Below are 143,437 nucleotides of genomic sequence, written 5' to 3'. Positions count from 1 at the left end.
AATGTTAGAGCAGGAAAGGACAGGAAGCGCTTGCCTCTGGTGCTGCCGTTGGAGAGAAAATAGAGGAGGAATAATTCTTCATGTTCTGCTGCTGAAGGAACAATAAAGTATTCTTATCCACAATGATGTATTCTCAAAAATTTCAAAACTCATATTAAACCCCCATTTCTTCTGGTGGCCAAAGTTATATCATGCTCCCAGGACCAGAAAAATGCACCAATGCACCTGTTTTAAGCATGAAAGTAGGAAGTGAGAGAAACTTTTTTTGCACATGTTCTATGCGAATAAACTTTCATTGCCCCGAATGGGCAGCTTTAAAGCTACAACGGTGATACTGAAATGTTTCTTTGTAATGCTATAGGTGGAACTACAGAAGAGCAAGCAAGAACAGAGCATAACTGGAAACTTTAGATGAGTTTCCTACATAACTCAGCATGTATGTATACTCATGCGGCACGTTTGGGGAAGGGGGGGTGTAATGAATGGTGAATGAGGAAGCGCAATAAATCTACTAAAAGTGAAAGTGATAAAATGATGGTTACATATTATTTTTCTATTAATTTATCTTTCCAGTGAACCACATTTGTTTGCTAATGGAGAGAACCACCTAAAAGGAAGTTTTTAAAGATGATTTTTTTTTTTTTGGCCTTTGCTTTATTGATAGACAGCTGAAGAGTGACAGAAAACGTGGGAAGAGAGATGAGGGAATGACATGCAGGAAAGGGCCACACAGGTCGGCCTTCATATATGGGGCGGCCGCTCGACTGACTGAGATAAACGCCGCCCCAACCTAAAAGGAAGTTAGCTGAGCAGTCATTAAGAGCAGGAACAATAGGCGGAAGCAGTAAGTTTTGCATGTTGAGAGATTAACTCTGACCATGGAAGGATCAGGCTAACAACACTTGATGGCTGAAGTGTTTTACTCTGAAATCCATCCATCTTGGAAGGGAATTAATGCCCGATGCTCTTTAATATAAAAAAGTATCTTTTGTTCATATTCAGTTAGTTTCAATTTCATGCCTGTGCTTGTTTATCGGATTAGGAATTGCACTTTTCAAATGGATTTTGGAACAAAACCCTTCATGAAAACAAAGTCTGCATGAAAGGGTAATTAGGTTTGAGCCCATGTTAAATTAAATACTTATGTCTGCAGCTGATATTTATCTTGAATATGGATTAGACCATTATTTTCTTAATTAACTGATAAGTCATTTTAGTCTTTAAGAAGTCGAAAATAACAAGCAATACCCCTAAATATATAATTTTTTCTGACTAACAGTCAAAAAACCTTTCAAAGAAATCCACTTTAAGAAGAGCGCATGATACTGGATCACATTCAAAACTCGTCGTCCCCATTGGTCACTTTGGCATAAAATTTGAAAATAAAGTCCAGGATGGCCTTTAAAGTGTGTGTTAAATTGTGGCCTTATCTCTATCAACCCAATACTTTACAAACTGTCTGTGTTTGATTACAGAACATGCTATTCTGTTTCTGACATTCAGCATGTGAAGGGATATGACAATACGGGCTGTGTGTGCAAATGTGCGTGTAAGTTTCAACCCATGTATCGTATCATACCATCTGATACTCTTTTGTTGTCGTTTTTAAAAACCCATTAAGAGGACGGTTCTTGATTTCAAATATCCCCCTTGAAAATCCTCGACCCTTCAGGCAAAATTAGTTCATGTCTTGCTGTGTTTGTTGCAGACAGTGCAATCTCACATTTGTTTCAAGTCCTTAAATAAGGACACTTTGATTGGGCCAAACTTATGATCGTCTGGTTGGAATTTGGTCTCTGCTGCACCCAGGGTGCTTTGTTTTGATATTCCCCCTGAGTGCTTGTTAGGTGAGGTCAACAGACTGGTTGGAGACTGTGGGTGGTGCTGAATAAGCCAAGAGATGCTTTGTAGTTCAGATGAGACAGTACCAAAGTCTCTCCTATGTGGAAAGATGTTTGTGAGTTTTCTTTGTGCTGAAAGAGAAGAAAGGGGGATTTAGTCGAGGCAGCTCACGTCTCATAAAGCATCATCACCCTCGCACACACAAACACACTCTGAGAACAGCTTTACTGCCTTGGGTTCTTATAAAGCAGAAGTCTTTGAACACCCATTTGTCATTCCACCTATGAAACCATTTCGCTGACATGGCAACACTTTTAAAGCCCCAAACCACCAAGTGTGTCTTTAAGTGTGCCTTCTATGTGTGTGTAAACACTTGCTTGCACGTACCTGCACATGTGGTGTTTACACACTTTTAGTCGCTAAATAGTGAACGCCAATCATGTCTACTGCCTGTTGTGTAACAAAGATGTGTGATTGCACGTGTTATGTATTCGGTACTGTAGATTTTGCCAAGGTGCCAGAGCCACCACACCCTGAGCTTCACAAAGGCTTTTCAGAAACCTATGGGTAACCTCACGGATACAACACCCATGTTTAATAACATCTATGGTAACTCCACACAAATGTAAAGCAACATGTTACCACTGTGAACTGTGCAAATGTCACAGCAAAGCCGCAAATGAATATAGTATACTTTACAATTCTTATCTGCTCATATGACGTCAAATAGGGCAACAAACTAGCTGGTGTACTAATTTTATTTATTTTTAGTGTGTGTAGCAGGTTGAGCCAACTTTGTTCATGTCTAGACTATAGATTACAGCACAGAAATAGAGACACAGGGCTCCACCCATCATTCTTCCACCCATCACAACACAGTGTCAAAGTGTTGCCGTGTGAGCTCATTTGACTTACATATTTAATATCCCCCTCTCATCATGGTAATTTACAGTAAACGAGGTCCTCGTTTGACACTGACAGCTCAAAACATACTCTCACATACAGAGGAGGTGCAGGAAATGGGTAGGAGATGCACATGAGATGCTAATTATTGTTTTTTTTTTTTTTAAGTTTTCGCCCCTCGTTAAAGGATCCACCCAATCCTACTGTTGCCATGACAGCAGACAGGCAGGTTCAACAGGTCAGCAGCACAATCGCACACATGGACGGCCAGACTGATGAAATTAGGAGCAGTTAACTGGGAGACTCCTCCTCCTGGCACATACATATCTCTCTCCCTCTCTTTCTGTGTGTGTGTGTGTGTGTGTGTGTGTGTGTGTGTGTGCATGGATGTTTACTACTCTGATCAGCCTCCGTGTCTCCAAACCAAATGTTTGGGCTGCATTCATCAACCAGTGGTCTGGGCTTTCCTAAGCTCTCCAGGGGTGCATGTGCAGTCCCAAAACTTTTTTTTTTTAATTCCCACAGATGCAGAAAGGCAGGGAGGGGAGTTTCAGTTTTCTAGGAGTGTAGTGATGTGAAATGTACAAGACCACACCGATACGATAAACAGTGTTGTGGGGGAGAGGAGTTATCGCAAAGCTTTTTGCCTCCTCTGATATCAGAATCAAATAAAAGCAGCAGTTGTATAAACACAGGAAGGCCTTACGCGGGCCTGAATCAAAACATACAAAAAGGAGTTCTGAAAATGTCCTCTGCCCTAGATTCAATACATTCCAGAAATGAACATGCCCAGTTTTGCTTAGCTGGCTTATCGCCTTAGTGACGTGTGAATTTACATTCCCTGCTGATGTAAGCAAATAACCTTAAAGGACAAAGAAGTCAAATCTAATCGTTTATGTATGTTTAAAGGAAGCTATTGGAATTGAATGACATGCTCTTTGTTTTGTTATTCTTCCTCTACTGTGAAAAAGGAACCTGGCTCTTGAAACAGCATTCAAAGCAGTAATTTTTATACTGTCAACATCTCCATAATTTAGAAAAGCACAAAACTTGTTTCACATCCGTTGTATTCTCCTACTGTCACATTACCCCTTCACGCTACTTGCATTTCAGGTCAGTTTTGAAAGATTTCTCTCTGTGCTTGGCCTATCATATGTTCACATCAATTTTGCATAACTGTTTATCAGGGTTGTGGAGACAGCCCCAGCTATCACAGGGCAACAGGCGTGGGGGAAACACCCAGGATAAGTCGCTTTGTTTAAATATTGTGTGTCTCTACAGAACATGTTACAGAAAAGCACAAAAATCAATCAGTTATATCATGGAAAAATAAGCAGTGAGTGAAGCAATGTTTTTTTTCAGTTTTCCATGCATTCCTATTTTGAATTTGATGACAGCAACATGTTTAAAAAAAGAAACTACTCTGTTGCATCACCTCTTCTTTCTTTCTGTCTGGGAACTCAAGACACCAATCGCTGTAATCTTGAAAGTGGAATGTTGTCTCATTCTTGCTTGATTTCAGATTTTAGCTGTTCAGCTGTTCAGGGTCTCCTTTGTCATATTTTACATTTTATCGTTTGCCAAACATGTTCAGTAGGTGACAAGTCAGGGATACAGGCATGCCAGTTTAGCTGTCAGGCTGTGATATTACTATGGAGCCATGCTGTTTTATTATCGGTGCAGAAGTCAAACCACAGAACATCTTTCCACTTTGCCTCAGGTCATCTTCTTCTTCTACTTCTTGCCCACAGAAGGCGACCGCGTTGCTGAATCTGGTTCATATATGGTTTCCTCTTTGCATGGTAGATGTCATTTGTGGATTTACCAACCAACTGTGTTCACAGACACAGGTTTTGGACTTCTTTGGGAATGGTTCCTCAGCCCATGCAGTGATGTAGTCAGAGTACTGGAGTAATGGAGTGGAGTAGAAGTACAAGTGCTATATCAAAAAACTGACTTGAGTAGAAGTTGAAGTGTTTTTTAAACACCATACTTAAGTGAAAGTACTAAAGTATTCAAAATGTTTTGTACTTAAGTACTGCAAGTAAAAGTATGTAAAAAAAAAAAAAAGTACAAGTACTGTTGTTTATATTATTTCAAATATTTATTAAGGCACAACTTCTAATGTTACATTGTTACAATGTTCATGGTAGAGTGCTATGATTTCCCATGGTCTGTGAATGCGTCTGAATGAATACAAGAGTGAGGGGGCGGGGGAGCAGGTGTATGATGTACAGCGCGCGAGTGAGGTTGATGTGTGAGACCGGGACTGTTATGTTGTTTTTGGTTTGTTCAATATCGCCTCGTCATTCATCACGTGTCCGGCTGGACGCTGCAATAGTAACGAGTAACGATTCAGCATTCATGAAAAATGTATCGGAGTAAAAGTATTAAATTCATCAAAAATATGTAGTGCAGTAAAAGTGGAAGTTGGGGAAAAAAACAATACTCCAAAAAAGTACAGATACTGCATTTTAGTACTTAAGTACAGTACTTAAGTGGTTCCACTTTGTTACTATACATCTCTGGATGTAGTGGACATTGTTAGATCATGGCCATCCAATATTGATTTAAATGTGGGCTTTCCATGTTTTGCACATCATTACATTTTGTTTCAATTTACACAGCGTGACAACTTTTTGGAAATGCTATTGTAAATGAACAACTCTTTGGAGGCCCCTGTTTGGCCCTGACAGTTATGTTCGCCATCAGGATGCTCTCAGTGTAGGAGTAGAAATTCCTCAGTATTCGAGTGGATACCTGGAGCGTCTGCAGTGAAAGAGGCTCTTCATCTTTCTCACCACAGAGTCAGTAAGCAGCATCCAGGTCAGGCCCTCTTTGAAGATGTCCACCCTTAAAAAGCATGTTTTCCAAAATGACTTCCCACTTCTGGTCACCTTTGTTTCTTTTCTAACATGCCAGAAATGTGTGAATTTTAAATCTGAAAACACAGTATATGCCCTCCAGGTGTTTAAAAAAGTTCTGACCTAAATCTTTGGGTCACAGTGGTTAAAATATCGTAGCTTTGCACACTGACACTCCGACCCCATGCACCATATGTGAATTTTTCGAGGGAACAGAAAGAAGTTGTAAAGTTCTAAAGAAAAGAAAACCCCTTTTGCTTCCCTCTGCCACGGTTTCTTTCAATTTCTCTTTTAGGAGTTCTTTATTCACCCCTTGTTTCCAGCTCTTTGTCTTTAACAGTGTAGTGTATGAGAGATGGAGAAGAGTGGAGTGAAGGAGGGAGCAAATGTGAGGGGGAATTGAAGATGACAGGTAATAGTGGGGGACTGAAAGAGTTGCAGGGAGGATGTGGCAATGGAAGATGAGGGGGCGCAATGCTCGGGCAATACATCAAAGAACACCTGTTTACAGCTCATCTGCTCTTTTCATTTCACTTCTTCCTCTTTTCTCCCCTCTGCTCCCATCACCTCTTCTCTCTTATCCTCTCCTTTCTTCTCTCCCATGCATGAGTTGTGTTCATATCAACTGAGGTATTATGTACGCTTCATATATATTTGTGAGAAGATGGACTAGTTACACAACATAACACATCCCTATCTGTAGATTGCTGGATATATCTGCCAGAACTGCAGTACTAGAAGCTCGTTCAGTGGCGACACAGGCAGCGTGGGATAGATTTCCTTAAGTTGCTTACATTTTCTTTTCTTTTATTGGAAAAAACAAAATTTGGAATAAAATTGGCCATGATGAATGAATGAATCGTGGCCTGTGGTTGATTGATAATGTGATATTTGTTTTAGTGATTTCAGCCTTCATATCAAGGGATGCAACCTATGCAATCTAAGGAAAGATCCCTGTTGCACTATTATAATGCATTATTATTATTTATTTCACAACACAATTACTTATTATATACTTCTATATATTATCACATGAGCATTTTTGTGAATTTGTTTACAGATGCAATGCAAAACTACTTTTTCCGCTTTGTTACCCTTGCATTGCATTGAACAACTTCTGGTCTAAAGTCACTGCTACTTGATTGTACGTGACAGAAACACACGGTGTGGCTTTGTGGTTCAGGTGCAGAAATTTTAATATTTTTGCAGCTGCACTTACTTGAGTTTCAAAAGTCTTGTACCTGTAATCCATTGTTGTCTATCAAAATTTGGATGCAAATCTGAATTCAAGTTTAAAAGTAAAGCTTGATGAAAAATTCACACCAAAACAGGTTTTTTACTCACAACAGATACATTTTGAATTTGTTTCATAGCAGCCATTTAGGCCTTATAAACAGGAGCCAAAGTGTGACTGGTGGTGCAGACCAGCATACAGACAGATGATCATTTTGTTTCAGATCCAAAGTTTGGTCTTGACTTGGACCTTGACTTTGGACTTATCTGAGTTTTGATGTCAGACTTAGATGAGGGTGCAGATCGATGTGAATACGCCCCGGTTAAGATCTTGATGTATTTGTGTTAAGCTGTTAACATGAACCTTTCTGAGCCTATAGTTTAGTCTCTTAGCATTCTGTAAATGGAGCACATGAATGTAAACTTTCTCATCCTCACAGAAGACTCTCACTCTCCCTTCTCGCTTCTCATCTCTGCCCTGACATCCCCTCTCTTCGTCTCCCACTCATGCCTCATCAAATCCTCTCCTTTCTCCACTGGACCACATCACTCCATAACACCACCTCTCATCCTCTTCCTCTTTGTCCTCCCCCATCTTTAGCAGGACCTCACTCCTTCCCTGCCCTGCTACACACTCCTCCTTTTCTCTCCGCTTCTCGTTTCATATCATGTACTCAAGGGCTGCTGTGCTGAACAAGCTACTTCAGATTCATGCGATGCATTGCTGGGAGGTCTACTGGCAGAGTTGGTTCTTTTTTCCCCCTTACCTCAGTGTTTTGTTTTTCGTTTCCCCCTGCACATTGTATGCTTAATGTGTTTGGATGTCCAACATTTGTTGAAGATGGATTAGAGTGCAATAATAAATCTTGCTGTGTAAGCATTGAGTGTCCCCATTCCTTTATGTACTCCCTGTGTCTGGGGTGAAAAGGAAATCCCATTCAAAAGCCAAGACTCACTCACATTCAGATGTTTAAGATGTTTTGAGTCCACTTTTATCCTCTATTTAAGTTCTTTTTTCTTTTTGTAAGAAAATGTAGGTGAAAAGAACCAGGCAGATGTGCACAAACAGGACCAGATTATCTCTAACTGATCTGTGTCCTCCCTTAATGAGGAGTATGTTTTATTTTCATTGGCATTTTTCTCATTTGTCTCCATCATATCCACATTTAGTTATTGATGAAAAGCTAAATGGCAATATGAACAGTCATGCAATGACGATGCAGTTCAGTCCTTTCCCCACTCGTTCTTCTGTCCTGTATCTTCCTTAATGAAAAGCTACAGCATGGAAATTAAATCAAATCATTTAATCAACATGATCATCAGCATAAGTTATGTTCAGCTCACTGGACAGTGCCAGGACATAGCAATGTCACAAACAGGCTAATAATTATCAGTGTGGTCAGTTATGGTAGCAACAAATATTATATAAATAAATATATTGTTTCAACTTTCACTGAAAACACCTATCTGTGTTGGGGATGAGAGTGAAGCGAAGGGAAGTTGTGGGCTATAAAAGCAAAACAACAAGATGAAAGACCCTACAAAGTAACAGTAAAACTGTTTTTGTTTTTAAGCATCAGAATTTTACTCCAGCTCAGACTCATGTCAATTCATCATTCATAATCAAATCAAACCAACTCCATTATCTATTTACAAAGAAAGAAGAGCCTAGATCACCAAGGTCCTTCGCTTCTAAAAATAAATTAAAATCTTCACAGTCGCATATTTTTTCATGCCTCCTCAGCTACTGTTTGCAATTAGAGAAAGAAACAACAGTGAAGTGGAGAGTGGTGGATCCATACACTTTTCCTCCTGTTATTTAGACTATTGTTCTAACCAAAGCCAAAGAGTACTTATTTATTTATTTTGTTTTTTGAACTACCTCAGGGACATTACTTTTAAGTTAATTGTGATCCGCCCACAGAGGTACAGATGGGATTAAAGAGATTATTCCAAAAAGGAAATTGTTTTCTGATGGTATTAGTCTGACTCATGTTTCTCAATTTCCTCCTTCTACTCTTTCTAGGATGAAAATGCGGCGGCACAGGGTGTTCTTGCTGTGCACGGTGGGTCTGTGTGTCATCTCCTTCCTCCACTACTACAAGGCCCTTCACTACGTCTCCCTGCTGCGTGAGCTCTCCGCCCCGTACCCCAACATCAAATCCTTCATCATGGTCACAGGCTTCTTCTGGAGGGAAAAGGGTGTGTCTGCCACCCCTCTCAGCCCCGCATCCCCAGAAGAGGCTCCTCCACTACCTGTCCTCCGTCAGTCAGACAGCAAAGCTAGAATCGTGGCAGATGCTGCGGGAGGGGGAGGAGGAAGGGCAGGAGGAGGGATGGATTTGGGGATTGGGGGGGTCATGGTCGGAGGCGCTGGAATCATTGGCAACGCAGGGCTGCAGATCAGGTTGAGGGAGGAGCCGGCACCCCCTCACCCTTGGGAGAAACCAGAAGAGAACCAGCGGGGAGACACACCGAACGAGGTGAGTTTAGTAAACCTTTGTCACCTAAACCTTGTTTGTTCCACCTGACCCTCCCTTAGTGTTGATTTTTTTCCAAAAACAAGCAATTTTACACAGACTGCATGTTGGGAGTTGTCTTTTTCTTTTTTTTTTTGGCTCATTGCATATAGAGTGGAAAATATCATACACACCTTTACAACTTGCTATTTTAATACATTTCAGATGATAAACTCAAGACTGACAAAATATCACCATCATTGCATCAAATGATACAGTGTCAATATCACCTTGAATGTTTACATTTCACAAAGTACATATTGACCACAGGACTGTTTTTGTTATATTGGAGAAGCAGAGCAATCATGTTAAGCCAGCACATTCTGCATAAGCAATTTCACTGTGCATAAGTTTTGTTAAATTAATATCCACATACAGAAAGTCACTGTTGTCCTTTGTGATCAGGTTACACTTGCTTTCTGTTAATCATCTGCCACCCGCAGGAAGAAAATTATAAATCAGAAATATGTGTATCACAAATATTTCAGAATGAGCTTTGTGATGTCATTGTGTTTGTTTGGGAAAAAAAACAGAAACATATAGTTTTATAAGTATGTATTTTAGAATGACGAGAGAAAAAATATAAACAAGAAGTACAGAAGTGTACTGTACACAGAAGTCCTCTTCTTTAACCTTGTCCTGTTACCATCCTATTTTATGACTGTGTTTTTGTGGGACTTATCACGCGTTATTTAGTGACGCAATGTCTCCAATCGACACGAAAACGAGAAGCAGCTGCCTTCATAAAGAAGTTGTATAATAAGTTATCATAGTTCTGCTGTGACTGCAGCACCTGACACGTATTTCTATTTTAACTGCAGATCCGTCATTTCATTTACTCAGATTTTATTTTGTTTGACTACCTAGTAACCTGTTTACACAATGAGACAAGTAATATAATCACATCAGTTTTAATGATACAGTATAAATATCAATCTTACTAACAAATCAAACAAACTTTGGCTTTGACTAAATTATTTACAGGAGTTACAATTTAGGGTTGAGTAGAAGTAGGGTTATAAGTAAAAGTATGCATTTTTTTCCTGAATATATAGTTTTGATGTGATCTTTAACTTAAACACACTTAATGATTTGTGCATGCATGTCACATTGTACACGTTAAACATGTTTCAAACAGGCTGCCTCAGAGTTTAGTGGGATGTTAGGAACGGGATATCGGTGGTACTTAGTATCACTCCTGACAAATCATGAACTCGTTCAGTCATCAGAACTGGCAAATTTAGTATAAACAAGACAAAATCAATGAACAAACAAAGCTCTGCCTCCATTACAAAGTGGATTTAAATACCCTTTAACTATAAATTAAGGTGTAGTTAGGTTTCAAAATTTGTGCAGTTCATAGCCTTAATTGTTAAGCTGTTCCACGGTGTACAATTCAGGCAATCAATTGCAATGAATGTAAATGTTGCAGGCATTTATTTTAAATGGAAGTCTTAATAAATTACTTATAATAAATTAACTTAAATGAATAAACGCCTTAATACATTTCTTCTTTGTCTTTCTTTCCAGGACAAAGCTGAAGACCTCTTAATGCTGCGGAACCCCAGCCGCCCAGCACAACCTGCCAGGTCTGACCTTCCAGAGGTCCCATTGGTGGGAAAAGAGCACTGGGTGGTGTCACACAAGGATAAATTGGATGACTCCTTTGAAGTTATGGGAGACCTCCACACCCGCACTCACCAGCTTCAAGATGACAAAACCTCCTATTTTGTCCGAACCAAAGCTGGAGCCCTTTGCTTCAGGCAGGGGACAGAGGTGGCTACCCCAAAGGAGTACTCTGGGAAAGCAGGGGGGTCTGTAGCCAATGGAGTTGTCGAAGGTGCTCGACCTGGGGTTGCTGGGCTACGAAAACCTCTAGAGGTCCAGCAGCAATCCTCCATAGCTCCAAAAGCCAAGGCCAGGGCCAGGGGCAATGGGAAGCGTCTGGTCAAGTGTGTGTGTCGGCCAGGGTGGCACGGACCTTACTGTGGGGTTCCCACAATGGTGTACCACTCCAATCTGCCCACCAAGGAGCGGCTGACGCCTAGAGACACCCCACGGAGGGTCATCAATGCCATCAACATTAACCACGAGTTTGACCTGCTGCATGTGCGCTTTCGTGAGCTTGCCCAAGCTGTTGATCTGTTCCTCGTTTGTGAATCCAACTTTACTGCCTATGGAGAGAAACGGCCTCTGACGTAAGATACCATTTTTGGATTGGTGTATGTGTGTGTATAAGGGGTGTAGGGGGGTTATACAAGTCATGCCCTTAAGTTCAAGGTGTATTTAAGCAAGATATGTAATCCTCAACTGAGTTGCTGGGTGACAGTATAGCATTGAAAAATGGCAAGCATGCTCAACAGACTTTAAGATGGATTAAAGAGGTCAAAAAAGAGACTTGCAGTGCAGTACAGTCATGAAACTTGAATGGAAAAACCATGGCTATGCTGTCAGGTTTTAGTTTAGTTAAAGGGGTTTATTACGTTTTTTTGCCAAATTGTGACACTGCCGGTGCACTGAGCTTTTCTGTTTACAGCTTGCAGCAATCTTTGTTTACAGCCAACCTTCATGCTTCTTTAGTATCAGTATGCTGAATAAAAATTACAGTGAAGTTCCTTTGGCAACAACATGAAATGCCTCAGGAGCAATTTTACAGCAGATTATGACGAGAGCGACATGATTGACTCTGCGTGCAGCCTTGGAGGGAGAGATTGGTGTGTTCAATCATAGGATGTGACACTGCATGAAAGCGGCTACATTCAGAGAACAATCTCTTTTGCTATGCATTTCAACAGGTTAATTGAGTTGTTCCTCCAGTCAATTTGGTGTATGGACAGTGGGTTTTCTTACTGAAAGGCATCATCTGTCAAACAAGGACCCTTGTTGCCTGCTGTTCTTTATCTGTGCTGCAATATTTTAATTAGTCATAGTTTCCACAAATATGGGTTTGCATCATCTACATGTTTGTGCAAGTAACTCATGATGTTCCAGGATATAAGGATATGCAAAGCAAAACAAAACCATCAGGAAACATGGGTGTGTTGTGTGGAAACACAAAATATTGCTTCCTAGCGCCACCAGTGGTCAAAATCTCCACAGGGCAGCTTTTAAACACAGACTGATTTAAAAATTCTGCACTGCATTACCAAGGGATCTAACAAAACATGTCTTAACATACACTGTCATGAATTTGACTCATGAAATAATTCAACTCCACAACTACTAACACGATTATGCTAAACAAAAATATAAACACAACACTTTATGCTTCCATTTTTCACGAAATTGAACTTCCTCTATATATACAAAAGGTTTATTCTTTAAAAGTTCATGAAAATCTGTGTTAGTGAACACTTCTCTTTTGCCAAAATAATCCATCCACCTGACAAGTGTAGCACATCAAAATGCTGATTTAACAGACACAGGTGTGCCTTGGACTGCAGATACTGCACATTTTATTGTGGCGAGTCTAAGGCACACCTGTATCATAGTCGTGCAGTTTAATTAGCGTCTTGATGTGTCACATTGGTGGTTGGATTATGTTGGCAAAGCGTTCACTAACATGGATTTGGAGATATAACCCTTTTTAGTGTGGGTAGAAGAAGTCTTAGACCTTTTCCATTTCTGAAAAATGGGAGGAAAAACAAAAATGTTATATATACCAGATGGAATGAATGATAACCAATGGCTACCTGGAATGGTGGGTAAAATACATTTGGAAATCTAAACCCAACAACATTGTAAAATGTGACATGCTGCTGTATAATAACACATTTGTATTTATATCTTTGGATATAAGAAGGCACTAAATGGCATTTGTGTAATTCCCCCAGTTTCTTGCGGCTTCTCCTCAATGGGACGTACGACTACATACGTCACAAGATCCTGTACGTGTTTCTCGACCACTTCCCAGAGGGTGGTCGGCAGGACGGCTGGATCGCCGATGACTACTTGCGTACCTTCCTCACACACAACGGCATGTCCAGGGTGGTGGGTGCAAGATCGGATGATGTCTTCGTCATCAATGATGCAGATGAAATCCCAGCACATGAGGGGCTTGTTTTCCTCAAGCTGTTTGATGGCTGGACGGAGCCTTTCGCCATCCACATGCGCAAGGTAGAAGCAGGTGTCAGCTTGTGTGTGTGTGTGTGTAGTTGGTCACATGTGTGTCATGCAGTCTATACAGCTTTATTCCCCCTGTTTTATTTTAAAGAACAAATGCAACAAATTAACCATATTTTATTCTTCCTGCTTTATAATGTTGGTTTCTCTTCTCTCCCCTCATCCAGTCACTGTATGGATTTTTCTGGAAGCAGTTTGGCTCTCTAGAGGTGGTGTCAGGCTGCACGGTGGGGATGCTCCGCGATGTCTACGATGGTGACGGTATCAAGCTCCGCCGTCGCGAATACTACACCATGCCAGGTTTCCGTAAGTATGAGAATGACACAGGCCACATCCTGGTGCAGTGGTCAGTGGGCAGCCCCTTCCACTTCGCCGGGTGGCACTGCTCCTGGTGTTTCACTCCCGAGGGGATCTACTTCAAGCTGGTTTCAGCGCAGAATGGAGACTTCCCACGGTGGGGCGACTATGAGGACAAGCGTGATCTCAACTACATCCGTGATCTGATCAGGACCGGGGGCTGGTTCGATGGCTCCGTGCAGGAATATCCACCTGCGGACCCTAAAGAGCACATGTACGCCCCCAAGTACATGCTGGAGCACTCTGACAGGTACCACTACCTCCTGGAGAACCCTTACATCAAAGTGCCCAGACACAGTGAGGGCTAGCGGTTCAGCTAAGAAGAAGTGAAATGACTAGTACGGCCTGAGTTAGGCCTCAGCACTGAGTTTTGAGGTGCGGAACGGTACTGATGAACTACATCTCTTATAGGAGCGATACTACATGTATCTCCACCAGGCAGCACTGATGTTGCAGGGATTTAAAATCTCTTGAAAATAATTATTTCGGGGTCAAAAAAGGGAACACTGAAATACATCCATCATGGATTTCCGGAGAGATCATTGAGAGGATACAACCACTGGATAAACAAAATCATAGATTTCCTCATTCCTCCCTTTTTGAGGGAGGAGCCAAGCTTTCTCTCTTTTTGTCACACCGACCCCGTCCTCCTTTTCTTCATCCGAGCCAATATGCCTGCTGAGGGCAAGGGGCCGTTTTCGAAGTGAAGAAGGGATATTTCGCAGCGAAACCTGTGGAGACAAACTTGGAAGTGAAGAATCGTCTTTTGTTTCTGTCTGTGTTTACTAAAGTTTACGGACTGATGTTCTTGATTCACTCTCCAACTTCAGATGTCTTCCTGTCATATTTGGTGACCTCTTTCCAGAAACAGACAGTTCAAGATGTTACGTTATTCTTGGGTCTCAGTAGAAAATGATTCAATCCTATTTAAACCCCGCTGGAGTACCCACTGCCAAATGAAAAGGAATGACTTGATGGAGATGTTTCAGCTCACATATTCACACTCATCCACATGCACCTTAGTCCTGTATGTGTGTTTGTAAAAAAAAAAAAAAAGTGTGCGTGCATGGTCTGTCCTTGTATCATATTATATAGAAAGTGAGAAAGAATCATCTGGGGCGGGGTTTGGGGGGAGGCCAGGAAACAAAGACAGCAAGATGGGAGACAGAATTAGTAGCAAACATGCAAGACAGAAGGGAGGAAAGAACCAGGAATAATGAGGGAGGAAGAGAACAGTGATGAAAAGAAAAGAAAAGGAGGCTCTTCCGACGTTTCTTTTTCCCACAGCGTTTTCTGGTGCATGAGTGTCGCAGGGATGAGTGTGCAGAATATGCGTTCGTGTCCCTCGGTGCTCGCAGACAGCAATGAATAAATCATGCTCTGTCGATGCCATCCGAGACGGATGAAACTCGCTGTTATTGTTTGTCCGATGAGAACAATCGAGACCACCCTTCAGTTTTGTCTCTCTGTCTATCCAGCAGCTGAGATGACTTTGTTTCCTTGGAAACTAAAGTATGTGGAAAAAAAAAAAAAGGAGCTGGGATGGGTGTTGTTAAGATGAGTGGGTGGGTTCACATCAGGCTAGAAGCTGCAATGATCAGACGAGGTCAACGCTGACTGTAGCTCCCCTTGGTTAAATATTCCTCTTTCTCCAAAGCTGTCAATCACCGCTCTCTAAAAAAATGACTCTTCCATGCTTTTTTTCTGCCTCCTTATTTCTCTTTTAATGCTGCTAAGTTTTTTTTTTTTTTCCTTTGGTGTTGGTTTCCCCTTAATCCTCATTAAAAAGGCACATTTTTTTCTTTCTTAAATTCAATTATATCCTCATCTTCTCTACATGTTTCCCTCTCTGGCAAAAATGTTGGATATTCTCCAGCTTTTCTTTCTCTTTTAACCTACACCCACCCACCCAATCACACATACTGGGCCTCACACTCTGCTATGGGTGTGTATCTATTTCCTCTTAATCCTCACAAGAATGCCCTGTTTCAATAATAGAGGTGTATTTATCTTCTCCCTGGCTCATTTCTCTGCCCCTGTCTCTACAGGACAGGACAAGGGAGGGCAGCCGTTACCATGGCGATGCCTTCCCTGTGCCTACAGATCACTATCATCTGAACATTTAGGCATGAGCGCTCATGCCTCTTGCTTTGTTCCTGCCATAGACGGCTTGTCGATGTGGCTACACGCCTAAATCCCCACCCCACATTGTTTGGCAAAAAGTTGACGGTGTTGTGGGCAATTTGGCGAGCGTGTTTTTCTCTGTGGGTGTGTGTGTGTAATTTGGGCTGAGGTCAGCGGTGGTGGTGGTGGTGGTGGGGAGGGGGTGCTGGGTTACGTTCTTGGGAAGTGTGAGAGAATCGTAGCAGAAAAATTAACAATGCGAGGGAGCAGTTAAGTAAAGAAGGACACTAAACATGCAAGCAGTTTCAATCAAAAACAGTAGCTCATTGATTTTTCTCTTAATTGTAGATTGCCTGTATCCAACATCTGCTTCTTGAACGCCTGTCTGAATACTGTTTACCTCAGCTTCGGGCTAGATACTGTTTCAATTTCAGCTTTCTCAAGAAGAATAAAACAAGTTTTGGGGAGTAAACGTCTTAGGAAAAAGGATAGCACTGAGAATATTTTAAAACCTGAAGCCAAAAAAAATGATGTTGTAGTGATTCTGGCACAGAATCACTTGAGTGCTCTTCTCTTCCACCTGTTTCACTTTGGTTAAAGTGTCCTTGAGTAAGACTTTCAACTACAACCTCCTCACTTATCATTTAGTCCATGTGCACAACATTGTTTGGCAAAACTCTCAAAAGTACGATGAAAGTCTTAGGTTAAGAATGAGATTTTGTGAGAATAGTGAGCATATTTGTCTATTAGTCCATCACTACGCTGGCTCTTCATGCTATAAGCTCACAGTGGGAAACGCAGATTAGCCAACAGGCTGTTGACAGTTGTGTCGGGTCTGTGCTGCTGTCTCGATGGCAGAGCGGTGTGCAGCGGCAGCTGTTAGGGGTTCGGTGTTGATTTTGAGTGCCAAACTCGCATCTAACTCCAGAGGGGCTGCAGAGAAACAAGCTTTAAATAGGACTTGACATTAGACCACAGTGGAGACGACAACAATTCTGGATGTGACGCTTTTTGTTCCTAAATTAGATGTTCTGCCATTTGAAAAGATAATGATTGATGGAACAAAAAGAAATAAATATTAAAGGGAAGTACATAACGTGAGTCCTTTAACAGAATTAATCTGTTTTTGGTTTTTTGGGGGGGTCTACTAGTAAAAATAGGATTGGTCACTGTTTTCTGGTTTCAGCAGTTAACATGAAAACGACCAACATATCTAGTTGATGGTATAAAAACAAACAAAACTTGCCTCTTTCTCTCTGACTTCAAGGCCCTTAAACCACAACCATGTGCAGACTCACTCTGTCTGTCTGCTAAAAAGAAATGAGTTCATCCTCTCATTTACACGCGTCATACAAACGTCATCTCATGTGACCACAAGGGGGTCTGTTCAGTCCCATCCAGGATTGGGGTGTGTGTCTAAGCTCTGCCAAGAGGCATTTAACCAGAGTTAACTCCCAACTCTCAAACCCTTAAGCAATCAGACAGCACATCTGGTGAACAGTGTGTGTGTGTGTGTGTGTGTTGCTGCATATCTGCATGTATGCTTTGCAGTTTTTAAAACAGTTGCGTGTGCGCAACAGCATGACTCATGCCAGATAAGGGTGTCTGGCCTGTTGAAAGCCAGGCCAGGGTTACTTCACTCCGCTTGTTGCCTCAGTATCGCCATGGCAATGATACTCTCGATGAATTCCTGAGATCCCTAACAGCCTGAGGTCATCAACCAAGATAGCACACCAATAGAATAAGAAGTGAGAGAGAGCAGAGGGGGTTGATCGAAGAAATCGCAAAACTGCGTTCCACTTGATTCCACTTGCAAAAAATGAAATAAATAAATGCAAAACCTCGCACTGGTGAGTCGCTTTCAGTAAATGTCACAGAACTGCGGAGCTAAGAATAGTGATACACACATGCGGTGTGCACCATTAACCAGCGCACGGCTCACTCGCTTTTTCTTTTTTCAGTTTATTATTGTTTTTCATTGATTTGACTGACTCATCAGCAACTTGCAAGAGCAAAAGAACACAGAAAAAGACATTTTTTCAATTATGTCAGGAATAAAACATGAATGGTTGGTATATATTTGGAGTAAATAGACAAAAAAAAAGCTTTTGTTTCAAACAAAGCCAAGGCTTGATGAATGGAGACTTGAATCCAAAAAGAGACATATCGGAAATAATCTTTCCACCACTGCTCCCAGTGACAGTATTATTGAATGAAGTGCAGTTATGACACACACAGAGAAGGGAGGTAATAAGCTTGACTGAACGGCTTTGATTTTTCACTTTGATGAGGGAAAAGTCATCGCTGCTATGAAATTAAACCTGTACGAAATGAAGGGAGCAGCTCATCATCCCTGAAAAAGGAAATCTATAAACCAGTGACAGTTCAAGTGAAAATGACGTTGTGATGTTGAACAACTGAAGTGGGATGCACCACCTCACTGGGCTCATAATGGATTTATAGTGTTTTAATCCAAAAAGGAGGGACTGTCTTGCTCAAGGACACTTTTTCAGATTGCGGCCAATTGTTCAAACCATTATGTGACTGGACAGTCTGACAAATTGTAGCACTATCCTGATCATTTTTCTCATGCTGTATCATAAAATCAATAAGCAATAACATAGGAAATAGGTGCACAGCATACCTTAGGATGCATATTTACAGAATTTTCAACATTTTCAAAAGGGTGTCAAACATTTTAGTTTGGATTTTAATTTGCTCTGATCTGAAGTTTTCCGCCAACAAATTATCTGCAATAAACACACTTCAGGGGATTAAAACGATGGGAATAAATAATGTGTAAAATGCAAAACTGTAAACGAGATGGAGCAATTCCCCTGCAGACATGTTTGGAGTCGTGTTGCTAGGAAACAGCAAAGTGCCGTTTTTATTTGCTTTCTTTGTGACTGATACTATATAACAACAGAAACCAAACCTGGACCCATTTAAAAGGTTAATGTTTAATTCACCTAAGTCGTCTAAACTGATAATAAAAGTTCGGACAGAAAGCCTTTTACTTATTGGATCTCTGTGCAGGTTGCCTAGTACTGTGTACTTCAGTATTTCAAGCACTCAGTATGTAGGGAACTGCTGCATATCAGCCAATCAGGGAAATTTCTCTGACTTTTTTTTTTTTTTTTAGCATATTTCATTGCTTAAATTGTTCACACCAGAGGTATATACCTTCAGACTTAAAAGGGCATTCTAGTATTGCACTTCCAGGAAGTTTAAGGACTTGCAAGAAGTGTTGGGGGTAACACGCTACAATGAAACACGTTAGACTTGCAATTCAAGTAATACATTTTTTCATTTTGTTTTCAAGCCAGCAATGCATTTCCTTGTTATTGTTCTTACTGCAAAAAACAAAACACAATCCAACGTATTTGCGTAGTTTCTATATCCTATATCCTGGTTGGTAACTTCCTTCTGTGGCAGCTAGCCAGTCTTTCAGTTGTGTCAAGTTCAACTAGAGAAGATAAACTTTGTTTTGTAGAAATACTGCAGAAGCCCCTTTTTTTTTATTATTATTATTATTATTTTCTGTCAGATCATTAGCTAAAATAATACAGTGGTGCCACCTGTTGGGTCATCTACCTTAAATAATTGCAAAATAATTACATGTTGTATGAACTTGTTAGGGTAGTCTCAGTACCCTCCTTATATATGTTCAAAGACAGACATACATTGGGCTGCATGTCAGTATAACCAACATGCTCATTTTATGCACATTTTATGTTATTTTTTGATAGCAGTAATCTTGTGGTATAATGAGTTACTTGTTAAAAGTTACCCAGCACTGCTCACAACACTCAAATCTGAGAAACCTCCTCCAGAACCACAGAAAACATACGATTTTCACAGGCTGCATAGGACTAACAACAACTAGTAAACTGATGTGTACGTGAAAACTCGTGCATTGCACTTTAATTATATCCCACGACAAGACAACTTTTAAATATGCAGGATATTGTCACATAAATGAAAAACATCGGTCTAAAATGAGCACTATCAGCCTTCAGAAGTCCAGCCCTCTTTTCAGCACACACAGTAACCATCAACACATGTTTTGTAGCATTCTGCACGTGTCTGTATCCTGTACAGATGTGTGTATCCTGTACAGATGTGTGTATCCTGTACAGATGTGTGTCTCCAGGGCTCCGTTGCCCCACCATCACCACAATCACGCCCCCATCTGTTGTTGTGCTTGTGGAGCGGCTGGCTGCCTGTCTATAGGGCTTACATGCCTTCACGGCTCTGGCCCCTCTTCAGCCCCGTGGCTTCCACTGATTGATCTTTTCCAAGAAACATTAGCGGCAGGCAGGCCGGAAATCAAGAAGGAGGGTGTGGGGGTGCAGAGAAAAGAGGGTCATTTTACTGGAGTCCCTTTTGGACTTTGTTGTTGAGATCATTTCTTTCCTTTTCTTTCTTTCTTTGGCTCCTACATAGATCTGGAAAGTGTGGAAACCTTGAGGAAAAAGTGCCAAGACAAGTGTATTGTCTCGGTATACAAAACACAGCCTTAGTTTTGACTAATCAACTCATATATTTTGATGTTTATACATTTGAGGAAAGTTTCAAATCAAATTAAGTTCTTGAAAATTAGATTTTGAAACTGTAACCATGCATGCCACAGCAACAGAAAGCTGCTGCTATTGTCATCTTGGCTGTAAACATGCTATTATTCTCTTTGTGTAAGCAACGGAAAGCATTCACATTCCACAAGCAGAGCGATCACATTAACTCCGACAGCTGCAACAACGTGTCACCACTGATTGGAAAGTACTTGCTGTGACTAACCACAAGCTTTGCCTAAAACAAGTGCAAGTCTGACTTTTTTGTGCTTAGTTGGACTTGAAGACTGGATTTGTTAGTATTAGACTAAAACCTACGAATGGTATTAAAGGGGTTGGATCATCCAAATTTCAAAACAGTTTCCTCTGGTGCTACAGTATCCAGGTTTGGTTTTAGTTGCCAAAATGTCCATCTTTTGAAATTTCTGCCACCACCCAAGGTCAGTGATATTTCATCTACGGTGCTTACAGCATCTAGTTTTCCTTGGAACTACTTTCTACCAAAGAAATACTGTACTGGTGTTCCATACCTGGCCAAATCAAACTAAAACTATTTGCATGGCTAGATACCAGCAAAGGTAATTGAGCACATTTGAGTGAACTAAACCTTTACAGCATTAATGTTAAGAAAAGGATTAGTTAGGAAAAACAGGAATCATCTTAAAGTTGAAATATTCCACAGAGAACTAAAACCTTTCTTTTGTTTATGGGTCTTTTTAATGAGCAAATCAATTGGACACGGTCTACTTCTGTACAATAAAGTCTCGCAGGAAAGGTTGCATGGAAAATAATTTGACCTATCACACATTGAAATGAACTCCAGTTCAGCATCATCGAATTAAGCAGCAGTTTAGAGGCAGTGTTGAATATGAAATAGTGGAAAGATTTGTAATGATGACTGGGAAACTCCTCTGTAAACATGTCACGTTTTGTCAGATGAATGTGTCTGGTATTTATAACAGTGAAATAGTCGAGGTGTGTTTGTGAGTCAGGACACATAACACATCTGAATGTGCTCCAGGACAGATTGTTGGCTTCGGGGGTGGGTGCAGGACGAGACTGGTCTAGGAGTCCATATGTTGTGACACAGCAGATCAAAAAGATGAAAGTCAGTGTGGCTCTGCAGAGACAGATGGACACGGTGACACATGCGTGCACAAAAAGTCGTGCATGCAGGCAGCCTGGCGACCTGGCTGCAGATCAAATACCATTGGAAACTGGAGAAAAGGGATGATTGTCGATGTGTGTGTGTGAGAGAGACAACGTTATATGGACAAAAGTATGGGGACAAGACTGTGCACATGATTGTGTGTAGTTTGGGTGTGGGTTTGTTTTTCATTGGTTAGGGTTAGGCCTGTGGGTTCAAACTGTGGAATATATTAAAGCCCAAGCTTCCAATCTTAATTATTTCACTTTAACATCAAATGTTTGTGACTAAATAAGAAACAATCAAAGTTTAAAAAAAAACATTTTTGGGTACTACTGATTGAGAATTAAAGGGAATAGTTAAAATGTTCAGTAACGCTCCAGGAAGATTCTAGTAGAGGACAGCGCACGCATGAATTTGCCCTTTTTCTTTACACAGAGTCTAACTTTGGTGACCTTTGACTGCCGAAAGTCACAGCCTCAACCATTATCAGAGATAGAGTGTGTGCATTCACCTTCATGGTCACTCCTCTACATTTGTGTTTGTGTGCCTATCGCCAAAATCTGCCTTATCAGGACTGTGTGACTCGTCGACTGTCATTAGATTCCCAGTCAGTGGTTGTTAAATCCGGATTGGTGCAGTGAAGTAGGTGACATCACCTTTTTCCAAATGAGTCCCGTCAATTGAGTCAACAGAAGAAGAGAATTAACCAAAACTCCACAGTGCGTTCATGTAGGATGCCATCTCTCATAGCAAGAAGCTGATTGAGAACATGTGTTTTCAAAGCCTTTAATGCGGCTGTATATATTTTAGACTGCTTCTAACTTTGTGGTAACAGTTTGGGGAAGGCCCTTTCCTGTTTCAGCAATGACATAACAATGCCCCCACAGCCAACGCAAGGGCAATAAAGAAATGTTTTTTTTTTAGTTTGTGTGGAACAACTTGACAGGCATGCACAGAGCCTTGACCTCAACCCCACCCAACACCTTTGGGATGAATTAATTAATGCTCTTGGGAGAATGGGAGAAATTTTCTGCAGCCCAGCTCCAAAATCTTGTGGAAACCCTCCTTCAGAAGCCTGGAGCAGCAAATTGATGCCCATGGTTTTGGAATGAGATGAAGTGTAATTTTTATGTCCACATACTCTTGTTCATATACTGTGTGTTTGTTCATTTTTGTGTGTGTGTGTGGGGGGGGATCTACTTTGTAATTTGAGCCTACCTGCAATGCTCAGAAACTTGCAGCCCCTTAGTGGCCCAACCTGACTTGAGACAGAGGCAGAGAAAGAAAGGGTGCCAGGGACAGAAAAAAACTGAAGGGCAGATTGAGGGAAAGGAAGAGCGAGCCTCCAGAGGGGTTTGAATTCCCCGCAATCAGAAGCAGAGTCAGAGATGGAAAGAAGGATTGACTGATTCTTACAATCACAGACTTTCCACATTTAGTCTCTACCTTTTTTTTTTCTCTTTGGTTTTGTTTTGCACTTACGCTTTTGTGTGAAGTCAATCGATGTGTCTTTCCTTTTGTTCTAAAAGGTTTAATATTGCTTTTGGTGGAAATCTGAGAAACAGAAAGGGAGGGGTAATGATGATTTTTTTTTTTTTTTTTGGGGGGGGGGGGGTCCCCGCTGTTTTCTATTTAAGTGGTTTTTGTACTTTTTTTGTAACTTCATCCACTTGGCAGCTTGATATTTAATGTCTTTTTAAGGTGGTGTGTGAGTGAACATGTGTGTGTATGGTGTGTGTGTGTGTGTGTGTGTGTGTAAGTCTACTGCTAAAATAGACTTCTACTCAACCTCACAGGTCTTTTACCTCCTTTGATGCTGTAAAGGGGATTTCATACTGTGGTGGCCATCTTGTTTTCTCTCTGTTTTGTTGTTTTGATGACAATATTTTTTTCCTTGTGACCTTAATAGCATCACATCACTTGATTTATGATTGACTTATGAGTTGCTGTTTTGTTTGCATATTGTTTTTGCTTGTTTTCCCTTTGAGGGTTTCATTGAGGAAATCATTTTCCAACCTTCTTACGATAGCACTGCATGTGCATATAACACACATACACATACACATCTGATATACTCACACAGTACAGCCTCTGTTTTTAGTGTGGCGTGATTGTGGCTGTCCTCCACTGGTCAAACAGTCAGATTACTGTAGCCACTCTGTCTGTGCCCTCGCTGTTATGTGATCACTCTGAAGGCTCACCATTGTGTGACCAAAAAACATTTTTGTCGTCGCTCAGCCACTCAGAACCAGTTTGGGCCAGAGCCCCGACCTGAGAGTAACCCAGCATACAGGGAAAAAAATCCTGCCAATTCGCCCTCATCTTTTGTTTAATGTTCTTTGTCTGTCTGACAGCAAAGTGGTGCTGGTTTGATGTTTTTTTGTGTGTTTTGCTTCCCCTTTTATCACTGATATTCTGTTTCCCCCCCCCTCCAAATAGACAAAGATGTCGAAAAAAAGAGAAAAAAGAAAGAGATGATTATCACTTTTTGGAAAAAAAAAGCTTTTTATTTGAGTTGCATGCTGAAATGCAGATAGTACATCTGCCAGTAAAACTATGAATTGCACCTTATTGGAGGGATGTGGTTTTGTTTTGTTTTTTATAAATATTTTATATATATACATGGGGGATTTAACTGTTTGTTTGTTTTATTTTGATAAAAGGTATAACTGTTAGTTAGTCAGGCAATGTAATGTATCTTAAACAGGGTTATGATTTTGCTTATTAATGTCAGGTTTCATTGTTTGTTTTTTTTTATTTAGTCACTGGTGTTTGTTGTGATACAGCTTCATTAAGCAGCATCAGAAAATGAGCGAGAGACTGGAGAACATGCAAAAGCCCAACAGATTGGAGAATGTAGAGCGGATTGTAGCACTGATTTTAAACTAATCTTTTTGACTCTTTACTCTTTGCATAAAACTCAAAGGATCAGTGTGTAAGATTAATGGCATCAATGACCTTATTCACCTTATCTTCTCCTTCCTGGCACGAAGGTGACGGTGGCAAAACACATGAAAAATGCAAAAGACCCTATCTAGAGCCAGTGTTTACTTTGTCTGTCTTTGTCCTTTTGGAAACATGGTGATGCCACATGGTGGACTCCGTGGAAGAGGACTCATCTTGTCTATAGATATAAAAGGCTCATTCTAGGTAACAAAAACATAACGGTTCTTATTTTCAGGTGGTTTTAAACTAATGTAAACATAGATGTATGTTGTTTTACATTATATTCCATTTCTGCCATACTCTGTAAATTAAGCCCTCTAAATTTTACACACTGATTCTGACCTTTGAGGTTCAAATTAGATCATAAATGACATTTATCTAAAAGTGAAGTACCTGCTATCTAAAACTGGTTTTAAACCTAGACATTTGATGGAAACAAAATATAAAATATGTTTCTCTACAGACTTGGAACAAACACCTGATTCTCTTGCCGGTCCAGACTGTAATTAAGTCAATTTTGACTGTCTGGCTAATTGCTGCTGCTTAGTAAGCCTTGTCCACAGATACACACATGCACTCACACACACATGTACGCACTGACCACTAGGAGGCTTCCTGCATGTCCTCTCACATATCACACGAACACTTCCCCCGCCTTCCGTCCATCTTGTCCTTGACAAAGGACAAATGACTAACTGACAAATGACACCATGTTGCGAAGACACATGCATTTTTCACACAAAGAAACACACACACACACACACACATCAACACTACTGTCTTGGCCAAGGCTGGCCCGAGGCTCTTAGTGGCCGTAAATAAGATTGAATTTGTGGCCTTTAAAAAACTCCTAGTACATTTAACAAATTGCACACACTACTGCTAATAACTGAGTGAACACATGCACGCACACACAGTGGTGATGGACAAATCAGATGGACAGAGACACACGTGTGGTGTGAAAGCATGTGAAAAGGGTTAATTGCGTGAGTCTCATGGTCATTCCGTGAGAAAACCCCTGAACGAGTCAGTCATATAAACACCATACAAAGTGAGGAGCGAGCAACATAAGTCCAATTTAAGTGGACCCAGCAGCCAGCCCTAGCCTTGCAGATGACTGGCACTGGGCATGGTGCTGCCACCCGGTCTAATGTCCTTGGGGGAAAGTGTTGTCTGCAGCCAATTAACCAACAGGGCCAGTTGCCAGGCCCATATCCATCTAATCCTCTCCACCAGCCCCTCCATGTTGCCAGATTTGGCCCTCCACTCTTCACACAGCCTTTGTTGTGTTTAAAAAAAAAAAAAGGTTTTACCATGTGAGAGGGATAATGAAAGTAGGTTAGATGATGGGTGTGTTTTTATTGGATCAAATTCTGGTGAAAGTGAGAGGGCTGAAGCACTCAGTCTGTGCTTTGTTAGTTGACCTAAATGAGATTAGAAACATTAGTAGGAAAGTAGTCATGCCTAAAATTCTGATCCAGCTATGTCCTCCACCTTAAACATACAAAAACACCCCTACCTGAGTAGCTTACAGAAACGTTCGAGTGTAGCCTGTAAAAACACAAACCAGTCGCTCCTTTTCGAGCATTTGAAACATGTTTGTAAAAGCTGTCAGGAGAGGACAAAGCAAGAAAATCATTTATTTTCTATTTTATTTTTGACAGTGGCTACATCTGAGCGTACCCTTTTACATATTGTGACATTGTACAATAACACAACCTGATTTCCCTGCCTCCCTCTGTTCCCATGCACTGATAATGACTGTATATGGTTGCATAGTTTTATTTTTTATATCATTATTGGGGCTTCAATTTGTGTTTTTCTGGGGTCATTTATTATTTTGTGCTGTTTTTTTTTTGTTTTTTTATGGTTTGATGGATAAGAGTGTGAGTGTGCGTGAGAAAGTGTATGTTTGCATGGGGGAGTGTGTGTACTGTGGTTTACTGTATGTGTGTGTGTGAGAGAGAGAGAAAAAAGACATGAAAAGAGGATTGGGTTTGGTGTTTAGTGGCTCGGTGTTCAGCTCCATATGCACATCAGCCCCTTTGCCTGTGTTCATGATTGTGCCAGTGTGTTCAGGTGTTCCCTTGCCTCTACATCCGTTCATCCAAATAAAAGTGAGAGAGAACGGTCGACGAAGAGATGATGCAGGAAGAGGAGACAGAAGGCCTTTTCCCTCAAGGGGGGGAAAAAAAACACAAATGAGAAAAGATACTTTTGAAAAAAGGATATTTTTCTCCTCTGCGGGGTCACAAAGAAGAGTGTAAATTTCTAAGTTAATTGAAAATGATGAATAAAAAAAAATCCATTTGTTCTCTATATGAATGGCTGTATGTTAACCATGAACATAAAGTAATGAGTTCTATGACAAAGACATATAATAAATTAATTTTAAAATTTTAAAAGTGCTGTCTGTTTGTTTTGTTTTTTTTGACTTGGTGGCATCTGTTGAGGTGTCGGTGCTGAAGTGTGTGCAGATGTTCTGCAGCGTTACTGGATTGCAGTAATTTGCATCATCTATCCCTCATCTCACTAGAGGGCAGCACTGCAGCACACATCGTTACAGTTCATTAGGCTGCATCACTGTACACACTCCATATTGTTTTGTATTATTATTTAAGTTTAAGACTTGTAATATCCACATAAAGTATTGTCTTACACTAAATGTTGCACTTACAACATATCACAAATCTAAATTCTAAATTCAAAACTGACAGTTATGCTTTGACTACAGGACATGCTGATTTAAGTTTTACTCAACATTCAATATTGAGCATATGTTGTTACTAACTAAAGGACCCCTAGGTTTGTTTCATATTCATATTTTGGGAAATGCACTTCCAGTATTTTGCTTTGTTATTGAGAGTTACATGCAAAGATCTATACCAATGTCATAGCAGTGGATTAATTATGAAGCTCAAAAGCAGGGAATGTGTAAACAGCTGTCATTAAGGCTACGTGAGTGACGTGCTGCACTGGTCTCCAGGAAGTCACTGCATAAATAAATGCTTTGCATCATTTCCGATCAGAACTGGAACATTTTTGTTTTGGTTTGCACAATAACAACAGAGATACGTGTTTGTTTTTGGCAATCAATTTTCTCATATGAAAAAAGAATAAAAAGCATAACCTTCAAAATGTCAAAGTATTCCTTAGAGTAATAAATATTCCCTTGCAACTATGTAGTAAATCAACATGCACGCAAATGTGCATGTGTGGAGTAGGGCAGTTACCCACCTTGCCTGGTTGGCACAAGCTTGCTTGGAATAATTGAACCAAGATGACTGTAAAAGTGTAATGTCCTCCACAGACACATCTGTACCAAGATTATGACTACAACCATATCAAATTACTAACCTACACTAAAATCAGAAAACTGTTTGAGAAGATATGACAAATGACCAAAATACAGATAAATGTAAAAATAATATTAATAATAATAGTAATAATAATAATAATACACACAAACACGCACATAATTCAACTATAGTAGTCCATCTTTCCATATTTTGGAAAAAGGAAAGAGCATAATTTGAGGACATAACACCACAATGACACATTTAGCAGTAAGGCAGGAGCAAATTTCCAAACATCCAGTTAATGTCCAGTTTAAATGCCAGATCAGCCACAGTGGACCAGGGTGTAACAGCTCCCAGCCCAGTCACACAGACAGAAGGAATGCACTGCAGCTCTTTTTCTGTGTGTGAAGCGGAGACAATGAGGCACGAACAAAACATCTTTAAAACAACACTCCCACGTCGAGTAAATGCAACCTAATGCATGCACTAACATAAAATATACATAGAGATGCAGGTAGGCAGTGAGATGCATGCATGTACACACTGACTGAAACAGATGTGAATATTAGTGTTGCAGTGCAGTGCTCATTAAAAACCATAACAGGTTCCATTAAATGGATAAACTCATTCAACTGTGCCCCATGGTGATGTTAATATTTCTTCTCAGCAGGTTGTCATAAAAATTATTGTGGATATTCATGACACCCAGAGGTTAGTAATTCTGGTTACCCTGTATGAGGTTTAAGATTTCCCCTGACACCATGCCAAAAACTAAAGAAACACCAAATTCCATAAATGCTGCTGTGGATATTCTTGTTTCCCAGAGGGTGAATCTTAAGCACTACCTCAACCTTCCCTCTAGTGCCCCCGTCAGGCTAATTTTGAGACTTGTGAATGAGAAATATTCTTTACATTTACAGTCATTAAAGCTCTTTTAAGGATGAAGCCTGTTGATGTTAGACTTACAGCCTTTTAGACTTTTTTCAAACCACGATGTGCCCTCAAGGAAGTATATAGACAAGCTTACACAAGCAAACAAAATGATTGAAATAAAGTAAGCAGACAGTGACACCTGTTGTCTTGCATTTGAAATCAAACACCGGATAAATACAATACAATACAATGAACTTTTTTTGTACCACCCTTAAGCCGAAATGTTAAATTCGCACAATAGATAATAAATACGGGGTCATTAGCATGTTCAAGTCCTTAATAGGATGACCCCAGGACCTGAGCTGAATCTACACTTTGTGCCCTGAACCACCCGCCCACACATGCACATTCCCCCCAACCCATTATGTTCAGAGAAACCAACCAGTATTTCTAAGCTACATTTCTAAGCTACCACCAAGGTTCGTTGTATGACAGTGAGTTCGGGATAACTTGTGTGAACCCAAATTAGTTTAAGGACATGTATGCGCCATGTAAACATCAACTGTCATAGTACATAGTATAGTATGTACATATTTAAGTATTTCTGATTCTGATTTGTTATAGTAAAGTATATTACTATTTGATAGTATTGGGTCCTTAAGTTGTATAAAAGAGCAAAGGCCACCTTAGGTACCCTAAATATTCAGTTTAATCATGTTTTTGTGGGGCATATTTACCCTAAATATTCAGTTTAATCATGTTTTTGTGGGGCATATTTGAAAAAAAAAAATTAATTAATTAATTAAATTACCACAAAATAATTGGCACACTTTTTCCAGTTGTGAGAAAGCTTTATGTGTCCCTTTTTCCAGCCAGTTTCACAACTATAGCCTGATTGAAGAGGTCTTCAAATTACAAAACGTCTTGTATTTAACATGTTGATTTATAATTGGACAAAGTTCAATAAAGTCACTAAAGATGAATGGAATATTGAGCTTGAAGGGAATGGAAGTCAGCTACTGCTCCTGAAAATGAAACATTTTTTTTTCGTACAGAAACCGAAACTGCATGTTTTCTTTTAGCTTCTCTGTTTAATACATCTTCTTTACACCCTGAATATAAAGCAATTGAAATGATTCAGACTGCACTACTAAATCGATATCAGATTTATGCTTTTAACCACCCGTTCTACAAGTTCTCTAGCTGTCTTACATGTTTCCTAATAGATCCCTGTTTGTAAAGGTGTCATGAGGTGTACTGTTTAAATCATCTGCATTGCTTTTTTATAAATCTCCATCAAACACACTGCTGACATTGTCATTAGTCCAAAGCAATAATCCACCATGCAGTATCAAGCGTTCCTTTCAGGAAATTACTCATCCTGACAACAAGTTCCTTTGCAAGTAACAGCACAGAGCAATGGCGGTTCACTTTTAAGCTTGGTCTTTGAGTCATGGTTTACACTAGGACAGGAGTGACTGTGCCAAGGCACATTTTAGCACGTGTTCTGTAAAAATGTAAATATCTATTGATGCACATTTGCACAGATTACGAAAAAAACAAAACAATGGACACCATATGTTTACCTAATAAACACCCTTATAAACCTTGCATCACTTGTGTTCTCTTTTGTCTTTATATTTCACCAGTTTGAATGCCACATCAGTTTCCAGTCAGCAGCAATCAATTAACTTAATCTCATCACCTTCTAACATACTCTTTATAGTTTTCCTAATTGCTGGTGCCATCACAGCAGCTAATGACCATTATATTAGAAAGCTTTGTTCCTAAATTACAGTAACCAAGTGATGTATGGGAAACAGAGATAGAAATTAAATGGACTGTGGTTCAAAATCCAGTTACTAAAGAGGAAATGGCTCCAAAGTGGCAAAAACAAAACAGAACAGAAACAGGATTTTCCCTGCAGCAAAGATGACGAGCTGTCTGGTAGATCAGAGAAGTGCAGCTCGTAACATGATTGTTACTTTGTAAATCTGCAACACCAACGACATAATCACAGAAATGAGTTGTCTTTAAGGCAAGAAAACAATTAACAATAAAAAGTGTCAAACTTTTACTTGAGTTATTTATATGTTTTAAAGTAGATAGATTTTAAACTCCTTCGGGATTCCAGCTTCATGGAAATTATCAACAGTAGTTGAAATGTCACCAAGCTGCTTGATGAAACATTTTCATACTAATTAGTCTAAACTGAATGGGACACCCAAAGGCACAGCTGTTGAGTGATGAATGCATTTTACAGGTAACAAAAAAAATACATGCAGCATGAATATGAAAAGCGAGACATTATACTCTTTGCAAAGGATAGATTGACTTGTTGACTGCCAACTGTGTTAATATGATGCAAAGATGAGTTACAGTTGGATACATCATTTTGTTGTCATATAAGGCTTTCAGTTTTTATTACTTGGTAACACAGGACAGTGATTGCTTTATGCAATTTGAATATATGTCATTACGTCACAGTACTTACCACTGTACTTAGACATTATGGGTCAGACTGTTTGCTGTCTTAGCAAACAGTCTCCGTGTGTTCTGTGGATAGACCAGACTGGGATGTGTTGGTTGACACAGAAAGCTGAGGGGGGGAAAAAAAAGCTTCCATCAAAAGTGGAAGAATATAAACAATGTACAATATAAAGTTGTCTTAAAGTTGGTCTGTTTGTGAAGTTTACACCGCCTGGTTTAAATTGATGTTTTTAGGACTTTTTAGCTTTATTACTCAGTTTCATAGAAAAGCAATAAAATGTAATGAGTTACATTACTTTGATGAAGTAATTGGGGAAGAAATTTAGTCACGATATGCATTTTCATCTGTAACCACATTTCAAAAGTAACTTATTGCCCAGCATTGCATCTTTTGTTCCATAAACTGTAATCTTATAGTCACAAAGTTTAACTCTTAACTCCTGTAATTTCAGAGACTGCTGTTTAATCCCACATAGCCTGCTATCCCATAATGCCTTAAGAAGGGATTCATTCTCATCCCATAGGAAATGAATAGTGTCAAACTTCTAATACATGCCACAAAGCTTTTAGCTGATCCTTTCTATTACATTTAATGTATAGTACGTTGCCAAAAAACAAAGCGATTTAGTCGGTGATCCCATCCCTCCTGCAGTGCCTTTCCTGTACATCTCCACAGTTTACCTTGAAACTGAGCAGAAATGACACAAAAATGAAAGAAAAATCAGGCTGGTGAGAGCCAGAGGCCGTGTGTGTCAGCATTAATGATAGTAACTCATATAAACCTCCTGCAGATGGAAAACTCTGAATAACTGCTGCAGAGCTGGATGGCAGAGATTACAGAAGGCCTGAGGCTGAATGGATGGGTATTGCTTCTGTATTGCATGGTGCTGTGCGTGTGTTTGTGTGGTGTGTTTGTGTGGTGTGTGCGCATGCATGTGTTTGTGTGTTTGAGGAAAGCTGATTCTCAGAAAAGAACGGGGTGGGGTCAGGCTAACTAGAGCAAACTACTCTATAATTTGCAGCCAAAAAAATGCAGCCAGACAGCCCTTCGTTTTGTGTGTGTGTGGACGCGTGTGTAAGTGTATGCATGTGTGCATGACTAAATGAGTACCTGCAGGTCTGTGTGTATGTGTGTGTGTGTGTGTGTGTGTGTGTGTGTGTGTGTCAATGTTGTGGGTGGTTTAGCTTTCTAACAGCATGAGCAGGACATTTGTGCAGTGTTTTGGCTGTGGTTGGCTGTCTCTGTGCACCACAGACAGAGTAGACTGAGGCACTCCAACCCAAGAGATGGAGCAGGAGGTTAGACAGGCTGACTAATTGTTGAGGAAAAGTTGAGCTGGATAAGTTGAAAAGTCCCTAATTTGAACCGAAAATTTCAGTGTAAAAATCTCCATTGCATCTCGGGGCACTGTGACCTCAACTCTGCGAGCTGATGACCGCTGTAGCAGCAAGAAGTAATGAATGTTAGGTTAAAATTGTGTTCAGCACAGCATTGCTCTATAGCGACAGAGATGTCAGCCTGCTGGTTGGTAGTTCCACCACCCCGATCCAGGCACAAATATTTAAATAGCTATTATATGGATTGCTTTTAAATATGGACATCCAACATCTAGGGACCATGACTGTCTGGTTCCTGGTTCCTTTAGCACCACCATGAGGCTGACATTCATACTAAACTAAAAAGTGTGACTACACAACCAATGAACAGGCTGGTTTCACTTGAGTCCCAAATGCCAGCGCAGGAAGACGGGCAGGTTGAAACAAAGTTGAGGTCCTCAAGAGCATTTATTGCCAAAGAAATGAGCACTGCGTATATTCATCAGTAGGGGTTTGAGTTTGGTCATACAACTGACATCAGCGTTGCTTCACTTTTATCAGATTCACCTTCTGCTTCTTCAGTCCCTGTTGCTACCTTCAGGCTAAAAGAGACAGCTGATCAAGATGAGTGACAAGTGTAATATTGAGTGAGAAGGCGACTGGGATGGGAATAACCATACACCTCCTTGTCAAGAGAGTGTTTTTGTGACGATTAGCTAGTGAAAACTCACCTAGGCATTTACAGTCAAAGCACACGTTGTACTTGACAAGAACAAGAACTCCAGGTCTTCTGAGAGATTATTGCTTTGCCACTGTTTTCTAAATCAAGCATTCCTCTCCAGCTGTGGGTCTTCATATTCATCACCACCTTTCACTCCTAAAGCAACAGCACACAGTGACAGTTTGCTCGATGTCTGTCATGGTCGTAAATTGCCTGGCCATGATAGACATGGAAGACACTTCATCGCCTTGAGACCTAGATGAAATTCACAGGCTTGTCTGACAGAGAAAAACTGCTCACCATATTTTCACGTGAAGCTTTTCACATGTGGGTGAATGTGTTAATCTCTATAAAACACTTAGCAAAAGACTTGTTTTGATTTGATTCGTTTTCCTTGGTAATTTGCTGATACACTCATGCCGGTTTGCTGCTGCTCCAACCTCCTCCTTATGGGCCATATTATTGATCTAACTAAGATTTGATGTTTAGGTATGTGTTTATCAAAAGAGATCGGCTCTGCCTGCAGAATCCTTGACGCTGCTTGGATTCTTTGAGAGCTTCCAGAAAAATCAACGCTTTTTCTGCCAAGTCTAACTGCTTGCTTAGCTGTAAATACATGTGTTATGTCAATGTTAAGTAATTTAACATTAATGCATATAAACATATTTATCAACAACAACAAACAAACACACAAACAAAAGCGGAAAGAGAGATTAAAAAGAGAGAAAACAATAATCAACAAAGGGAAAATATGAATAAAAATAAATGACTAAATACGTAATTGAACAATCCATGAAACAGCAAAAAATATTGCTAATAAACACAGGGATTATATTCCATGGTTCTGCAGTGTAACATAATTGTGATTGGCCCTGGTCCAAACAAGAACAAGAACATAGCACAAACAACCAGTCCAGACAATTACAAAGCAGATCATGCAATGCTATGTCATCATGGAGAGGCTCATCATGCAACCCCCCCTCCTCCAAACACAGTTAGAACCTGTAAATAAAATTGACATAACTAACTACTATAAAAAAAAAAAGTTTGCATAAAACTGAGGAGCCTAATTTAGTACCTGAAAAAATGAGTCAAACTTGCACTTGAAAATTAGATGACAGAGCCGTCATAAAATACTGTCTGTCATTCAAAAGTGGAAACGTCTGAGGGTGAATCTCTCGTAGGAGACAACAATTTACAACAAAGTAATTACAAAATGATTATGATTTAAGGAGCTCAGACAATTTGAGGGAACTCACACTATAACTGCTGCTTTTTTAAAAGAGATCTTTGATCAGTATGCATCCTGGACCCCTCCTTGTAGAGGTATTCAGGGTACAAGAGAAGACCTGCGGCAGAGCCACAACATGCTAGAAGAATTATACATCCCATCTGGCCTGGGATGCCCCAGGAAGAAGACCTCAGGGCTATATAGCTTATCGTGTTCCTACGATGACTCAGAGCAGAACAGGGGACGGAAAATAGATGGACTGGCTTGATCATCTAGCATTGTTGTATTTCCACTGCAGCTTTCATTATCTATGAACCTAAAGATTAAGAAGAAAAGATAAAACAAAACGCCATGAATAGCCAAGCTGCAGATTCACACAGGACCCTGATCAGATGACCTCAGGTGGGAAATTTCCAGCAGGACTTTCAGGTAAGGCCACCTTGTCCAAAATAGCCTTTTGGTGTTAACAAATAAGATTCTTGATTTGTTCAAGCCTCATTACTGTAGAAATCTGGCAGCACACAGCAGCATACATCCCCGCACAACTCTGACACAGAAGATGTCTTCAAGTATCGACCAGAGAATCAGCTTACTCTTTCCCAGCTCGACACCATACACTGTGCAGGGAGCTGATAAGAGCTCTGACCTGGGGCTTGTGTTTAGGAGTCGGCATTTTGTTCTTTAGCCCATGAGAGATCATCGAGGCAGATCAGGGCCTGGATCAGAGGAGAAACCTTATCCGTCTCCTCGAGGATTGCCCTGTCAGCTGCCTTCTCTGGCTCAGAAAACCAAACGACTAAATTAGCCTCTGATATAGAGATAAGCCAGAGCGAAGAGGCCTTTTTTTTTTTTTTTAGCTGCACATCTGCCCGGGGAGGAACTTATGTCCTCCAAAAAACCTTGGCCTTGTTTTCACTGCGAGTCTAAAACATGATTTAACTGTAATACTGTAGTGCAGTGTTGCGCAATTGTTAATCAGCAGAAGCAACAATAAATGGGGGAAATCTTCTTCAGTCTTCAGTCTCTCCTCAGCGTTTAGAGACTGGTTTGTCAGTTTAGGCCATTTGAGGTGCAATTTGTTGATTTCTACAAAAACATTTAGAGGACAAAGCAGTAAATTGTTGACGTTTTCTTTCTTGAGGGCTTTCATGGATGTCGGATGGTGCAATTTTGGGTTCATACTGTGTAGTCTGGCACTGATAGATCTTGAGTTGGGTTCCTGTTTCAGTTTTGTATACAATTTCTCGTCTGGAAAAGATGGATGCTAATGGTGTTTTGTCTTGTGTCACAAATGTGTTATTATTTGTGTTCAAGTGTGTCCTACAAACCTTCATATGTACTTAATAGTAGTACATAGAGATCTCTAATATTTGGAGCGAGTAGCTTGTGAAATACAGCACACTACAGCTGTTAACTGAATGTGTCAGTTTTCATTTATTATGCTGCCCATATTATTTTCAGGTTGTAGCTGCAGGCTGTGAACATTAATCAGGCTTCCACTAAAATCTGTAATATGCTTGCCTTCTCAGACAAGCAAAGCTGAGATCTTTAATCTTGTGTTATGTATACATTATGTATGTGCAAATGTTAATAGCTAAATCCTATTAGATTTGATAAGGGATTCTAAAGGGCTTAGACGTGATATTCAATACTGGATCATTAAGTAACTGTTAGGCTTAAGCATTGCAAGGTGCTTTTCAGCTCTCGTACTGCTCTCCTGATATGACTTTAAGTATCTTACAGATTAAATAGAATAGCCTACAGTATTAGGGTAAAGAATTTACAGAAACTTTGATATTATGGTAATATATTTACCATTAAAATCCTAGGAATGGAGAGAGCGTGACACACTGATTTATTGAGTGAATGACTTATTGAACCCTATTATCCCCCAGAAATGCCAGAAATAAAACTTCTCTCTCTCATACATGGACCAACAGCACCAATGTTGCATCAGTGGAGCTGAACATGAGTAGACTCTACATTTTGTCATTAAAAGTTTTAAATCGTGTTCTGAGCAACTCCCACCGCCTCTGTCCTTCATTGACCGGCCTGCTCTGCTGGCTCAAAACGAGATTTCACTTTGTTTTGCGCAGACCTGAATCTGCTCGTCTTTGCTCAACTCATGACCTTCACGGCAAGATAACATAAAAGCCAACAGAGCACGGAGGACTGTCTGGCAGTGCCATGTACCTCCTCCCCTCCCTCATATTTGACTCACCCAGCAGCACTCTGGCAGTGCTCTCCAAAGAGCCATTACTCAGTTATTAGGTAGCGAGGCTTTACAAGGGAAACGAAGAAGAGTGAGTGATGAGGGGGAGACAGGCTGCAATGGAAAATGTAAAAAGGACAAAATGAGACAGCAGTTGGAACACATTATGTTGCTTTTAAGGAATTAAGACACTTTGATTACAGTGATTTGATTCCATTTCAATGTTAACCTTGAACTAAAAGTAACTTTTTCGATTACTCGGAAACACAACAATTTTAAATATTTATTGCCAACATCTATAATTTATTATAGCTCCTCTAAATATATTATGCAAGCAATATAACACATGTATAATACACATGTAGGGTTTCTATAAGCCCTAATAATGCATTGTGATGTCTTATAATAAGTCAGTATGATTAATTATGATGATAAAAACTTAAATCCAAGTGTCACTGTAATTTAAAATGGCTATATTTTTTCCATAAAGTGTTATGAGATGTTTTTAGTATTTCAGTGCTTGAGCTGCGAAGCCTCAAGTTTGAGTGCTGTGCTCTTATAAGGCTCTGAATGTGGTCGACAAACTCTCTGACTGTTTTATCCTCTGTCTGAGGATAACAATACTCTCTAGCTAACCACAGACTGATTTTTTTTGTCAATACATGTCTTCTCAAATTTAAAACTACAGTTCATTAGACAAGCCTCCAGGACTGTCTGACTCAATACTCCATTTATAAATACTGAATTTGGGGAGTTTTCCAATTTTGTGCACCGTATAAATGGTGATGACATTTCATCCCACTGGATAAATTTTAAAAGTTTTGTTTAGACCCCCTTTCCCTAGTATTTGTATGTGTGCGCCTTTGTGTGAGTGGTTATGTCCATTGTGTGTCATATATCTGTAGTTACTTACATATCTGATGCAGTATAAACTTTATAACACATGGTATATTACAGAAACTGTTACCAAACATTTGAATGTATCACCATTTAAAGTAGTAAGAGTTGTCACCTCCTTTTTTGTATTTATATCCTGTGTCATGCTTTATTTATTTATTTATTTTCATATGTCCCTCTCAAAGTTATTTCTAATTTTCTTGGGTTGTCGTATAAACACATCTTGAAGAATGTTTATGAATCATATATTTCATGCTATTTATATTTTTTGCAAGTTGTAATTACAAATCTTGGGTAAATGCTTAATTTCTATCCAACATTCAAAGAAAACACTTTCTAGCGCCGTCATTTGTGAAGCAAAGAAAGAAAAAAAAGAAAACAGTTACAGACTGGTGCCAACATAAACCTCAGAATGACCTCATTGTGTCTCCATTAGGTAATACGCATACAGACACACTGTGGCTACACACCGTCTAAAAGGGGTTTAACTCTCCAACCCTCAGAAATTTTGTTGCTTACTTTGGAGGGTATATGAAAGGTTATTTGTCTCTCTCTCATCATGCCTTCCTGTCTGCTCTATTTATGCAGCAGCGGTGGATTGTAGATCTAGAAACTGTAGATTTTTGAGATTTACATCTGGGGGTTTTCTCTTTTGAGGAGTTGTAATTTTGTGAGGAACTGTCAGGAACTGAGTTTACATCTTTTGATCTGCTTTGCATACTTTAATGCCACTTCCAGTTTCATTATTTTTCTTCCCAGCTGCTCTATTGCTCCTACCAGTTTTTTTTTTCTCTTTGCTCTTTCTTTTTCCTTCCATCCACATCCTCAGCCCTGTCTCCCTCTGACAGATGAGTGTGGTCAGAGGTTATGTGGTTGTAATTAGGAGAGCACTGCCTGGGCACTCTGCCCTGTTTCCTGTTTCTAATCTACGTGAAAACAGGCTTCAGTTCAGTCAGCCCTGAAAACAGCTGTTAGCTGCGGGGCTCAGCCTTCAAACTCCCAAACTTAAATAAAACTGTCTTTAACCTGTCTTCATAGTCTCATAACATTTATCATAAGCTCCCCTCCACCACACCAGCTCCAACCTCCAATTTTCCTTCTGCTTGATCAGTTACATAACTGCAGAGACGCTGGAATGCAAAAGGCCTCACCATGCTTACATAGCATTGATACTTTGCCGATACCAACAGTAACTACTGAGCTATAAATCCTGAGATCCTCCTCCTCCCTTTTTTTTTTACATAGAAATATTACGAGTCTGTCAGTTTTGGATCATTAGAGAAGATACTGATCCTTTTTTTTTACTACTTCCAGCACATGGGCTCTTGGCTTTTTTTCCAGTATATCTGTCAGTATAAGAAGTGTTGCAGTTCAATCCTGTGTTGAGCCACTTTCAAGAAGTTGGACTAGAGGAACAAGAAAAGGTTATTGACAGCTGAAGCTTCACATTTTATATCATAAACAACATATAGTAAATAAATGAGAAATGAATTACAGTAATTTGAAACTTCTTCCATGCCCCCTGGTGGGTATGGTTGTCAGTAGTTATTTACCTGCAGCTTGCGATTGTGGGTATGGTTGTCAGTAGTTATTTACCTGCAGCTTGCGATTTCAAGTTAAAATAGCTACAAAATGTGTATTATACAATACAATTTGTCCAGCTAAAGCCATCCAATGAGGTGTTTTGACCCAACATTACTGCTAAGCCACAGGGTTACTGGATCTAAACAACCCTGCTATTGGGTAGTTTTGTATCCATTGGCAACCCAGTATTGCACACATGCTCCAGCATACTGACAACACACTGGGTCAGTTTTAACCCAGTGATTTTTAGTGTGGAGTGTGTGGAGACTGTACGAGGACCCTCAGGATCATGTTCTACAACTGGGAAATAATTAATTTGACAGGAAAGTAAACACAATACTGCTGCAACAATGGAATATAATTTCTAGTACTTGTGACATACTTAATACATGTAAAGTAGGCTAATTTAGCAATTGAACTAAGGGGTCACAGATAGGAACTGCCTTGCTAAAGCTGTCATTCAGACAGGAAAATAAAGACCACTTGACAGCTGAGAGATTTCTTGTATATGGTCTGGCTGTTGAAAGCAGCACATACTGGTCAAAATAAATACCATTCGTTTGACATGAATGGTCACACTTATTTATATCTCATCTCTGAAAATCAGTTTGGAAGGTTTGTAATTCATTTCATTATGAATTTTTATTGAATCTCACTCGTGTTCCTGTTTAGTTCGAATGCACTTACTGTAAGTTGCCTGTAAAAGAAAATCATATCCATGCATGCCTTAAGTACCTGTGCATGCACAATGATCCTTGTGCACAGAAAAGCTCATGAGAAACTGATTCTTCCATTCACATTGTTAGTTATGTGTTTTATACTCAGCTCAGAGTTAACTGAAAGAGAACAGCCTCAACTGGCTGGTTATTTTCAGCATTCTTGTAAACTGAAAGCTGAGTTAATTGGGCTGATCGCTGCAACTGAAGGTACTGAGTTTAAATGCAGCATGTTGTTATTTTTAAAGGGGAAACAAAGTGAGCACAAATATGTTAATAGCGTTTGGGCGCACATTTGTTTTTGAGTAAGTGTTTTATCAAGTTTTTGTTTTTTGTCATTTCTTTAGCTTTATTTAATTTTGTTTATGTGGCCCTGGTTCATTTTTGTTGTTGTTTTCCACTATTGCTTTTGATTGGTCAGCTGCTAAAATTTACATTTTGTGAATTAATGTTCCCTCACACTTCTCTTCTTCATGTTACTGGCAGTCTTTAGTGGTCTTCAGTACCAAAACTAAGTTACCTAAATCAGGCCAAATTGCACATCTACAGTAAACTAAATCAACCAGTGCTCATTTAAGAAACTGCCTATCTACTGTGCATGTTGGAACAGCCTCCACTAGTCTGGGCTGACGATCCAGGAAACTGTTCAGATGTCCTGCTCTGTTTCCCAATAGGGCTTTTCAGATCTCCACTCAAGGCTTAAAGTATTTACAATGCTGCAGTCTGCTTTTCCTCTAGCAAAGCGTCCCTGAGGACAGAATTACAACTAATGGGAGAGATATGGCCAAACAGATGGAGCTGGCACGCTGCAGAGCCATCCGCTGTCTCTCAGTTTGAGATGGGTTTTCTTTGCTGGTTTGTTTGTTTATTTTAGAGAGTTGGCTAATTTGGGGGGGGTTAAATCGGAAATACAATTTCAGGGTGGTGTCATTTGTTTAAAACAGAAGGATGAGGAGAATTTCCCTGCAGAGAAATGATGATGTGCATGTGCTTTGAGGTAAAAGAAAGTGACATAATCACATCTGAATGGAATATGCAGGCTTCTGATTTCATGTGAAAATCTGAAAACATTTAATTTTTTTATAATCAAGTGTCTTTTTGTTGTTCAGTATTACAGAACACAGGAAGACTTGTTTAGTGGAGGAGGAAATACTGTTTACAAACAAACACACACACACACACACACACAGACATAGTCCAGCCCCAACAGCACGAGTGGTAGCACAGATTTAGGCTATAAAGACAACTATGATACAGCTATTTACACAGTTTGAAGTCTCTGTGAGAATACATGATAATCATCAAAACCCTAAAACATTCCTGCATTTAGCAATGAAGCACCTTTATTTTTCATTTTGATATGTTGGGATATATGTGTGTTTAAAGGGTTAGGGTTAGGGTCAGTTCACTAAAATTGCAAAAAAAAAATACAATTAAACAGCATGTCCCCCCTTAGCATAACCCCAGTTTGCAGTTCATTTTGGTTTTATAATGTTTAGAGGTTTCACTCTTGACAGTTTTCACTGGGACTATTTCTCTTGTAGAAAACAGACAGTAAAGAAACCACATTACTGTCTGGAAATAGGCTCTGCTGATGAGATTTTTAAATGCAATTTTAAATACACCACAAACAAAATGTGTGTCTATAGTTTGGTAGATTATGATGTATGTAGGAAGAGACTTGAGGGTTAGAACTGAACACATGAGGAGGGCAGGATCAATGTGTGTACATTTAATCTGAAGGGGCGTCAGAATCAATCCAATACACCAGTGAATAATTAGACCTGATCTAAAATGTGGTCAGCAACACGAGCAGCAGCAGATGGATGATGGCAACCATGGTTGAAAAGAACAGCAACATAATAGTACTGTTTTAAACTAATTCAAATGCTCCACATTGATTTAAAGTACACCTCCTGAATGAACAATAAAACATTCTGCAGCCAATTGGGTGACTGTCGCCAGAAGATGATTTTCTAACCAATTTAATGTCTGTTTAGATCGGTTACTGATTTCGAAAAATATTTTCTTTCACATTGATTATGTACTGCATGATCAGAGCATGCTCACATCCATCCAGACATATGAAGACCTGTGGCAGTAAAGAGAGACCCTACCTCACCCACATGAATATAATTTGGACCAGATTCTGTCCCAGATCCTCAGAATTGAAAAGATCTGTGAAAACCTCTAGGCTGAGGCACATTAGGTGGAAAAATGTCTTTCAGTACTTAAATGCATCACTGTGTAACATTATTATATCAGGGTGACAAAAGAAGTTTTCAGAGATACCTCAAAGATTAACTGTTCGCATGGCTAGAAACCATCAGGGGTTATTTTTTGCAATTTGTAGTGAAATAACCCTTTTAAGGTAAACGTTATTCTACAAGGTACAAAGGAAACGTTTGTATGTCTTTGTGTATTTTAATCAAACAGAAACTCTATACCTGTTGAGAAGCACCATGGCACAAATACATAACTGATTGCACAGATTTATGACTCCTGATAAGTGATACAATGTGTGTTTCAACACATAGTCCCTGAAAGGAGTGAACCAAGAGTAAAAACTAGTACAGCACAGAAGTAGGAACAAATGTACTTTGTACAAAAGTGTATTTCTAGTGCAAAGGAAGTAATTTAACATTTGTTCCTAACTGTGCACTCTGCTACCTTCCTCTTTTTTATCGTTCCTTTAGATTCTAATATTTTTGGGCAGTCATCATTAAAAAAGCACAGTAAGATCCTCTCCAGGATGAAAGGAATATTTAATAAGCACCAAACTTGAATTGTCGTCCGAGTACATTTCCTTTCTTGGCATAAAAAAGTATCCATGGCAAAAAAAAAAAAAAAAAGCATTAATCCGACCCAGAGATTCTGCCACTCTTATTATTCCCGCTGTCCCATTTTCACTGGATGCTAGGTGCCACCAGGTATCCATTAAAGGTGATGTAAACATCTACGTCGTCACTGTAAACTGCGTTCTCCCTCTCCCTCTTGTACAGACGAACCCAGACCTCGTCATTCAGAGCCAGATTCAGCATGACACTCTGGCTCTGCATGATGGACCTCTCACTGGGCTGAGCATACAGGATCACCTGCTCTTTGTCGTTGTGCATCAGGTGGAGGTAGGTCTCCTTAAAGTTCCAGGTGTGGATGTTGATGTTGAAGAAGTAGACTCCTGGCACATAGCAGTAGAACTTGCCCTTGAACATGTTGAAGTGCTCGTGGATGTTGACGAACACTGTGTCGAACACCAGCGCCTGGTAGTAGTCCACACTGTGCAGGGACTTGCGACGTCCCACTGAGAAGGAAGAATGAGGGATCTTGCAGGCATCTCCAGGGGCACCAACCAGGCCTTTGCTGCCTTTAAGGCCAATTGGTCCTCGATGGCCAGGAGGTCCCTCTAGGCCAGGTTTGCCAGGTGTACCCTTATCACCTTTCTCTCCTTTATCACCTAGGTGGACATGAAGAAATACAGATGAGTAGTGCAGAGAGACACATCAGGAGCATAATGTGGACTTCAGTGGTGGAAAGTAACTGAGTATATTTGCTTTACAATTTTGAGATGCTTTCCATTTTATGCTTTTTTTCATAAAGGGAACAATTACATGTAGGTCATTGACATAAGATGTACTCACTAACAGTCAAGACTGGTCCAGACTACAAGGTCTGTAACAGTTTTTAGAGGACACGAAGAATACTCCTGATTTATTGATGTGAACTTGCCATTACCAAAGTGCAGCTCTTACTGTATAAGAAACAGTAAGACTTCATCAAAGCTCTTGCTACAAAACAGACCATTCATTTTTTTTGACATGCACACAATGTCACGGTTACAAATCTAGAAAGGGAAACAAATTGCAAGAAGGCTTTCACCTCTGACATTTTAAATCCTACCTATAAATCTGAAGCAATTTTGTGAAACCAATGCTTATCTTTATGTTGTGCTCCTTGTGGCCTGTGAGACAAAATGTTCTGACAGAAATGTGCCAGGAGGGTCGGAACTGTGTTTAGAAACCAGAAACTTTAAATGCTGAGTCAGTGCTGGGTTTATGGCCTTTATTGACTACTGAGGACCAGTGGGAACTGCAATGACATTGATATAAACTTCAAAAATAAATGCAAGAGTTAAAGAGGAGTTTTAAAACTCAGGAATCTCAGCACCAGGCTGGATGATGAAAATGATCCTGCTTCCTAACCTACACCTATAAACCATTTCAAACACCATTGGATTATCTGATGCACAAACAGTGTCTTTGCTCATGCAAATGTTTTAGCGATATATAGTCAGAACACTGAGGTGTAAAAAAAGTGTTAGTGTCCAGATGGCATACACAAAATAAAGGAATAAAGTGCCTTAGTAAGTTGTTGGTCCAGCATGAGCTACTAAAACAGCCTCAGTGTTCCTTGGCAGAGTCTTTCAAGTTTCTAAAACTGTACTGGAGGCATGGAACAATGTTCTTGTGAGAAGCACAGTTGTACATACCAATTTCAAATCTTGCATACTGTATGTTTTCAATTAACCTGAGATCTAAAGGACATGAATATGACTCACATAAGTCTGAAATCATCAAACCACCATTCAATGAACCTGCATGCTCTGTATCAAAATATCTCAATTTGTTTCTCCAGTTGTACACATATACATCCGCTATTTGTTATAAAAGTTAGTTGGGTATGTTAGCCTTCATAATCTATTCTGGTTTATATTTTCATTGTATCCTGTTTTTCTGCCACAACAACGCAATACGGGAAAATTATATGGGACTTGATAGCAAGCTGAGAAAATGATTAATGAGCTTTATGCATCCTTCTGTCACCACTCATGACTGAAATGTTGTTGTTGTTTAATTGGACATATTGAGTGTTACTATTGTTCCAAGTACTCAAAAAAGCTTTTTGCTATGAAATCCAGTGACACTGTTTATGTGGTTCATCATAATATCACTCTGAAGCAGCTGTAATATAAAAAGGCCTGTGTGCTAAGCCAATACTTGCTGGATGACACATAAATAAATAAACTGAGAAAGAAAACCTACAACACAACGGTTAATTCCAACAAAGTATTTTGATTATAAATGAGTCATTCTATGAGTGCACAAATTTTGCACCACAAAGATATATACATTTCTACAAGTAGTTCAAAAACACAAGGGGAAATCATTCCCTGCATGCTGAAGCTTGAAGCTGAATATGGTGAACTGATAATTAGCTTGCATCAGCCACCGTCAATCAACAATCAACATCAGACAAGCTTATTATATTTTAGCATTTATCTAGTGTTTATGTAGTGCTGACAAAACATTAAAAAAGTTTTAATTCAACTAAAACTCCTTGCATCATCTGTGGAAAATAATACAGCAAACATATTAACAATTCCTTACATGTGTTTAAAAACACATAACTCAAGAAACACAAGATAAAGGATTGATTTGGCATCAATACAATCTGTAAAGAAGCTGTATTTCTGTACAAACATTACATTTTAGATTTTGTTGCCTCAAGAACTCACTACCAGCCACCTCTGGGGTGTGTAAACCACACAGGAAGAAGCCACAGCGCTGCACTCATTCACCATGACAAAGATTTCCTGGAGACCTGAGGTAAATCCCTGTGATCCTCTGGACAGATGGTCTGTCCAGCTGTGACCTGTGTCCAGACTAAGAGCCCTGAAGTGAGTTACAGCAGTTTCCACAAACAGAAGCTTAGCAGCTACTCTACACTATTTGGCCATATAAGGAACTGATCCTCTCTCCTGAAATTCAATAACAACCTGATGGCAATGTGATATTCTGACCTTTCTTTACCTTTAACTATTACTTAATATTGTGCACTTAGATATTCATGCATGATATTCAATATTTTAATTTCAGAAGTACATTTGACAGGAAATTATTCTTCTGGCACAATCTCAACCTGACTGTTTCTATTCTGTTTTCTAATTGAGCTGGTGATTTCTAAAGGAAGAAGAGAGATGACAACGTTTTTTTTTTTTTGTTTTTTTCACCAAAAGTAAATGAATTGAAAATATTTCTCTATTCTAAAAAGACTGCAGTATGACTCTGGGGAACATTTCATCAGGTAAAGACCCTGTACAGAAGACTTATGAAAACAGTACACAACAAACAAAATGAGCTGTCTGTAAAAAGACTAAAATTAGCCAAAGCACCGACTGCAAAGAGTTTAAAGTCACTGATCATGTTCCAAACTTCAGTGCCCCACACAGGAAAAAGCTCACACCAAACTCTTGTTTGTTTTACCTCATGAGTCATATTCATTCAACAGTTTGGGAACCACTGACACAGCGTAACATACAAAACAGTGGATCAAGTCGTGACGGATCAGGATCCAAATTTCCCCTAGACAACAGATCACAGTCCGCACATTGATCAGCTTAACACCCATTCAGGTTATTTCCATCCTCCCATTCCACCTGTCGATGGATTCAAACCAAGGACCTTCTTGCTGTGAGCAAGTTCTTCCTTGCCACTCTCACCAAGTGCTTGCTCATGGTTGGAACTGTTGGAACTGCGTCAGTGATATTATCAAGAGTATGGTCTTGACCTGCTCTGTGTCATTAGATAACTTGTGATTTGTTACTATATAAATAAAATTGCTCTTGAATGTGTAATGTGCAACAGAGCTAGTATTACTCTAATAGTCTAATGCTGTCATAAAGTGTACCATGAGCCACCAGTTGGGAACCACTGATGCAGACAACACATTTGCTTTGGTCACTGATCATATCACTGCCAATATTTTTCAGAATTATAATGCTAAAATGGTCGCACACAGGTCAAACTGAATTTACATCTTAAGGATTCATATATCATGAGATCCGGATGATTAACATCATTATCATTTTACACTGCTAAAAAATCCCATATGGTCTAGCGGTTAGGATTCCTGGTTTTCACCCAGGCGGCCCGGGTTCGACTCCCGGTATGGGAACAACTGTTTAAGGGGCGGCAGTAGCTCAGTCCATAGGGATTTGCCTTGGGTTCAGGTTCAAGTCCCACATGGACCAAAAATATGGAAGGTGGACTGGTAGCTGGAGAGGTGCAAGGCACTGACCCCACCCAACTGCTCGCTGGGTGCTGGTCTGGCTGGCTGCCCATCACTCCACCATCTCTCTCTCCATATTTGCATGTCTATGCCGTTGTACTGCATGTGTGTGTCCGGGTTAAAATAAAAAAATAGAGGGATTAATAAAGTATATCTTCTTCTTCTAAAAGTAAAATCTCAAACAAGCTTGCAATTCATGCATGTTGTATTTCAGCTTCGTTTAAGCCAAGTGGAACCTTCTGAATATCTGGAGGTACATAAAATATAATTGAATCCTGTAGCTGTAGATTTTTGGGTGAAGAAACACCTTTGTCAGGTTCTGGTTTCTTTTGAGAAATTGCTCTCTAAAATTGAGATTGGCTGACTAACTGATTGTGGGTCACGCTGTTTAAATCCAATTACAGCAGCTTTGTGGGAATAAACCCAAACGCTCACACACTCAAAGCAGGCTTTATTGTTTTTTAGTGAGTAGTCAGTAAATCATTGCAACACAAAGTGGATAAAGGAGTGTGTGTTTGTGTGTATTATTTGTGTGTATTTATGCTCAAGAGCATAAATAGATCTGGCCAAAGTGTAGTGTGTGTAGTGCTTTTGTGCATGGATGTGTGACAACACATATGTTCCTGTGTATTTGTGTATGTATGTGTGTTTTTGCCACATAAGCAAGTTCACTGCTGGGTGAATGCGCTTGCTGAGACCTCCCTCATTGCACAGCTGCAATCCAGTAAAACTGTATATTGTTTTCATTGCCTTGTTTGTATAGACGACTAACAATTCGACCCATAAATGCAACTTCTTATCATCAGTGGTTGACAACTTTCAAAAAATGATCTGTTTCCGTATTAAAGGTTATTTATTTTGTCCATTTGTTATCCAGCCTTGAACAAAAAATAGGACTACATCATTTACTGTTCATTGAACATGTTGTGCAGTTGCGACTTCAACCTTACTGCAGTGTGGACGTGTCAATCAGACATTTTTCATACTGGCCTGTTAATACAGTTTGTGGCCCAATGGAAAATATTGCTTGAGTCGCAAAGACATTCTGTGATACAAGCAGCGGCAGGGACCTCAGAACTTGGATTTCTTTAGTGGAAAAGTTATGGGTTTCTTCTGCAGTACAAAAGGGCCTTAATTGTCTAAAACGTTGTGCGTCCATGCATTAGTTCTGTGTGTGTGAGACAAGAAAGAAAAAGAGAGATTTTTCTTTTAGTGGTTCAGCAGTTGGATTGGTTCGGGGGTTGATCACAGGTCAGAACAGACTTGGCATGTCCAGTTATCAAAGGACCAGCAGATAAAACAGCAGAGTGATGACACATCGTTTGGACTGCAGTGGTTGAGTTGGCTGCTATGACTCTGATATTAGACACACATGTTCTTACAAATCCCCCTCCAGCTGTGATTGTGTGGTTCTTGAACATTAGAAAATCCTTGTATTTTGTATCCCCTTTCTCGTCTCACATTTTTCTTCTTCATCTTTCTTTCCTTCTACAACACACACCTGCACTTAAAAAATAAGGCCACACTAATGCACAAAACACCGACTGTGACAGGGCAATCTTCTAACAAGCAGAGGTCTTCATGGGTCTACACGATTCCAAATATCTTAAGACCAGACCCAATTTTGTGTGTCAGTAAGCCTTCTGTGTCTTTTGAGGCAAAACTAAAAGTGAATTTTGCCACTGTTTGCTCCATGCATTTTTTCCACTATTACATGTACTTTTTTGGCAGTCTACAAACAGATAAAATGATTCGTTTTAATGTGGTTTGTAGATTTTATTCCACATTCCATTGACACATTGCTTTTTCCAGAAGTTGTAATCAAGTTTGCAGATTCTCTACTTTATTGTTCTTCAACACTTTAGTTTCTTGAAGTTTTGGTAAAAGCGTGGCATGTAAAAGACACAAATAAACAAAGGCTGACATGTTGCATCCTGCAAGAATCAGAAGACAAACTGGGAACAGCCAAACAGAAAGGAAGTACCAGCTAACTTTAAGTAAGCAGTACTCAGCAGCTAATCCAGGTTCTGGTACCTTTGAGGATGGTCATGTTGATGACAGTGCGGACCTCAGGCATCTGATATTGGGATGTGGCTGCTGGAGGCTCTGTGTGGTCGCAGCACCTCCTGCAGAGTCTGGAAGGAGGTCTGGAAGGGGAGGGGACGCAGCAAACCAGGGGGAGGAGCAAAAGCAACCTCACACATACTGCCAACATGACTGTCACAACCTGTGTGGAAAGAAATGGAAAATAAGTTATAGCAAAGGCAGACTTATGACAGTTATGGATCCATGTGACTCCAAAACCTGTCACATAAAACAGCGTTTTTACAGTGAGGCTCTTGCTTACTCCCTTCTTCCAGAAGAATGTCCAAAAAGTCCAACAAAATAAATCCTGAAAAACCATCAGCCCACAACCAACATTTGTATCTTTGGTGGTGTAGTTTTTCCACATTCCTCTGGATAACTGGCCAAGTGTCACAACAGTAGAGTTTGAGGGTAAGCCTTTCAAGAGTTTCCTTAAGGCAGTCCTTAAATCAACAAGCAAAACTGCCTTTGGCCAAGATTTTGCACAAGTAAAAAAGCATTGTTAACGTTTTTTTAGAGATACCTCTTTCTCAATAGATCGGAACACAATGCAGCCAAGACATGTTGTGTAAATAATGGATGCAGCCAAGGTCATGGATATATCACAGTGTTCACAGACCAGTTAGCTAGTTATCAACATTTTCTTAAAACATAACTCCTCCACACTAAATATTTGGCAGCTGTTGGGAAACTTTCTGGGAAATGTAGGGAACCACTGATTAGACAAGACAGTTTAAGTGAAAGCTACAATAAATTGCTACAATTCATGGTTAAGTAACTTCACACTGACTGATGACACATAACAATAAACATATCTAAGGGGTTTTTTTCCATTCAACTTTAATTTTCAAGGACAAGGACAAAAACGGTGGTATGAAGGTTGAAGCCACAGATGACAGATTGTCTTGTGACCTTAGAGTTCTCATATGGGATTTGAGAGGCCCAAGAGAAAAGCTGTTTGAAAAGCTCTGGAAAAAGGAAGGATTGATGTGGCCTTCTATAAGTAAACACATGTACACTTGTACTCGATTGGGTGTGAAAACATCAAGAAACACATTTCCAAGGACTATTTGTGCTATATACTATTTAATATAGTTAAAGAGTTAAACTCTCCTTTGAATATTGTACCCAGAATGCAGCATTGCAAACTGAGTGCATATGTTTCTAAAATGGATTATGGTGGAGGGGAAAGAGCCTCCAACCCTGAAGATTTTACTCAGTCAGACAATCAAAACCATGCTGTGGCATAAACCTAACACAAAAGGTATTAAACATGTTTCAGTTTTTCTTTCTTATTTTTTCTCTCAGTTCTATAGAGAACATCTTTCAGCTCATTGTTTTGGTTTTCCAGTCTATCTTGACTGTTTTGGTTCAGTCTAACTAACACTCTCCTCCTCCAGGCAGCTGTTTTCAGTGAAAGTCTACTGTACACCAGCTGTGGAAAGCAAAGTTGATGAGTGTGAGATTTTAAGAACTATACAATCAATTAGATAAAACAATTGCAGGATTTATGGTAGCTGTCTTTCTATTCTGTGTTCTCTATCTTGTTCTATGATTCCCTTATTGTCTTTTTAATTCTGCGGTACATTTTTGTATATCTATGTTTCTTTCTTTCTATCTCTCTTCCTCTTGGTTTTCCATGTTCTTGCCATTCATACTCATGTTTAGCCTCCAGAATCCACACATGTAACACAAATCCTCTGAAAAACAAGACAGAGAACCAAAACAAAAGGCGGATGAGAGAGGAAACTAAGAAAAAACATCAACAGGAGTGAGAGCGATGAAAGATAAGTGAGAGATTCCCAGGGATTTGGATGACTGTTAAGTGGATTTAAGATGATGGATGGAGCGTGACTGTGAGAAAATGAAATAACTGGACTAAATTTACACTGTGCCCCAACTTTTCTGGAAATGGTATGTTAAGAAAGTTAGTATACTTTGACAGAGTTGACCGAGCCATGCTGCAATTCTCCCAGTGGCCAACTACAGTACTGCAATAATGCAATCTCCAGAATGTGAGCTTCGGGCACCGGGGGATTTATAGTGTGCATGTACAACAGGCATTTTTCTGCATCAGGAAGAGGAGGCTTTCAGGCCCAGGGGGGTTGAGAATACAGACAGGGGAGCAATGCCAGAATGGGCTCCATAGGTGGAGACGGGCGAGCAGGCAATTTAACCGGAGATGGAAGAAGCTGAGAAGAGAAAAAGAGGGTGACCCAGCAAGTGGCCACCAGTCAAGAGTAAATCTGGGACTGACTTTTAGTGTCTGGCAAGAGCTTTGTGAAATAAGCGGCTGAAACACAGATGCTGAACTGGGCTTCTTTCTAGGACTAGGACTAGGCCTGGCTGGCTGCCATATCTTGTGTTGTTGCACGTGCTTGATTTTTGGCTGTTAGCAAAGTTGACTAGTTTTTAATTATTAGTAATATAATCATAACAAATACATGTGTACAACTGTCTATATTTACTGGATATTTATGTATTTCTACATAATGTCACTTTAAGTCTACTGTTGCAGGAAAAAAAGAAGGTAACCTTTCCTGACAATTCTGTGTGACAGGAGCCAAACTGATGCCAAGTGTATAAGCTCACGTTACCCCTCCCCACCCCAAAACCCATCAAGACCCGATGGATCAGAGCTGTGTACACCATGATCGTGAATGAACATGCCGCAAATACACTGAACACACACACTGCAACCACAGCACACATGCAACAGTCATAATGAACCCATTTAAGAAGCCACGTCTACAACGCCAGAGCATCAGTTTGGCATGCAACTACAGTCCGGATAATGCACACACACATACACACACACACACACACGCACACAGCGTGCATTTTAATAAACGTGTCAGTGAGCTGGCGCTTGAGGACGCGCGCTATATTAGGGGTAACTTTTCAGCAAAAAAAGAAAGAAGTGCTGCTGAGTTGGCGACTTGTGAATAACTTCTTCAACCCTGCACGTCTCTGCAAGCAAGCAAGCAAACGCGCCGCCGGGTGTTTTTTGTTCCTCCCCCCCCTTTTTTATTGTAATAAAGCTCCAGAGGGTTATTATGCAGAGTCATGTCGGCCGTGAGACGCATTGTCATAAAGTCGTTGTCACATCGTGTCAGAGTGTCTTTTCTTACCTGATGGAGTTTCACCACAGCGGCAGGGAGGAAAAAAACAGACTGCTGGTGTCAGACTGAGAGGAGGAACTAGTGAGGAGCAACCTCTCTCTCTCTCTCTCTCTCTCTCTCTCCCAAACACACACTCCCTCTCTCTCCCTACACACACACACACACACACACACACACCTTTACTCCCTCCCTCATCAAAGAACACCAGTCTTTCTCCCTCATTATATCCCCCCTCTCTTCTTTCTTTTCCCTCCTGTGATCATCTCCCCTCCATCCCTCCCTAAGCTCCACATCCATCACTCTTACTTGAAAGAGTCAAAACTTCTGTATCCATTTTTTTTAACAACTGAATGCAGCATGAGGAAACTGTCATCACCCAAAGAGAACATTTAGGTCAGCTCTCTCCCTTTCTCTCTCTCTCTCTCTCTCTCTACTGTGTCCATGACTCAGCTTTTGGACAGTACAGTAACAACTGCTGTTACTTCATTTTGTCCCATTCCTTCCAACTCCAAAACTAACTACATGTATCACCTCTCATAAGCCCCCACTGTAGAACATAAATCAAGATGGACACTTCTTTCAAACTGCTATCTCAGCTCTCATCTGATTTTCTATCATTCTGCGTAAAAAACCTGTTGTGTCATGATAATTTGACACTACAACATTTAAAACAGGTTTAAACATATAAACACATATAATGTTTAACAGGTTCAGATCAGTCTCTCATGCATATTGTTTTTCTCTTACTTTTAGTTCATGTTTCACTTACAGTACTTGCACTATACTGTAGCATCCCATCTGCAGGTCCTGGCCATTTTGAAGAGCAATCCATCAGAATTTTTTATTTATTTTATTATTTTTTTTAATGCTCTTTTCCAGATGTACTTGCAATAAATCCAGCAGACATTACTGGATATAACATCTGGGTGCCCAGAGACTTCGTGAAAATAATCAAATATAAACACAAAACACCCTCTGCATGTACATTTTTATTGAACCAATAACTTGACCTGACAAAAAAAGACAGCTGTGATTGGTTTATTGATTAATCGGGTCCAACAAAGATGTAAATCCAAGCTCTTGTGAAGAGAAACATAGAAGTGGGAAACATTCATCCAGTGGGACAGCGAAGCACGCTTAAGAGATTAAGGGTACAGGTCACATGGAGGTCTTAGTAAAACAGGACGAGCTTGCAGTGTGTCTTCTAGTCCCAGTAGATCACAACACATTGTAGCATCATATAAGTATATTTTCCTTTCCATAGCTTTTTCTTTCTCAGCCTAAATCAAGCTCTTAGGGATATTGGTTATTTTTAACATGTGGCTGCACTTGGTATTGCAAGATTACATGATGCACATTAGCCCAAAATAACTTTTTGTCAGTGTTAACAAAAACTGTAGTGGGTATTTGTCAAAAAGATCAAACTTACAGCCAAAGGCCTCTGATACAACATTTTATTTGGACTGTACTCAGGACTCATTTTCCAGTTCAAGAATTGAATGTGTTTTATCCATTAGGTCCAATAAAATTTGAGTTGAAATCTTGGTAGTCACTAACACACCTGCTCTCACACAGTGTGGTTGAAGAAGGACTCTTGTGTGCATGCTCTATAGGCCAATACATTGTTTAAGCCTAAAAGCCTTTAAAGCCCCTAGTAAGCAATTTTGAATGGGATGAATGGGGGGGTCATCTTGAAAAATGGTAGACAGAAAGTCAAAAGTCAGTCTCTTCACTCAATAGAGACAATCTCCCAGATTTTGTTGTCAAAACTGGGTGGAAACAAGTAGAGAATTTGATTGCAGAACCGATCCAAAGGGAGAGCATCACTTCTGATAAGGTGTGTCCTTGGAAAAGTGTAACGGGCATAGGTAGTTTGTTAGCTATTGTACTCACTGACATTCGAGCAACTACTTTGCCTTCTGAAATCCCCAGAGGATTTGCAGTACTGACTACCATCATTTTCCTATTTGGCATAAATAAAACACCTTGAAGATGAAGGCCACAACTTTCTTGGACAATCTCAGAGGTTTGTTGAGAGGCAATATGGGAGATGTAGTAAATCAAAAAAACTTCATGTAAGGTGTGGGATGAGGGAATAGTCAAAAAAAAGCACCAGACACCCAGAAAATACCTTTTGATGATAGTGTTTGATCCACTGAAGGGGAATTCCATTTGATAAGCAGCCTTGTGTGAAGTCAAGTTGCTCTCTCCTTTTTAGTGGTCTTGGCCTGGAGCCCACTTGTAGTTAGCACTGTGATTGGTTGAAACCCATGTGGAAGGATGGCTGTGATGGTAAAAGAAAAGGAAAAAATGCAGCTAATTATATGACAAGAATTCCCCACACTGGCTCATAAAGACCATTTGTTACCAGCTTCACCATTTCTCTGCCTCTGTGAATTTTTCAAATGTGCTTCAGTACAGGGTCAGCAACCTGGAAACACCAAGTCCATTCACATAAACAGATGGATGAGGTCATAGGTTTCTGGGGATGAGGGCACTTAACAAAAATCAGCCATCATCTCGCTCTCTGTTCTATTCCAGTCTAGAAATGACAGCAAGCATGTACTGTAAAAGGCCTTTTTCCCTTCACGTCAGTGTATTTTGGTTAATTATTTTTAGTTTGGACCTCTCTACAGTTATTCTTCCAAATTTCCCACGATCTAAGTTTACCCCACTTTTGCAGCCCGCCGTCTGTTCTGTCTAGATGTCCATCATCCAGACCTTCCTCCTTTCACTCTGAGTTTTGGCTGTTTTCTGCTTGTTCTGTTTCCTGTCTGCCTGCTGAGCTTGGTGAGCAGGCAGCCAACCAGAAGCCACAGAGGTGAAAAGACAAACACATGAAGAAGAGTGGAATCTCTATGTGTGGTAGGAGGTTGGATTTATTTGAAGACAAAATGTTCTAACAGCTTTAAAGATGAGGAAAACCACCCAAGGATACATCTTACCACCATTTTAGACACAGTATTATTGGAGTTTTGGGTAATATGTATTATTACAGTATGCCCTATCCACATAGGGTGTTTGCTTGTGCAGGGAAGGACTTTGGTCCTTAGTCCAAACATGATTTGCTCAGACCCACATTCCTCTTGTCCCTTTAATTGGTTTGGTATTGGTAACTAATTCGTTTTGTTTTCGACGCAGGGAAAACAATTTCCCTGCAGGGATTAATAAAGTACTTCTGAGTACTTCTGATTCTGATTGTCTGGTATTAATTTTTCAGTTTTTTCTAGATTTGAAGTGAAAATTTAGTTTTGGGTTGGGGTTTATTATGTGCTGTGACACTGGATATTCACATCAGGTCACAATTTGAAGACCACGCCATTTCAAGTCATGTTAAGCCTGAATTTCTGAGCCTATAAATCTCTAGTGGGTTGGTTTAGGTTGGGGTCAATAGTGTTTAAACGGGCATGTTTAAAAGTTGGATTTGGGTCAAGGTAAAGATTTAAATCAAGATGAGGTTTAGGATAGTGTTAGGTTTAAGGTCAAGCATGTGGTGATAAAAGTAAAGGGGGACATGTGCTGTGCGGAGCTGTAGAAACTCTACACTTGTCAATTCAGCAAGAATGGATGAAAACAGCTGGTTTGAATTAGATACACACACAATGATGAACACACACATACAGGCATGTGTTATTAACACACAGCGAGTATAATATTGATTAACAAGACCTATATTTCTTTCCATAAGGGATAGACCTTGGACGACATTGTAAACAGAAGTTAGTCTTCAGTTAAACTTAATAACACAATGTGACTGACCCATGCAATGATTATATTGACTGTGTGGGACTGTGTGTGTGTGCTGCTCTATCACCTCTGCCAGAAAATTCGGTTTTGTAAAATAAAGTTTAACACAGCCACTCACTGCATGCAAAACAATAGTTACAACTTCAGTAAAATTCCATTGGAAAACCAATCTTTATTTAGACATTTATTTTTGGCAGCTTTGCTGAGCACACAAGTTCAAGAGTTCAGTTCAGTAGCAAGCGGGAAACTCTGGACACGGTATGAAACCTCACACAAATTTACACAAAAACAAAAACTCCAACAAATCCTGTTAAGATGAATGAACAATATAAAGTGCAACAACCTGAAAAAGTGAGGACACGAGGTGAATAGCCTTCACAGTTAAGCAGGTTGTGATTTTAACACTGTTTATTTTAGTTTGTGGTTGCCCAAACCTGTGATGTGAAGGGAGTGTCTCATACTCTCCTCACAAGATGTGACTGGTGAGACTCTTTCACATATACATGCTTCCTTTCACCTCCAATTCATCCTCATAGTTACCCACATTCATATTTTACAACCACATTCTTCAGCTGCGGGCCACTGATCAGCCATAGTGGTGATGTTGGGGCTTTTGCATCATTTACATCATCAGGGTTTGACAGAAAGAACGACCTCCATTACAGTGGAGCATATATCAACAGACTAACAATTTAGTGCCCTTGGTGATCTATAGCCCCGCTTGCAAACAGATGATGGATACATAAAATTTTTATTTTCTGTGCATTAAAATAGCACAGGAAAATGGGAATGGTTCAGGGGAGAGAAACTGTAAACTAAGGGTCTAAGGGTCTAAGAGGGTCTAAGGACAGAGGGTGTCACTCCCTGTACAGATTGTAAAGCCCTCTGAGGCAAATGTACTTTGTGACTTTGGGCTATACAAATAAAATCTGATTTGATTTGATTTAAACAGACTGAAAATGTTGTGTAGAACATTTATAAGCTTTGTGAGGCTAAATGCTAATGTCAGCATGCTTAAACGCTCATTATGACGATGATGTTTAACAGTTTATTACTGTATCTTCACATCTTAGTTTAGTCTGACACTGTCTAAATTTCGCTTTGCTCGAAAAAGCACACCATCATTGATTATTCAGGAAGGGCAGGCTAGTATCGCTCACTTCTCCGGTTCTGATGTAGTTGGCAAGCTTGTAAGTTTAACCGGCAATCTTAAACTCTTCAAAGCAGGTATTACTGTACAGGGGACTTACAGGGGACGCCTGTTTGACGCAAAGTACTCTTCATTTCATCTGAGTCTGCAATAATTGTTCTTTATTGCTCTTGTCCTCCATATGTTCTAAGTTAGTCCACATTTCCTCCAAGTTCCCCTTTTACTCATGGGCTTCCAGTTGTACTGTGTATGTATCCATATATATTATTAACAGCAGGCCAGACAAGATCAAGGCAAGATTTGCATGACTTGGCAACAGAAGTGATATTCCATGTCTTTGTTCATCTGATCTGGAGTTAGTTGAACCAGTGAGTTCATTATAAAAACAGAGAGGGGGAGCCGTGTCTTTCAAGTCTTAAGTTGAGTTTTGGCACTCCCTATACAGTAGATGGAAAAGATTGAGCAAATAGGTGGAAAGATGGTGTCTCATTAGTAATAATATTGATGTATACACAATAGATTTATAATAAAACAAATGACAACCTATATGAGAAAGGAAACAGACAGTTATCATCCAACAGTTTCCCTCGGTTCTACAGAGCTTTTCCACACCTTGCGGCTCATTGTTTTGGTATTCCACCCCACAACTTGTTTTGTTTACCTTCACTGCTCCTGCCAGAGTTGTTTCCAGCCACAGCAGGCAACAGTTTTCAGAGACAAAGCTCTAAAATCCAGTGTATACTACGTGCCCAGCACTGAACAGGAGAAAAAGTTAGCCATTAGCTGATGAACATAGCTGAACTCATGGATGGACTAAATGATCACTGATTTAAAAGGTAGCCTTTTGAAAAACGAGAGACATGCGAACAATAAGATGTACTAAAGAAAGTAAAGCGACAGCTATTTATTCTAACTTTCAGAACACAAGCTCATGAAAATGAATTAGGTCATCGCTTCGTACTGTCAGTTTTAATGTTAACTTGAACTGATGAACCCCCAATCATAAAAATATAAATGTTCTTTTCCTTTAACATCTTTGTCTTTGTGCAGCGGTGAGCTATAGAAGTAAAAATCATTGCGGATAAATTCACTGCATGTGTTTTAGTAATACATTTCAGAGTGATTTAAGTGAGGCAGAATATGTGTTCCTCCAAACGACTCCACATGTCAAAGTATTCACAATCACCATCTGGTACCCTGTATGAAAATAAAACTTTCATACTATTTCCTCTCTCTCTGTCACATCGCTTTTTGTTCTGTGTCTGTCTCTCTGGTCCTCTTTGTCTCTCAACATTACCATTTTTTTTTTTTTTTTTTTTTTTTTTTTTTTGTGTAGTTGTTTCATCTCCCAGTTCTGCATGACCCCCTTGAGTCCCATGTGGGAAATCAACATAGAAGATGAGACAGATGGTAGGAGAGACTGGGAGAATAAGCAGTGTGTGTTTGTGTGTGTGTGTGTGTGATGATACAATTTACTGTAAAGAGGTGCAGAGTGTTTTTTGATAGTACTAAATAAATTTAAATGTGTGCGTGTAGTTATAGGTCTACCACACACAAAACACTTCTTTGCTATTTTTCATTCCACTTGACTTTCAACTGACTTCCTTTAAAACGGTGCTTGTGTGTGTTAAAAAAAAAGTCAAGGTCTTGTAAGATATGCAACTGAATGGAAGACTTTTAGATGGAAAGTTTAGGACAAATACACAGACGTTAAACCAAAAGATTCTGAGGATTTGCAATGCATAAAATTTGTTTTTTGTCTCATTATGCCTTTCACTGTTTGACTTTTTCTTTCTGTCTCTCCTGTATTCCTCTCCCTCGCTTTACATAAGCCCAGGCAGTAAGAATTACATTCATACTGGACAATATTGCTGCACACAACTTACATTTATAATGCCAACATTCATTGCCAAATCAGGGAGACGTGTGCCCTTCATTCAGTTAAGTGAAAACAGGTAAGTCAGTTACATAATCATAGTGTACAACCATAGTTCATTTACTGTAACAATGATCTTTCCTTGACCTCAACTGTAGGGTTATTATTATTTGGTACTGAATGTCAGGTAATATGATTACAGCCATTTAAATACACGTCTTGCTCCATCCACAAATTCCTCCCTTGAACCAACACCAACCAGCTACAGTAGAGCTTCAGTCAGTAACCGTAACACAGAATGACTCTGATTTACAACAACAGACACAGCTCTGGCCTCAAGTGTATACACTAAGTTTTCTTTTTCTGTCCTTTTGTTTAGTTTACGTTTTATGACCCTGAGTTCCACTTTGTCTCCGGTCTGTTTCACATGCATACAGCTGCTTTATGAGTTTCTCTCTTAGGTTGAAATGAAGTAGTTCAGTTCTTGCAGTTCTTGCAGATCAGCCCTGTGAAAAAAATAATGTTTTGCATGTCCCCAGTTCAAGTCAGGTATGCCCAAGCCATCTCTCCCATGTACTCATAGGGACTACATGAACAACCTGAATCAAAACTTGAGGAGTTAACTCACTCATAAGTCACTGGAGGAGATGCATTGATAAGAAATTCTGGTATGTTATTAAAAGAATTCACAGCCAACATCCACATCCTGATGAGAATAAAACATTTCCACACTCAACACTCAAGCACTTTTGCTTTGCAAAGAAAAGTCACACTGTGGCTTTAAAATCTAGATCAGATTCTGCTCCTCATCATTTTAGTCTCTCGTCATTTGTCTAATATTTTCTCTTTTCCATGATCCTTCACTTTCTGCACCTAGTTTATATTTAATTTACTGTAACACGCTTTGAGGAAAGGGAAACATTTTGTGGCCCTCCTTTCTCCAGTAACTCTGTTTATGAGTCAGAGACATAAATCTTGGAGCAGTACTCTGTGGGTCGCTCTGCTTCAAATCAGTAATATCCAGCCAAAAATTGGCTGCACATGAACTTAAAAGTTGGTTATACCTCAATTTCAACTTTCGACTAAACCACAATTTATGTTGGCATAAGCATTGAATTGGAAATGTAGATCAGAGCTGCATGCTTAGACACTCTTCCCTTGAAGTAGTTTCTATTACTGTAGTGAAGTAAATGTTTGATTTTATTAAGTTTCATATACATTTTGCATCATACCTTTCTATTTCAAAACTGCATGAGCAGACACAAATAGTGTACATGCATTGAAAAGTAGTTTGTGGCTGTTATGAGCACTCAGTCCTTGAGGGTTTTTTAATAAATTTTTTATAGATTAATATGCAAGTAGACCGATTTAGAAAACAAAAGTAACACAGCATAAATCAATTAATGTGCTAATTTAACTAAAATGTGTGTTTTTATGTTAATATCAGAAGCCAACAGTACAATGTATTTTTTTTTAGCTATTACCTATACAATCTAATCTAATACAATAAAACAGCTTTTTGACTGACTTAACTTTTTGAATATTGTGCACCCTTTATGTATATAAACAACACTATAAATACAGTTGAGTATATGGTGCCCAATACAACAGCGCTTCGAAATAAAGCCTCAGAAGATCACAGAATTAAATTAGTTTTTCTCAAAAAGCAACAAAACATTAAGACTCACAACAAATAGAGTTGGTGTATTGGATTACATTTAACCGGACAGAATTACCCAATAAACTGTTAAGTCACCGTGGTTGCAGTCAAATTCTCACTTCATTTGAGCATTTTGGCTTCTTGCTTTACAACATGCCGGAGGGACAACATTTCACCTGTGTGTGTAAGATAAGGCCCTTAGTGCTTTGCTTCCTGCCACTGATAAACAGCAATTTAACGATAACACTGTCAGACAGAGAACAAACCAATCAATTAAGACAAAGAAATCTTTCCCTTAGCTAAACACTCTAAGAGGAGTTGTTACAACTGAGGCACTCCATAAACGACTGATACCTAAGGACTTTAAGACAACCGACTGACTTCAGCAAAGTGAAGAGAAGAAGTCTCCAGAATAAATATATACCTGTCCATTATTTCCTATGTGATGACAAAGAAAATGCTCCATTAACAGTTCTCTTTTATGACACAGTTGGCAGCAATGACTTCAAAGTCACTGCAAAGTCATAGCATGTGAGGGATTCATGTTCAGTGTACAGTATAATAAAAACTACTGTATGCATGCAACTAACTATGCATTATTTTAAGATTAAAAAAAAAATTAAATTAATGTAATTTGGGTCCCTCCCGCCAGCTTCAGATTGCAATTCACTTTCACGTGTATATGGACGACTGTAAAACTAGTAACAAACAAGACATAGCGACCAGCTAATATTACTTTCTAGTCCAACAGCAAGAAGACCAGCTCGGCGTCTGTCTTTCAGACTTTTTATTCTCGCCAACAAATAAAAGCCAATCCAAGTTTTTCCTCTTGTCTATCGTATTGCTCAGTCACGCTCCGCTCCTCTTTTCTTTTCTTAGCTTCCTCCGTCAACATCCTCTTGGGTCTCTCTGCTTCTGTCATTATGTCCATAGAGGCTGCTGAGACCAGTTATTTTGCTCACTTGCTAAGCTCCAGTTCTGGCACAACACTTTTACTGGTCTCTGCCACAATTTTTTTGATTTGGAACAATTTTTGTCAGTAGGAAAATATACATTTCTTCTTGTTTTCTCTTTCAAATATATTCAGTACTATGGTCATAACTGGGCTTAATAACCTGTTAAAAGATTGATTGCTTGTCTTGCTATGAATGACTGGCTGCTTTCCAATGTATGAAGTGAATGACAGTGACAACATGGCTGCAAAAAGAAACCTTTTACTTCTTGTATCTCACTAAACGTTGCAGAGTGTAACATCTCTCTTCCCTTCCTCCATCTCTCTCTTTTTACACCCACTGTTTCTCTTCTCCCATCTCTTTTTCACTCTAATATCTTCCTCACTCTTTCAATCCAATTTTCTCCTCTTCCTTCCTTCTGTCATCTCCTGTCCCCCTTGCTCTCCACCCCCGCTCCCTCACATCGTTTAGTTCTTTTCATCTCCCTGTCACGCTGTCTATTTGATTGGAGCTTGCCTGTATGGCATTTTCCATCCTGTGGCTTTGGGGTCATTTTTAGTCTTTAGTCTGTCTGTTTCATTCCCATATCCTTCTACTATATTCATCTTTTTTTTTTTTCAAAGTAACTGATTCTTTTCCTCTAGCTTGCCCTCTACCTCCCTCTATTCTTTTTTTTTCTTTTTTTTTTTTACTATTACTGCTCCCTCAGCTCCTATGCTACCATCTTTTTCCGCTTTTTTCTGTACTATTCCCCAAGCTCCCACTCACTGTCTCTCCTAACACAATTCCATACTACATACCATAAGTATGTCACTATTATACTTATCATCATAGCATAAACTTTTGACATTTTAAGTGACATTATGTAACTTTTCTACCATAAAATAACAGATTTTAAATCATTTCAATGACACGCTGACTTGTAATAGGGTGAATGGTCTCTGTCATTTCCACTCTGTGCCTCGTATGCCTGTTTCTGCACTATGTAACTTTGGGCTCCAGGTCAGAAGAAGTGCATGAAGCTTTATGGCATTTAGTCACACTAACTATTTCACTGATTTTGGTGAAACATATTTGCCCCATAGTTCCCTCTGGATCATAGTTCCCTCTGGATCATAGTTCCCTCTGGATTATAGTTCCCTCAAGGCAAGTCTAACGGAGCTCGGCAGAGCATCGCAGAGGCGTAGCTAAGGAGAGAGGAAGACAAACACCAGATGAGTAAATCTGGGACTGACTTTTAGTCATTGGCGAGAACTTTGTGAAATAAAAGGCTAAGAGACAGTGGCCAAGCTGGGCTTCTTGCTGTTGGACTAGTAAGTAACTTGTTTGATGTTTCAGTGTGACAGCAAAGTTCTCATTTCGACTTTTTTTTTGCATGCCAGGTAATGTCATGTGATGTGTGATTTCTACCAAACTTTCATTGTGAACAGCTTTTAGAGATAAGACAATCTGAAATAAAGGATACATTATGCTAAACTTCACTTTCAAATGATCCAAATTATTGTATTCCTTTTGGTCTGTTTCTTCACTTACTTTCTCTTTAGCAGTAAACTGCAGCCAGTTGCCATAAGCTGCAGTCCTGCAAAGTTTCGATTAAACGTCAGCTCAGAGGGAGTGGATGTGAGTCAGACTAATCAGTGAACTTCATGCATTCGCCCACAAAGTCAGAAAATATAATGATGGTGTCTGTTTTTTGTCATCTCCAACCCTTTTTGTTGCTGTCTTCCACTTTTTTTTTTTTTACCCTTTCACTGCTGCACACAAAGTAAAACTACAGCATACATGTTATGATGACTCATCCATATTTGTGTGTGTGTGCCTCTGTGGTCGTTTTATATTGTAATTGACTGTTTTCCACATGCAAGTTTTGGTTATGTTTTTGATTTTGTGTGTGTGTTTTTGTGTTTTTCTTGGAAGTACTTACAAAGTAGGCTACAAAGCATCCATTCCTTTTATTCTATTATCATTGTTCTCTAGCCTGCTTTCCTTCGTTGCACTTACTCTTGTTCTATTATATAGTACACTCTGTGACATTAATGTAGCCCCCTCATGTCTTTTCATTCTTAAAAATCCAAATGTGACATCATGGCGGGCAACATGATGATCACCTGATTCCTTTTAACCTGGAAGACACCAGTGAAAGAAGCCAGATGTAAAGACTTTTAATGGCTGGAGGCCTAAAGCATATTTTCCTAAAGACCTTAGCTCTGTGTGAAAAAAACACAGTATACTTCTGCTGTTTTCTTGTCAATTATTGTGATGACAATAAAATAACTTGCAATGATAACTTTACAGAGATTTACAATCTCTGTTTTGGAAGTCTGAAGGTTCTCAGTTGTCCCGGTCATTGACTTGGACGTCCAGTTGCCCCATATTTAACTCTTCTCAAAAAATCCTGTTTTAGTGTCTGATGAGAGCCTTTGAACTCATGGATTTCCTGGATTGTATTTCATTTCTCTCAGTACCCCATCTCACTGAACGGATTGTGCCCACAGGCAATGTTTTTCTTAGATAAGCACTACATTTATTTACCAAACCACTGCATTGCGAGATTGGATTTGGATTGGATTGGAAACTAATTAAATACATGCACGGTCAATAAACATTTTACTCTTATTTGCCTCGTTGTGTTAAATTTACATTTCCTAAAACACGTATTTACAGTTGCATAGGAGACTGTTGAACCATCTTCAGTGTCATTATTGTCCAGCAGTTGATGAAATACACACATGGCACACACATAGGAATTATAGACCTGTCTGTGTACCTCCAGTAACTCAATGGTTTTCATCATTCAGGGTTTCTGTCATAAATCTTCATGATGTGCTAAAACATGTGTCTGAGGTTTTCCAGAAATATCAGTAGGTATCTTTATGGTGTAGTTGTTAATGAAATTTGAACACCACAAAATTTTAACAAAGACAATGACATACCCCATAAAGCTTAGAAGCTGCATCTAAACCTGAGAGGGTTAAAAACAATCCTGCCAAAGGAACTGGTTTGAAATTGTAACTGAAAAGGAGATGATTACTGAGGCTTTCTTCAATTTTCTGGATGTTGTCTTCACTCTCAACTATCACCACATGCACCACAAACTTTCAGACAGAAAATAATAATAAGCAGTCAGAGCTGACCACAGCTGATCACTGTTCTTGCCGTCTCCATGATGTGACGTGTACAGTTTTTTGATGGGATGCATATTAGCTATGGCATAGCCTCTAAATGCATAATTACAATTCCCCATTCAGCCAAATTGTATTTAAATAATTTCCAAATGTTGTTTTAGCGTTACAACAAGAATCAGGCGGCGTTTAGCTCAGTCTGTAGAGCGGCCCCATATGTGAAGGCTCGCCACGGGGGCCTGGGTTCGAGTCCTGACCTGCGTGGCCCTTTCCCGCATGTCATTCCCCATCTCTCTCCTATCAATAAAAGGCAAAAGGCCCCAAAAAAATAATATATATATAAAAGGTTTACTACAAGAATCCTTCACTAAGAAATCTGTTGCAGAAAGTTGTTGGAGGCTACCAAGGACAGCAGACAGGACCTCACTTTATTAGCATATATATATTATGCATTACATAGCCTGTGGAAAGTCTTCCTCTTTCCATATCCATCTGCCTGTCTCTTGTAATTCTTTTGTCTCTCCTTTTCTCTCGCTCTCATATTTCCTGCTGGACCTCTGCACACACTCAACACCCTCCTCCCACGTCCTCCTTCTCTCCCAGTTTAACCACTACTCCCAAGATAAATCTAAACCACAACGAAAACACACAGAGCCTTCAGCTGTTTAACCCATCATTGCAAGGAATGAGAGAAAGAGGAGCCCAGGGGAGCAATGGAGGGATGGAGAAAAGAGAAAAACGAAACTGCCTTTTTGTTTTTTGAAGAAGAAGAATAGAAAAAGTTACATGGCTTTTTCATCATGGCAGCACAACAGACGCCACAGTTGTAAATCAAAAGCAGTGTAAGAGCAGCTACATTAGATCCAGTAAACCTAAATGGCGAATTTCTTAAATCTCCATCAGTATTTTAAGGTTTATCTTAATTATTAAGACGTAGCACATTTAAAGTTTCAGAATAGTTTTTGTTTTGTTTGGTTTTATGAAAGAAAAAAATAATAAAGCAGAATAATATCACTGCTGGGGTTTCACAGCTGTCAATTTCAGAGAGGACTATCAAGCTTCATTAGTTCAGAGAAATATGTGTGCGGGCAGCTGTTTTTATCCAGCTCGACGGTTTGGGTCTATTGACAGCAATATCAGTCCATCACTGTTTGATACTTTTGTCTAGAGTGATATATCTCGTCAAGTATCCGATGGATTGCCATGACATTTGCCCACAAAAAAAGGCTTTGGTGATCCCCTTTCTATTCGTCCTGTACCACTAAGATAGGTTGAAATCTGTCCAACACTTCAGGCTGCCTTTATTATTATGAACCTCAGCTGCACTGGATGTTGCATTACTAGCATGACAGCAAGTTGAACTTAGCTGTTATTATGTGCATTAACAGAAAGTGAAATGAACATGGGAGTCAAAAGTGGCCAACAACTCGTTTTTTACTCAGGGGTATAGCAGTATGCCGGACTATTTGCATTGACAAAAATATTCACAAAAAATATGATCTTCTCACAAACACAATTGTAAGAAGCACTTTGCTATGACTATAAATAGCAAACAAGATGATCATCAACAGCATTGAATGCATGCCATAGATAACTAAAGAGGGCACTCAGAGAACGGATACTCAGGTCCACTGAATGTAATGGCCCCTTGGCCCATGTACCTAAAATTAATCTGCATAATATTATGCATGTTTAACATTCTTTAGAAAGTGAGACAATGAGAAGTGTCTTGTTTATGAGGTTGGACAGGGGCTTTGAAATTTCACTGTGCATTATGTCTGTATTTGGGCATTTTGTAATATTCATACCTACCACTGGGAATGCAACATTGCACTTCACCACATTTGCTTAGTGGCTACCAGGCTGTATATGACCAAGTGACTTCTTTGCAAGTTGTTAAAAGTTATATCTCTGCTCTGTTTTTGTTTCCCTTAAAAAAATGTGGGGGGAAAAAAAGTAAAGCCACACTTGGCCCAAATTCTTCTCACCCAGGACCATGTTGTTGTAACCTCTATTTGTTTCTACAGAGGTTTGTAAAGGCAAAATAAAAAGAACATTCCCACCTAATTTAGTAGTGAATGCAACTTTCTCACTGGCCTTTGAGTTATGATGACAAATGCCATGCATCTTAGCCTGCATCCATGGCATCTGCTTAGTTTTTCTATAACTGTGAAAAATTGGTTTGCAAATCCTATTGTGCATGAGGACACTGCAAGGCCAGTATTCATGGTTCAGTGAGTGCAGTGAAGATGTTTTAATCTAGCAGCCCCGAGGACAGCAAGTAAACTACTGGATGGAGATTAAGTGGATTTCATGTTGCTGTGGATAAAGTTATCACACACACACATACACACACTCCCACACACACACAAGCCTTAGTTATACATACAGTATTATTGGAAAGACTGAGCAGAATCTATTTTGTGGTTTGACCTTGTTTATGAAGACGTTTATGAACATTTCCAAGGTTGCCAGATATTACACCTACAGATTGATCCAGTCAAGGCCAACATACAATTCATGGGTGAATAAATGAATGATAAATAAATGATGTAAAATGTGTTTCAGTAAATGAGTCCTATTCACTCGATGTTCTGAGGTCAGAGAGGCTGTTTGGAATTGCTAAATACTTTAATACCATTTTAGGGCGTTTTCATACTTGGCCTAAATACTTGAGTCTTGACCCAGGATCACTGATTTGGAAGACTGGGTCATTATGACTTGGCTCTCATATCCAGTTAGCCCTTTCCGAACTGAACTGTGCCATTATATTTCACAACACATTTTGTACTCTTCACAAGGGGTATAGCTCAGTGGTAGAGCATTTTACTGCAGATCACGAGGTCCCTGGTTCAAATCTGGGTGCCCCCTACAAGAAGTAGTATTCATGTATTGATGTAGATAGCAATGTTAGTTGCCTGGTTTAAAGAGAAACATCCTGTGCGGTTTCAAGTCATGATAGAAGGTATTGTGAAAAGCCAACCATTCAAGTGAGAACGAGAACACAATATCATATAAATATGAGGAAACAGCACGCATTTTTGTTTCTACTGGAAGGCATTCATAGCTGTTTTGGCCATCTGACAGGCACAACTGATGGACAATATTGGCATCTTTAGGCTAGCAGACATTAGCTCTTTTTTTTACAGCGCATATGGAAGTACTTCGGCTACAAGGGATCATAAACTTTGTACTCAGATCCAAATTTAAATTGAATCAATTTTTTCCTTCCATCTGCCAATCTCTGTGTATTTGCATATGCATTACAATAGCCCAGTTACCTATATGGCATTCATGTGGGTTCACGTCTCACCTGTGTTTCACTATATAGTATCTTGTTTGTGTTGAATTACAAAGGAGTCAAGGGCAAAACCCCTTGAGGTTGGTAGTAGTAGACTGATGACCACGGTCATGCATTACCTCCTCTTTAGATGTTTCGGTTTAATAATAAGAGAAAGTTTCTTTTTTTTTCTGTGACATCAGGGATACTTTTCTAGAATGGTTCAAATTGTATTTATCAACCAAATCTTTTTCAGTGTTTGGTGATACTTCTTATGTTGGTGATGCTTGTCCTGATCTTATCTGGATCCCTAAGACTCTTGGCCCCCTGTTGTTCTTTGCATACATGGTGCCATTGAAAGCAATTTTTCTCTATTTCATCTTCTTCTTCTTCTTCTTCTTCTTCTTTTTTTGCCTTCAGCTGAATTAAAACAAATCTAAAACCATTATTTTTGGTCCTCTACAGTATGTCTACAAATGTCAAACCTACAGCCTGAAGCCCCAGGAGTAATGTTTTCAGTGACCTTTCATTTAAAAAACAAGATACAAAAGTTGTTAAATTGTGTTTTTATCAGCTCAAAAATCTGGTCTTTTCTCTCTCTGCCTCATCCCAAGAAGGTCATACATGCTTTCATCATCTCGGGTTTGATTTTTGTAATTCATTGTATTCAGGCCAAAGAAACACCAACAAATAGAGAAAGAAAAGATCATATCAGCAATGTTTTAGCCTCTCTTCACTGGTCACCACTAAGCTTTAAGATTTTACTGATTACTTTTAAAGCTCTTCATGGTTAAATTGCTGCTCTGCTGTGACACAGAGTGCAGCCTCAGATCCTCAGGCAGAGCTCTGCTTGGCTGTTTCTCAGTCCTGGCTCAAGATTAAAAGTGACTGGGCTTTTGGAGTCAGCTGAGGGCCCCTCAGCTGTGGAACTCCCTGCCTGGGGATCTGAAGCTTTTAAATCACTTATCAGAACTATGTAAAATCTTTAGTACACTGGTTTATGTCCAACATCTGTTTTATTATTACATCATTATTACATCTTGTTATATCTTCTGACCGGGACCTAACCATCACATAAAGTGGTGACTCTTACTGTACACGCTCTTCCTGTAGACTTACATTCTGCAGTCTCTGGTGAAGCTTTTAAAAAGCAGCCTAACACCATTTATCCAAACTTCCTCTCGCCTCATGCTGCCTAGTGTTTTCATGTTCTGCTTTTCCTTATGTTTTATCATTTGCTTCTTTATATTATTTTATGCAAACTTTTTAATATCATTGTTACTGTTGGGTATTTTAGTAGTCTGTTATTTTTGTATTATATTATATATCATATTCAAGCTGAAACCAGTAGGTCACCTCCAAACCATTCATTTCCCAAATAGCCGAGTGACCAGAGAAACAACGGTGGACAGGTATGAGGCCAAGAAAAGTCAGCAACGGCTTGATTTTTTCAGTCATCAACCTTCAGCTTCAGCTGGCAATCATTTCTCCGCTCTCCCCTGTTCCCCTATTGATAAGATTTTTTTTTTTTTTTTGTCACAAGCAACCATTTTACTAGTTTACTAGTTCAAAATAAAAAAAAGTTGATTCCAGCCATTTAACGCTTCCAAGAATTGCTAAACCTTTTTAGAACAGAGTAATAAACATGTCAAAAACAATGCAGGGCGGTTGGTTCTGTCCTTTGCCTGTGTGTATTGTAATCTTTGATGTCAGTTTTACGATTTTCTCCTTCATTTTGATTATTGGTGTTGTAACAGTATATCTGTGTGTTGAAAACAATAATGACATATTGTGAATTCCAATCAAGAAATCCCTCCAGGAGATTAGTTTAGTCGTTTTTTTGTTTAAGACTGCAAACACATTGATGTATGTTTGTTCATACTTAATTTAAATAGTGTCTAATAAGATGCTCTCTCTGGCTGGAATTAAACCAGCACCATCTGTCCTGCTAAGTGTTTTCATAGGCAAAGCAAAACATAAGAGCAGCAAGATGGCCGATGTCCATAATTTAATCAACATCCTACGCCAAGTCTGCCGGCCTTTTCTTCCTGGCTCTCTTTGCACAGTTTTAGTAATTACTTCTCTAGTTTGGGCCGTGCTCATTTATATGCTTCTACTTCCCTGATAAATAGACATATGCATTGTTCGGTTGATCTACAGTATATTATGGATGATTGATTTAGATTATTTCACCACATGTTTGATTTACTGACTAAGGAGGCTGAAGGGGCAGCAGGCCACTTCCTTAACACAATCACACATACACCTTCTGTCTCCGCACTGATGTCAATCAATGACCTGAAATCCTTGAACTTCTCCAAGGTGCTCCAAAGCTCAGTGGGAAACAGCTTTTTTATTATCCCAGTTAATTGTGACTACATGTGCAGACCTAACATGGGACAATCTTGTGGGATTTTTTTATTTTGTATTTATCCAACTGACCCGTGGCCCAGTGGCCTAATGGATAAGGCATCAGCCTCCGGAGCTGGGGATTGTGGGTTCAAGTCCCACCTGGGTCGTGCATGTGTGTATTTAATGTGAATCACAGACAGCATGTCAAATCTCCTTTGGGATAACAGAAGCATTACTTTGTCCATTAATCCACACACACTATTCTGAAAGGAAAGAGCACAGACCAGCTATCACCTTCAAGACTGAAATCCTCTAATGTGATGTAATTTACAAAAAGAGCATATCCCTAAATCTTTTAGGAAACAATTTTAAAATCAAAATGAGAAAACCATAAAACATGTTCTATATAAATATACTGTAGGTCATTTATAAGCATTGATCATTGATGGATGGTTTCTGTGGTCCCCACAGGCTAGTTTTACCACTGTTGTTATGCCTCATAGAGCAGACCTGTCATTATAGTTTACAGCCTACTAAAATACCAATTACACTGAAAATGTGAACTTCCAAATACTGAAACATCCCCAGAGGATTAGGGCTCATTTCTAGGGTGAAAAAGATGAGTGGGAGGGGAAGTTAATGAGACAAAGATTAGAAGAAGAAGGAGGCAAGCTGAGATAGATAGATAGATAGATAGATAGATAGATAGATAGATAGATAGATAGATAGATAGATAGATAGATAGATAGATAGATAGATAGATGAATGACTCATGACCATCCAGCCACAGGCAGTGATGCCATCTTCTGGCGCCTGCTCCCAGTGCCTTGGAGAATAATGTTGTTGATGATAAAATCAGCCGAAAAGAAAAAAATGTCTCTCTTTGGACACAGTGATTTATAAACCCCACAGAGAACCGCTTACATTCTCAACAGCAGCTTGTGAAACACAACATTAAACTTAAGCCTGCAAACAGTATCTCATGAAATCAGGCGCCAGTGGATGAAGTATTGACTCAGCTGCAGTTGCATGTTTCCACAAGATGAGGTGTCAGTCAAATGGCCGTACACTGTGAACACAGAGAGGTTTTTCACCAATGTTAGCAGTATATAGCTCTAGGGATGATAATGCTGGTCTCTTAGTCAGCTTGTTGGTATGAAATATTCGATAGATTTTGTACAGACAATCTGGGTCCCCAGAGGATGAATTTATAGAAACTCTGATTATTCGTTGACTGTTCATCTGGCATCACCATCAAGTCAGAATCAACTCTATTGTGTTTAGTGCTAATTTTCATCTTGGAATAGCTGCTAGCAGAGCTGAAGACTAGCATTATATTATATATTATATTCAAGCTTAAACCAGTAGGTCACCTCCAAACCATTCATTTCCCAAATAGCCGAGTGACCAGAGAAACAACTGTGGACAGGTATGAGGCCAAGAAAAGTCAGCAACGGCTTGATTTTTTCAGTCATCAACCTTCAGCTTCAGCTGGCAATCATTTCTCCGCTCTCCCCTGTTCCCCAATTAATAATATATTTAATTTAATAATAATAATAATAATAATGATAATTATATTTGCTTCAAGCCAAACATACAAATAAACACAGTATATTGCCAACTTGATAACAAAACAGGAAGATGTTTTATTATGGAAATAACTTCATGTCCAGTATCTCCAGTATATAGAAGATTCAGTGATCACAACAAGGGATTACATTATCTTTTATAAAGTAAGTCAAACTGCCTTCTTTGTGATCTATAAGTACATTTTAATCACTTCTGAAAACTAAGCTTCTCTTATTATTAAAAACTTGCTAGCAACCTTCATTTTGGCATGTTTCTTTTTACTGGATGCTGGATAAACACTTCGCTTGATTTCATTTCTGAAAGGTGACTCATAAATAAGCTTGATTATAATTAGCTTTATTACTTTACGACTGTGTTGTTTGCCTGAGAAGCGATCTTAAATCACCTGCCAGTGCTTTTTATCGTCATGTTGATGATGTTTTTATTTGCACCCAGCTTCAGGTTATGAGAATATTGACGTGAGGATGATGAAGATCCCAGTTGCTCAGGGGCTGCTGATGACCTGCTTGATCCAGTGATTGAGCCTGGTGATGCGAGTGTAGACGCCGTACAAGTCTGGACGCCCGCAGCCTTTGCCCCAGCTAACCACTCCGGCCAGGAACCAGCGACCCGACGGCTCCTGGCAAACCAAGGGACCACCAGAGTCTCCCTGACAGAGAGAGGCAATGTTAAAAGGGCCAGAGGTACAGTTTTAATGTCTTTAGAACACAAAATGACCATAATAATTGACAAGAGTGATGATCACCACTGGTGACTCAACTATGATATCATTAAGTGCTTGGATGTCTGGCTGTTTAACTCATTTTATGGCCTGTAGTCTGTTTTTGGAAACACAAATTCCCCACCCTTTGGGAGCTCCAGGATGCGGCCATCACATATGTATTTACATTGAGATGCAATAGGGAGCACAATATTTGTTGCAGACATCAATATTTTTTATTGAATCCCGTCCACATTTGTGCTTTCTGACAGATATAGATCAAAAAAGAAAGAGAGAGAGCGATGATATACCCTCCTGGGTGATTTTAGTCTGTAACTGTACAGTACATAATGAAATTTAAATTGATTATATAAATTATAAAATATTACAGGAACTTAAGTGGATGTTAGCTAACTGTATGTAGTACCAAATATAAAGTACCTGAAAATGTGCTTCTATTTAAACCTTTTTTTTTTTTTGTACTTCATTTTGCCACTTGGGGGCAGCACAATTGTAGCTATACACACAACACTGACACCTTAGATGCCACGGTGAATGTGTTGAAAACAGTGGCAACCTAATGGTTCTAATAATGGGAAATATCGGACTCTTTAACTGCTAAATGCTTCTCTATTTTTAGTCGCTAACTTTGTCTGTCTGCTGTTTTGTGCTGGTTAAATAGTGCACAGCAGGTTTTATTAGAGCTTGTTCACTAAAAACAGCTTTCTGCTGCAGCGGTGTGAGTGAAAAACAAATAAAATGAAGGTGCTGCTGCAGCGTTTAAAGATTATAATTCTCTGTGGGTTTGTCATTATGAGTGTCACCTTTTATTTCATACAGTAGTTTAAGTAAACTTTAAATATCTTCTGGTTTTGTTTCTTTGTACCTGACAGGCATCTTTCTCTCCACTGCGGTAACCGGCACAAAGCATTCTGGGAGTGACCAGGTGGCCATAGGATCGTACACAGGCTTCTTCACTGACCAGGCGAACATCCACCTTCTGAAGCACATTACTGGCAGTGCCTGAAGTGGTCAGAAGGAAAAGGTGAACCATCTAAGGCCAAAATATTCAGCCTCGTTTACATTAGAAACAATGCATACATAGTATTTTAAAGATCCAAGCTCCTTCTTGATGTTAAAAAATTCTCTAAAGAGGGCTAAAACTGTCATCTTCGCTGCTTCTCACTGTTTTAAATCATCTACTGGATATCAATTCTGTAGCTGCAGATCACCAAACCACACAAACCCCCAAGGAAATGCGTCACAGGCGTCATGCAGTCGGTTCCTCAGCTTCTGCAGAAATTCAACCATCCATTTTCTGTAACTGCTTATCATTGTCAGGGTCACAGAAGTCTGGACTTTCTTTTTTTTCTTTCTTTTTGAAACTGTGGGTGCCAGAAGATAGTTTCCATCATCTTATCTCAAACAGCCTTTAAGGTTCATCATTCATCAGAAGTCACAACCCACACACTCCCACCAACATGGCTCTAGCTGCTGACTTTAAATTAAATTAGTTCATTTTGTGTGATTTTGCTCTGTTATCACAATCGCATACCCGCTTTCCTCCACATTATCATACCCACAAAGACTCCCCACATCTTACCCATTATTTCAAAGTGCGTCTAATGAAATGGGTTTTTTAAAGGCTGCACAAGTCATATAAAATCACTTTCTGTTAAAATACTGCATTATACTGCATGATACATGAGCCAGAGGAAAAAGTTTAACAGAACAAAATAGGCACTTGGACAGCAGCCTTTATAAAGTAAACTTACAAGTCAAAAGTACCAAATAAAAGTCCATCTTAAAATGGTCCACGTTTATAAAACTGCATTGTTTAATTTAAGAATTTATGAGGCATGGTGATACATTCGTCTAGGTCACGCATAAAAAGGAGAGCAACATTTCACGATCTATCGTCTATGCACATCCCCCAAAGCCCCTCCATTGCTCTTTCGCTCCTTACCACCCTCACGGAGGGAACCCCAGCCGGTGACCCAGCAGAGCAGGTCCGGCTCCAGCTGGTGAGTAGAAGGAGGCAAGCAGGCAGGTCGAGCATGTCCAGCCAGCAGCATGGAGGCCGACCTGTCCAGCTTCAGCAGGGCCAGGTCATAGTCGTGGTTATCATCGTCGTAGTATTGGTGAAGGTGGATCTGCAGAACTCGCACCACTTCCTCAGTAGGGCTGCTGCGATTGAGCAGGAGTTTACCCAGGTAGACCGTCCACACCGAGGGGGAGTAGAGACTGCAGGAGGAGAAAAAGGGTTGCTATGTTTTACAGAGGCAATATTTTAGAACTTTATTTATACACATTGCACAAATTTAAATTGCATAGCCTTTCTTTTTGTTTAATATAGTTGCAGTTTTTTAATGTTGCCAAAAGAAGATAAATTGTAAATCATTCACAGGATGTTGCAGAAATAGTTTTTCATGGTCCAGCCAGAAAGACACAAGTGTGATGAATGAATACAAATATACACATGGCTTCAATCAAGCTGTCCTGGACAGCCAAAACACAACAGCAAGATTGGATATGAAAAGGTTTGGAGGGAAGTGCTTCATTAAATTTAATGAATAAAAAGCTTACTTTATATACTTACTTTAAAAACAGTAAGTAAGTATATATAATATGTCCTAACACTTAATTCACCACTTCCTCCCATCTATTCCTGCCCTTACCGGTCGTCATAGAAACAGTGGGCAGCAGAAACCACCCATTGGCTGGAGATTAGCGCACCCCCACAGATGTGGGTACCCCGAATCTGAAGGCTGGCCTGCCATGGCCACTCCCCTTCTGAGGCATTGGTCCCTCCCACAATACGGCTGGAGAACTGCCGTAGGCCACAGTCTGAATACACACACAGTTGCAAATATGGATATATCAAATTTTTCCTATTAATCAGCATGCTGACTTTAACCTTTAGAATGATTTTGAGAATCCCAGAGAGCATGAAGACATCTCAAAATGTAAAAGCACAAAGTCAAAATAGAGCCAAAAGTGAATAAAAGTGAAATAAAAAAAAATATATATATTAAAAGTAGGTTTATTTTTCTTCTCACCACAATGTGTCTCATCAGAGGCATCAGGGCAGTCGGTGACAAAGTCACACTCTGGATTCGGCTTCTTCAAACAGGTTCCATCAGCACACACATAGGTCATATCTGTACACTGCACACCTGGACACACACACACACTCACATGTTTAATGCTCTGGTTAAAGAAGTTTGTCCAGGAGGAAAAATAACAACATACAGCACAAATAAAGAGCAAATGTTAAAGTGAAGGTACTAAATTTCCAAAATGTTGTGTGACAGTTGTGTTAGGTCGAATGTTTTACCATTAGTACAGTTCATCTCATCCGATGCTTCAGGGCAGTCTGGGTGTTGGTCGCACACTTTGTAGTAGTCCACACACTGACTGTCCTCTGAGCACTGGTACTGTGCCACACACACTGAAAAACACCAACAGACTTGCACGTGTATCCACATACTCTGAACTAAGGTCGTGATGCTGTAACCGAGGTGCAGCATTACATAAACTGGAGCAGCAAATACAAGCTGTAACTTTCATTAACAATTTCACTATGACTTTCATTCACAGTTTAATATTTTGAGATTTAAATGTCTTGGGTGAACTGGCAACCACAGTGTACCCCACCTTTAGCCCAATGCCAGCTTGGAACGGCTCCAGACCCTGATAAGGCTAAGCGGTTATGACAGATGGATTGATGGGATGTTAGAGGAAATGGGAGATGGAGTATGTTTTATTAAAAACCTAAAATGCTGAAATAAAAGTGGATTATTTGCAATCCATGCTCTTATTCTATATTCAATATGTCTTATCACATCACCTGTTTAGCAAAAAGCACACAAAATGTATGTAGCTTTTACTTAATGGTGTGTTTATATCACTCCCTATTATAGTGTAGAATTAATGAATAATCCATGACCTGTCAGTATTCACACCTACTCTAAAAAGCCAAATCAATAATACGCTTGTAGCTTGAATGGCTGCCAAGTCTCACAGGTTCTACATTGTGAGATGCTGTCTGGCATCCAAATAGATCAGAAGCTTTATAAAGAACAGGGCCATCTAATCAGATCAGCTTCAGCCTCTTCAGCCTTCAGACTGTTAGATCAGCCACTTTTTGTGAGCAAAAAATCAAACCCAACATTGTTTGAGGGTAAATTAATCAACATCTAAATGAACAGGGCTTCACTGGCTTTGCATGGCAGTCCGGCCCATTAATTTTTTAAAGTTCTTCCTGTCCTCTGTGTCACCTTCCTGTTTCAGACAACAATGTGCAACAAATGATGCATGAATTAACTGAAAACATAAATATATATATATATATATACCACAGTTCCTCTCATCAAGTCCATTGGGACAGTCCTTGATTCCATCACAGGCAGGAACACACAGGCCATTTATAGTGCATAGAAACTGGCCTGGGCAAGCTATAAAACACAAACAACCACACGTGCAAATACAATTTGTGAATCTACACATAAACATAAGTGAAACACAATAAAAATATTACCCAACTCTTTATTCTTGTCCATCACTGCTGCGTCCACAACTTACGATCTGTTAGGTTGAAAACCCTGTAGTGCAGCTGAAGGCCTGGCCCCGTGAGTGACACCTCTGATGTCATGACAACAGTGGCGGACGTGGAGAGCAGGAGAAGGCGCTCATTGTATGGCTGCAGGCCCCTGGTACCACACAGTCTAAGAAAAGGATGGAGACACTAAAATCAAATGGAAACTCCAGGTATGTTTCACTGCAGAGACGACAGGGAAGGCTTTTGTAGAAGCCCACAGGCTGTAGAAGTGTTGTTTAAATAATTAAATAGTGCTCTTGTAAGCACTAGACTCTCGGTTTGACCAAAAGCACAAGATTGGATATAAATAGGAATGTAAAATGTCTCTAAATTGAAATAAAAATGGCCTCACATAAAAAGTCTGTATGGACGGGTGGGCTCATACAGAACGCTGCTGCCCCCTGTTGCTTAGTATAAAAATAGAATAATGTGATGATACAGACAGTGATGTTTATTATGAAACCAACTGTAAAGTCAAAAAAGTACATCATGACTTGTATGGAAAATGTTTTTACGTGCAGAGCTGCTTCTTGTCGCACGAAACCACACACAGGTGTCAGTTATAAATAGGTATTACTTTTAATTAGTACACAATTTTTTCTGATCTTTCTATACTTAATTTTTACCAAACGTGTAATGGAAAATTTATATACTGTCTATTTATTGCTACCACCTGTGTGTGGTTTGATATCTGACAGTAAGCAGATTGAAGAAGTAGGGTCTGACCTAAAACATCTGTGCAGATTTTTTTTAGGTAGAAATTGTGGTGGGTAGACATTTCAGTTGGTATTTATGGAAACTCTGACACCTACGTACCAGACAGATAGTTTTAAAAGGTCTGTACACAATTTTTTTTTTAAAGAAAGGCTATCTGAAATATGTTTTTATTTTCTGTAGAAAGAGAGGTCAGAGGCTTACAAAATCTTCTGTTGTCTTAGATCTATTCACACTGCAGGTTAATCAGACCACTGAAGGCCAAGTCATCTTCTCTTCTTACAGACCAGCTAGACTCATATTGGTACAGCAGCCTACCTGCGGTTCTGAATGATCCACTGTCCCTGAGTACAGGCCTGGTTGTAGCTGGCTCTGCTCAGCTCGTAGCCCTCAAATTCTAGAGACAAGCCCATCCCCACACTGGGCATCTGAAATCACACAGGACAATAAAAACAGAAACCAACTGAAATGAAAATGGTTACCAGCCTACTAAGAATCAATCATTCAATCACTGAAGACGTAGAGGAAATATGGATGAAGGAGTGTCTCACAATAAAGCTCCAGGTACAGTTGGTGTCGGGGGGATAGTAGCTGGGGAAGAAAGGTGTTCTCAGTGTCCCTTGGATTCCCGATACTTCTTTGAGATCTATAGTGGAGTTACAACCTGTGAAAGAGAAACAAGAAAATAAGAAAATAATCCACAATACAAGCAGTACTGAGCAATACTCAGCAGGTTATTTAACAAATAATATCAGCTGGGAAAACTAAGGCAAAATCTAGTTGTCTATTGCTGTGTGAAATTTTTAGCCTCTTTGACCATGGCTGAAATAACTGTTGGATGGATTGAAGAGTTCACTGCATGTCAAAGTTTATCCTGTGAAATGATCTCAACAATCTTATGGATACAACTTGGTACAGAAAGTCATGTTTCATGTAATGGCATTGGTGACCACCTGACTTTTCCTCTAACACCAGTGCAATGTATTTACAATTGCCATAAAAATTGCATTGTCATTTTGAGCTGGGTGGTGTCGCATTTGTCTCAAAGCATTACTGTGCAAGTGTAGCTGGCTGTAGTCTTGTTTAGTAATCTTAACAATTTCCCTTTAGCACCTTTGCACTTGACTTTGGTCTAAAAGAAGGCCTTGACTTTCAGGTGATCTTACCCTGCCGTTGCCAGACTTGTGCAGATAGAGAGAAGGGGTCCTTATAATTGTACAGACCCTGTTTCCAAATCACTGTCATCCACTCGCCTGAAGATAGGACACGTACCACCCGCTCATGTCTGCTGCAGCCATACACACTGGGAGGACACAGGGAAAGATGGACAGGAGAGAGACATACTGTAGAGAGGGTTAGTTAGTGTAACTTGCCTAAAGTGAAGAGTTTAATGAATGAAAAAAGGTGAATATGAGTCCCTTACAAATTATTCAATGATGGACAGTGGTGAGAAAATGTGTATTTCTTCAGAATTGGTTCAACCAATATCCAATGTAGATGGAAAATATTGTCCCTATACGTCAGAGCAAATAACTATATCGGTCTAACTCTGTGGATGAAACTCACGATGTGATGAGGTGAGTATCAGTGGGGGTGAGGGAGTTGTACACCACCAGTCTGTCTCGACACTCTGGCAGCAGCCACTCCATGTGGAGCTCCAGCTGGGAGCCAGGTGGAGCTTGGAGGTGCCACAGGCAGGAGGAGCGCTGTGTGTCTGGGCCACGGAGAGCCACGGGGCTGCTGGACACCAACTTCTGGTAGCGGTAACAGTCTTGGGGAAAGGATGTCAAAAGATGAGAGTGAGATGTTGAGTTGGTCTTTCTGTGAGATTAGTATTTGAAGTAAATTTTGCCAGATTGGTGTTGAGGATACCCCTTTCATGAATTTGAACCTGTTTATCTGTGGAGTGACCCTAACCAATGTTTTGTTGCCCCTTTTCCAACTTTTTTGGAACAGGTTGCATCAAATTCAGAATGAAAGTATAACAAAAAAATATCAAATTATTAATGTTTACCAGTTTTAAAATTTAATATCTTATACTTCAAATTGGTTGTTTAGAACTGGGTTGTAGTTCATACAATCTTTACTTAAGCATTCATTGAAAGACCAACAGTTAGCATATCCTTAGCATTATTTTGCCTGGTGTTAAGAAGACCCCTATTCAGGACCAACACATCCACTCTATGGGATTCAAGATTCTATTAGCACATCATTGTTTAAGTTACCATTCTTAATAATATAAATATCATGTGATGTTTTAAATGTGCCATACTAGATGGTGACTTTTAGTTGTATTTTGGAATAGCCATAAATGTATAATGTTACATTTCCTCAGGGAAATATATATTGCGATGCATGCTAATCACAGTCCAATCAAACTGAAGAAATAATTGCAAAGTAATAAATAAAGAACAGGCAAATGAAAACAAAGTGTGATACCAAAGGACGCTTTCAAAAGTTCTATAACTTTGGAGTCGGTTTCTGTGGGGGATAGAACAAAAAGACAGAAGAGAAATTAAAGTAAAAACAAATCACTTCTTTAAGTTTTTACATACATTTAATTTCTCTCTCTCTCTCTCACACACACACACACACACACACACACACACACACACACACACACACTACCCTCCCTCTGCCTCTGTCCTGCTCTCACCACTGACAGACAGCGAAGGAACATGGAGGAGGTATCCACTGAAGGAGGCCACCTCATCTTCATTTGACCCTTGCATCAGGCCTTTCTTCAGGCACCCAGTGACCTTCTCCAGTGTGACCTTCTTAACATGGCTGTCTGGCACAGACATCACTATCCAGAAGTGAGCCACAACACTCCCCTCCCTGCAGTAAACAATGTAGAGACCAAAATCCACACACCAGTTAAAGACGTATCGAAATGACAGAAGGTAAACAATAAACGATGCAAGTGATTATTAACATTTATCAGGATGCGAAGAAGTTTTTTAAAGTAGTCCTCTCTCTGGCTGAAAGTTTCCAGTGTTACACCTTTAACCACACCCAAAAGTGCACTGCAGCAGGTTAGACTGAACACAGTCTGCAAAACAACATCAGGTTGTTCTTTACATTCTAAATGCATTATTCAGCATTTTAGATATTTTCTGTGGTTAAGCCTAACATATTTGCTATTGTTGGAAACTTGTAGAGAAACATGAACATTAGGTCAATGCATGTGGTTTGCTGTGAACTTGTTTTGTTTGATTATTTTGCCAATCAGAAACAAATATCCATCTCTCTTAAAACCAAAAGAACCAATATCCACGTTTTTAGGTGTCTTGTTTAGGCTATTTGGTGTCTTTTTCACCCTGTGTTTTGAACTCTGCTTAAGGTATGCTCCATGTATATGGATATGGTCTCTTTGGTGTGCCATAAAGTTAAGACTGTTGCAGATTTTACTTGAAAACGAATCACGATCCACGTACCCAAAGGCGAACACAGTGGTGTAGTTGAAGTATCGATGAAGATGTGAACCCTTCATTATCTTCTCTACCTGAAGGACAGGGAAAAACAATATACCTGCATTTAATCCAGCATGGCAGTAAATTCTTTTTCGTCAGGTAGTTTAAAATACATTGTGAAAATTATAGGAAACTAGAAGCTGTCTGGGTACCTTTGGATGTGAACCAAATTTCTCTATTGTACATCAGTATCAAAGGGAATTAATGGTCCCTGCTCACCAGGTTCTGCACTCCTTTGGCCTCCTTCTTGAATGCAGGGCTGCTGTGAGAGGACAGATCAGCAGAGAAGTTCCTGTTGAGGATTGTCAGGTAGGCTGTGTACTGCTGCTGAACACGATTCTCCAACACCCAAACCCTGTGCTCTGTTACAGAGGACAGCATGAAGAACAATGAGTAGCCTTGCTGCAGCTCTGCACAGTAATGATTTGAGCTTGACCACAATGGCAATGCTAATGCACTGATGTTTAGCAGGTATGTTTACCATGGTTACAATTTTAGTTCAGTTTGTTGGCATGCTAACATTTACTAATAAGCAATTAAAACAAAATACAGCTCAAGATGATGGGATTATTTGTTTTTTAAGCTATTTAGTCATGAACCAAAGTATAGACCAAAATATCTTTAAACTTATTACATTTCATCCCAAGTGATACATAAATGTCTGAACCAAATTTCATCCAAATCCATTCAGTAGGTTTTTGAGGCAGGTTTTCACCAAAGCCAGTAGGATTCATCCTCTGGGTAACACGAATGTCTGTACACAATTTCATGGTAATTAATAGTTCCTCCTTACCCAGGAAGTACCAGGCCAGTATGGCTCCTGTGGCTGTGAGGATAATGATCAGGAAGGATAGGAAACACTTGCAGGACCGAGTCTTCCTGGTAGGTGGAGCCACAGCTTGTCCCCCAGCTTCTAACTTTGTAGAACAGACAAAACTTTTACTTTCTTTCTGGTTAAAAATATAAACCAGCCATGTAATGTCTAGTCTATAGAGTCTTTCATGTAGTTTCTGTGGGCACATTAGAGTTTAAGAGGTGTTTTCCCAGTAGATTATGTTTAGCCACAGGGCTGTTATTGTTTTTCAGTTTCTCTCTCCTGGTGAACTCTACCCTCAAACAACAACATGATCATTAATAATACTTTCTTTTTCCCATTAGTTATATACTGATTTCTTTCCCTATATTATTTCCAAATGGCATAACCAATTAATTGTTGCTGCCTTTGATGATCTAGGAATCAGTATTAGCAAAAAAAAATAATAAAAAAATAGAAAAAAACATTTTTTTAAAGCATTGCTTTTCTGTCAAACTACAACAATCTTCTATAAATGATGATGATGATATATTTTTGCTGCTATGTGGGAAAAGGTTTCTAGCCATGCAAAGGCAACTGGAGTCGCAAGATCACAAAATCCTGATATCACACGAGGATCCATCCAGTCAGCGTCCAAATAGGAACTACTGGCAACTACAGCATGAGCTATGGCTGTGGTTTAATGCCATGGTTCTTGTGACAACATGGACATGGTTATTAATATGCTAATGCTGCTAGCAACGGTTAAGTCGTAGAGTATTAGAGAGCAGGTCTTTACTGAAAGAACAGCAAGGAATGGCAATGAAGGCCTTTCTTACTGGAGAAAATGTTTTTTTTCTTTGACTACATTATATAGTTTGTTGATCTTATTGGTTGAAGTTCACCTGTGATAGACAGATGTTTCACTTTCTTTTAGTATCCCAATATGGCCTAAATGCTGTTTCAGATATTTCCCAGTATAACCGGAGCATGATAATGACTAGATATTTATCATATGCACAATAACATGTATTGGATATTTGCAAAGTTACTTTAATTTAATTTGTTCTCTGCCAAGCAAATAATTACCATTGTGAAAACTTAGTTTTCTTTACTCTTACTCAGCTGGTTCACCACAGATTTTGCCTTACACACATTAAATTAGGACACTTCAAGCAGACTTCATCCATCCATCCATCCATCCATCCATCCATCCATCCTTCCATCCATTCTCTTCTGCTTATCTGGGGTCGGGTCACAGTGGCAGATGGGCTATATATTCCCTGCAGTGGATTCTGGGTCTGCCCCAGGGTCTCCTCCCAGTTGGACGTGCCCAGAACAGATGTCCAAACAACTTTAGGTGGCTCCGTTCGACACGAAGGAGAAGCGGCTCTACTTTGAGCTCCCCCAAGATGTCCTAGCTCCTAGTTCCTTCCACCGCCCAACAATATCCCTAGTCCGGGTCAATAGTTCTCCACCCCTGCTATACCCAGCCTGGGCCAAGCTCTGTTTCCCCTTCCTGAGTTGTCGGATGGTTTGCCAGAAGTCCTTCTCTATGGCCTCCCTGAACTTCTCCAACACCTGGATTTTTGCCTCTGCAACTACTGAAGCCGCAGCCCTTCTAGCCATCTGCTAGACTCGTCTACCTGTCTGCTACCTCAGAAGAGCCCTGGGCCAACCAAGCCTGAAAGGCCTCCTTCTTCAGCCTGACGGCCTCCTTTACTGCTGGTGTCCACCAGCGGGTTCTTAGGTTACTGCCACGACTGTCTATCTGACCCCAACTCCTAGCAGACGCATCAACAATGGAAGCTTTAAACATGGTCCAATCATGATCCCACCAGGATGCACAAAAAGTAACTAACTAACCACTGATCAGTTTACAGCTCTCTTTACCCGTGTGTCCAAGATAGATGGGCACAGATGTGATGACACGACCACTAAGTCGATCATGGACCTGACTTTTTTATTCTGATCATTTTCTTCCCTGTCAAAATTTGATGACATTACCCACAATGCAACTCAGTATACATAGGTCTAATAGGTCACCACTACATAGGTCCACCACTTTCTAACTCCACACCCCAAATTGTTTTTAAACTTGTGGTCTTCATGTCAAGTGATATCACTTGAGGTAATCTATCATGTTTTGTGCAGCTAACCCTAAAACCTGTAAATAGACTAACTACAATTGGTGGAGTTCCCCTTTAAGGCTGTTCTTACATTGTGTATGGTAAGCTCATTTAAAATAGATTACACTGCTCATCCACAATGCCAACAGGAAGTGCAAGAAACCAGGCAGGCATTTTTCAGCTGTACCTATAAACCTTTTAGACAGATACAGTATCATGCTTTTGGATGTTATTCCTGCATCTATGTGAGCCCAAAGTCATACGAAAGCAACTTCTCCCTGTGGAGGATTCACTTCACAGCAGAATTCAAAACAAAAAACAAAAACCTCCATGTCCCTATTTTAAGAAAGGCCTACTACTTTACTCTAACAACCACACAGGTTTGACATACATTAATATGAACATACTAAGTGATAAATATTAGACTTCACATGTAGCCATTTTAGTATTACTGACCCCATCATTCAGAGAAGAAGGATTGACCCCCTGGTCACATGAAATTGACTTCTTAGAGCCGTTCCCGAGCGCCATTGCATCACTCCTCGTCCTTTGTTTCTTGAGTAATCACCTCATTGTTTATGGCACTGATGATCGATGTCTGTTTCCAATTTAACAGATATTATTTAGCACATAACTGGACATGTTGCTCCGACAGAAAGTGAGCGTCCCTGTGTGTTTGTAAGTCAAGAAAAAAAAAAAAAAAAAAAAAAAAGTCAATCAATATTTTCCAAAGCTTGTTTGGATCTGCACATGGCTTAGAGATAGGATGAGTTGTCCTAGTGCTGTGGATGGCTGTGGAATAAAGACAAAACTCAAATCCACAAAGTCATAACTGATTGCTTGATCATGTTGTAGAGCGCTTTCTCATTTGGATGTAGGAGCAGTGAGTCAGATAGGTGCAGGGACGCTGATGTTATGAATCATTACCTAGCAACAGTGATGCTCCCAGTCAACTCCCCTGGACTAGTAAATCTGATGGGAATGAAGCAGAGTCAGGCTATTTATGTGCTCACATCATTTCCCAGGGTTCATTTCACTTTCCATGCAAACATGAAATCCCAATGGGCTATAAAGTGCACAGAGAGAATACCTGAGGTTGAGGTAGATGTGTGTAGTAAAAGAGACTGCACTAAAGGTTTATTATTTACTGATTTCCTATTTTAAAAACTGAAGTTTTGAGCAGGTAATTTGTGTTTATCTGTCAGCTAGATTCGACCTCTCTGAGTATCTTTATCTGTCACATTTAACAAAGTTGGATGTTTCAGCTATCAGGGAGGATATTATGTTATGTTGACACTTATTACCAGTGCCCCCAAAATACTCTTAATACTTAATTAATCAAAAGTCAAATAAACAAGTGAAAACAAATCAGTGGTGATGGTGGTTCAGTTCTTGATGAAAACCTTTGTCTAAATATGCAGTTTAATTAAAATTAAAATTTACAAAAAAAATGACAGCAAGTCTTTTGACTTTACAGAGGTCAACAATTTATATATTTATTCAGTTTTGGATATAGCTGCCACAAAAATAAGTCATTATAGTTTGTTTTACATGTGACTGATACCATTAAATATTAACAGTGTTTGACCAAAGGGTGGTGCTAGAGACAAATGTTTCAATCAGTGCACCGTTTACATGGCTGATTACAACAGAGAAAAGCACACACGAGTCATGATAACAATATCTACATTCTACTTTAATTTACATTTCACTTTTCTATGTCCAGATATCTGCATGTATACATTCATATTGAAGAAGTAAAAAATGTATGTAAGAGCTTGCACTGAAATAGCTGATCAACAGGATATTTAGTAGCACTGTCAACAGTGCAATGTAAAAACTCTTTAAGCTAAACACATGTACATATTAAATGTATAAAATATAAAATTATTTCCCCCTAAGGTTTAAAAAAAACAAACATTTGCATTTCAGAAGCTGACTACACAGGTTAATAAAATTATATAATAATTGACATAAATATTCATAATGTAACAGGGTAGAAAAAATAAAAGAGTTCAATATGACTGAGAACAAATGTGAGAACATACAAACTACTGTTGACTGTTACGGATCCTGCACATGCTACATGCTATACCGTACAGGATTTACTGCAAGGTCTATTCAAGTGCTTTATGTCTGCTTTTAGCTCTGATCCTGTCTTACTGGCATGTACCCATCACCAGAGGGCTTCACTGACTTGGTAGTTGACATAAGAGCAATCCTCTCCAGTATATGACTTGGCAGAGGTGCCGGAGCTGAATTTAAACTGGTCCCAGAAAAGTCCAAAGGCAGTGGTATGGATGAGAGCAAGAAACTACTGGAAGAAGGTGGAGGAAACAGGAGACTAGTGGATTCTGTGGACTTATCAACGTCCTCCAGGCTCTCCTCCTGACTAACCTGCTCTTCACCCCCACTACTAATGCATGAATCCAGGCTAGGGAGTTCAGAGTTGTCAACCTCTAGCTTCTGGACTCGTTCATAATCTGAACAAACCTGAATGGACCCTTTGTCAAAACTACCTCTACTGCCTCCAAAAAACTTCTGTAAATCTACTTCTTTTCCATTCCTTCCCTCTGACTCCTCCTTGCCTTCAGGACCACCATCATCATGGCAATCGGTCACATTGATGCTATCTGGCTCCAGGCTTTCTTGACTGACCTCTTCACCACTGCACATGCCTGAATCTAGACTTTGGAGCCTGAAACGTTCGACCTGGGGCTTTTCAACCTTCTCATAGTCTGAAATTACTGGCAAAGGCTCACTGTTGTTGCTGCCATTAGAAAGCAACTGGAGGAGCTCAACTTCTTTCCCTCTTACTTCAACCATATCCTGTTCTGCAGTTTTATCTTCAGCTTGGCTACCAACCGGTCCATATGGTGTATCAGCACCACAGGGTTCCAGGTTCCCTGTAGTGAGCAAGGGGATAGGAGGAGGAGGAGGAGACAGCTCAGAGTAACTGGGGTTGGAGAAGCTGGAATTGGTCGACTCATAGTTGCTTTCCCTTCGCAGCTTCTCTAGCAGTGCTGCCTCCATCCCCCTGGGTGTTACAGCATCCACAGTGGAGGTTACCTCCACAGAGACGATATCCACCGGTTTCAAGAAAGAATGAAAGGATTCTTTGGTGAAGTGAGGACTCAACCAGTTCTGGAGAAGAAAAGATAGAGAAGTAAGAGAAGGAAGGATTAAAACTACAGAAGACTATGAATTTATAAAGCTGCATAAAACTGCCGGTCAACCCAGTGTTTAAAGTTTAAGTCTCTTTTTAATCTTGTGATCAAAAAGGTAATATGTCCTTTGACTAATGAGTCATGTTTTTCTGTCTGGTTTCACATCCTACATACATTGTACATCCTACTGTTTTGTGTCATGTGGTCCTAAGCCTTTTTAGTATGCGTCTTTATCTTTACAGCTACACTAATCAATGTTTTTATGTTAAATGAGTCAAATTAATGTCACCATGTGTGCTGGTAGCTATGAACCCACAGAAATTCATCCCCCAACTGCAGTTTTATTAGCTTTATGGAGCCTTTTAACATCTTTCAGCTAATGGTTTTGGTTTTCTGGCTTGAAAATCATGGTTCAGTCTCACTGCTATTGTCTTGTTTCCAGCTGCAGAAGGACAGGAAAAAGTTCAGATAAACCCACTGTATGCTAACTGCCCTCCAATTGAAGAAAGTCAAACATCTAGCAGCTGATGCAAATGCCAGATACTTTTGTTGGTGGCTACAACAGAATTAAAAGAAGGAAGAATATTGGTCTCTATCTATATCTATCTTTATCTTGTGTCTATAATGTAAATTAATGTAAATTCTGCTAATGTGTTCACTATAGTAATGCATCATTGTTGTGTTTACAATTTGTTCTGCTGCCCCCAGGTGGCGAAAAAACTAATACAGCTTATTTGATTTTCTAAAATACTGTTTTTACACAGTATGAAACATTTTTCAAGGAAGCAAATATTGCAAAAATAAATGTAAATCACTGTAAATCAAACCTGTGTTTTCAGTAGAATTAGCAGCACACCTTGATTTAAATAAGTTTTGAAGAATAGGAAGATTTAATGAACGCACCTCGAAATTTACATCCCGCAAAAATGACTTTTCAGGATTCGGTAGAGGTGGACCTCTGATTCTCTTTACTATGTAAATCCTGAAAGATAGAGAAAAATAAACATCAGATATAATAATGATAATGATAAAAATGTCTTGGAAAAGTACTTGGTGTGGTTGTGTCTGCTTACCAGGTCGTTTTGTTGGTCTTAAAGAATATAAGGAACAAGGCAAATGCTACCACGCATCCAACAGTGACCATAACACCCTGAGCAACATCTGCCAAACACAGGACAGAGCATGTCACATTAGCTATAAGATGTTGTATTTATTCCACTATATCCACAATCTCGCCTTTTTAATTATCCTACAGTAATCGTTATGTTTAATCAACAAAATCATACAGAGAACTTTCAGTCCACAATAGTTTAGACTGAGAATTCGACCTGTTTGCCCAAATTATACTGTAGCATCAGGTATGGCCTGTTCTTTACTGATAGCACAGAATACATAAAACTGTAAAAAGTAAACTGACTGATGAATAATAGCAACAAAGTGATTAAGCAGATTTCCTTTCAATGTTTTGTATCCAAGTTTCCCTCCCAGGAATACGAGTCATTCATAAGATCTTGCTTTCCACTCACTGTATTTGTTAAACTAAACCAATTAGCTTTGTTCATATTTTGCCACCTTTACCTGATGGTGGTGGTGTTGGTTTTACTTTTCCAATGGGTGACACCCATGATGCAGTGCGGCTCCAGTCACTCCAGGTTGACACATATACAGCGCCCTGGGCGGTCTTCACTCGAACACGTGCTTCATACATCTCGTCTTGTATCAGATCTGGGAGTATAGCTCTACAGCTCTTGTCACATTGCATTTCTTTTTTGTTTTCATCCTGGCAAGAAAGAAACAAATGTGTGGATGTTTAATAAACTGATTTTCATGTCTGTACGATTACTTTTACTTGGATTTCTTACAACTATAAGACATGAATTATTTCTACAAATCATTTAATATTACTAAATATTAAATATTATTATATAATATTAATATTAAAACTTCTTCAACACTTAGCCATATCTAACATACACACTCATTTATTTGTTCACATACTGACATAGATACAAAATATATACACACACTCCATTGCTGATCCTTTTGTTTCCACTGCAGTTGGGAGCGGAAAAGTGAAATTCTCGTCTCGCCAACTTGAGGGACCCAAGAAACGGTGGTAATGTTATAAACTGTGGTCAAGTTAGAAACGGTGGTAAAGTTGACATCTGGTTTGGACGGAGGATTCAGCTTTACTGTAACATAACACACACACACACACACACACACACACACACACACACATAGTTTTAGATCATCATGAGTAGCACACAAGGAAAGTCACATAGAGGTGATATATTTCTCATTGTACTCACTGTGACAAACTGGCTTGTAGGAAAATCTTGAACTTTGATTCATACTGTCACAGTTCAGATCAATCCTCATCACATGGGAGGACAGAAACTAAGAATATTTTTAAGAAAAGGATTTTGCTCTTAGAAAACAACAATGAACAATAGACAGCACTTTAAGGTTAGGTTATTCAAGGGTGTTAAATACTCAAAGGACAGTTAATATTTGGGGGACTACACTTCCACTACCATACTCTTTTTTCTTTTTTGACAAGCATTATGAGTTTTTTTGTTTTTTTTTGTCACACTTCTGTCACACTTCTCAGACTCACAATCAAATAGGACTTGAAGACCATGGTGCACTTCTTGAGCTTTGGTCTGGAGACGTCAACAGGCTTCAGTGTACAGGAACTCTTGTACCTATACTTAGATGTACTGTTAAAAAAAAAAAAGTGTTTCAAGTATGTTTTGCTATCATTTGGGTACATAGTAACTGCATTTCCTCTCAGGATGTATCTGCTCAGTTTTTATTTTCGTAAATGCCAGACTTACCTGTCCTTTTCACCGTGAATTGTGCACAGACTGTCTGCATGCTCAGACTCATATGTGCAAGTGATGGTATTATTGTAGTCATTGTAGCAGATGAGATCTGTGTGAAATAATGGAGCTGAGATGAAATGAAAAGCTTTTGTTAGTCTTGTATAGCTTTGAAATCAATTATGTTTGAAAATGTAAGAATTTATGTCGAGTTATCAAAAACTCACATCCATCTGAGCGGCTGGGGCATTCCTGTGTGTTGATGGTGCAGACAAGAGTCAGAACGAGGAGAAGAAACAGAAGAGAGGGTTTCTTATTTCTCTCCATTTAACATGTCTCATGCTGGATGACTCAAAGAGGTGGAGGACTGATGGATTGTTCTTGCTTCACCTTCATCTCATCCTGTACAGATAAAAAGATACAACTGCTAACACATGGCAGAGGGATGACAGAGATTGTATGTTCTTCAGCTTTATTTTGTGGTGTTCCCATCCATCCATTTTCCATAACCACTTATCCATGTTCTGTATCCTGCAATACGTTAATCTCAACTTTTTGTCTGAAAGACTGAAAACAGCACCCCCCTTGCTGGGATCCAGAGTCCTGCTCAACAGCACTTAAACCTGCTATGTTTAGATTTAAAGAAACCAGAATGAAAAGCAGCTTCTCTGGTTAAATATTTCAAACTAGTTTAACCTCTGACCACACCAGCATTATCAAATGAAATCCAATGAAATCAAATCTGATTTTATTTGTATAGCCCAAAGTCACAAAGTGCATTTGCCTCGGAGGGCTTTACAATCTGTACAGGGAGTGACACCCTCTGTCCTTAGACCCTCGGTTCCCATTATCAGTTGCTGCAAGGTGTTAAGTTAAACCACTGGATTTTGAGTCTGTTTTTAAGTTGTTCTGTAAGCACAAATGTTTATTCTTCACTTTACTTTTTGCGTTGTTCTTGACACCTTTGTAGTTGTGTGTGACAGCAGCTGATGAATAATCATGCTGTTAATAATAATGGGTGTATAGAGCTTTGCAAACCAAATGTCTGTGAACTGAACAAACTTTGGCAGAAGTTTTTTTTTTTTTTATACCAGTGTCTCATAAAAAAAGGAAAATACCCCAAATTAAAACAGAGCAGCAGGTATCACATCCTCCCTTGCCATCTAATAGTAAGCTCATTTACATGCTTGATTTTAAAAACAGGCATTAAATATGAACTTACCTTACCATTAGTGAAGCTGCCCAGTAACTGCTTCAATGCACTGCTGTTACTCCGTTTGGCCTGTGAAAGAACATCAGACGAGTTTTTATGTAGTGGAAAGCCTCTACCTCATAATGACGATAAACAGAAGATAACGTCTATACTTTCCAAAGGTCACTACTAAGAAATGTAATCACAAGTCAAGATCCGTCCTGTAAGTCCTATCTCAGTCTAAATTTACCCACGCCCATAACTCAAAGTGTAAAAGGTGTAAAAGGTGTAAAAGCGGTTTTCACACTTCAGAGCATTTCCCTGTTGAACTAATAAACAAGGGCATATTCTAATAGCAATACCTGCTGTGAAGCTGATATAATTACAAAAACTAAAGACTAAAAATCCACAATATGATCCTCATACAGGTGGATACTGCCTACTTCAGTTGTGATGTTACAGTTTCTGACTACAAGGTTAATTGTTCACCGTACTTTACTTCCCTGCAACCTTTTCCTTTCCCCACTTTTATGTATTTACACACACGCACAAAAGCATGGTATGGTGTTTAATATTTCAAAATTAATGCATGTTTCTTTCCCACGTTTGCCCTTTGTGGCAAACATTCAATTGATACATGTTGATCTGTAGAACTTTTAACCACACTGACATTTAAACTGTCAAAAACAGGATGAAAAATAGAAATGTGTGTGTGTGTGTGTGTGTGTGTGTGTGTGTGTGTGTGTTCGTATAATTTGTGGCATGTGGTTTATTACAGCCCACTGCAAACGTCCCACAAACACCCACAGCCCCAAATGCAAAAACGACTTTCACTCTGCACAAAAACATCACAATATCTTCTTAAGGATTTGCAGTGTATGCACATACACACACAGACATATGCACTGCTCAAAAAAAAGTTAGGGATAACAAGTGTCTGGATCATGAATCGACTGCAAAAAGGTTTAGTTCAATGACAATATGTATTTAAACAGTCCTCTTCATCATGTTTTTCACATTTTGACCAAGACAACACTTAACAGTTGATCAATATCCCTAACTTTTTGTGAGTAGTGTACAGTTGGAACCAGGAAGAAGCCATTACTCTAAAAGAAACATAAAAAAGCCAGATCACAGCTGTGAAATATGGGGGTGGCAGAATCATGTTGTGGGGTTGTTTTGCTGCAGGAGGGACTGGTGCACTTCACAAAATAGATGGCATCATGAGGAAAGAACATTATGTGGATATACTGAAGCAACATCTCAAGACATCAGCCAGGAAGTTAAAGCTTGGGTGCAAATGGGTCTTCCAAATGGACAATGACCTGAAGCATAGTGCCAAACTGGTTACAAAGTGGCTTAAGGATAACTAAGTCAATGCTTTGCAGTGGCCATCAGAAAGTCCTAATCTCAATCCTATTTAAAATTTATGGGCAGAGCTGAAAAGGCATGTGAGAGCAAGGCAGCCTACGAACTTGGCTCAGTTACACCAGTTCTGTTCGGTTGGCAAAAATTCCTGCCAACTATCGTGAGAAGCTTGTAGGATATCCAAAACGTTTGACCCAAGTTATACATTTTATGTCAGACAGTGAGGAAAAAAAAGCATATATGTCTTTTTATATAGTGTATGTAAACTTGTGGTTTCAACGGTATATGTATATACACTGTTATTTTCACTTTGATATGCTTGGAAGAGAGATTGATCAATAAAGTTTTGAGAAGATACACGTTATCTATCAAGAATAAATCACATTGTCAACAATTTTTCATAATCATATATATATAATATATAATATGATATTAGATATATATATAATATATATATAATATATATCTATAGATATATATCCTCTACTGGTATGTATACATTTTTTTCTTTTTCCGTTTCCATGCATTAGGGGAAGGCACCAGTTCTCGGCCACCAGTTTATGCGCTTTAATAAAGGTCAGAGTGTGTTTTCTAAGAACCCAAATGTTCCATTTCACAGGTGCGCTTCCTGCTAACAACACTTCCTGTTCTTAAAACAGCAATAATCAGATTTCAGGTCATGTTCTCGGCAATCATAAGTGTTACTTCTCTCTTATAAGAGATATAGAATTGCACCAGTATTCAGGAAGTTGGTACTTTTTATTGCTATTTCTGACAGGCGAGAAAGGGGAAGCTTAGTAAACGACAGTTGTAGCTGTTGTAGCTGCCACTTTCAAGGGTCTTAAGGCTTAAACCCAGTGTCAGTCATAAACCACTACCTTCTATGAAGATGAAGTCCATCTGAATCTAGTTCATCCCATTTTTGTGGTTCTATCTGAGCTGATATGAAAATATCTGAAACAGTCCTTATTGAGTGCTTGAGATGGCAAAATGGAACACTTTGGCCTAATTGTACAGAAAAAGGAAATGTCATCACTGAAATAATACAGACGTAACTGCAATATGGCCATGTGCTATGTATGGAGGCAGATCAATTCCCATAGGCTGTATTTAGACGGATACTGTCAGACAAGGCAAGACAATAAAAGATAAAAAATAAAAAAAAGCTAATGAAGGAAGTTGCTTACATTTTTTTCTGTTGCCCATGTACAAATTATCTATAAGACTGTAATCCCCTACACTTCAGTGCAGGAAGCTTATCAATTAAGCTCTAATTATATATAATATGATCAGGGTAATGGGTAATTCAGTTTTTAGGCAGTTTAACTCAAAGTCTGTTTCAGTCGATACCTGATTAACATCAAGCATTATAGTATTGTTGCTACTGCAGTACAGCAGCAGTTCACAGGGTATAAGGCTTTGTCTGAGGTTTCAGAAATCTGTATTTTCCACAGTAACGGTATGGTGTGAAATCCCTGTCTGTGTAACTGTGTGTAGTGTGAAAACTGATGGTGGCTAGCTATAGCTTTTATATCAAAATGCAATCTTTCCATTTCAGAACCAAATGCAACAGAAAATAGAGCCCAATCCCACTTCCAACTCAGTCAGCTGACTGGGACCATTCAGACTTTTAGTTGCTCCAAGTGCATGAAACCACTTTCTGCAATGAAAGGAATGATAGAAGCAAAGGAGCAAAACAAGAATTAACATCTGCATTGGTTTCCACCACCGGGGACAACTGTTGGTGAGTAAAGGGATGAAGTTTGATTCTAGTCTAGTCAACAGGTGTTAATGTTAAGGTTAGTGATAGTTTACAAAGGTAGCTAACAGTATACTGGCTGTGTTCACAAGTTAGTTATAGATAGTGTGCTGAAAGAAAGACCTATGGAAGAGTCTTGCATAGCATTGTTTCTTTTGATAGGGATGATCACACTTGTCTTTTGGGCATACAGTAAGCTCCTCCTAAGTTTGTTCAAATTATGAGCTTGACAGGTGATCAATTCTTAGCTGCTTTAAAGCTCCCATGACAACTTTTGCATATTTTTACGTGTTTCCTGCAGACAGGATGGTCTTCTTATGGATACTGATTGTGAGTCTGTGTCTATGAGTGAACGTCAGCATCTACTATCCAATGAACAGAGACAAACCTGGGGCTCCAGAACCTCTTAAACAAATGGTGGCCTGTTTGAATTGGAATACAGTACCCAAAATTAGTATTGGGCTGTTTTTCAGGTAGACATGGTTTGTAAACTCTCTATTGTGATTGGAATCATGACAAGATATGTTCAGTATAGTGTACTTGCTCAGTCTTATAATATATTGATGAATTCAGCAGGATTATCTTCTGCTTGGTAAAGGTATCAAGTCTATAAAGTCACAGAACTTTATAATAAAGTCCAGTAGTGTCCTGCCCTCTCTGATTGTGTCAAATTAAGACTGATGTCATGAGATTAATGGCATGATGTCATGCTGTATAGTCCACAAACTTCCCCAGCTGAGTAATTATCGTGCTTTTTCCAACTGAACCGATTTGACTGACTGATTTCGTGATCAGCAGCTGATAATGGGAAAGGCCTCAGTGGGGAAGAAGCACTTTGAATTACACTCAACAACACAACATCAACTCTGTCTAGTCTTGGTCTAGTCTTTGTCAGCCACTATCTACTCTGCAGTCTACCTCTTTCTAACCTCTTTCACCAAGATAAGTCTTCATTTATGCCGTCTTCTTCTGACATTTGGACTTCCCCTAACCTGCTCCAACTGAAATGAAAGCGCTGACACTCTCGCTTTCCTGTCTTTTTTTCTTTGCTCTCTCTGTTTCACATAGATAAAGCACAGAAAAAAACACAAACTACACACACTACACAAAAACCACTTCCTAACCCACTACTCTTCCAAGAAAGCTACTGCTGTTTCCAAAAAGAACTAGAAAAACTCATTCACTACCCGATAAGTATACTCTTCCTTTCTTGTCGTATACTGATACTGGTGTGAAAACTACTAAGGTTCTAATAACTGTCGTCACCAGGCAGAAAATAAGTCTCATCCTAGCACTTGCATTATTACTGACTACTGAGGTGACTAGTTTCACAGAACATACAAACATTTCCACTTATTCAAATCAGTTCAAATTTCAGTGTGTTTAACAACATGTATAACAATGATGACATGTACTTGGAGGCTCCTCATGAAGTTAGTGGTACCACTAGAATCAGATGGTGTTTATTGTTAGATGACCATTACTGATCCTTATACTTAAGTCTAGACTGAAGCTATACCACAGTCAAACAAAGCCTGTGGGATCATCTGTTTGCATCAGAAACAGAGGACACACACTATGTGGGATGAACCCAAGTAATAAAAACATCAGTAGTCGAGATTGTCCTAATGACAACAGTGCCCCAAAAACCCAACAAATCACTCATGTTGACCCAAACCACAGGACTTTCCTAATACTTGCCCTTCCAATAGATAAAGTGCAATAAAGTGTCTTCTGTTGCTAACCCTAACCATGACAAAGCTCCTAGATATACTCATATATTCACAATATATTCTCATTGACATCATCACCTGTGTTTCTTTTAGAAATAAATGATTAAATAGTCACCTGTGTGTTTTAATCCATAGGTGCAATAGTTATACTCACATAATTAAAGAAATCTTATACAGAATTTGTAACTGCTTCACCGTATATGCATGACACTTTTCTGCACATTAGTGCCCCACCAGTGGTGCCCCTTTTCTAATTGAAATCCAAGGATTGTGTGAGAGGACCACAATAAAATATGCAACCCAGCACATGTAGCACAGTGAAATATAGAATATACACAACACACAGGGCAAGAAAGAAAAGGCAATTGTTGGCTTGGTTATGAAGCTATAAATGGAAGAGTGTGGGAGTGTGATGGTGGGAGAAATTAACATGACTGGCAACAGCAGCATGTAGCATGTAGGAGGAATGGCTGAAACAGCAGCAGCAGCAGCAACATGACTGATCATCACGTGTGTGGGCTTGTCAAGTTATCTATTCAACATGTACTGGATTGATTGCCACAAATGTTAAAGAAAGAGCTTCATTGGCTTGGGCAATGTGGTTCATTCGTGATCCCAGAGAATAAAATGTGCCTCCAGTGCCAGCATCAGGTGAAAATGTCAGTGTATTCAATACTTTATCAGCATGTCAGCATGAGCATTTAGCTCAATGCACATTTAGCTCACAGTCCCACTAGGATTCGGTAGCCCAGATGTGTCACAATCCACAGGACTCTGCAGTGTGAATTCAGTGTATATGTGGCTGTAAACTCTTGTATATTAGGAAAAGGTACATACTGATATGGCCCAATTTTACACCTAACCACCTTTATTTATCAGTATTTTTGAAACATTAGATTCTATTTGGCTAACAAATTGCCCCAATGACATACTTGACTATCCACCAAAGATGACAGGAGATTGAAAGATCATAAAAGAGGACATTGAGTTCAAATCATCTTGTCAGACTTCACTGATTTAACTTAACACAAGTGTGTCTAACTTTCAGAGAAAAGAATGACTTTTAAATGTTCTCAGAAAGGTCTTGCTGTGTGTCATCATGACATATTCTTTCATCGTCATTACCACACACAAACTATCAACAATAATAGCAACATCATCAACGCTCTATCTATCATCCACTCACAATTCTGCTAAAGCACAATTTCCTGTCACAGACTCATTCATGACAGAAAAGGAACCCTAATCTATATCAAAACATCGCTCTTGACCAAAGTTAATTATAACAAGAACTTACCTGTCCAGTGTCTTTCTGTGGAGCTCTCTTCCCTTTATGTTACTGTCATCGTACTCATTCAAAATGTTTGTTCCTCTTTAAAAACTATACTATCTGGTCTAAAGTTCTAATGTGACGTATTGGAAAAAAAAGAAAAAAAAACACTGTGGTTTGGTGGTGTGGTTTTACTGAAGGTGTTATCTGGGTGAGCGATCCATGTATTCGAGAACAAGTGTGAAACATCAGGGTTCAGGGTGGAAATCCCTTTTAAGGTTGACTCTTTTTTTTTTTGGCCTGCTTTGACTTTCTGTTCCGTGTTTTATTGCCGCTCATTTCATTTACCACTTCAGTTTCAGGCAGAGTAGAAACTCTGAGTTCTGGTTAATTATTGCCTCTTAAAAATGTCATTGTGTTACTGTCGCATGTGGTGAGAAGTAACAACAGTGCTGTGCTTTCCCCAACTATGTACACACATGCCTCAATACAATCTCAGGTATCCTTAATTAGGTGCCTCTTTAACTTACTTTGTTTTTCTTGCCCAGAGTTACATGACAAATTTGATAGCACTTACATGAATGTATGGTAAATACGGAGCTACAATCAACAGATGATTAGTCTAGCTTACAATAGAGACTGAAAACAGGGGGGAAACAGCTAGTCCAGCTTTGTCCAAAGGTAACAACACTACTAGCAACTCTATTGTCTGTGGAGCTATCTTTTACTATCATAGTTCGACTGGATGGTGTCAAAATCCACAGGATTGTTAGCAGTGTGAGTTGGACAGATAGGGTGGTTCCCAAATGTATGGTTGTGAAGCAGTCACACATGTATGTGACTACTATATTGCTGTAAACGGCCTACTACTCTAGAGTAAATTGGACATTTGCATAAAGAAGTTGGATTTTACAGAACTGAGGAACTCAGGCAGCAACAGATGGATGCAGACAGGAAGCATCCCTCACACACATGGGGAAATACTTTTGTATTGAAAAAAAAAACAACAACTTGATCTAACTCTGAAGCTTCATATTAACTTCAGTGTGTGTATTTTTACACAGAACCAGGACTGTGGACTCAAATCTTACAGTTTTATGTTAGGAAAGGGATCCTGGCCAATAAATGATCAACAGATGATGTTGCCTGAATCTTAACACTTCCGGTTATAAAATCTCCAGTTTGCCCCAAAGCTCTTCTTTATGGCATCGAATTTGTTTTACTTTGGAGCCCCTGAGTGGTAGTATGAAGACAGATAGCAATGTACACTGCTAAGCAAAACACTGTAAACCAACATTTTAAAGTTACATTTCAAAACCATCAGTGGTCCTTCACAGTCAACAGATGTCATTAGTGATCTATTAGTCCTTTCAGCTGCAAGGTGCCCATCCTATCACACTGTGACTCTCAACTTTTTGTAAACCAACATACACAAATGAAACTTCTGTTCTGGAAACCGTGTCTCTCACATCTCTGTGTGCAGTGACACATGAAACACTACAACTGTACTGTATACTTTAAATGAAAAACTGTCTGTTGTTTTGCTGCCCTCATGTGGAAACATTTTGTTTCTGTATATTTGTATCAGTTCACCTCCAGACATTAAAACATTTGAAGTAGAAATACAGTAATTACTTTATTTGATCAACAAACTCACCAGTTAGGGCCAGGATGAGAATGAGAAGGCTACTCCGACAAGCCGAACCAGCAGAGTGAAGTTTGGTTGACTGTTTTTTTTTAACTCTTTTATAGTTGTAGTTCTTACTTCATGTTGTAGTTCTCAAAAATGACACGCTCTCTCCTCTTAGAAAAAAAGGGGAAGATGGTGACTAAGATTGATTTCCCTTTAATTCTCTGCCATATTTACTGTGACTAGCAACAGTTTTCACTGTTAATTGAGGTGTGTTGATAAGCAAGTGCAAGTGCTCAATGCTTTTTCATGGAATACTATTTTTTTAAATTATTTAATTTAATGGAAACACTGTTCAAAAATATTTTAAGAAAGAGGGTAAAGTGGAAGTAAAAAGTAGGAAACTAAGTGTACAACCTGTCATTTCCCCACATTTATGTATTTACACGCACGCACAAAAGCACTGTGTTTAATATTTCAAGATCATGTTGCATGCTATGGTTTGTGGCATTCAGTTGATACGTGCTGATCTGTGAACTCCTTTTAACCACTCTGACATTTAAACTCTGTCAAAAACAGGATGAAAAATAGGAAATGCCCCACACCCCTACACACACCTGTCCTGTTACTTGCCCATGTACGAATTATCTTAGTGTAATATGACTATAATCCACTACACTTTAGTGCAGGCAGCCTATGGACGTATGATTTTAACTCTGATCGATTAGACTCTAATTATGTGTAATGTGATCATGGTAATCACAACAAAATACAAGGACGGGCCTTAGAAATCAGACTGCTGAAACAACATAGATGTCGCTAATATACATTTGATGATGATGTATCATCTTTCTTTCTTTCCTTAGTTCCAATGTTTTGTATCAGAAGTCTGGATATGGATCTACGTTTCCTGACTCAACTCGTTTCAGCCTTTTATACTGCATTTGTAGCGCAAAAATCAGACGCATCGTGTCTCAAGCGGATGCAAACAAATGCATTTGTTACTTCTAGGCTGGACTATTGTAACTCTTTGTTATCAGGATGCTCTAATAAGTCTCTTAGACAGATAATTCAGAATGCTGCTGCACGTGTTCTGACAGGAACCAAGATCAGAGATCACATCTCTCCCATTTTGGCTTTTTTGCATTGGCTACCTGTTAAATCTAGAATAGAATTTAAAATTCTTCTCCTTACTTACAAAGCTCTCCATGGTCAGGCACCATCGTATCTAAAAGAGCTCATAATACCTTACTACCTCTCTAGAACACTGCGCTCTCAGGACGCTGGGTTCCTTGTGGTTCCTTGTGTATAGTTTTCTAAAAGTAGATTGGGAGCCAGAGCTATCAGCTATCAGGCTCCTCTTCTGTGGAACAAAATACCATTCTGGGTTCGGAAGGCAGACACGGTCAACGCCTTTAAGAGTAGACTTAAGACTTTCCTTTTTGATAGAGCTTATAGTTAGGGCTGGCTCAGGTCATCCCTTAGTTATGCTGCCATAGGATTAGACTGCCGGGGGACTCCTCTCCCTCTCTCTAACGCTTGCGGCTTTGATTGTCTTACTTATATTTTCACTCTTGCTACATTACAAACAATCTATCTGCTACAAAAAGGACAAACCCATGCAAATGTATACTTCATATTCTTAACAGTATACTACAACAAAACCTCTGAAATTTTACACTACATATCCCTCCTCTGTGACGTGCCGATGGTTTATGGTTATAGGTTTATTTGTCCTTGTAGGTGGAAACTCTAGAAAAATCCCTCTGCCGATGATAATCCAGAAGCAATCATATAAACCATAACTTATCCCACACCTCTCTGATAGCTGCATAGTTCCTTTTCTGTCGTATTTTCTAAAGTTATATGTGTAGCAAAAAACACATCTTTATAGCTTGGGCAATGTGGTCCATTCATGATCCCAAGGAATGAAATGGGCCTCCAGTCTATCATGTCATAATTTCAATGTATCTTATACACTGGACAACAACAGCATGTTAGCGTGAGCATTTAACTCAAAGCACAGCCCTATTAGGATTCAGTATTCCATTACTATGACTATATAAACAAAGCCGGTCCCAAGCATACAGTCTTAAAGCAATCATTCGTGTATGTGTGGTTGTAAACTCTAAAAGAACATACTTATATGGCCTTTAAACACCCCAATACACCCCAACTGTTTGCTTAACTACCTTCATTTATCAGTAGTAAGACCTTCCCCAATGACATACATGACAATACAACGATGATGACAGGCGATGACAAAGCTCAAAAAAAGAGAACCTTGATTTCAAATGATCAATCACTGAAATAACTTTGCACAAAGTATGTCTCACTTTAAGAGAAAATTCTGACTTCTAAATGTTCTCAGAAAGGTCTGGTTGCGTGTTATCATGACATATGCTGTCGTCATCACTACCATACACACTTAAACCGTCAACCATCACCAGATACAATAAAACCACAAACAACTAACATCACACTTTTAATCTATCATCAAAAGCACGTCATGAACAAACACACTCCATCATCATAATTCTGCTAAAGCACAACTTCCTGTCACGGATATATTCATGACAGAAAAGGAATCCTAATCTATATCAGAAAATCGCTCTTGACCAAAGTTAATTCTCACAAGAACTTACCTGTCCAGTGTCTTTTTGTGGAACTCCCTTCCCTGTATGTTACTATCATCGTGTTTAAAATGATCGAGCGATAGACTCATTCAAAATGTACTGAGAAATTTTGTTTCTCTTTAAAAGCTATACAATCTGGTCTAAAGTTCCAAAGAAAGGAAAGAAGGAACAAAAAAAAAACACTGTGTGGTTGGTGTGGTTTACTGGCGGTGTTATCTGAGTGAGCTATCCAGGTTTCAAGAACAAGTGTGAAACATCCGGGTGGAAATCCCTTTTAGGGTTTTCAGCTAACTTTATTATCAACACATCCATTTTTTCAGGACATACAGAGAATTGAAATATTGTTTCCCTCATATCTGTGGTGATAATAAGCAATAGACATGAAATATTAAATATGCATGTGTAAATATATATGTGTGAAGAGATAAAGTGGGGCTAAATTTAACAAAAATAAAAAGATGTAAACAGTTTAAATGTAGATGGCATACATATTCACACCTACGGGCTAAAGGTCCAGTGGACAGTGGACCTCATGTTCAGCACACTCACCATTTAGTGCCAGGATGAGACAGCTACTCCACCAGGCTGAGGTGACGAGTTTGGACGACTCCATTTCGTGTTACTTTGTGCTCTCAGAAATGTCTGTTACTGAACAAAAGGTGTCCTAAAAAGAAAAGGGGAAGATGATGACTCAGATTAAGTGTGACTGTTTCTTATTTTAACAAGTAACTTGTGTTGGTTTCCTTACAACAACGAACCCAAAGTATGGTAATTTTCCCTTGGTTTATGTGTTTCTAAATATAATTCTAAATATGACTGCTCATGGCATTATACTACGCTACGTCAAGGGTGGATGTTATCAGCAACTACAATGTTCGATAGATGGACTACAAAAAAGTCTGACATATTTCTCTTGGTGCTTTCTTACCATGTTGTTTCATGCAGGATATATAAACCCGGACAAGCTGGGGGAAGATGTGACTTCATCATCAAGGTCTGCATTGAAATAAAAATAAAAAAAAGACTATTTGAAACCTGTTGCGAAATTAAAACAGTGTTTGTCACATTGAGAATGGTTGCTCTCGCTCACCCTACTGTCATATGAGCATATTGGTAGGAGAAGGCCATCACACCAGTGTTCATGTTTATATGCAAGTTTATTGAGTATAGCACTTTTCACAGAACAAGGTCACAAAGTGCAAAGAGCAACAACAGAACATAAAGACAATATACAGCATTATACAAAATAAAGGCCAGTTTAAATAAATAGGTTTTGAGCTGCTTTTTAAAATAACGGAGTGATGAGAGTTGTTCTTCTCTTCTTCACCTTCACTTCTCATGAAACATCATACATTTTTAGTTATCACATCATTTCAAAACAGGAAAACAAAATACATAAATTCATTTTTAAAAAAGTCCTTTTGAAAATGTATTCTATTTAATACAATAAAAGATAACAGTATTCAAAATAACAGCCAATCCTTACATTGACTTTTCACGTGTGACTGATGCCATTACACCGTAACAGTTTTTGACCAAAAGGTGGTGCTAGAAACAAATGTTTCGATCAGTGCATTGTTTACATGTCCGATTGCAACACAGGAAAACACACATGAGCCACGAGCAAGGGGCGATTTTCCAAAGCTTAAGCTCTAAGCTTAAATACCAACAACTTCCAAATGTGAAATGTGAGAGAAGACAAATTACATTTTACATAGCTTTCAACATGAGATCGATTATTTCTACAGTCAGTGATGACTGTACACAGGTGAACAATATCTACATTCTACTTACAGATTAGTAACATGGACACTTTGCCTTTCTGTGTCTAAATATCTGCATGCATCCATATGAAAGAGGTAAAAAAATGTCTGATCAACAGTATATTTAGTCAACTGTATTACTGTCAACAGTGCAATCTCATTGCCTCAATAAAAAAGTTGAACATTATGTCATATGACGTTACACAACAAAGAAAAGCAATAACAGACTCTAGCTGTCGGGCTGTTATGGATCCTGCACATACCGTACAGGTTTTACTGCAAGGTCTATTCAAGTGCTTTATGTCTGCTTTTAGCTCTGATCCTGTCTTACTGGCATGTATCCATCACCAGAGGGCTCCACTGACTTGGTAGTTGACATAAGAGCAATCCTCTCCAGTATATGACTTGGCAGAGGTGCCAGAGCTGAATTTAAACTGGTCCCAGAAAAGTCCAAAGGCAGTGGTGTGGATGAGAGCAAGAAACTACTGGAAGAAGGTGGAGGAAACAGGAGACTAGTGGATTCTGTGGACTTATCAACGTCCTCCAGGCTCTCCTCCTGACTAACCTGCTCTTCACTCCCACTACTAATGCATGAATCCAGGCTAGGGAGCTCAGAGCTGTCGTCCTCCAGCTTCTGGACTCGTTCATAATCTGAACAAACCTGAATGGACCCTTTGTCAAAACTACCTCTATTGCCTCCAAAAAACTTCTGAAAAAATACTTCTTTTCCATTCCTTCCCTCCGACTCCTCCTTGCCTTCAGGACCACCATCATCATGGCAATCGGTCACATTGATGCTATCTGGCTCCAGGCTTTCTTGACTGACCTCTTCACCACTGCACATGCCTGAATCTAGACTTTGGAGCCTGAAACGTTCGACCTGGGGCTTTTCAACCTTCTCATAGTCTGAAATTACTGGCAAAGGCTCACTGTTGTTGCTGCCATTAGAAAGCAACTGGAGGAGCTCAACTTCTTTCCCTCTTACTTCAACCATATGCTGTTCTGCAGTTTTATCTTCAGCTTGGCTACCAACTGGTCCATAGGGTGTATCAGCACCACAAGGTTCCAGGTTCCCTGCAGTGAGTGAGGAGATAGGAGGAGGTGGAGGAGACAGCTCAGAGTTACTGGGGTCAGTGTCGGTGTTGGTCGACTCATAGTTGCTTTCACTTCTCATCTTCTCTAGCAGTGCTGCCTCCATCCCCCTGGGTGTTACAGCACCTGCAGTGGTGGTTACGTCCACAGAGACGATATCCACCGGTTTCAAGAAAGAATGAAAGGATTCTGTGGTGAAGTAAGGACTCAACCAGTTCTGGAGAAGAAAAGGTAAAAGGGAACAAGTTTAAGTTTCTGTTGCTATAGTGACAGGTTTAATCTTGTGATCAAAAAGGTAATAGGTCCTTTGACTAATGAGTCATGTTTTTCTGTCTGGTTTCACATCCTACATGCATTGTACATCCTACTGTTTTGTGTCATGTGGTCCTCAGCCTTCTTAGTATGCGTTTTTATCTTTACAGCTACACTAATCAATGTTTTTTATGTTAAATGAGAAAGTCAAACATCTAGCAGCTAAAGAGCCAGATACTTTGGAGTTAGTGGATACAACAGAATTAAAAGAAGAGTGTATTATTGGACTTGCGGTGAATGAGACACAACTCCATACAAGTGATAATGGTGTATTGTGTCTACTTTAAGTGTAACTAAAATATTCACCATAGTAATGTTCTGATTTTGTAAAATAATGTTTTTACACAGTATGAAACATTTTTCAAGGAAGCAAATATTGCAAAACTGAAAACAATTAAAGCCTGTGTTCTTATTAGGATTAGCAGCGCACCCTGATTTAGACAACTTTTAAACAAAAGAAAAGGTATTCAATAAACTCACCTGGAAATTTACATCCCGCAAAAAAGACTTTTCAGGATTCGGTATAGGTGGACCTCTGATTCTCTTTACTACGTAAATCCTAAAAGATAAAATAACATAATCTTAAAGAAAAAATATAGGGGGGAAAACGTACACCTCTGGAGCAAAAAACATCAGAATTTAATATATTCTTGCGTCACAAATGATAAAAATGTCTTGGAAAAGTAGTTGGTGTGATTGTGTCTGCTTACCAGGTCGTTTTGTTGGTCTTAAAGAGTGTAAGGAACAAGGCAAATGCTACCACGCATCCAACAGTGACCATAACACCCTGAGCATCATCTGCCAAACACAGGACAGAGCATGTCACATTAGTTATAAGATGCTGTATTTAAACCACTATATCCACAATCTCGCCTTTTTGATTATCCTACAGTGATTGTTATGTTTAATCAACAAAATCATACAGAGAACTTCCAGTCCACATTAGTTTAGACTGAGAATTCGACCTATTTGCCCAAATTATACTGTAGCATCAGGTATGGCCTGTTCTTTACTGATAACACAGAATACATAAAACTGTAAAAAATAAACTGACTGATGAATAATAGCAACAAAGTGATTAAGCAGATTTCCTTTCAATGTTTTGTATCCAAGTTTCCCTCCCAGGAATACAAGTCATTCATAAGATCTTGCTTTCCACTCACTGTATTTGTTAAACTAAACCAATTAGCTTTGTTCATATTTTGCCACCTTTACCTGATGGTGGTGGTGTTGGTTTTACTTTTCCAATGGGTGACACCCATGATGCAGTGCGGCTCCAGTCACTCCAGGTTGACACATATACAGCGCCCTGGGCGGTCTTCACTCGAACGCGTGCCTCATACATCTCGTTTTGTATCAGCAGATCTTCGTCTAGCGTTGCTCTGCAGCTCTGGTCACATTGCATTTCTTTTTTGTTTTTATCCTGACAAGAAAGAAACAAATGTGTGGATGTTTAATAAACTGATTTTCATGTCTGTACGTTTACTTTTACTTGGATTTCTTACAACTATAAGACATGAATTATTTCTACAAATCATTTAATATTCACTCTCAAGACTTCTTCAACACTTAGCCATATCTAACATACATACTCATTTATCATTCACATACTGACATAGACACAAAATATATACACACACTCCATTGCTGATCCTTTTGTTTCCACTGCAGTTGGGAGCGGAAAAGTGAAATTCTCGTCTCGCCAACTTGAGGGACCCAAGAAACGGTGGTCAAGTTAGAAACGGTGGTAAAGTTGACATCTGGTTTGGACGGAGGATTCAGCTTTACTGTAACATAACACACACACACACACACACACACACACACACACACACATAGTTTTAGATCATCATGAGTAGCACACAAGGAAAGTCACATAGAGGTGATATATTTCTCATTGTACTCACTGTGACAAACTGGCTTGTAGGAAAATCTTGAACTTTGATTCATACTGTCACAGTTCAGATCAATCCTCATCACATGGGAGGACAGAAACTAAGAATATTTTTAAGAAAAGGATTTTGCTCTTAGAAAACAACAATGAACAATAGACAGCACTTTAAGGTTAGGTTATTCAAGGGTGTTAAATACTCAAAGGACAGTTAATATTTGGGGGACTACACTTCCACTACCATACTCTTTTTTCTTTTTTGACAAGCATTATGAGTTTTTTTGTTTTTTTTTGTCACACTTCTGTCACACTTCTCAGACTCACAATCAAATAGGACTTGAAGACCATGGTGCACTTCTTGAGCTTTGGTCTGGAGACGTCAACAGGCTTCAGTGTACAGGAACTCTTGTACCTATACTTAGATGTACTGTTAAAAAAAAAAAAGTGTTTCAAGTATGTTTTGCTATCATTTGGGTACATAGTAACTGCATTTCCTCTCAGGATGTATCTGCTCAGTTTTTATTTTCGTAAATGCCAGACTTACCTGTCCTTTTCACCGTGAATTGTGCACAGACTGTCTGCATGCTCAGACTCATATGTGCAAGTGATGGTATTATTGTAGTCATTGTAGCAGATGAGATCTGTGTGAAATAATGGAGCTGAGATAAAATGAAAAGCTTTTGTTAGTCTTGTATAGCTTTGAAATCAATTATGTTTGAAAATGTAAGAATTTATGTCGAGTTATCAAAAACTCACATCCATCTGAGCGGCTGGGGCATTCCTGTGTGTTGATGGTGCAGACAAGAGTCAGAACGAGGAGAAGAAACAGAAGAGAGGGTTTCTTATTTCTCTCCATTTAACATGTCTCATGCTGGATGACTCAAAGAGGTGGAGGACTGATGGATTGTTCTTGCTTCACCTTCATCTCATCCTGTACAGATAAAAAGATACAACTGCTAACACATGGCAGAGGGATGACAGAGATTGTATGTTGCTCAGCTTTATTTTGTGGTGTTCCCATCCATCCATTTTTTATAACTGCTCAGCCTTATCGGGGGGGCACAGCCTTTTCCTCGGGGGTACAGCCTGGACTGGTCTTATAAAGTCAGATTTGTCAGAGTTTATTTTTGTATACACAGCCAAATGCTCTGACCAGAAATACACAAAGAAAAACTAAAAGAGAAATGTGTCATGTGTCAATATGACATTGCTTAGACTGTTTTTGTCCTGTTAAAGTGGTGTTATGTGTGTTAGTATGTATCTGCGATTAAAGTTCCTCTTTAAGCCACACTCTTTATGCCACAGTCAGACACATTTCCTGATCAGCAGCTGATCATTTGAAAGGCCTCAGTGGGGAAGAAGCACTTTGAATCAAACTCACCACACAACATCAACTCTGTCTAGTCTTAGTCTAGTCTTTGTCAGCCACTATCTACTCTGCAGTCTACCTCTTTCTAACCTCTTTCACCAAGATAAGTCTTCATTTATGTCGTCTTCTTCTGACATTTGGACTTCCCCTAACCTGCTCCAACTGAAATGAAAGAGCTGACACTATCTCTTTCCTGTTTTTTTTTTTTTTTTTGCTCTCTCTGTTTCACATAGACAAAGCACAGAAAAAAACACAAACTACACACAGATAAAAGATGCAAAAATAACCACTTCCTAACCCCCTTCTCTTCCAAGAAAGCTACTGCTGTTTCCAAAAAGACCTAGAAAAACTCATTCACTACTCGATAAGTATACTCTTCCTTTCTTGTCGTATACTGATACTGGTGCAAAAACTACTAAGGTCACAGCTTCTAATAACTGTCATCACCAGGCAGAAAATAAGTCTCATCCTAGCACTTGCATTATTACTGACTATTGAGGTGACTAGTTTCACGGAACATACAAACATTTCCACTAATTCAAATAATTTCTTTATTAAACAACACTTCTTTGTGTTTAAGAACATGTATAACAATGACGAAATGTAGCTGGAGGCTCCTCCTGAAGTTATTGGTACCACAGTCAGACGAAGCCTGCAGGATCGCCTGTTTGCATCAGAAACAGAGAACACTTATGTGGGATGAACCCGACATATTGATGTCTGAAAACATCTGTAGTTGAGATTGTCCTAATGACAGATTATGTTGTCACTATACTTCACCTGCTTTCAAGAGTTTTGTTGGCTGGACCCATTTAACGCAGTTGTTTGCTTTGGTTATGAAGCTATAACTGAAAGAGTGTGGGAGTGTGATGGTGGGAGAAATGAACATGACTGGCAACAGCAGCATGTAGCATGTAGGAGGAATGACTGAAACAGCAGCAGCAGCAGCAGCAACATGACTGATCAAGTGTGTGGGCTTGTCAAGTTATCTATTCAACATGTACTGGATTGATTGCCACAGATGTTGGCAAACAGCTTGATGGCTTGTCAGACTTCACTGAAATACCCTTACACATGTCTCACTCTCAGAGAAAAGTTTGACTTGTAAATGTTCTCAGAAAGGTCTTGTTCCCTGTCATCCTGACATATGCTGTCGTCGTCATTACCACACACTCAAACCATCACCACACACAACAAAACCATAATCAGCCAACATCACACTCTTAATCTATCATCAGAAGCATCCACTCTATCATGATAATTCTGCTTGAGCACGATTTCCTGTCACAGACACATTCATGACAGAAAAGGATGCCAAAAAATCGCTCTTGAACTTACCTGTCCAGTATCTCTCTGTGGTGTTCCCTTGCCTGGATGTTACTGTCATCGTGTTTATTCAAAATGATCGAGTGAGAGTCTCAGACTAAGGCGAAGTTAACACTACTCTATCTGGTCTAAAATTCTAAAGTGACGTACTGGAAAGAAAAAAAAAACACTGTGTGGTTGGTGTGGTTTCACTGACGGGTGAGCCATCCAAGTTTCAAGAACTTGGTGTGTGTGTGTGTGTGTGTGTGTGTGTGTGTGTGTGTGTGTGTGTGTGTGTGTGTGTGTGCTTTGACTTTCCGTTCCTTTTTTAATTCTGCTCATTACATTTATCACTTCAGTTTCAGGCAGAGTAGAAACTCTGAAGTTCCGGTTAAGTGTTGCCTCTTAAATATGCCATTGTGTTACTGTCCTGATCCCTTAATCACATGCCTCTCTACTCTCTCTAGAGTTACATGGGAAGTTTGATACCACTTAAATGTAGGGAGAATGTGAAGCTACAACCAGCAGATGATTAGTTACAACCTGGCTCTGTCCAAAGGTAAAACTATCCGCCTAAATTGACACTTTTCGACATATCTGGTTTATTTAATCCATTTTATAGCAAGGTATGTGCAGGACTGCACATGGCCAGTGGCTGTGGTAATTCCTTCACTCCATGTTGCTTGTGGAGCTATCCTTTAGTTTTATATCGGATAGATATTCCACTTGCTGCTTGCATAAAGAAGTTGAACTTCACAAGGCCAGGGAAAGTCCGACAGATGGATGCAGGAAGTATCAATCACACACATGGGGAAACTAACCTTTGTACTAAAACTGTAACTTCAGAGGAAACCAACTTGAATTGTCTAACTCCGCCTCATATTAACCTCAAGTTTGGAATGTATATTTGCACAGAAGCAGGACTGTGGACTCTCACATTATGGTGCTGGGAAGGGAACCTGGCCAGTATGAAGAGAGGAAGAAGAAGAGGCTTCCAGTGGCCAATAGACTGCACATATGGGCATGTAAATGTTGTGTCCGTTTAAAGCACTTAAGCATATTATAAATTCAGTGATTAACTTTCAATAGTTAAGCCAAGGTCAGGCTCAGGTGCAAGTTAAACATTTTATTCAACAGATGATGCTGCTTTAATATTAAAACTATTAAAAGTGCCCCAAAGGCCATATGTATGGCATTAGATTTGTTTTACTTTGGAGCTGCCAACTGGTAGTATGAAGACAGATGGCATTGCAAACTGCAAAGCAAAATATTGTAAACCAAAATTTTGAAGTTACATATCAAAACCATCAGTGGTCCTTCACAGTCAAGACATGTCATTAGTCATCTGTTAGTCCTTTCAGCTACAAGGTGCCCATCCTGTCACACTTCCTGTCACTCTTCGGGCCACAGATCACTTAACTTCAACTTTTTGTAAACCAACATATGCAAATTAAACTTGTGTTCTGGCAACCGTGTCTCTCACATCTCTGTGTGCAGTGACACACTTTTTATATTTCACTTGACACCCATTCTGATCCCTTGTTTGTAGTCCAATAGTCTACACGTATACCACGATTCATAGTCACATAAGCTTTGGTTTGGCATCGTTTCTGAACAGAAGTAACAAACCTTAAAAGAGATTTATGAGACACTGAAACTGTACTGTTTCACTAAATGAAAAACTGTCTGATGTTTTGCTGCCCTCATGTGGAAACATTTTGTTTTTTGTTTATTTGTATCAGTTCATTAAAACATTTTGTTGTTGATATACCTTCATATATTGATTAACATGTTACTGAATTGTCTGAAAATCTTGAAACCAGACAAAATTCAGTGATATATATATTAAAAAATCAATTGTTTTAGATCATTCAAAACTCATTTAGGAAAAAGACAATAACAAAAATAAAATAGAGTCATTTTTGGAGTGTATTTTCCCTGCAGGTCAATCTATCTCCAGCACAGTGCCAGTGGACCTCATGTTCAAAGCGAGATAACAGAAGTAATTACTTTATCATATCAACACACTCACCAGTTAGGGCCAGGATGAGACGGCTACTCCCTCAAGATGAGCCAACAGAGCTAAAGAGTTTAGTTGACTTCTTTTTGTGTTATAGTTACTTTGTGCTCGAGCTCTCAGAAATGACTGTTACTGAACAAGTGGCCTTTAAAAGAAAAGCGAAAGTTCATGCCTAAGATTCACTTCTTTTTAATTCTAGGTCACGCCTCAAGTGTGTTGTTGCTCAATGCAATGCTAATATTTGTATAATTTAAAAAGTGACACTGTTTTAAGAAAGGAGGTAAATTGAAAGTAAAAAGTGTCAAACTAACCCTAAAAAACAAACTACCATTTAAAAAGCAACAAAGTATAGCTGTAAGTCTATTTTATTTCATGCATTTATTGGACTCAAATTATTATATTTTATTTTGAAAGGGGAACAAACACTTGAGTTGTGTGTGTTCATTTTACAGGTCTGAAGCCCAACGGTCAAACTCAAAGCACAGTGCTTTTATCAAGCTTCACAGTCCTCCAAATATACATACGTTCATATATTTCATGAGGAGTGGGTGTACATGAGATTTATGAGATTAAAACACCTCTCAAATCACTGTAATTCAAAGTGCAGCTCTGTTTTATTCCATCAACAGCGTTGTAGCTGTAAACAAACAATTTCCAGTTTCAAAAGTCAAGTTTAGTGTTGCGTATTGCTGGCTTTTTAGTCAACTCATCTCTGAATGTGTTGTGAATGAAAGAAATGTCCCTTAGTGGTGTATGTTCTGCATTGTTTGTTTTTGTTTTTTCATTTTAAAGGAACAGATTCACATTTAAGGAAATTTTCTTATTAGCTTATTTGCTGATTAAATCAGTACTACTCTCAGACGTGTACAGCATGTGGTTAGCTTAGCTGGGTGCATGGGGAAACAGTAAGCCTGGCACAGCCACATCTTTTTTACATTTCTTTTTGAACATGAAATAGACATGTAAACATGCAATCACTATTTAAAAATCAATATATTATAAAAGTACAAGATGGCTGATATTTTCTTTATGCTTTAGAGTTATTTAAACACGAAAGACGCATCTTTTCATCGGACTCTCACCAAGAAAGTAAATAAGAAGTATAAGCAAAAAGTATTTCCCAAAATGTCAAAATATTCCTTTAAACTTCAGCACACAAAAACAAGCAAACATTATCCTTATTTTCTTATCTTCCAGTACCAGTCTGATCCAGTTTCAACCCATCAGCCACATTTTGTGTGAACCAATCACCAGTGCTTCCCTCGTCCTTCAGATATGACATGCTCGGGCACGGCGCGGGTGTACCACTCCGACCAACTGCCGTCATACACCGACACTCCTGGGTTACCACATTCATGGGCCGCCAGCGCCACGTGACATGCAGTCACGGCCGAGCCACACAAGACACAAATAGGGCAACTGAGGTCCACGCCAGCCCGGGCAAACAGAGCCTGGAGTTGCTCCTTGGGTAGGAAGTGACCAGACTGGGACAAGAAGGAGTGGAAGGGTATGCTGATGGAGCCGGGGATGTGGCCTGGCTCTGTGTCTGTCAATCAGAAAGAGGGAACAGCAGTGAGTTATGTGTAGACGAGGGTTTTTTTGATATCATTCAGACCACTTAACATGTGCTCTTAATTAATCAGCAACTTAGGTGACAACTTAAAAATCCAGTGAAATAAAATTTTAAAAAAAAGACACTGCAGCACATAGGATTATGAAGATGCTCACAATATTCAGGATTTGTTGAGACTCTGAGACGTACTGATTCAACTTAAAGTCAATTTTAAGGCGATAGTTTGTGACGTTGTTAAATCTAATAATTGATTTTTTGAGTTTTCACTTTTGTGTGGCGCCACAAAAAGCTGCACGACATTGACACATTGTCACCTTAAAAGGTTGATATGTGCTAACATAATTTAAATATTACATTCATTTGGAGTTGAGCTTGAATATAAGTCAAACATTGAATTTACTTCTGGTTCAACAACTCTTCGCTCTGCAGTGTTCACCAGCTACAGTCACTAACTTTGTCTGCCTGATGCTTGCTGCCTGTCAGCTGGTGTACAGTGGTTTCATCAGACTTTTTTTTTTTTCCTAAAAATAATTGCAGCTGGAGGTTGACAAAGTCGACAATAGCAGTGAGACAGAGCCAAAATTGAACTCTAAATGTTCAAACCAGGAGACCGAAACCATTAGCAGGACACTAAAATGCTCCATAAAGATGAATAGAAATACAGAGTTGGATAATAATTTACTGAGGGTTTATTATGTGCCAGAAATAGAATCACTTTTATTGGCCAGGTACTGTATGTGTACCCATAAGAAGAATTTTACTCCGGTTACACGTTGCCCTTATTGATAAAGATATCACATTTATTTCTATATCACAGAGATATAGACACAGCTAAAAACTTGTAAACATAAACATCACAAAGTGCTATGTACAATACTATAATGCAATGGTTATGTATGAGATAATGTACGAGCAATGATATTTACAAATTATTAAAGAACAAAAACTGTAAACATTATCATGGTAACTGTTGCTGTCATGTTACATGCAACAAAAACCAACAGACAGACTGATGATGTCATGAAATCACATGACAGCCACTGGATGATCTGATCAATAAATAAATAGTGTCCGATCAGTAAGGCATAACTTGATTAATGCTATCAATAAGGCTTTGGATTCATTGTTCAGTCAAGGCATTATGTCGTAGTAGGAAACACACTGAATGATGGCTGAGTTCGAGTAAGCTGCTTTGGTTTTAGGCTCCTCATTGTTCATACTGGCTCACCGTCACACTGTCAGGGCTTACTGGGACACTTGAACAGAACAGAACCATTGTAACTGTTGGTAACATGCTTCTTCGACCACCTAAGTGCCTGGTGCTACAAAAAGCTAGGTCCATTTGCAGCCAGCATCCCAACACAGCCAGTGTTACAGAATTGGTTTGCTCCCCATGATTTCTCCCTGCATTGCCTCTGATCTGTCACAAACTCGTGATGTAAACACAAATTGCAGCTGTGAACACTGCATGGATCAGACAGACTACAGAGGTCAGAGGGCACAAAAGTTACATCACTGCAGCTGCGACCTGCTATAAACTGCTCAGCAATATTTTAACAGGTGGAAAGGGATAAGACTTTGGAAAGTTAGCAGAACATCAATGTGATTACAAAACCATTTCTATAAAAAAAAACTCTTTATATAAATAAGATTCCCAAAGGTTAGACAGTGTTGTTGATGTATTCCTCTGTCAACTTGGAGACTGTACGTTACATAAGGTATGTAAGGTGAATCATTGTTTGAACAATATTTAGTCGAGTTTTGGTATCAATTCCAAAAATATTGGTTGTTCAGTACTTCACTTGAAACTATTTAAGCCTTTTTGCATTTAACAATAACAGACAAACTTCCAACAGTACAAGAACTTTATCTAAACAGAATACCATCATACAATATATTTTGAATGTGCAGTTCAAAATGTTTGAATGTACACATTCAAACTCTACAAAGTTTGAATGTACAGTTTAAGGTTGTTTAATGCTATGGCCAAATTTCAGTTGATACCAAAAGAGTGCTGATACCGAGCCTTAAATGTGAGGATTAACTGTACTAAACATCGACAAAGTAATAAATGTAGGGGGATTCAATCTGCAAAATCAGGAACTTGATTTGGTAAAAAATAGTAATGCTAGTCCCTCTTGTACTTCCCTAAACTATACATGGCATAGATCTCTTCTAAAAGGCAAGTTTGCCTTAGGTTAAAGTTCACTGCTGAGACATGCTTTTACAAATGGAGTTTCACCTGTACATGGGCGCTCTTATAGCACATCAAAGCTTTTTCTCAGCGTGTAGTACGCATGCAGACACGTGTGTGTGTGTGTGTGTGTGTGGAGTGAGAAGTGTATGGAATAAGATAAGGCACGTACCGGTATCTTTTCACTATATACAGACTGCTAACTGCAAAGATCGACTTCAGGGTGGACAATATCTAAATTCTAGACCATTCACTCTCCCTGCTACTGCTTCTGCTGTGAGTGTGTGTGTGTGAGAGAGAGTGTGTATGGGTCAGAGACTGCAGATAAAATGCATGGTTATGTGAGCATTATCTATCTACTGACTCTCCTTATGTGATTTAGGCCTGCCTGCCTGCCTGCCTGTGTGTTTGTCCAGAGTAAACTCTACAAAAAGCCTACGTACAAAGAGGTCTTGGACTCAGTGGACCGTAATGGTTTTTTTCACCGCATGCGCTGAGCCCACAGTGTGTCAACTTGTTGATATAATCTGTTTTTCGTTAATCGCATGGAATATCAGGCAAGAAAATGGATAAAGAAAGTGTGTTTATTTCAGTTTACTGTCACAGAGTGGCACTTTCTTTGGTTTCTAATGATAGTAACATTGAAACTTAAGACACATTTAAAGCAACATTATGTAAATCTTCCAACATAAAATAACAGATTTTAAATAATTGGGATGCCTCACTGCCTTGTAATCAGGTGACGTTGGCAAACAGCCACTAATTTAAGTTGTAAAACACACAAGTTTTCATGCACTACAGACATAATTCATTGCATTGAACATCGATGTTTTTATGTGATTGTTATATGCGATTATGCATACATCTGCCACAGTATGACATTCTCCTGATACGACCCTAATTTGAATTGTTTTTCAGGTTTGTCTAGCTCATGAGCTGGGAGTCCACTTGTTTTTCTCAGAGGTAGCATCTCTGGGTTTCTGACTAATATATTACTAATATGTTGCAGTAAAAAGAAAAAAGAAAAACAACTGTACTCACTTTACTTACTTTTGACTCAGTATGGCTGTTGTCACATAACTATGTATATGAGCTGACTTTGGTGTGATGTTCTGAGTAAGTCAAACCACAAACTAGGTCAGAATGAAATGTCATGCTCAAACAAACTCTTTCCCAACACTTGAGGGAAGTAAACCTAATTTCTTAGGTCATCTGAGGCCCCTTACTTATCAAGTAAAGTCCGTAAAAAAAAATCTTGTATTTTACACTGACATTCTCTGTTTGGCTGTCTTTTTAAACCTTAGAACATATTTTGATTCTTAGATCTATAAGATCTCTGAAAATTCAGATGTTGAATTTATGTGCTGTGGTTTTCTTCATTAAAAAAAGACTATGATCTCTTCAGGACCCCAAAACTACATCTCAGTTATGGATGTTAAATTATTTAGGTAGTATATGCATATATTGCCTCCTGTTAGTCAAAGCTAAAGGTCACCTTTCACCTTTTTTCAGTTTCTGTTCTTCGGAAATTTGTGTCGTGTACAACGAAAAGCCAGAGTCTTGTGGTTGTATATGAGAACACACTCTGACCACTTTGTTTCAAACGAAACCACGTATCAGTGTCACGTATGATGATGATGATGATGATGATGATGATGATGACACAGTTACAGACTACTCACTGTCTCTGGGTTCAGGGTCCACTCCTTTGAACCTGCCTGCGGGCCTTGCGTCCACCACCTGGAACTTTTTGGAGTCCAGGTTATCCAGGATATCCTCATAAGTCCTTATCCAGGTGCGGTTTAGGGACGCCTTAAACTCGGTCGGCGTTGGTCTGACGTACTTGTCACTGATCGGTCGACCCTCCAGCTCCCAGTTCCTGAGCCCCCCGTTGAGCAATGAGACCGCGCTGTGCCCAAACACCCGGAACATCCACCACACACGGGGCGCAGAGAACGCACCGAACTCGCTGGCGTCGTACAGCACGACGTGCGTGTCGCTCTCTATACCCAAATTTCCCACATAATCTGCAAAAATCTCCTCTGATGGCAGCATGTGATCCAGAGGAGAGGTTTTATCACAACACTGGTCTATGTCAAAAAAAGCTGCGCCCGGGATGTGCCTCTTCTTAAACTCGCTCTTGGCGTTGCGTCGCAGTTTGGGCAAATACCAAGACGTGTCCAAGATGCGCATTTTCCCCTGGGCCTTCACGGCCTCTGCAAGCCATTTAGAGGTGAGCAGAGCTCTCGCTTGAAGCGCCATGGTTAATTACACCTGAGGCTACAGAGTTTTACTGTACTTCAACTGGATGGACCTGATCCTGTGCCAAAGGTTGAGGGTAGAGAGAGAGCAGGGGCGTTGATGGTGGAGAGGGAGAGAGCGAGACCAACAACTAACACGCCCCCAGCCTACTGTGCAGCAGCTGGGAGTGAATGGAGGCAGGGCATGAAAATACAAATATTATCCTCGAAATATAATGTAGTATTTTATGGAGCAGGTGTGAGTAATGTGAAAGTTTTAGGTTATTTTAATATAAAATGCACTGGGCATGTGCAATATTTCCAATGTAATGATTTAGACTCTGCAGTGCCATCATCATTACTTATAGTTACCTGCTCCATAAAATACTATTATTATATTTCGAGGATAATATTTGTATTTTCATGCCCTGCTACCTGATTGATTTTAACTGCACATAAATCATGTGCTGATATTTTTTGCCCTTCATCTTGCAGGCTGCAATCAACTTTTCCATATTTTTATTCTTGTGTACAGGTTTATTCGCTTCGTCTGTTATGCGCATTGTGTTTTTTTTTTTCATGTTGATTTAATTTGCTCATTTAAAGCATCCTGATGTAATCAAGTCTGACTGTTTATTATCAGTAGCAGCAGTAACTAAAACACAGCAGGCAGAAGTTACTGCGGGGGGAACTCTTCTTCTTCTTTTCCACCCGGTCGCTTTTAGATGGTGCGCCATAGTCGCTCGGCGGATGTTGATGGAGTCGCACGTTGTCACTGAAGCTGAAAGTTTTTAATCAATAAAACTTATTTAAAAAAAATTAAAAAAAGGTTATAAAAGCAGGATGTCGGCGTCGTTGATCAGGAGAGGACTGGAGCTGCTGGGCGACGACATTAAAGGTCAGTTTAACCTTTTAGTCACAGGTGGCTAACACATTAGCATCCATCCTGTGTCTGTTTATGTTGTTTATTATGTTTTTATATGTTGTTGTTGTTTTTATATGTTGTTGTTGTTTTTATATGTTTCTGTTTTATCCACCGTGTGCACTGTGAGCTGCTGTAACGAGTCAATAAAGTGTAAAGTGTCTGTGTCCTGCTGTGCACCCCACCAGTTCTGTACTGTACAATATATTTTATTTTATTTTATCGTATTTACTATTGCTTTTTGATATTTTATTATGTATAGTTTGCTTTATAGTATATTTTTATTTTTTGTTGTCACTTGTCACTTTGTGTAATGCTGCTGCTGCACTATAATTTCCCAGCTTGGGATAAATAAAGTATATCTATCTATCTATCTATCTATCTATCAGATGCCAGTAAGGTGAAGAATAAGAATAATAATAATAAGAAGAAGAAGAAGCATCAGACACCCAGCTCGGCCACGGTGATGGAGCTGGTGAGCACAAAGCGACAGGGGGTCACCAAGCAGGTCAAACGCCTGCAGGGTCGCCTGGGTCCCGGCAAGAGCAAAGCTACAGTCAAAGACAAGAGGATCAAGTCTGCAGTGGGTCAGTCTGCTGTCGTGGCTTCACGTGTATGGGCATGTGGTGTTGTTTTTTTTAAAATGGGGAGCAAACTTTCCCTGAAATGTTTTTAGGATGATGTCAGGAAACAGCTGCCTCCACTACATCCCAAATAATAAAATCAACAGTGCTCTAGCAAGGACGTTGGATGAGAGGCAGTGTACGCCCCGGAGAGGTCGATAGTTCATCACAGGGATGACACAAACAGCTGATTGTGCTCACATTAGATATACTTTATTTATCCCATCACGGGGAAATGTACTTGTTACAGCAGCAGAGGAAAGTGTAGCGTACACTACAGAGTTAGTGTTACGACCCGGCTCGTTAGGTGAGCCATAACATAGAATGGAATAAGAAATAAAGAGAAAAATGACACTTGCTTTAGGTTCGTCCGTTTATTTTCTTAATTTAACGAAAGGTGGTGAGGAAAAAGGGGAACAGAAAAGGGCAACACGAGTGCTGTTTAAAAGAACAAATGAATGAAAGAGCCAGAGCCTATTCTTTACTAAGTCACAGAACAAAACCAGCAACAAAAACCTCACTATTTAATCTATTTTTATCAATAACAAAAAACATCGAAGACAGCACCCCTTAATCTAATGAATCTAACAAAAAATCTCTTCATTGAGTAATCAGTATTTAAATCAAAACTAAACCCTGCCCAATCCCAGAACTTCCAACACCAACATTTAGAGAACTCAAAATTCGAGGCGAGCTTACAGAATTTCACCATGCACAAAGCCGCCATGAACTAAAAACGCCCAGTCTATTTAAACAGGATCTGAGATTGACGGTGGACTCCAATTGGGCGAACCACAGCCACATCACCCAGCCGACAGGGGACAGCGCTCAGGAAGGCGGTTTTAGCTCCAACCCGGGGGACCAATCCTCGACAGGGGATGACACAGCGGATTTGCCTGGGAAAACACAATAAACTTAAACGGCAGGCAGTGGCTGCCGTAACATTAGAAAAAGTAGAAAAAGGCAAAAAAAAACACAATAAACAGACAGAAATATCTAAGATATCATTCACACAAAGTAACCTATTAAAGACTATAGTAAACAATGTAATTATGAACACATTGGTTGTGTGGATATGAATGGTGATGATTTGGAAAAAAAAAAGTCACAACAGCAAAGAATCTTAATGAGATACATATAGACTACTGGGTGAGGAGCTTTTAGACGACACAGATTATTTTCAGCAATGTGCAGCTCTGGTTTATTGAGATATCCTGTTTGTTGACAACACTGCCCAGAATAAGTGGAATAGATAGATAGTGACTTATGTTTACAGTTAACAACCTCTCAGTGGCTGCTCAGCCCTCTAGTGGTTGTTTTTATTTTAACATCTATCGTACTTTCATGCTCTAAACCTCCTCTTCTTCTCTGGTGTTTATTGTAGAGGAGTTCAGGAAGAAGCAGAGGAAGAGCCACATGAGTGACAACCTCAAGTACTTCATGAGAACTGGCTACAAAGCAACAGATTCTGACACTATGAAGGTAAGAAAGGACAGGTCACATATTAGAGCTGTCTTCAGTATCGATACATGCATTTATATTAAATTGGGAAAGATCATATTGTTAAGTAAAATTCAATAAGGGTCTCACCAGGTGTGAAAGAAATCAGGAATTCATTTACAGATGTTGTGTCTTAAACTACAGAAATATGATCATTCATTTGTGATTCATTCATATTTTCTCTCCTTTTTATTTTATATTTCCTTCTGCTTCTCTCTGCTGTCTACACATTGAAGTGTGTGTTTATCATCGTGACTTGCTTTTTGTCTCACTTAGATCCTGAGCCACAATTCAGGTAGACAGTCCAGGAATCGCCCAGAACGACCTGGCAAGAAGGCGAAGGAGCCGGAGTCTCTGTTCACGGAAGAGGAGTTCCAGCAGTTCCAGAAGGAATACTTTGGCAGGACTGTCGAGGAGAAGAAATGAAGCGCACCCAAAACGCAAAGACACTGCAGCCACGGTGGAAACGCCAGCGTTGCGTTTTGTGGATCACAGATTTCTGGACCAGATTATGCTCTGGAAGTTGGTTTCACTTCACGTTTCAACAATGGAACGAGAAAACTTTGATGTTTTTATGAGTGGAATCTGCCCTGATGTTATTAATACAGACATGTACTGTCATACATACAGGGAACATGTGATTTACAGTGTTTTTCCTGCCAAGAGTTTCCATTCTGAAAATCCTATAGCTTAAACTTATATTAAAATGTTTCAAAACGATGACTCATAACTAGTCATTAGTCATTAGTACAGCAAGTGCAGCTTTAAATGGTACCTGATTATGATTATAATTAACTGATTCTTCTTTATGTGGCTCTGGTGTTGTCCTCCAGTTACAACTCCAATCAGTCCAGCTAAGTGAATTTAGACATTTTCTTACTTTGTTTTTTTACTGTTGAGCAGAAATCCAAAGTTTTTCAATATAGAGACACATTTTGACTTTATTTTTTTCATTCTGGTTGTAACAGCAATAAATCTTTGTGTTCAAATTATTTCAAATGCAGTGACATTCTATGAGTTTAGCCATGATCACAGCCTACTTGCCAGAAAAAATGAGTTTACCTGCACTAATTTACATGAACATTCAGTTCTGAGCATGAACATACAAGTTGGCCATCAGCTTTGTTTTCTGTGAGACGTGGCTTTGACGTTGGAGGATTTTTTTCATTCCAACAACAGCAGAACCTGTACTGGGTGTGTGGTTAAAAACAAATAAATAAGAATGTAGATGCTTGAGTAGCTTTGAATGAGCAGAGTGAAGTCACGTGACGTGTCAATCTTTTTCACATCTAACCTGCTGCGACTTTAGGACCAGCATTTATAAGTCAATAGTGAGAATGAAAGTCAGTGCTGCAAAGTAGAGTCATCGCAGAACGACTTAGATACAGCAGGGAAAGTTACACAATGTCCAAGGTAAGAAATACAATAATTAAGTTGTGTGACGATTATTTGGAGTTTGTATATCAAGGGTTAAGTCACATTACTTATTAGTTTAACCAAATCCTGGAGAACAAATTAATTCAAGTGAAATTAGTGAAATGTTTGTGCCTTGCAGCCCTGCATGATTCCTGCGATTTGTTTAAGATTTTTCAGATGTAAACTGGTATATTAGATTCAAATTTTTCAATAAGGGAGGTTGTGTAAATGCGTTTAGGATTTTTTAACCAGTTAATTGAAACTTTATGTGCAAAAAATTGCACTATTGCATTAGAAAAAAAAATGTACGTGTCTGGAGGGGATTTTTGACAAATCCGTCTAATTTCCAGTGGAAAATTGAAAATTAAAATACCATTATTTCTACCCAATGTCTAGTTTCCAAAAGTAAAAGTGAAACCATTATCAGAGGCAGACAGGATGGGAGTGTGCCAACGTCAACAATGTGATTAATCTTATCTGGCGTGCTTGGCGATGTCAGTTAACAGTTCATTGTCGAATTGAATTCAACCTCAGCAGGCGTTGTCCACGTTAATGAAGGGTGTTGTGATTAAGAATGCCAGATTAACAGTGTTTTGTCTTTTGTGATTGTTTTGATCTAAGAGACCCCTAATGGCAGAAATTACACATCGAATCATATGCAGAGATCATGTTCATTTAAAAAGGCCTCCACTTGCGTATGTAATTTACTGATTAAATGTGAATAATGTCAAATAGAGTCATCAGATTGGAAAGACACCTCTCATAATCCTGCGCGACTTCACAATAAAACTGCACGTTTTGTCACTGATTTGATGTGAGAGACATCAATGTTCATATTCATGCTTTCCGCAGAAGACATTTGCACATACATGCATTTGTTAAGAATCTGATATGAGTTCTTTTGAAAGGATATTTAGATAACAGTCCTGATAGAGTCAGGTTAAATAGATACATATACACTTAATATACAATTTTAATATGGTCTTATACTGTGGAGAAATGTCAGACAAATAAGGGAATTAAGAAAATTCAAATATTACAAAATTGAATGAGTGAATGAATAAACTTTTTGTAAAATGTTACAGAATGTATCATCAGATGCTCTCAGCAGCTATAATATTGTACAATAAATTGTACTTGTGTGATGGCCCCTGTCTTTCTGCAGCCAATTCCCTTGCCAAGAGGAAAGATTTTCAATCCAGAAAAAACTAAGGATGCAGAGGCACTAAAATGTAGCTCTCCTCCTCAGTCTCCTACAACATCTTCAAAGGTTGGTGCTGCTGTGTATTCTCCACATACTCTGTAATGAGATCAAATCCGGTATCTGTACATCTATTATGAGATAATGCTAAATTTGGTGTTTTCTTTATAGATTTAAACTAGAATAAGCATTAACTGTGTGCCGATTGCGTCTGACACTATAACACTCAGATACTAAGGCTCTTTCCATTCATATTCAGGGAGATTTGGTCAGATCAACTCCTCCACCAGTGCCACCAAAGAAATTGATTTTTAGAAAGAGTCCAGGAGGAGTTGACACTGTAAATAGCAGGCTGGAAATACTAAAGGTAACGTTATTTTATATTTTTTTGTAAGTATTTTTTAAGTTGTTTTGAGACCAAATACCATACTCATGTCATAAAACAAGTTGATTTACATACTATAGATTTAATTATTGACTACTGTAGGCGCAATGCACCTACAGTAAAAAAACAAAAAAAAAAAAGGTAGTTTTATGTTTATAATGTTTTATAGAATATATAGCAGCATGATGTTAATGTTTCTGTTGGGTACAGCATGAGCAATGCAGCTAGTTTGTTAAATACAAATACAGCAAATGAAACCAAAAGGATGAAAAGAATGAAAATAAGTCATCAGACTGCCTCCAATATGTGAGATAGCTGACACTGCAACAACAGTGGTCACATGCATCATGTTATTTGTACATTTTTTAATAAAACTATATTACCACTCATTTTCTCAGGTGGTGGCAAAACCTCCTCCACTGCCTGTAAAACCTCCAAAAGAACAGCCTGACGTCATGCTGCCGACATATGTGAGATAACCGACACTGTAAAAAAAAAAAACACTGGTCACAGACATAGTGACATGTTTTTTGTACATTTCTATACTAAAACGATATTGGCACTCAGGTGGTGGTACAACCTACTCCGCTTCTGCAACAAACTTCGCAGGAACAGCCTGACGACAGAGACAAAAACCTGGTAACTATTTTTTATTAGGATTAGAATTATTAGGATAATTTAGGATCATCAAGTGCAAAATTTGCTAAATCAGCGGATGACACAGAAATCTGATATAAAGCAAGAAAATTATGAAAATAAGTCATCAGACTGCCTCCACCATGTAAGAAAACTGATACTGTAAAAAATACAGGTATCTGTAGCTTCTTTAATACAACTGAGTTGTCATTTTCTCAGTTGATGGCAAGACCTCCTTCACCGCCTGTAAGATCTCCAAGAGAACCTCCTGATGAAAACCTGGTAACTATTTTACAACCATTAAGCAAAGGCAATGTCAAGAGAATACAACCACAGTCCTCACTGCATTTACTCCTCATTTTCTACCAGGATGACAACACTTTGTTAGATTGGTGGTCGGATGTGATACGTAAGTAAGAAAAACAATTTGAAATGACTTATGTTTGATGTTCTTAGTGTGTTACGTAACTTATTGTTTCCTGGACTTACAGCCTGGAAATATCTGTGCAAAGACCTCAAATCTAGAGGGAAGAAAGAGAGAAAGTAAGTAGATTATAACATATTTTAAATTTCTCAAACTGAGGCTTTGAGCTAAGTGCTCATTTCAGTATTCTAACATGCTCAAAATGGAAATGGCGACATGCTGATGTTTAGCAAGCATAATGATTACCATGTTCACAATCTTAGCTTAAACCTCAGCTGGGGCCTTTCTGTGTGGTGTTTGCATGTTCTCCCTGTGTCTGCGTGGGTTCTCTACTCCAGCTTCCTCCCACAGTCCAAATTTAATTGGTGACTCTAAATTGCCCGTAGATAAGAATGTGAGCGTGAATGGTTGTTTGTCTCTATGTGCCCTGCAATAAGATGGCAACTTGTCCAGGGTGTACCCCACCTCTCACCCAAAGTCAGCTGGGATAGGCTGCAGCCCCACTGTGACCCTGATGAGGGTTACAGATAATGGATGGATGGACAATCTTAGCTTCATTATCATTTTAGTACGCTTACATTTGCTAACTGGCATTTGACCCAGTGCATCTGAGGCTAATAATATGTTTAGTCTTGCAGGTAGGTGGTCATAAACCAAAGTGATAACAATTCATACCGAGGGAGTCTTTTGTACTAAATTTCATGGCATTCCATCCAGTACATATAAAGGTATTTTTATTATACATGAAAGGCTATGAAAAGTCACAACGCTGCTCTGGTCCAAAAGACGAGTGCAAATTCATCTTAATGCTGCTCTAACCAAAGCTAAATTATGTCATTACGATACATTCCAGGATTGTCAAACTTCAGGCTGAACACCTCTACAAAGCTGTTCAGGTTTACATCCTCCTGCTGTCTCAACATGGTAGCTTCCTGAAGGAACGTAATACTGAGCTGCTCTGCATTGCTGACAACTTAGACAAGGTAACAAAACCACGCCCGATAACTGAACATCACGTATGTTTCACTCAACCTAATCTTAAAATCTTAATACATTCCTTTTCATCTTAAGGTTTCAAAGAATACAAAGATTGCTGGCATCACAGGAGGGGCTACAACTGTAGCTGGAGGCGTAGCAGCAGCAGCCGGGGTGATTCTGTCTCCGTTCACACTGGGAGTCTCTCTGGCCCTGACTGTCATCGGGGTCGGCGTGGCTGCAGCCGGTGGTGTCACTGGTGCTTCAGCAGCCATCGTCAACAAGGTGACCAAACATGAAACAAATGTTACTGATTTGAAGTATGTCTTTGTTTGTGGTTTGCATCTGTGACATGGCTGAAGGGTTTGTCAATGCTTTTGAATTTTTTATAATATGCTTATTTATACTTAAATTTTTGTTATATATATATTATTGTATTTAATGTAAGATATTGTATTCTAATGTATATGTTAAATGTTGCTTTATGCATGTCTGCATTTCCATTAAGTTTACATGGAGGGACATGGGCCATATAAGTGCATTATGGTACACTAGTAGCATGCTCAAGTTTGGTTTGACAGATGTATAGGCAGCTAAAGATACAAACATTTTTTTTTTACATTTTATACCATCAGAATAATCACAAGATGAGATTTTAATTACCTTAACCAGCATGTGCTTAAATATTATGTGCACCATTATATAAGATTAGGTGCCCCCAATTTTAAGCATAAGTCACTTATACACCACTGTTGTAAATGTGGACAACTGTAGGTGAGCATTTGTTATGATTACCTGATCAAAACCTAGTGAGTCGAGAACTCTGCATTGCTCTTTCGACAGCTCTGGTTCTGGCACAGTTCCACTCCTTGTCAGCATTCCCCAATTGGTCCTCCTCGCCTCCAGGCCTGAAAACCTCCTCTCCTCCCAACAGTCCAAAGCTCCTTTGCTAGAATTATAAATACAAACACTCCCTCAGTGCATTGAGCTCCCAATCCAGGCAGCCCGGACTGAGCTAACTAGCTCAGCGGTTAACTTACAATTAACAATTAAACCTTTCTAAATCAGAGTGTTGAGGCAGAGCAACCGGAGGATATTGAAGGGAAAACCAGAAAATGTTTCTCCATGAATGTTTGACCAAAATCAGTGAATCCGAACCCAGAACCTAAAGTTACATAATGTGAGACTCTCATTAAAAGTCATTGTAGCATCAAAATATTTGTAAACATTTTATTTGAAGGTAGTACATTTACATAATGTCACTTTTGAAGATTATGAAATCTGTTCTTCAGGTGAATGTCACTCAGGACAAGAAGAAAATCGAAAAGACCTTCCAGGAATACGAAAGCCGCATGGAGGATATTCAGGGATGCCTAAAGTTCATCAATGAGGGCATGGAGGAGATAAAGCAGCATGATCTGTCTTTCCTGATTGAAGCCATGAAGGATTCTGTGAAAATCGCCACGGTGATACAGTTGGTCACTACAGGAGGAGGAAGTGCCAGGGCCTTAGAGGCTACCAGTAAGGCATCTGGGGTGATGAAAGGCTTTGCCCTTGGCATTGGTATCCACTTCACCAAAGATAAGGATGGTCAGAGGCTGAAGAGGGGCCATGAGTCGAAGTTGGCGAAGAAAATCCGCACACTTGCAGTGGATGTCAGTGAGGCTTTGGATGAGCTCATGCAAATGAAAGACATGTTCAGTAAGCATTTTAATGGAGAGGAAAAGTGTGTTAACTTGTAGACCTTCGTCTACAATCATTTCATCTTCATACTTCTATATTTGCATTATTCTTTTGGGTTGTTTTATTTTTTTTAATCTTTGATATTTCGGGTTTTGTATAACAATGTGATATTTGTAGTAGAAAACAAATGTAAACAGGGACCCGTCCCTATCAAAGCACACCATGCATCAGAGTTATGTGTCTATTTTGTTTTTGTTCGTCTTCACTCTTATTTTTTCTTTCCAACACTACAATGTAAGGGATTACAGAGCTATATATTTATACACTGACTAATCAAAATCAAATGAATTAGCATAACTTAAACAGATTTTTTTTTTATTCTATTAATTTTGTATTTAAGGGGACATACATTATCTATATACATCTACTATCTATTAGCCACCTGTTGTTGCAGCTTTAACATGATTTATATCATTTACATGTGTGTGTGTTTGTTTTGTTTTTGTTTGTGTCCTTTGAGTATTTGGTGTTATGTGTTACTTTGCAGGAGTATATTCTTACAGAAATATTTATCCTCTCTCACACTAGCTTTAATTCTCTGTTGATTATATTGTAAAACGCCCTGAAATGTCGCATTAAAGGCACTTTGATACGTGCTGCTAACCACCAGGGGGCAGTCCAGTTTCACCCCGGTGAACCCCAGACGGGTTCATTAAGTTTAACAACAGCTGCAATAAAATCTCTAGAGACAGTACGATGCTGATTCAGACACACATCAACAACTAACGTAGGAATACAATATATATAGCATGGTGTATGGACAGCACACAAAAACAAACTCAAAGAAGAGTTCATGGACATTTAATCAACAATAATATGCTTTTATTTATATCAACACAGTTAACATCATATATCTTTTTTTGTTTGTTTCTGGGTGTATGCAGGATGAAAAAAGAAGGAGATGGCTAATTTGAATTCTATATTTAATTTAGAGTCATGCTTGTAAAATGAGTGGGCATTGGAAATAAAACACAGTACTAATCTAAATAAAACATGTGTTTTAACATATGAAACGGTAGTGTCGGTTTGTTGTAGTGTTGTAGTCTGTCTCTTCATCCTTCACTGACATTTGCAGAAGACTTAAAAAAAAAAAGTCCCTTCCTTCTTCATTGTTTATATTTTGCATTTGACCCACATTTGACGTAGGTGCTCGTGTTTAAAGCTCCATACGGAACTATTTTGTCAGCCGTATAGACGTCAAACATGTAACCAATCATCGACCGGATCGCAGCGGTGTGCATGTTTAAGCACTACTCCGACTATTGCCGCCAAGTTTGACGGAGCTTTGTTCATTATTGCTGAATTAATTATTCTGAAAAGGAAACTCCTCTCGCGCGAGCTGTTTAGCTACGGTGAAAACAAACGCCCGCGCGGAGCGATACCGCGGAGGAATGCAGTCAGCGGTGCTTCGGCTCTATATATACCGGTGTGACGCTCTCCGCACGTCCTTCCTCCACACAGCATCACACAGAGACTACCGACTCAGCAGTGGACGCTCTCCCGCGCTAAAATGGCAGTTTGAAGGCGTGCGGCTACCCTTGCAGCGGCAACAACCCGGCAGTGCAGCGGCTAAGTGCACTGGCTATTTCTGGCAAAATGGCGTAAGTATTATTTTGTTGCTCTGTGGGACTATTTAACGTAACAGTTAATGTGTCTGGTTTCAACGGGCGGAAATGTCAACTGCCATTTCTTAGTGTTGACAAAGTTAACGGACTTGTTAACTCCCCTTATGATTAGGCGCTCTGTGTTGTGATATATATAAATATAGATAAACATATGAAACGTTTGGTGAAATGCTGGCTTGATCTCGATGTGTTGTTACATTTCCTGACTCGGAGTTGGTGCTAGTGTCAAATTACAGGCTGGGAACTTGAAGTAACGTCCCAACCGGCGCGACAGCCTGCGCGCCGTCGGTTGCCTTTTGTGTTGGCATTAACGAGCCCGGTTAACGGGTTTCTCCCGGTCCCTCTTTTTAAAGTTAACGCGTCTAAAAACGACGACAAGGCCGCTTAAGTGTTTATCAACATCTGCTTGTGTGTGTGTGTGTTTAAAGCATTGACAACGTGGCGTGTCCAAAATGGCGCGCACTGGCCTTTATAGTCACAGATGGCTCTTGTTGTGAAAATGGCGGTTCCCCTCCCACATCACACCCAGTGATGACTCGTTGTGGAGTGGGCGGGGTTTACCGGCAAAGTATGACCAAATTAGGAAATGTTGTCTCCCCCGGTGTAGGAGGGGCGGGGGCGGAGCGTTTCCCCATCAACGCCGCTTTGACACTTCAGTGGAGCGGATTAGCCAAAATTAGCCTCCCCCTCCCCCCTCACATGTTTAACAGCCTTAACGACCGAAGCACACGCTGACTAAGAAAGTAGTGCAGTTGCATTGTTTGCACGCAGGGTTGTTATAGTCACGAAATGTGTGTTTGTTCTCGATGTCCAAACACTATGGGGAGTTTTTCCCGATATACAAATGAGGTGTGACCAGCCACACGACATAATTTAGTCCTGTTTTCTTTTTGTCGTAGACATTCACCTGCTTAAAATGTTTATTAAACCCTCGCATAAACTCACATTGTCCCTTCCTCTTTTACACAGGTCTCTCTCGGCAACCACCCTCAGCTTTGCTGCCGTCGACAGCAGTACCAAACCGCTCGACTTCCTACCGTCGCCGGACTCACCGTTGTTTTTATTCGCCCTTTCACGGCTACCACTGACCAGCAGCAGTCATGAGACTCTCCCAGCTGGCCTTGGAGGACGTGGAGGCCCTGTACTTAGGTTGGTGTTGTGACGACAAATGTTCCCAAAGCACTATTATAAACATTACTGATAACAAGGCAAATCCCTGGATGTTGACTCAACAGATCGAAAAAGAGAATGAACACATATTAGTCTCTCAAAACACAAGTGTGTATTTTGATAGCTCACCTGTTAGATGTAGTTTTATTGTCTGATTATTGAGTCTTGGATTATTTTAGTGTGGCACCAGATGGCTCGGTTTAGTTCAGGCATTAGTTGAAATAATTGCCTAATGTATTCTGTGTAGAAGATGAGATACTAAAGAAGTCTTGTCCACAGGGCCCTCGTTTCTGATGGCTGACCGCATGGGGCCCCTTCTGGACCAAGATGAAGAAGAAGCTCTTTCTCCCTCGTCCTCTCTAGAGGGGAAGGCGCCAGCTTCGCCTCCCCTCTCTTTCTCCTCCTACGCATCTTCCCCATCTCCCTGCCAGACCTTATCATCCTCTCCGTTCTCTTCCGCCTCCCCACCTCCCTCGCCTCCTCCTCCCGCCTCCTCGTTCCTGGGAACCAAGGCCGGAGTGGACTCACTGTCCCTCCCGTGGCTGGGTGCCAGCGACCTGCTCAATGTCCAAGTTGGAGCAGACGATGGTAAAGGTGAGAGAATTAAATATAGTCAATCTGAGTATTAAATGGTTACCATTAATCTGTTATGGGGGACAGAAACTGCATGAAAACAGATGATCATTTTACTTTACAAAGCAAGGCAGAAACACGTTCTTTGTGTCAACGTGTGAAACTCAGACTACCTCTGTCCCTAGTTCTTAGTTGGGAATGTTAATTGTTTCCAGGCAAGCTGTAAATATTTTATGTGTGGTTTTGTGTTGATAAAGCACTAACGGTTGCCCTGCAGGCAGAGTGTCCTAGATGTTAAAATTAGGCCATATTAAGTCACATTGTCCCTTTTCTTTCTTAACAACGGTGCCACATTATGATAAAGTCGGACAAAAATGGCTGAAAAGTCTTTCATCTTTTGCCAGACACCGCAGACTTAGTCCAACACCAAAATTAAAGGCACGAATGAGTAATTGTAGGTGTGGTGGGCGGTGAAGAGCATTCATTGGCTTGAAGCTGGCGGGTGTGGCTCAAGTGCGTAGTGTGATACTGCCTGGAACGGGTTTGGTTTAATGCGCTATTTCACAATGACGTGAATCTTTTGTTGCAATATAGTCACCAGTATGAAGCTTATTGTGGCTTCTTGGCATCTGATAAGCACAAGGAAGACGTTCCTCGTGTCCTGGATATACGACCTCAAGCATTTGCTACAAAATCATAATACAGGGTGGCAGTCAAAGATTAACCATTGTCATCATCACCGAGTAAACTAATAGGAAGATACTCAGTATGAGCAGCTGTGTTGTGCTTTTGTATTCACTGAAAATCAAGTTACCAAAGAACTATCAAAATGCCTGAAGTGATTTGTTTTGTTGACTTCGTCATAGTTCTGGTCAAATATCAATGATTACATCCTCTGTCCCAGCAGATGACGCTTTTGCGGGCATGGACTGGATGTCAGAAAAAATTGACCTCAGTGAATTTGACCTGGATTCCCTCATTGGCTCCTGCTCGTCCGATGAGTCTCCCAGCTCCCCCGAGGATCTCCTGGCCTCCCTCGACTCCCACATGGATCTGGATCTCGATTCGTTCGACACAACCATCCCAGCTCCACATGACAGCCTGGAGCTGGGTCTGTCACTGTCCAGTACCCTCCCTCTCCCTCTGGAGCTCCCTCTCCCTGGGGCAGCTGATGCCAAGAAGACTGAGTTGGCTCCTGACCAGGAGATTGTTATGAAGTCTGAGCCTCCCTCCCCAGCTCCCTCTCCATCTCCCCCCTCTCCAGCATACACTTTGGAGCTGGGGAGTGAAGTGGATGTCCTGGATGCAGAGAAAATAGCCACAGCCCTCACAGCCTCCATCATTCCAGATCTCAGTGGAAGCATTAAGACCACCAACCCCATTGTGCTCTCACTTCCCACCTCTGGCCACATTGTGGTGGTGCTCACCAACAAAGATGAGCCCTCCCTTGTATCTCTCCCCGATGAGTCAATTCAAGTCTCTCCTCCATCAAGCGACTGCGACAGCGACTCTGGCATCGAGTCCGTCGTCAGCTCACCTTCTCGCCTCCACTCCCCTTCTCCTGCCTCCTCTCCCACAGCTGGATCCTCTAGGACCAAACCCTACACCAAACCTGAGCCCACCACAGCTTCCTCTGCCAAGACCCCCAAGGTCAAATCTGTGTCTGGTGCTCCAAAGGTGGAGAAGAAAATGAAGAAGATGGAGCAGAACAAGACGGCAGCCACTCGCTACAGACAGAAGAAGAGGGTCGAGCAGGAGCTGCTTAGCACAGAGTTGGAAGGGCTAGAGAAGAGGAACCACGAGTTGGCGGAAAAGGCAGAGTCCATCAGCCGAGAGATTCAGTACCTCAAGGACCTGATGGAGGAAGTTCGCAAGCACCGCCGTGGAAAGACCAGCTCAGTGGCTTAGTAACCAGATTGTGTATTAAGCACAGTCTGCTGTTGCAGAGTAGTGATGCTGTTGTTTCTACTCCAATATTTGCATGCCAAACAAAGTCCACTCCCATATTAGGAGTGTATGAAATTGGCATGCAAGGGTGGATGTATGAAACTCAGAAAGCAGAAAATAGCAAATGGCTGGATGCAAAGAGAAAGGCCTCTGGAAGTTGATGAGATTATTAGTGTAGAGCAGGGGGCTGGGAGGTAGTCAGGTGAAGCATCTGTACATGCTTGTCTCTCAGTCCCCTGTTAGATCCCCATAATGTACTCCCTGTCTTATTAGCAGTACTTGTACCAACAGGCAGGGTGTATATGTCTTTGTAGACTAGGCATGCAAAACATGAGTCACCATAGCTCTTAGAAGTGTAGACTTGTAACCATTTTGACAAGATATTCCCCCACACTCCCATTACCAGTTGATATCCAGACCCCAGCTCAGCTTTAATATACGCCTGTGTCAATAAAGTGAGATACCACTTCTACCTTGTTACCCACTCCTACTTAACCCACTGTCATTGACCTTCCTCTTAACAGCTTCAAGTCCAGAAAGGGGCCTCAACATATTGATGAATTCTTGATGTTACACTGTCAACATTTTTTTTTTTTTGTATATAGTTTTCACCTCCTTTGCTTTGCCGATTGTGTTTTTTGTTATTTAATGCAGGTTAAAATCTGAATTTGTCAAGTAGCTCAAAGTCTTTTTAGCAAAGCTGTTTGCTTGTAAAAAGCTTTTCTTTTCTTTTTCTAATAAACGTCTATCAGCGCTCAAGTGACTTGTGTGACGTGTTTTACTGATGGCAGAGAAACTGAGTTCATTTTTCATTAGTCTGTTTAGTGAATAAGTAACTAGTTTAGTTATGTGTACACACAAAATTACTTTAGGGTACTTTAATAAATCATCAATTTATTCCTGCAAAGGTTTAGGTGGGGAAATCACATTTAGTAGTCTGAAATTTATTTTATCCCAACTACATTTCAAAAAGGCGTTGCATATAAAACCCTTTTTTGTTGGAAGTCTGCGTAAATGTCAGTCATGTATGCAAATAAGCTACACTAGTAACCGAAGAAAGGAGACATGAAACGTATCATGGAGGCGAGGTTTAGGGAAATCTTGTTGGACTGGTTCTACTGTCAACTACTAGTATTTACATGTTCCTTGTATGAGTCATACAGTTTCTGTCCCTACACTTTACTTGGTATGTTAAAGAGATTTAAGAATTTGTGAAATTGGTTTAATGGTGCCAGGAAAAACGTGTGAACACATTTAGAACAAAAACAAGTGGTAGCTGCAAAATATTTTAAATTCTCACTGATGTGTTTGTACAATCTTCCCTAACTTAACCTGGCAGACCAGTTTAAACCAGTCAACTTTCATTAAAAAAAAAAGTGCCAAAAGGTGAAAACGCAGTTTCACAGCCTGAAAATAAATCTGAAGCTTTCTATCAGGAAGTGAGACACAAGGAGGAAGAAAGCGAGAAACACCTGGACTAATGTTTTACGGGAACAGCCTTGTAATTGAGAAACCAGACTACATTCAAGAGTCTCACACATTTGCATCCTTATCGAAGGAAACATAACATCAGGGTTTGAGCTACAGATGTCTCTGAACTGTTTCGTCCACACCTTGAGTGCCACAGCTGTGTCTGTCAACCACTGTTTGTGTGCGTGGACACATTTTCGGCATATTTTGGACATCAGCGCAGCTCACTGCAAACGAAATAGGTGCAGTAGTTAACATAATTTTTAGGTGATGAATGGTTATGATTACAGTTATGCCTCACAGGACTGAAAATAAGTCAGTGTAGAATCCCTGAAAGTGATACTAACGTGTGTGCGAGGTTCAGAGTTGGCTCAAAGTGCTGACTGCTGTCAAGCAGCTGTGTAAATTTAGTCTTGGCAGTAAAACCCTTTAAGCACAGACACAGACACAGACACCTCCCTGACAGATTCCACAGTAGTGATGCTTTTTTCCTTCCTGAGAAGACAAAGATAAGAAGAAGTCCCCAGCTGTGGGCTGACAGAAAGAGATAAAAAAAAAAGTCTGCTTTCTTGTGACTTTGATATCTTTGTCAAACGAGTCGTTGACTAATATTTAAACCTGAAAGAACTGATGATTAATTGCACGCGAAGGCTAATCTGCTTTTGTTGTGATTCCTGTTGTGTGTAGCTGGTAACAAAAGTGAGTTCATGTGTAAATGATCCTGTCATTGTAATTAAGTACAATTTCCTAGATAGCAAGTGCTATTATACAATTATTATACTGAGTATAGCTTGTCAAAAACAAGTCAACACCGACCTTTTTCATTTAATTAAAGCAGATGAAGCTCTGATGTAACTAATAAAAAAAGACTGATGGCTTTATTTTATTTAAAAGTCCCAGGAGGTCATACACAGTAGCCATGTCCGAATTTGTTAGTATTCATGCTGACTGTTTTGGGTATACTTGGCTGTACGTGGCTGTTCTCTCCTGTGGACACCCTGCATAGAAATACTATTATAGTATTCATGTTATCGATTACACCTGTGTTCACGCTGTAAAAAGGGCCCTTTGGGATGATTTGCAACCTGTAATCATGTCTTATTCTGAGTATTTTTCATTGGTTGTAAAAGAAAATTTAGGCACATTTTCCTTCAATTTGTGAGGCAGTATATGGATTTATTTTTTACAGATTTAATCTGTTATAAAGTTATATCACAGTATATCATCGTACCACATCTTATAAGGCTGAACTTATGTGACTCTTACTATGAATGCCTCTACCTGCTTGGCCAATGATCTTTTAAGATATGATCTCATTTTTGAAGGGTGTGTTTATGTCTGTAGGCAAAACATGCTTGAGATTTATCCCCACGTGAGGTGTGACCTTCAGAGTGCAGGGTAAAGCTACGGTTTCTACATGTAGTCGAGTTACTGTAGCGTTGAACATGCTTTACACATAGACCCCTGCAAAGGTTGAGAAGTTTAGGATTCATTTAAAAAAGATGCAGTGTGAAAGTAAAGTTATCTTCTTTTCTTCTAAAAGCTGATTGATGGAAAGAAACACATTATCAGATCATGGGTGTGGTGGCTCCGAGCAAAGCAGTAGATTATTCTTGTCTTGTTACATTCCTCTGTGGTTGTAGTATTTACGATCACGAACACTTTCATTCAGTTGAATTATTCACAGCACAGTGACGGTGTACGATTTTGTTGTTTCCTCAGTGTCACACCAGAATCTGTGCATGCGTATGTGCAGTCATGTGTCTTAGTTCATCTTAGTTCATGAGTTTTTTATGAGCGAATTGATCTGAACTACACACAACAAGCTGCTTTGTAGTCAGGGAAATTCAAAGTAGATGCTTCTGTACTCAGAAAGCCCTGAGGGAGTGTTACACAAATTACAGACTCACTGTAACGTTTTTTTTTTTTTTTTTTTTTTTTTTTTTTTTTTTTTTTTTTTTTTTTTTTTTTTTTTTTTTTTTTTTTTTTTTTTTTTTTTGTCTTGCACACATATTTTTGAAAGGGCAAAATGTTCATTATGAATTCATTCGTGCAAAGATCACAAAGGGCCTTGTGCTAAGATGTGCTATTGTTGCAAAGCCAAAGACCATGAAATCGATCATCCTAGTAAGAGTCTTTGACTTAACACAGGCAACCAATTAGTTAATTTAGCATAAAGACTAGAAACTGGGGGGTGGGTAGCTCTATCCAGTGGTATCAAAATCCACCGTTATCGAAATCGCAGAACTTCTGCATTGGACTTTCTTTAGCTTTAAGGTTCCTAATTTCTTTTCCTTCTTCTGAAATCTGAAATCTGTTTAGACTTGTTGCCCAGAGCCAACCCAAGTAAAACTGGTTTTGTTGGTTGCGTACTGAATTGTACTCTTGTATAACCTTAAGTGTAGGCTGTTGAGACAATCCTTAGCTATATTTCAAATAACATTACATGACTTGATGGCATTTGGCTCACCAGCAGTTGAAACCTAGTAAGGCTGTAAGGCTATTCATAGTTTGTCTACTGTAAGTCAGTGATGGCGAAGCAATCTGACACATTCTAATATTCTGACCTCGGGCTGTTCACAGGTTTATTCCTGGCAGATTTGAAACTATAACACACATGCAACACGTGATGGATGATCTTGTATGAACTCCACTTGCAGATACGTTCATACTGATATGATACCATTTGGTTTTTAGATCTGCCTAAACACCAAAATGCTGTTGCACTGCAGATACAGAGGGTACAGTTCACCACCAGTATAAATAATGTCCTCTCTAGTAATGAGAACATTTCAGAATATGCTTACTAAGAAGAAGAAAAAAGACAGATGAAGCCACTCTGTGAGTGATAAAACAAATAAAACAACAATTATGCTCGCCTTTAACATTTTAGATGTCCTTTCACAGGCATGACAACAGCTGTAGCCAACTTACCAATTTAGCCTATAACTCCTGAATGGTATGAATGAATAATTTTGTGCATTAGAAATCACTTTGTGTTTTCAAAAATATGTGTAGTTTGCAGTGTGGCTCCAGAGTGAAATATTTCAACAACTATTAGATAGATTGTGGTTAAAGTCTTGTACAAACATCCATGTTCCCCACATGAATTGAGTTCTAATGCATCTTTGTTGATTCCAAGAACAGGTCAAAATTGTTTTTATTGTTTTATTTTTTACCATAGTTTAACAACTAAATAGCTGCATCACTAATCACATGACACTGCCTCAGCTGTAGATTGTGTTTAGTGCCGATTAGCAAATGTTAGCATGCTAACACAAAAACTGATATGGTGAACATGATGAGCATAAACATGCATGACCTGCTGATTTTAAGCATTTAGTTTAAAGTACTGCTGTGTCAGTACAGCCTTACAGAACTGCAAGCATACTGCAGAAATCTTGTTTCACGCAATGTTATGCTTTGACTAAAAATCTTCTGCGCTGCTGTTTTAAATTTTGGAACATATTTAGATTTGAATTTTGGTTTATAACATACATAACATAACACGATGCAAAGAAAACCTATACAGAAACAAGGAATTGTGTTGTATGTGCTTAAACCTAAAACAGCTACACTTTGGAGATAATGATGGTTAGCTCATTGTAATGCTGAATACTCAACTAAGAATAGAATTTATCTGCCATTTGGTGGTCTTTAGACTCTTAAGATGATCTAAGTGATGACGCAGAGGTTTTCCCACTCATGACACCCAGCGCCGGTCCTGGCCACATTTGCGCCCTGGGCGAAAACCCCCCCCCCCGAGGCGAACATTTTCTCGTGCGCCCTAACGGCCGCCCGTGCGCCCCTGGATGCGCCGTGCGCCCCGGGATGCGTACGCCCCCATCGGTCTGTCCGACGCCCCCCTCTGCCTTGTCAACACCCCGCTCCCGGGGCGCCCGCTCCGCTAACTTAATGAGCGGTATCGAAAATTACAGAGGTTTTTTGCTTTTTCGGGCGTTCGTGCGCCCCCCACGGAGAATGCGCCCTGGGCGGCCGCCCACATTGCCCATAGCTAGGACCGGCCCTGATGACACCAGTAAAAGTCTGCAGTTGTATTTTTTTTTTTTACAAGCAAATGATTATTGTCAGAATTGTTGTTGACCTTCAACAACCATATCAGCTCATGTTAATAACCAAACCATGGTGTGATCCCAAACTCTTTTAATATTTAACAGATTTTTTTTTCTGCTGTGGGGATATTCGGTAACAATAATGGAAAAGGAGAAACACACTCGAACACACAACACTTTACTACAGCTTCTGACGTTTGTCAACATGACTCCTAAACCACATGTGGCAAATATTAAAACAGACTTTAGGTAAGGTAAATGTACAAGTTTGAGTTAGTCACAGTCAAAAACAGAAGGAAAAGGACAGTTTCCTAACCCTTTCATGACCCTAGGAGCAGGGTGTTAAGCACTGAGTAGTGTTTCCCCCCAGTTTTACTCATCACATAATCATACTTCCTCCTATAGTCAGTGTTTGTGGGTTGGTCTGTTATTCTTTAGAGATATGGGCCGGAGATCATCAGATGTTTCATCACGTCCTGTGTTTGTAAATGTTTCCTGCACCCGTTAACCAAGACCCTGTAATGCAATAAAGGTAATTTACCAGACAGTGTAGGTTTGGTGTCAACATTCGTAAGGACACAACAACCGCTGCATGTTTCTTAATTGTTTCTAGGGAATTAAGTTTATTTTAATTTTTTTTATTGAAGTATTTTACTTTAAAGGCTCCTAAGATCATATTTCTTACAGAATTATAAACTATCAAAGCGTTGCAGCAAAACTTACTGATAAACGTCCTTTTCATTTGATTCCATTCTCTTTACTGCCAAATTTAAATAATATTGCATAAAATCAGTCTTATCTGCCTTTTTAAAGGATAGATAAGTCTTGAAAGCCCTCTTTAACTTTCTGAATCCTTGAGCTAGAACCTAAAAGCAGTTTAACCAAATAGATATTTTCTTAAAGGGTTCCTTTTGAAAGTTTCAGATTTTAAATACTGAGTATGAGCACTTCAAGTTATCCCGAGAGTCAATTCTCAAGTAATACTGAGAGAGATCCTCTCCTGAATTTCACCCAGTGTGACCGTCTGCCCACTCTAGCTGAGTGAATCATCGCGCTGGCCTTCACTTGAAATACTCCACGGAGGATCTCTGAGCAGTTGAGCTCATTACTGAGGTCATGGACTACAGATTAGAAGAGAGATTTACTACCAGAAAGTGGGATGACACATTTGTTCACTCTGCCTCACTGTCTTTCATGTGAGACCATGTGCAAACGAAAGGAATTAACATTTATTTGGACGTATATTGGGAATGTTATATACAAAAAAAGAGACACCACATCCTTACATATACTCTACAGTATTCATACATTTATGGTTGACCAACACTTTCTGCCTTATATCTGGAGGCAATAATCATTCTTGAAATCCAAAATGTGACAAACCTCCTGAATAATATATTTTACAGTTTACAATGACTGTGTTGCATAAGAGTACAGTGTTCCTTTTTTCTTCTCCCTTTTATTTACCACAGACCCATCCAACTACTTTTCCTTGAGAGAAGTTCAAGTGTGCAAAACCAATGTGAGGTTAAGAGCAAGGACTACTAGGCCTTTCTTAAAAAGCGAGGACTGCCCTGTTTTCCACTTACTTAAAGTGTGTGTGTGTGTGTGTGTGTGTGTGTGTGTGTGTGTGTGTGAGTCATTTCGTAGTAACTGAGAAATGGGTGGAGTCAGATGAGAAGCATGTTTTTTTATGTTGACATTCTACAGAAAGAGGAAGCCAGTACTAATATTTCTGAGAATTAGCCAAAGAGGAATTCACACTCTGTGCAACGGAACATTTGATAAGCGTCTCATATGAGTTCAGAAATTAGACTCGACAGCGTATTATTCAAAAAGTTTCTCCTGTAGAAATTGTGTTGATTTCTTTATTAAGCTTTTAATTCTACTGGTGAGCAACTCACTCCCATTTGTCTGTAGCTCAAGGGTGCCATCTGGTGTTTAATTCTAAAATAAAAACAAAAAAATGATTGTGTGACCTCGAAGTCATATTAAGGAATCCAGAGCAAGAGATTCTACTGGATGTCAAAAAGTAAAAACAACAACAACAACAACAACAAAACACTTTGACTTTGAAGATGTCATAACTTTTTGTCAGAATGTTAGGACACACTTTGGGGAATCAACAGGTCACATTACTGTGTGCTGACACAGGTCAAAGAGACCCTGTAATAAGTGCAGACTCTAGCACCACAGAAAAACAACTTTTTTGTTTGTTTTGTGAGCAATTTAACACAGCATTCCCTGTTAGATGCAAAATGTTGAGATTTAATTTCCTAGATGACCTGCAATGTTTTTATTGTTTGTTTCTTTGTTTATATATTGATTTGTTGTCTGAATGATCTGCCTCATACAGATTTCTGTTTGTGAAGCAGTGTCCTTACAGAATTTAAAACAAAAAACAGAAAACAGACAATAAGCTGACATTGATGTCGCCACAACTGTCAATTAAAACACTGTTGTTTCTTTAAGAATTGTATTTTCTCATGAAGAACACGGTTTTTAAAAAGTGTTTCCAAAACTTTAAGCACTTTGGCACATATTTTGTTCCTTACACATCTCATTACAACCAAAAGGGGACCTGCCAGTCAGTTGTTTAGTGTGCTTCTGCAGTAGTTCACAAATCTAGGCACAACTCATATGAGGTTAATGTTGAATGTAATAGAAGGACACATTGAATAACAGTTACATTTTTGGTTATTGTTGCTATAAGTATTATAAAAGTGGTACCAAAATATTAATAATCAGACATCAGTGGATGAGCCCTGCTCTATCCAGAGGTTTAAGTTTCCCCAAACCTCCACAAACGCTCCTCTCACATTCACACCTCTAATAGCTTTAAAGTCAATTTCTTTTTAGAGTTTTTCTTTTTAATTGACTGATTAAGTTATACACTTTAACATATTACAGTACCTTAAAAATCAATGTATTATCTCCCAACAGAAGCACATGCCTCAGCAGCACAATCTCTAACATAATGTGCTGTGATGATGACGCCCTCTGAAGGACACAATCCCAACTGCTGAAGAGCACAATGAGTCAGGCGCTCTGACTGAATGTTTTATATGAATTCATGCACACATGTCATTTTGTCTTTTGTTCTGTCTGTTGAAGCGTCTGTACTGCAAAGAGAAAGTTTTGCACTTAAGTTGAACATTGTTTGTTGGGGTCGTTATTGGCAAACAAATGTTTTGTGTGTTTTTTTTAAATTATTATTATTTATTATTGTGTGATCAGGAAGTGTTGATATCTCAGTTATCTGAAAAATAGCTACTAAGTCCTTTTAACGTTTGATAATGTTTGGAGAAATTCAGCCTCAAAGTTCTTTCTTTTGCATTGTCAAAGCTGCAGTGACTTTGATATGGAAGCAGTTCTTGCAAACCTGGCTGATGTTCAAGGAGAGAGAGAACACACGGAAATTAGCAGGGGAAATGGGGATTTTTATTTACTCAAAATGATCAAAAGAAATATACACAATATTGCATGTAAGTGACGTATGGGTCTATAGACCTTTGTCAGAAATTATGGATCAAAGTGTCAATAGTACAATAGTGTAAATATAGAGCATAATGCCCTTTTTTCAATGAAAAAGAAGGAACTTTGAGGCTGAATTTCTCAAAAATGATACAGTAAATATGCTTGATACTGACTGATTGAACAGTCGGGATGGTCGTAAGGTCAGGTGTATGAACCTTTGTCAGAAATTATGGATCAAAGGGATTTTACAGTACAGTAAATATAGAGCATAATGCCTTTTTTCAATGCAAAAAAACAACAACTTTGAGGCTGAATTTCTCTCAAATGATACATGTTTGATACTAAGTCAGTGAGTAGTAAACATAGTCTTGAGGTGCAAAATTTAATTCTTTGTCAGAAATTAGTATGAAAGCATAAAGCCTTTTCATAAGAAAATATTAGCATTTTAGTTCAATAGCTTCTAGACTATGTGGTCTGAAAATCATCTTCGGATCACATTGGCATGTCTGTTTTTACTGCCATGGAATAACCGACGTTTTATTTTGAAAACAGAAAGTTTGCTCGCTCCGTATCACGGACTACCTGCATTTGCCATATATTCTGTAATACGGGCGCACTTTTGAAATTTTGGTGCGGTTGATTTGACCACGGAAAAGACGAACGACAGCTCACTTGACCGCAGTAAAATTTGACCACTTTGTCAACCATAGTAACATACCACAAGTGAGAGGTACACGGGTGGCGCACTGCAGATGTGTAGCTTTATTCTCTGTAATATTAAACAAAGGGAACTTCAAACACAAATTTAAATTGTGTGTGTGTGTGTGTGTGTGTGTGTGTGTGTGTGTGTGTGTGTGTGTGTGTGCCTGCAGTGCTGTAACAGAGAGCCTCACAAAGACGGCTTCATCACTTCAGGCCGCATATGGCAAGAGTAAATTAAAATAATAATAATATATAATAATAATAATAATAATAATAATAATAATAATAAATAATAATAAATAATACATAAATAACAATAATACAGTTGATATTTAAAAAGCACAAAATATGCAGTGTATTAAAACATGATTGAAGTTAAATCTGCTTATTTTGTGCTTCAGTCAAACACAATAACATCAGACAAGATTTTTACACCGCCCTGCTCTCACAGGAAGTCATTTTCACACCTTTTTGATGAATACATACCGCAGTTCAGCACAAATGCATGCTGCATAAAGAGCTGATAGACAACATAAAGAAACTGATATAAAATCATGAAACAACTGAATAGAACAAAGAGTTACTCTACTAGAAGGCTTTGAGTGACAAAATATCTTCTACGATACAGTACATACATTCCTTAGGTTTAAAAGAAAGAATAGTAAAAAATTGTGGAAGAAGGAAGTTTCAGAGTTTTCAGAGTTGCGAAACTTGTTGTGGCAACAATTCAGTCATTTCCAACCAATGACTGAAGTCTTTACTCATGGTTTCCTTTTTACTGAAATATTATTCATATAACGTTGGCGGAAGTGAAATTTTGATGTCAAAACTACACGCAGTCTGCCAACCCCTCC

At 39.4% G+C, this 143,437-nt stretch overlaps 10 protein-coding genes and 2 non-coding genes across 21 annotated transcripts in view; 7 read left to right on the top strand and 5 right to left on the bottom strand.

The window, feature by feature from the left end:
* mgat3b (beta-1,4-mannosyl-glycoprotein 4-beta-N-acetylglucosaminyltransferase b) overlaps positions 1-16,418 on the top strand; it is a 55,158-nt gene extending 38,740 nt beyond the window's left edge. For all 4 annotated transcript variants that reach the window (XM_027282467.1, XM_027282466.1, XM_010739092.3 and 1 more), the window contains 4 exons: positions 8,869-9,325; positions 10,892-11,559; positions 13,195-13,477; positions 13,651-16,418. In XM_027282467.1, the coding sequence (XP_027138268.1) occupies positions 8,870-9,325; positions 10,892-11,559; positions 13,195-13,477; positions 13,651-14,148 (1,905 nt within the window). In that variant the 5' untranslated portion in view covers position 8,869 and the 3' untranslated portion in view covers positions 14,149-16,418. The remainder of the gene's footprint in view (positions 1-8,868; positions 9,326-10,891; positions 11,560-13,194; positions 13,478-13,650) is intronic.
* A 24,874-nt stretch (positions 16,419-41,292) lies between these two features.
* Positions 41,293-52,524, bottom strand: c1qtnf6b (C1q and TNF related 6b). The gene is made up of 3 exons (XM_010739065.3): positions 52,253-52,524; positions 49,071-49,263; positions 41,293-43,425 (listed from the first exon to the last, which is right to left on the bottom strand). Exons 2-3 carry the CDS (start codon positions 49,249-49,251, stop codon positions 42,878-42,880), a joined length of 729 nt encoding a protein of 242 aa, XP_010737367.2. The 5' UTR covers positions 49,252-49,263; positions 52,253-52,524; the 3' UTR covers positions 41,293-42,877.
* Positions 46,851-46,922, top strand: trnae-uuc (transfer RNA glutamic acid (anticodon UUC)). The gene has a single exon. It is a non-coding gene; the product is annotated as a tRNA-Glu (tRNA).
* Positions 52,525-70,477: 17,953 nt separating the features above from the next.
* trnar-ccg (transfer RNA arginine (anticodon CCG)) lies at positions 70,478-70,550 on the top strand. Its single transcript has one exon. It is a non-coding gene; the product is annotated as a tRNA-Arg (tRNA).
* A 1,483-nt stretch (positions 70,551-72,033) lies between these two features.
* On the bottom strand, positions 72,034-85,061 carry tmprss6 (transmembrane serine protease 6). Its single transcript, XM_010739067.3, has 18 exons — positions 84,839-85,061; positions 82,254-82,377; positions 81,680-81,822; positions 81,425-81,492; positions 80,644-80,825; positions 80,427-80,468; positions 79,554-79,758; positions 79,154-79,290; positions 78,539-78,651; positions 78,306-78,415; positions 77,258-77,400; positions 77,032-77,130; positions 76,011-76,124; positions 75,733-75,849; positions 75,352-75,520; positions 74,640-74,917; positions 73,560-73,696; positions 72,034-72,622 (listed from the first exon to the last, which is right to left on the bottom strand). Exons 1-18 carry the CDS (start codon positions 84,911-84,913, stop codon positions 72,458-72,460), a joined length of 2,421 nt encoding a protein of 806 aa, XP_010737369.3. The 5' UTR covers positions 84,914-85,061; the 3' UTR covers positions 72,034-72,457.
* A 782-nt stretch (positions 85,062-85,843) lies between these two features.
* LOC109138304 (uncharacterized) lies at positions 85,844-101,989 on the bottom strand. 6 transcript variants are annotated; one of them, XM_019258171.2, is made up of 11 exons: positions 101,972-101,989; positions 91,602-91,656; positions 90,602-90,776; positions 90,390-90,504; positions 90,170-90,272; positions 89,862-89,949; positions 89,575-89,741; positions 89,128-89,329; positions 88,623-88,710; positions 88,453-88,531; positions 85,844-87,526 (listed from the first exon to the last, which is right to left on the bottom strand). In XM_019258171.2, exons 3-11 carry the CDS (start codon positions 90,699-90,701, stop codon positions 86,525-86,527), a joined length of 1,944 nt encoding a protein of 647 aa, XP_019113716.2. In that variant the 5' UTR covers positions 90,702-90,776; positions 91,602-91,656; positions 101,972-101,989; the 3' UTR covers positions 85,844-86,524. The 6 variants fall into 6 exon arrangements, with proteins under 6 accessions (XP_019113716.2, XP_019113708.2, XP_027138577.1 ...); XM_019258163.2 differs by lacking the exon at positions 101,972-101,989 and adding an exon at positions 99,354-99,442; XM_027282776.1 differs by lacking the exon at positions 101,972-101,989 and adding an exon at positions 99,354-99,429 and having other exon boundaries at positions 91,597-91,656.
* Positions 101,990-103,098: 1,109 nt separating this feature from the next.
* On the bottom strand, positions 103,099-111,445 carry LOC104938588 (uncharacterized). Its single transcript, XM_027282777.1, has 9 exons — positions 107,777-111,445; positions 107,565-107,679; positions 107,345-107,447; positions 107,037-107,124; positions 106,768-106,916; positions 106,345-106,552; positions 105,840-105,927; positions 105,610-105,688; positions 103,099-105,034 (listed from the first exon to the last, which is right to left on the bottom strand). The coding sequence occupies exons 1-9, from the start codon at positions 107,874-107,876 to the stop codon at positions 104,036-104,038; spliced, it is 1,929 nt and encodes a 642-aa protein (XP_027138578.1). The 5' UTR covers positions 107,877-111,445; the 3' UTR covers positions 103,099-104,035.
* Positions 111,446-112,304: 859 nt separating this feature from the next.
* Positions 112,305-117,916, bottom strand: LOC104925443 (3-mercaptopyruvate sulfurtransferase). The gene is made up of 2 exons (XM_010739071.3): positions 117,164-117,916; positions 112,305-113,260 (listed from the first exon to the last, which is right to left on the bottom strand). Exons 1-2 carry the CDS (start codon positions 117,741-117,743, stop codon positions 112,962-112,964), a joined length of 879 nt encoding a protein of 292 aa, XP_010737373.1. The 5' UTR covers positions 117,744-117,916; the 3' UTR covers positions 112,305-112,961.
* Positions 117,917-118,396: 480 nt separating this feature from the next.
* rps19bp1 (ribosomal protein S19 binding protein 1) lies at positions 118,397-121,758 on the top strand. The gene is made up of 4 exons (XM_010739072.3): positions 118,397-118,619; positions 119,033-119,230; positions 120,651-120,748; positions 121,043-121,758. Exons 1-4 carry the CDS (start codon positions 118,565-118,567, stop codon positions 121,190-121,192), a joined length of 501 nt encoding a protein of 166 aa, XP_010737374.3. The 5' UTR covers positions 118,397-118,564; the 3' UTR covers positions 121,193-121,758.
* Positions 121,759-121,881: 123 nt separating this feature from the next.
* LOC104925459 (uncharacterized) lies at positions 121,882-127,934 on the top strand. Its single transcript, XM_027282655.1, has 11 exons — positions 121,882-122,179; positions 123,348-123,452; positions 123,643-123,750; positions 124,167-124,238; positions 124,336-124,407; positions 124,624-124,686; positions 124,774-124,813; positions 124,896-124,947; positions 125,682-125,811; positions 125,900-126,088; positions 127,096-127,934. The coding sequence occupies exons 1-11, from the start codon at positions 122,171-122,173 to the stop codon at positions 127,543-127,545; spliced, it is 1,290 nt and encodes a 429-aa protein (XP_027138456.1). The 5' UTR covers positions 121,882-122,170; the 3' UTR covers positions 127,546-127,934.
* Positions 127,935-128,973: 1,039 nt separating this feature from the next.
* On the top strand, positions 128,974-133,620 carry atf4a (activating transcription factor 4a). Of its 2 annotated transcripts, none has more exons than XM_010739073.3 (4): positions 128,974-129,147; positions 130,141-130,320; positions 130,621-130,935; positions 131,822-133,620. In XM_010739073.3, the coding sequence occupies exons 2-4, from the start codon at positions 130,272-130,274 to the stop codon at positions 132,820-132,822; spliced, it is 1,365 nt and encodes a 454-aa protein (XP_010737375.2). In that variant the 5' UTR covers positions 128,974-129,147; positions 130,141-130,271; the 3' UTR covers positions 132,823-133,620. The 2 variants fall into 2 exon arrangements, with proteins under 2 accessions (XP_010737375.2, XP_019109355.1); XM_019253810.2 differs by having other exon boundaries at positions 131,819-133,620.
* Positions 133,621-143,257: 9,637 nt separating this feature from the next.
* Positions 143,258-143,437, top strand: part of LOC109136943 (uncharacterized) — an 11,765-nt gene continuing 11,585 nt past the window's right edge. Inside the window, exon 1 of the mRNA XM_027283750.1 lies at positions 143,258-143,437. This exon is cut by the window's right edge and continues 208 nt beyond it. The gene's annotated coding sequence lies outside the window, so the exon portion shown is untranslated.

This window comes from Larimichthys crocea, chromosome X (assembly GCF_000972845.2).
Source record: "Larimichthys crocea isolate SSNF chromosome X, L_crocea_2.0, whole genome shotgun sequence".
Taxonomy (NCBI): Eukaryota; Metazoa; Chordata; class Actinopteri; family Sciaenidae; genus Larimichthys; species Larimichthys crocea.
The sequence above is the reverse complement of the archived record's forward strand: the minus strand, read 5'-3'. Positions and strand labels throughout refer to the sequence as shown.

Bases quoted from the DNA above. Each gene is read 5' to 3' on its own strand.
- c1qtnf6b (XM_010739065.3), bottom strand. From the start codon at position 49,251: ATGTTGGCAGTATGTGTGAGGTTGCTTTTGCTCCTCCCCCTGGTTTGC. The intron at 43,426-49,070 runs GTACCAGAACCT...ATGTCCACCTAG, and splicing joins CAACATGACCATCCTCAAAG to GTGATAAAGGAGAGAAAGGT.
- tmprss6 (XM_010739067.3), bottom strand. From the start codon at position 84,913: ATGGCGCTCGGGAACGGCTCTAAGAAGTCAATTTCATGTGACCAGGGG. The intron at 76,125-77,031 runs GTATATATATAT...GGTGTTTTTCAG, and splicing joins ACTTGATGAGAGGAACTGTG to TGTGTGTGGCACAGTACCAG. The intron at 75,850-76,010 runs GTAAAACATTCG...GTGTGTGTCCAG, and splicing joins TGAGATGAACTGTACTAATG to GTGTGCAGTGTACAGATATG.
- LOC109138304 (XM_019258171.2), bottom strand. From the start codon at position 90,701: ATGGAGAGAAATAAGAAACCCTCTCTTCTGTTTCTTCTCCTCGTTCTG. The intron at 90,273-90,389 runs GTAAGTCTGGCA...TTTTTTTAACAG, and splicing joins ATTCACGGTGAAAAGGACAG to TACATCTAAGTATAGGTACA. The intron at 88,711-89,127 runs GTAAAGGTGGCA...TGTGTTTGGCAG, and splicing joins ACCAACACCACCACCATCAG to ATGTTGCTCAGGGTGTTATG.
- LOC104938588 (XM_027282777.1), bottom strand. From the start codon at position 107,876: ATGGAGAGAAATAAGAAACCCTCTCTTCTGTTTCTTCTCCTCGTTCTG. The intron at 107,125-107,344 runs GTGAGTCTGAGA...AAATATTCTTAG, and splicing joins TCTTCAAGTCCTATTTGATT to TTTCTGTCCTCCCATGTGAT. The intron at 106,553-106,767 runs GTGTGTATATAT...CTTTCTTGTCAG, and splicing joins AAAAGGATCAGCAATGGAGT to GATAAAAACAAAAAAGAAAT.
- LOC104925443 (XM_010739071.3), bottom strand. From the start codon at position 117,743: ATGGCGCTTCAAGCGAGAGCTCTGCTCACCTCTAAATGGCTTGCAGAG. The intron at 113,261-117,163 runs GTGAGTAGTCTG...TCTGATTGACAG, and splicing joins GGACCCTGAACCCAGAGACA to ACACAGAGCCAGGCCACATC.
- rps19bp1 (XM_010739072.3), top strand. From the start codon at position 118,565: ATGTCGGCGTCGTTGATCAGGAGAGGACTGGAGCTGCTGGGCGACGAC. The intron at 118,620-119,032 runs GTCAGTTTAACC...TCTATCTATCAG, and splicing joins GCTGGGCGACGACATTAAAG to ATGCCAGTAAGGTGAAGAAT. The intron at 119,231-120,650 runs GTCAGTCTGCTG...TGTTTATTGTAG, and splicing joins GAGGATCAAGTCTGCAGTGG to AGGAGTTCAGGAAGAAGCAG.
- LOC104925459 (XM_027282655.1), top strand. The intron at 123,453-123,642 runs GTTGGTGCTGCT...ATTCATATTCAG, and splicing joins CTCCTACAACATCTTCAAAG to GGAGATTTGGTCAGATCAAC. The intron at 124,948-125,681 runs GTAAGTAGATTA...GATACATTCCAG, and splicing joins AGAGGGAAGAAAGAGAGAAA to GATTGTCAAACTTCAGGCTG.
- atf4a (XM_019253810.2), top strand. From the start codon at position 130,272: ATGAGACTCTCCCAGCTGGCCTTGGAGGACGTGGAGGCCCTGTACTTA. The intron at 130,321-130,620 runs GTTGGTGTTGTG...TCTTGTCCACAG, and splicing joins CGTGGAGGCCCTGTACTTAG to GGCCCTCGTTTCTGATGGCT. The intron at 130,936-131,818 runs GTGAGAGAATTA...CCTCTGTCCCAG, and splicing joins TGGAGCAGACGATGGTAAAG to CAGATGACGCTTTTGCGGGC.